General features: G+C 38.6%; 5 protein-coding genes across 12 annotated transcripts in view; 3 read left to right on the top strand and 2 right to left on the bottom strand.

Annotated features, from left to right (window-relative positions):
* The window catches only part of Drat (Death resistor Adh domain containing target), a 90,926-nt gene extending 78,177 nt beyond the window's left edge, over nt 1-12,749 (top strand). For all 4 annotated transcript variants that reach the window (XM_067107912.1, XM_067107913.1, XM_067107910.1 and 1 more), the window contains one exon: nt 9,594-12,749. In XM_067107912.1, the coding sequence (XP_066964013.1) occupies nt 9,594-9,725 (132 nt within the window). In that variant the 3' untranslated portion in view covers nt 9,726-12,749. The remainder of the gene's footprint in view (nt 1-9,593) is intronic.
* Nucleotides 12,750-34,792: 22,043 nt separating this feature from the next.
* On the bottom strand, nt 34,793-107,851 carry SerRS-m (Seryl-tRNA synthetase, mitochondrial). 4 transcript variants are annotated; one of them, XM_067107908.1, is made up of 6 exons: nt 107,726-107,851; nt 71,318-71,887; nt 60,899-61,013; nt 57,156-57,334; nt 37,488-37,620; nt 34,793-35,639 (listed from the first exon to the last, which is right to left on the bottom strand). In XM_067107908.1, exons 2-6 carry the CDS (start codon nt 71,860-71,862, stop codon nt 35,463-35,465), a joined length of 1,149 nt encoding a protein of 382 aa, XP_066964009.1. In that variant the 5' UTR covers nt 71,863-71,887; nt 107,726-107,851; the 3' UTR covers nt 34,793-35,462. The 4 variants fall into 4 exon arrangements, with proteins under 4 accessions (XP_066964009.1, XP_066964007.1, XP_066964006.1 ...); XM_067107906.1 differs by lacking the exon at nt 107,726-107,851 and adding an exon at nt 87,769-87,832; XM_067107905.1 differs by lacking the exon at nt 107,726-107,851 and adding an exon at nt 87,693-87,820.
* LOC136840941 (26S proteasome non-ATPase regulatory subunit 8-like) lies at nt 95,960-102,894 on the top strand. Its single transcript, XM_067107909.1, has 6 exons — nt 95,960-96,190; nt 98,304-98,376; nt 98,769-98,871; nt 100,894-101,086; nt 101,663-101,848; nt 102,396-102,894. Exons 1-6 carry the CDS (start codon nt 96,074-96,076, stop codon nt 102,528-102,530), a joined length of 807 nt encoding a protein of 268 aa, XP_066964010.1. The 5' UTR covers nt 95,960-96,073; the 3' UTR covers nt 102,531-102,894.
* Nucleotides 107,852-115,890: 8,039 nt separating the features above from the next.
* LOC136840938 (chitinase-3-like protein 1) lies at nt 115,891-123,977 on the bottom strand. 2 transcript variants are annotated; one of them, XM_067107902.1, is made up of 10 exons: nt 123,836-123,977; nt 121,482-121,630; nt 120,675-120,818; nt 119,597-119,728; nt 119,010-119,261; nt 118,479-118,664; nt 117,561-117,692; nt 117,131-117,304; nt 116,874-116,987; nt 115,891-116,211 (listed from the first exon to the last, which is right to left on the bottom strand). In XM_067107902.1, the coding sequence occupies exons 1-10, from the start codon at nt 123,885-123,887 to the stop codon at nt 116,053-116,055; spliced, it is 1,494 nt and encodes a 497-aa protein (XP_066964003.1). In that variant the 5' UTR covers nt 123,888-123,977; the 3' UTR covers nt 115,891-116,052. The 2 variants fall into 2 exon arrangements, with proteins under 2 accessions (XP_066964003.1, XP_066964002.1); XM_067107901.1 differs by having other exon boundaries at nt 121,482-121,633; nt 123,836-123,970.
* Nucleotides 123,846-143,885, top strand: LOC136840939 (acidic mammalian chitinase-like). The gene is made up of 9 exons (XM_067107903.1): nt 123,846-123,982; nt 137,693-138,108; nt 139,519-139,661; nt 139,860-140,003; nt 141,043-141,174; nt 141,582-141,833; nt 142,531-142,716; nt 143,361-143,498; nt 143,659-143,885. The coding sequence occupies exons 2-9, from the start codon at nt 138,057-138,059 to the stop codon at nt 143,788-143,790; spliced, it is 1,179 nt and encodes a 392-aa protein (XP_066964004.1). The 5' UTR covers nt 123,846-123,982; nt 137,693-138,056; the 3' UTR covers nt 143,791-143,885.
* The last annotated feature ends 294 nt before the right edge of the window (nt 143,886-144,179 follow it).

Genomic DNA, 144,179 nt, shown 5'->3' with positions numbered 1-144,179 from the left:
TGCTAAGAACACCTTTACTGTCAACAAAGGTATACATTAGTTCCTCATTGGGCGAGTTGGTAGAGTTGTCAGCTAGCACTCGCTAGGCCTGAGTTCAAGTCTCCGGCCGGCTAATGAATTATTAAAGGAATTTATTTCTGGTGATAGAAATTCATTCCTCGCTATAATGTGGTTCGGATTCCACAATAAGCTGTAAGTCCTGTTGCTAGGTAACCAATTGGTTTTTAGCCACGTAAAATAAGTCTAATCCTTCGGGCCAGCCCTAGGAGAGCTGTTAATCAGCTCAGTGGTCTGGTTAAACTAAGATATACTTAACCAAAGGTATACAAAATAAATGGCATTCACTTAGTAAAATATACACCTAGCACTGATCACAGTACCACCTACTGAAATTAACAGCCTTAACCTAATGATGGCCCCAGACAAAATAAATTACATTACAGCACCACTCAAAAAACTCTTGAGGCAGTATCAAAGACATCAAGTTTCTCCAAAGGTAGGCTACCACCAAACAACTTACCCAATTTCTCAGACACGTGACTTGGTTTACCTTAGCCTACATTCCCAGGCATCCTCAAAATCACCAATTCTCAACACTCCACCTTTACCTCAGCAAACATTTTCTTACACTGACACCTTTTGACAAGAATCCTGGGTATACCTTTGTGAGATGCTTTCATTCTTCGGCAGTCTTGCTGCACGTTGCGTGGTTCTCTCTAGACAATTATTAGGAATCCTGCCCTTCTCGCAAACATCACCCTTGGGACCTGCACTCCACTCCAGAACTTGTTGCCTGAGAGGGAAAATAACTCTGTTTTCCTACCTATAAAGTTAACTAGGTAAGGGTGGCCTACCATAGGTTCTACCTTTTATAACGTCAAGAAGCGTAAAAATGATTAATGGTCATAAAATGCCGTTATGACAGCTTCCCTTTTAAATATCTTTAAGCTCACTAAAACAAACTCTCCTTTTCTTACAGTATGTTAAGGCATAAATTATGTGATGCCATCAGTACTCTGGGAAAAAGTATCCAAGGAAAAAGTATCCAAGGACCTATGGGCAGCGTCCCACAGATAGAAGGATGTGAAGGTTGTTTGGCAAAGCCATGTACCAGCCTTCAATATCCTATGAACCGACAAGTTCTTTTTGAAAGCCATAGAAGGGCCAAGGCCCCTAACATCATGGGCTCTTGCATACACTGTATTGGCATCTGTATGTGAAGAGGTACTGTATGCTTGTCTAATTACTTCATGTAACCTAAAGGAGATAGTGTTCTTGGACAATTCTTTCTTGCTCTGGCCTGTATTGGCATCTGTATGTGAAGAGGTACTGTATGCTTGTCTAATCACTTCATGTAGCCAAAAGGAGATGGTACACTTGGACACTTTCTTTCTTGCTCTGGCCTGTGCTAAAAAAAAGTCCTCGACGCTCGGGTCGGAGATGTCGAGTCCTTTTTATAGATAGCTACGCAGTACCCTGACAGGACATGAAAGTAATTCGTCTGGGTCATTACTAACAAAACCTCCAAGGGAGGGGATCGAGAATGACTCAAATCTGTCATCATGAACTGAGGGATTTCGAGTCTTAGCTACGAATTCCGGGACAAATTTGAAGGCTGTGGACCCCCAACCCCCTGAGCATTTGACTTTAAAAAGTGTCCATGAAGTTCACCTACTCTCTCTGATGAAGGCAAGGCCAGTAAGAAGACTGTTTTGAGGGTAAATTTCTGCCTGGTGAACCCTGTAAGGGTCCATATGGAGCATGAGTGAGGCTGCTAAGTACCATGGTCAAATCCCAATTAGGAGGCTTAAGATCTCTCGCAGAACAGGACTGCTCAAAACTTTTGAGAAGTATAGATATTTCCCATGATGCGGAAAGGTCTACACCTTTCAAATGCTGAACTTATCCTAGAGCAGCTCTATAGCCCTTGATGGCTGACACACAGAGTAGCTTCTCCCTACGTAGGAATATGATGGAAGTCCGCTACTTGTTGAATAAAAGTTCCGACTGGAGAGAAACCCCGTCAACGATACCAATAACAGTAGATGGCCCATTTTCCATGGTACATGGCTGTAGATGATCTTCTGAGATAGCCAGACATCTCTGTTGCTGCTCTGCGAGAAAAGCCTTTCACACGCAGATATACTGGATAGTCTCCAGCCATGAAGAGATGGGGACCCTACCGAATGGTGGAATCTCTTGAAGTGTGGTTGGCAAAGAAGGTTGTGCCAGTGGGGGAATCTCCCTTGGTGCCTTGGTCAGCAGAGCTAGAAGATTGGGGTACCACTGTGTTGCCACAAGGGAGCCACTAGGGTCATCCTGAGGTTCTGAGAAGTCATTACTCTGTTGATTACTTGATGGATCTGGCAAAAAAAGGGGGGGGGGGGGGAAGAGGTCAATGTCCAGGCTGTCCCAAGAGTGTTGCAGCAAGTGGGGAGTGGTGGACCCCCCTATCATATTCCTCCTCTAGCCCTGCCTCTGCCTCCTCCCTAGGTCTGGAAGATCAGGGCTGAAAGGGACGCTGCTGAGGAGTTTTCTTAGTTGGAGAAGGCAAAGATTGGCAGCCCCTATGAGGGCCCGTCGTGCTTTGAGGTCTTTTAGGCAAAGTGTACGTAGCCTGAAGTCTGGGCTTAGCTATGTTAGCATGAGAAGAACCAAACAATTTAGAGACGGCTTGGTGCACAAGAAGTTCATTGTCTACTCTCCGTCTGTCAAGTGATGTGTCAACCTGGTCCTTAGGAAAGAGAATTGAGGAACTTAGAATATTTCCATTTCTCAATGCCAAGTTGGAATCCATGCCAACAAATCTGGAGACCTTAGAGAGGGCAGAATCTCTCCTTTTCAGTAACCAATTGGCCCACATACTTGCTCTTAAGTGAGCCAAGTATGAAATACAGCTGTAGTCTTGCCACCAGACAGCAACAGCCTAAGGAACGTGGCACTCTCCTCACTGTCACTAACTATGGAAGCAGAAGATATCTTGCCCACTCTTGTTGACCATAGGTCAAGCCATGAAACGGCCTAAAACGCTGTAGAAGCGGTTATCTCCGTTATAGCCTACTCTTGGTGTGTGAAGAAGGTGCCCTCCGCCTTAAATTGGTCTACTGATAGACCTGGGCCTAATCGAACCAGGTCTGGATCCACTTGTCTTGCTTGTAATGCAGAAACATCGATGTGGTGGGAATGTTGGAGGGAGCAACTTAAAAGACCCACTAGATCAAAGTGAATTGTCCTGTCCAGAGACAAGAGAATTAACCTGGTTGAGAATGCAGCCAGCATAATTAGAGCATGGCAACCCCAAGATGCTTTCATTTCTTTCTTGGGCCCAACCAGTGCTTCTAGACCTGAAGAAAAATCTGTCTGAAGTGGTAGTCACAGTCTCTTCAGCCAAACTGGTTGTCTGCATCTAGGGGGCACAGGTTCTCGATCCGTCTTGTCAACTGAATTGGAGGCAATAAGCTCACTTAGGGCCTAAGACCTTGGGAGCATAAAGTTCTGCAGAACGAGAAGGTGCCCTGTTTTGATCACGATCCCGTCCGCGAGAATGGGAGTGTGTATTACGACAAGGAGATGAAGGCCGCGGTTGGTTATGCGCCCATGTACGGCTCCCGTTACATGGAGAGCGGTCATGGCTGAGTGAGCAAGATATGGATCACGGTCCCTTCCATGAGAGTGGAAGTGCATATTAGGATGAGGAGGTGACAGCTGTGGATGGTTGTGTGACCATGTAGGGCTCTTCTTACACGGAGAACGGTCACAGCCTCGCGAGCGAGAATTTGGACTATGAGATGAGAGTGGTCCCCATCCCAAGAACATTCCCTCAACATTGACTTCTTTATGAGAGCCTTGTCATCCTTCTTCACAGCTGTGGTAATGACACTCATTCCTTGAGCAGGATGAGTAGAAGGAGACGAGATAACTGTGACGACTTGTGGAAAAGTCCGATCTGCAGATTTGTGGTTCTTAGAGGAGACTTCTCTCAACATGTGTGCTGCCTCATGGGAGTCAGTAACTGGGCGATGTTTGTCGGCTAAAGCAAAAGAGACACGGTTGTGTGACTTGACAGGCGCATGGCTGTGCGAAGCAAGAAAGTTCGGGGTAGCTCTAGATGATGAAACAGGAACAGGTTCGAAACAGTTGTGTCTAGACGAATGATGAATGGCTACGGGAGAAGGATAGCATGAATCCAGAGAGGGCCTGTGAATCTTCTTGCTTGGAGGTGTTGTGAATCTTTCTTCTTGCAACATCTGATAGGGATGGAACGAACAGATGACAAGGAAGATCTACAATATCTCTCTTTGATTTCATCAACTCAGTGTGCCGTACTTCTTCGGAGGAGCACCTTCAAGTCTATCGAACAGAGCTTGAACAATAGAGTCGGAAGCAGCAGACATAGAAGGCCCAGGAATGGAAGCCAATGGAAGTGACATGGCCAACGATGGGACAGCGTAGGACGAGGGAAGACAGCCGTAGAAATGTGGGAAGAACTCACAAAAATTGTAGCACTGGAAACTATCATGGTGGTAGACACTGGGGTGTGAGAAGACATGAAGACAGTAGTCCCCTAAAGGAGGGTACCCCTGGAAGGCCTAGTGACGCCCAACACTTGGAAAGCTTCTGCACATCCATGCCTGATAAGACTACAATGGGGAGCTGCTTCCTCCCTCATGGGAGATGGGGGAAGCTTCCCTTCCCAAAAGAACAAAGGCAGCTACATCAATTACAAGATCTCCCAAACCAGTTTATTGGCGCTGACAACATCGTAAATGCCATTTTTTTTACATAATTATCAGCGATTTTTGGTTATCCTCCATTGCTCTGGAGACCAATTACAACACTCATAACTGGGGATAAGGGCAGTCCCCATTATTGGTGGGGGTTCTGTTCTGATGGCGTGACGATAGGCAAAAATCGCTGCTTTTTCAGCGATGTTTGGCGATAAGTGCCGAAAATTGCCAATTTTCGGTTATCGGCACCTCTTTAGGTATGTATCGGCACCAATACCTGATTATCGGCCCCAACAAGCAGAAATCAGCGATTTTTGACACTGAAAATTGCCCATTTTCATTACTAGACAAGCCGCGTAAAATTGGATCACTGATAACCAAACCCGCCGATAACCGGGGATTGCCTGTACTTACATTACAATCACTAGATCTGCATCTGCTTCAAGTGGTATGTGGGTCTTATCCAAGTCGGCTAAATAATGAGAGCATGGGTTGTTACCAACACCCGGGCATCTTCTCTGAGGCTTGGATTGCTTAGATGATTCATGGGTTTGCATTTTCTGGGAATGCAAAAAACATGCAGATAGAACATTATAACAGAAACACACACACACAAAAAAAGAGAATGAAAAACAGGACGCCAAGGTGTAAAATGGGCAGGAAGTGCTAAAAACAACAGGCTTCTTAGTGAAAAAGACAGTGCTTGTCTTGCTTGGAAGGTGGTTAAGAGAGAACTGAAGCTCACAGCATCTGCTAGGGGGAAACCAGGTCGGGCTCTACCCACCTCTTTCCCATTGCTACCAAAACCTTGTGCTATTACTAACCTGATTCCAGCTAAGTGCTTGAGCAAAATCCCCTTAAGTTAACACCAAGGGTTTGTTCTGAGAGAGAGAGAGAGAGAGAGAGAGACCTAAACTGGTTTTCTCACCTTATAGCGCCTACAGCTACACCACTCAGAATCCTCGTTATGGCACCGTAACTTTGGAACATCAGCCGTAACCTGGAACCAATTTTTTTATGAATATATTTGAAATGAAAAAGTGATGTAAGTTTGGAATGCCCTAAGTTGGAGCTGCTGTTACCCAGAGACTGCTTACTGTACTTGCAGAAGTTACCCCATTAAACACTTCTGTGCCTGAATGTTTTTGTCGTGTAATAGAAGGTGCATGGGAGGGAAAATCTCTTGTGAAGCTATTAAGGGTACCAAGAGAACAGCTACCCATATTACTGGGGAGCAGTGACCTGACCACAATTAACTTAAACCTTAAACGCCTATTGGACGTATCATACGTCGACTAAAATTGTCTGTTGGGTGTCGAGTGGACGTACCGTACGTCGACTACAAAAAATTTCAACCTTCAGTCAACTTTGACTCGACCAAAATGGTCGAAAAACGCAATTGTAAGCTAAAACTCTTACATTCTAGTAATATTCAATCATGTACCTTCATTTTGCAACAAATTGGAAGTCTCTGTAACAATATTTCGATTTATGGTGCATTTTGAAAAAACTTTTTCTTACGCACGTATGGTAACTCAGCCCGAAAAATTTCATAAATTCTTTTCGTCATTTTGTCGTAATTTTTGCACTGTTCTATATTAGCCGTTTCATAAAGTTTTATATATGAAAATGTGCGCAATTTCATGTACAATACAGCAAAATACAACCCATGGTTGTAGCTTTTATCAGTTTGGAAATATTTTCATATAAACCACGATAACTGCCAAAATTTCAACCTTCGGTCAACTTTGACTCAACCGGAATGGTCAAAAAACGCAGTTTTAAGCTAAAACTCTTACGATCTAGTAATATTCAATCATTTACCTTCATTTTGCAACCAATTGGAAGTCACTAGCACAATATTTCGATTTATGGTGAATTTTTAAAAAAACTTTTTCCTTACGTCCGCGCCAGAAATTCTTTCGCCGCGTTGTCGTAATGTTTGCACTGTTTTATATTAGTCGTTACATAAAGTTTTATATATGGAAATGTGCGCAATTTCATGTAGAATACAACAGAAAATAACTCATGGTTGTAGCTTTATCAGTTTTGAAATATTTTCATATAAATCACGATAACTGCCAAAATTTCAAGCTTCGGTCAACTTTAACTCGACCGAAATGGTAAAAACGCAATTATAAGCTAAAAACTCTTACATTCTAGTAATATTCAATCGTGTACCTTCATTTTGCAACAAACTGGAAGTCTCTAGCACAATATTTCGATTTATGGTGAATTTCTGAAAAAAAAAATTTTTCCTTACGTCTGCGCTACGTAACTCGGCGAACATCTCAGAAATTCTTTCGTCATGTTGTCGTAATGTTTGCATCGTTTTACATTAGTCGTTACATAAACTTTTATATATGAAAAATGTGCGCAATTTCATGTAGAATACAACAGAAAATAGCCTCATGGTTGTAGCTTTTATCAGTTTTGAAATATTTTCACATAAATCACGATAACTGCCAAAATTTCAAGCTTCGGTCAACTTTAACTCGACCGAAATGGTAAAAAAACGCAATTGTAAGCTAAAACTCTTACATTCTAGTAATATTCAATCGTTTAAATTCATTTTGCAATAAATTGGAAGTCTCTAGCACAATATTTCGATTTAGGGTAAATTAAAAAAAAAAAAATTTTCCTTACGTCTGCGCGGTAACTCGGCCGAACATCTCAGAAATTCTTTCGTCTCGTTGTCGTAATATTTGCACCGCTTTAAATTAGTCGTTACATAAAGTTTTATATATGAAAATGTGCACAATTTCATGTACAATACAACAAAAAATAACTCATCGTTGTAGCTTTTACCAGTTTTGAAATATTTCCATATAAATCACGATAAATAGAAAAAATTCGACTTTCGGTCAATTTTTAACTTTCGACCGAAATGGTCGAAAACTGCAATTGTAAGCTAAAACACTTACAGTCTAGTAATATTCAATCAATTAGCTTCATTTTTCAACAAACGGGAAGTCTCTAGCACAATATTTCGATTTATGGTGAATTTTGAAAAAATTTTACGTCCGCTCGTTAATTCATGCATCATTTTGTGATAATATTTTTCTGTGTTGCTTTGATCGTTTTAACATTTGTTATATACCAAAATCATCGCAATTTAGTGTACAATACAACTAAAAAAATTAACTCATTAGCTTTAACCGTTTTGCTTACAGCGATTTGTATACAATTATATACGAGTTTTTTTTTTTTTGCTGTCATATATTTCCAATATTTATATATGATAATGATATTTTTTCATTTCTGATGGTTGCATACTAAACTTCAGGCAATGACAAAAAAATGAGCCAAAAATGAACTCTTAATCTTAAAAACTAAGTGTGCTGTGATTTTTTGAAAAAACTTTTTCCGCTGGGCGCTTAACTCACCGAACGCCGGCATACGGGAGACGTTTTTTTGTAAATAGGGCTTCAGCGTTAAAGGTTAATATCATCTGGATGCCAGTACCTTGATCAGCCCCCAGTCATCAGGGAGAATGAAGGAAGAGGTGCACCAAAAATGTCACAAAAATGCAAGAAGGCATCCATTTTTCAAGCAGCTAGACCTGGAAGTACCCCATTGCTGTTTGATGAACATCAGGGACCAATGTTAATAAAATCTGTCAGTCTGTACCGAGACTATTTCCGACTAAATTTTGCTACTTCCAACTAAATTTTGCTACCTTAACAAACCTTTTGAACAGTTTTTCTCCACACCCAATGGTCTAAAAATGTATTTAAGCCATTCTCATCTGCCAGGAATTCTTGACTGTCTGTGATGGAGTTGTCCTTGCTGCACTAGTGCGCATGACAGATTCTTCTGTGACCCTTCTGTCGCTGTTACTTTCAAGTCTTAGTTGCAACACCCATGACCTAAACCTGCATCCTCTTCCTAGCTTCTTTACTTAGTAATGCTAGATGTCCTAGAAAGACTCCTTTATAATTCCTGGGCAAGTCTGCATACCTAGAAATTGAGTAGACATATCAAGAGCCTGCCTATCCTTGGTCTGGTTGTGTGCACTTCATTTACCTATGGAAGAAGCTTGAAGATGGGGTTAACAGATTAGTTTAGGATGATAATAGCCATCATATCTTCACACAACTGTTCATGAAGACAAGAATTAGCAAGTCGTTTAAATACCCATGTGGTAGAGTTCCTTTAATTTAAATGAGCCTGAAACACTGGACAAACCATCACACTGGTAAACAAGTAATGGACTTTGAGAACTAGAAAACTTTCAAATTTGTGAACCTAGGATGCCTCATTAACATCAGGTGCAAGTTTATTGGGAAGCTTTTTCCTTCAGGTATAATGTTGAGAGGTTTCCATTTTACTGAAATTTTCAAGGACTCCATATAAAAAGGGGAAGTTCCCCTTATAGCATGAGGAACAAAGGCTTGATAAGTTGTTGTCAAAGTTAATGCTGAAAACCACAGTTATTCGTTGTAGTAAATTTTGAGAAATAATTGAGAAAGTACCTGTAATGGATGATCAACCAAGTTCTGTGTTTTATACTTCTGCCAGAAAGCACATATCTCCCAAAGGTAACTCTGGGTTTCTCTGAAAAACCTGAGAAACTCAGTTGAGCCTTGGGAGACACATGCATTCTGGCACGAGTATAAATGAACTTGGTTGATCATCCTTACCTTCAACATCATTTCTCCAAATTTACTGTCAAGAATGACAAGCTAGGAAGAGAGATATACACACACAAAACAGATGAGTGGTTAAGATGCAGGTGGAAGGCAAAGATTATTTTAGGAGAATAGAATGAATATTCAGTACATTAAGAAGAATAAGGATATTTGGAATAATGAAATGGTTAAGGAAATATGATAATGTCTTACTGTTCTCTTTCCTTATTTTCAGATTGAACCACCACCACACACAGTTTTCTCAGCAGATCGGGCCAATGAAGCATTAGCCAAAATTGGCCGAGGATTGATATCTGGCAGGGCTATTCTTGAATTCCCAGAAGAAGATGAAGAAACTGAAGAGTAGAAGATTTGAAAGTATTTCAAGTGTGCAAAAAACCATTTGACAATTTTTCTGGGCATTTTCCTAATTTTGCATAAAAGCTTGGGGTGCCTGTTATGTCTATACATCTGCTCTGAATATAAATACTGTTTGTGTATATGTGCATTTAAACACTTCCATAATCATACTCAGCTAGGACTGAAGAGAAGTGCTTTTCTTGGTTACAACATAAACCAAGATTTAATCAAGAGAAAAGCTACAATCAGTTTATATAATATCGTTGGCCCTGTTGTTATCTAGTGTCTGTGAAGTACTTAATTATAGAATATACTGCAATTATGCATTGCTCTAAAAAATGTGATTGTGGGCAACAGTATTCATTTGCACATGTGTGCCATGGCAACATTGCAGAATGTTCTAAGGGACTGTGGGAATTGCACTGTGAACAGATGTCAGTAATAGTCATATGATTTTCTTTAAACTATTGATAATGACACTGGGTGTAATGCAATTTTTTTTTATTTCAATAAGGTTATTTCAGTGCTTTAAGTCATGTGCAATCATACATCATAATTGCTAAATTTCAGCACAATTCTACAATCTTTAAGGCTGTTAGGGTAAAGCAACCACAAATTTTTGGATTTTGATATAACTGTCCAACCACATGAAGTAAATATTATGCAACAGTTCCACATTTTGTACTATTTATTAATTTCAAAGACTGTGATATTTAGGCACTATAAATATGATCAGAGTACCAAACACAGTGCTGTTCATTATTTCCTACCATCCTCATCATAAGAAATAATGTACCATCAGAAATACAAATAACCGATATACTAAGAACATCTTAGAAAACTCAGTATCTGTGTACACCAGATTCTTGACAAAGTCAAATCTCATATTAATGGCCTCAATAACTGTTGCATGGATTACAATACTGAAAAATTAAATCTTAAAATGCATTTTAAACCCTTTAAATGTATATTGTACCTGTATGTATTTCTACTGATATCTACTTCATTGTGTTCAGACATCAGCCATCATAATTCAGTTTCCATCATGCTTCCCAAAAGATGCATTTTATAAATGTACTGTACTGTTGTAATTGACTGTTGTGAAATGGAGTATGTGTGATGTTAAAGACACTCATTATAATGTAGAGTTGCTTAAGTCACTGCTGCCTTAAAATAAAAAAAAATGCAGTGTTAGTTTGACTTGCTTACCTCATGCATCCCAGGAGCCAATTTTTATACCACAAAATGGTGAAAGGTATTTAATAATGTCACTTATGAACTTTGTGGAATTATGAGGACTATCACTTTCAGATTTGTGCACAGTGTACACAACATTATAAACACCATATACATACATATATACACCTCATTCATAAGTGAAAATGTATTATACATACATAAATTACTTATTTATGAAGTCACCTGATACTGCATAAAGTTTCAAGTGTTTTCCTAAGAGCAATTTTGCTATTTCTTATGTTCAGGGACACTGCAAGATAGCGTAATGCGAAAATGTGTATGTATGTGAATATCAAATCAACAAACTTCCAATTTATAGAAACCCAGGAAAGTCTGGTGACACACCATATTCTTCCTCAAGATTGACAGTGTCAGTGGAGAGGAAGATTTCTAGTGAATCTATACACCATAGGCAGATCCACATATGGTAATGCTCTCTAATTACAAAGAACCTTCTATCTCAATAACAGGATTCTGCAGATATCCTGAACTGACAGTTTGTTCATTTGATACAAATGTATACATTCTCAACATGGTATATATTTTATCTAATAAACCAAGCTTATGGAGTACTTTCAGATCACTGGTGATATGATCAGGACGTAATTACCAGTTTCACTTCATAAAACATTTGTTTAAAAATAATTTTCAGATAGAGCTGGACTAACAGATGGCAAAATCAAACCAAACATTTTTTTTCTAGTTACAATATAATTTCAGATAAGATACCTAAGTAACACATTTCATGACTGGGAATTACATTTTAAGAAAAAGGTGACATTAAATGAAGCACTATTAATTTATAATTTTTCCAGGAATCATAAAATACTCTTAAGTATGAAACTTGAATATTAGTTACTTTTAAGTATGTGTAAAAAGTCTTTCCCAAGTAATGTGTACAGTACTTGTACTTTTGTTTTAACTGTGTGATCTGTGCTAGTATCCTTACAATTGGTCAGTCTTCAAGCTTAAAGTATGTATTAGCAAATACGTGATTTCATTTGTTTCAGTCATTCCTGTTACTTTTCTGAAGCTTTATTTGTGAAAGCAAAAATAGAGGAGTAAATATGTCTAGTTTTTTAGGTGTCAACAGGTTCGCAAGAACATTTTCAATACGAATGTATTGATGGCTACTTTTTCAAATTTTTTCACACTGCATTGGTTATAGCAATGAGGAAAACAATTTGATTGCAGGCAAGATAGCTCTTAAAACAATGACTCTTAATTTCAGGTTCGTGTTTTCGATAGCAAGCTATCAAATAAATTCGTATTCATTGTTATCATAGTGAAGCTGGTTATCACAGATGATTGTGAATATTTTTTTTATTTTAAGAGATGGTTTTACCATAATTTTGTGGGTGTAGATACAATACAGATGAAAATGTAAGCAATGTATAGTTATACCTTATACACCCCACATAGAACTTATTTTTTTACATAATTTTCTTGTATATATACCAATCACTTGCCTAGGTCTGTATGTAAAATTACATCCAGTGAAATTAACTGAATATGAAATGTATCAAATCTGTATAAAAGCATAAATTATATTATCAAAGAACACTTATTTAATGGCAAACTTATCCAAGGAAATTTCTATTTTACTGATTTGTTAGAAATTTTTATTTGCCTTAGGATAAGATCTGTATATAACTATCTTTCTTGTATGGCTGCTGATGTAAACACTGTTGAATTGTATAGCTGCTATATGTGAGTATATTTAAAACTAGAATAGTATTATGTACTGTATTATGACTACTGTAAGCAGTCAATTAATAAAATTCAAAATTAATACAGTTTTATGGTAAATCCTATACAACACATGCAATAACTCCAGCTGTCTGGTGCCTTATGAGTGCAGAGATCCTTGACAAGAATAATAATTTGCCAGATCTTCAAAGTAATTTGCATTTTCCTAAGTATACAAACCATAGCCATTCAGCACATGGTAGAAATACAGAACACAAGAGACGCATGTACTCTGTGTCACAGCCCTTCGAAGGAACAATGGGTAGAGCATTTGGGTGAGACTAGGTGACCCCTCTCTCCCATCTCCACCTTGGCACTTTCCTTGTTTAGTCAGTACATAGTCAGTCCAGTGCATGTGTAGACAGATACTCTATATGTGAAAGCCAAAGTGTTTGTATCCCAGTATTGTATGAACAAAATAATAAAAATAATAATGGGTAAATGATTGAACTAAATGAATAAATATAGCATAACACCAGTTATGTTTATTCACCTAAGACTACAACTACTTTCTGTTTATATGCTCTTCTCACATCTTTTCTCAAATACATTTACAAATTAAAATAAGAAAAATGTAGTTATCTTCAAAGGAAAACAGAATGAAGTTCTCTTAATGATCAATAATACTGTAGTGTGTAATAAAAATAAATTTTTACCTCACATCAGGATCATACCCATAATTATTGCTCATAATAATAAATGTCTTGTTAAGAGGATGGTTGCATCACATGAATTAATCTTCTATTGAGTCTTCTCAATTTTCTTTATGAATTGCTTCTCCAATAGGTTAATATTGGTCAACAACTAACCAATGTTCATATTTTGGCAAAGAGAAATATATAAACAATGTTTATACAGCAGTATTATTCTCTATAAAAGTGCTGGTATTATAATGTAATACAATAGGGTAAATCCACAGACTTGCAAGCTGATGGATTGTGGATACTTCAAGGTATTCTTTCAGTTTCTTTTGTAGTACAACATTTTAACCAGCCCGTTGGTCATTTTCGAGACAAGTGAGATGATTCTGGAGACAAGGGGTGCGACAGAAGGTATATAGTGGGCCAGCGTTGTGGTCGAGAGCTGTGCTGAATTCTTATTGGTTGCCACAGGATTATTGTCCATGACTAGAAGCCTTTCCCAGACACCAATGGTGGCACCCTTTCCAATATATGAGTGTTGGAGGATGGGCAGGGGTGGAGGTAGTGGTAATGGCAGCATCACTACCTCCACCCCTGCGCTTTGTCCAACTCTCACACACGTGAAAGGGTACGATCATTGGTGACTGGGACAAGGCTTCACTTGGGGACGACTAGCAACCAATAAGAATTCAGCATTTCTCTCGACTGCAACACATACCTTCACTCATACCCTCTCCAGAATCAGTATTACCCGCCTCGAAAGTGACAACATGCTGGTCGAAACGTCATGTGACAAAAACTTCGAAAGGAATCCCTTGAAGTATCCAGAATCCATCTGCTGGCAAGCCTGCAGATTTACCACATTGTATTTCAATACCTGCATTTATATAGAGAATAAAACAGCTGTATAAATGCTGCTTATATATTTCTCTTTGCTGAAATATGAACATTAAACAGCTGTTGATCAATATTAACCTAGAAGAGAAGTCAGTCATGACAAAAATTGAGAAGACTCAATAAGACTAATTCACAAGATGCAGCCATCCTATTTAACAAGATATGCTTAAGAGAGGGTCTACTTCCTTCCAGTAATAATAATAATAATAATAGCAATGTGTTCTGTTACAAAAGAATGGCAACATCAGTTGAATTGATTTTACACAAGGTCTTTTCAATTTTTCTTACTATTATCTTTTCTTAAGGCTAATATCTGTTAGAAGATGGCCGATGTACATAATCTGGATAAGAGGAAAGGCAAGAGTTCTGAATTTAGTCACTTTTTATTCTGGTACACACAGGCAGAAGTTAAACATGGTGTGATGCTTCCATAGAGTTTCAGGTTGTCAGTAAACGGTAACTAAAAATTTTAAAGTCATTCTTGGGTGGCAGAGAACTTTCATAAAAGTTTTTCAGGGCAGCAATGTTTCCACCATCTTGTTGGCTATCAGGACGGGGTGAATATGTTCTGGTTAGAATGGGCTCACCAGTCAATATCAGTGCCCCTGAGTGAAGCCTTCTCCCAGATGTTGATGGTTGCACCCGTCTCTATGAGCAGGGTGGGTGGGGTTACTGGGATGGTCGCTCCTATTAGATGGAGGTGGCTCCTGACTGGTCCGCTCACTTGGCTCAAGAGTGCCAGCAGGCAGCATTTTATGTGCCACTGTCAGGACAAGAAAAGGTTCCTGGGTGGTGTTAAGGCTAGGCCTTTCCTTTCCTGATGTGATAATTTCAATGTTGGGAATTATATCACTTTTATTTCAATATTATGATTATTCTTAGCAAGATTACACATGGTGCCTTCCTAAATGTGGCAGGAGATCCACTTGGAAAATCTCATCGTGGTCATACTGATGTAAGATCCAAGGCATTCTCGGACTGGGCATCTGTACTGGTAGACTCTGTTGGTTCTCTTCAGAGGGTCCTGCAATGATGGGGCCAGGTTATTCATGATCAGGCTATTAGTTTTTTTTATTTTAGGGTAAATTACTAGTTTTATCTTTTCCCTGGGTCCATAGGACAGATATTCTCTTCTATGGCATTGCAAAATGTGCTCTCATCCTCTTTATAATTTGTGTGAAACACCTTTATACAAGAGTGATGTCTCCTAAGACAGTGGGGCAAAGTTCCCGCTGGTACCATTTATCTATGGTCCTGTAGATGCATCTGCTGACTTCCCAGTCGGTATGCCATGGTGCCTTCATTAGGAGAGCTCTCTCTCGCTCTTCTCAGAAAGACACACCAAATTAGAACATGTTGCCTAGCCCTTGATTAACATTGGGCATACCAACCAGAAAGTCACCAAATGCATCCATAGGGCCACAGATAAATAATACCAGCAGGAACCTCACCCCGCCACCCTAGAGGACATCACATTCTTTTATAAGGGTGTTCACATGAATTATAATGGGGATGAGCACACCTTTGCAACATCATAGAAGGGAACATCTGCCCTACAGACCCACAGATAAAGATCAACCTAGTAATTTACTATAAAAGCAAGAAAACTAGCAGCCTGTTCATGAAGAACAACCCAGTCCCTTGGGCATGGGACCCTCTGAAGAGAACCAGCATAGTCTACCCATACAGATCCTCAGTCCAAGAATGCCTTGGCACTTATGCTGGAATGGCCATGAAGAGATTTTTCCAAGAGGACTCTCCTGCCACGTTCAGGAAGGCGCCATGTAATCACACTAAGCATGGCCATAATATTGATATAAAAATGAGCAATATAATTCCCAACAATGAAATTATTGGTAATGCAACAGACAATCACTACCTTTGCCTCCTAGAGGCTCTATACACCACCCAGGAAACTTTCCTCCACTTTAGCTGACCAGTCAGGAGGCCCCCTCCATCTGAAGTGAGCGATCCTCTAGTACCACCAACCCACCCTGTTCCCAATGCCCACATGTGGAGACAGGTGCAACCATCAATGTCGGGGAGAAGGCATCACTCAGGGGCACTAATCCCCTTACAGTCAAATGGAATTTAGCTCCCCTCCCACCAGCAATCTGAGACCCTTTATACACAAACTGATGAAGAAATCCACCCCATCCTGAGGATAGCTGATGAGATGCCAGAAACATTGACACCCTTGGAAAACTTCTGCAAAGGTTTTCTACCACCCGAGAATGACTTCAAGATTTTAGTTACCTTTTACCGACAACCTGAGACTCTACGGTAGCATCATGCCATGTTTAAATTCTGCCCGCAAGTACCAGAATAAAAAAGATGCTACAGAATGACCCAAACACACAGAGGACTATGGAACTGTCTGCCAGGATAGAAATAACCCTCCACAGACAGAACAAACGCTGGTAGACCAAAAACAAAACAGAAAGAAATCTAGAGAAGCACCAACACCCAACGTAGAAAGATAAGAAGCCTAAGAGAACCATCACCAGACAGATGAGAGGGAAACCACCCAGGCAGACCACAGCAATGATCCCTAAACCAAATGAACTCAACTGGACAGAGATAGCAGAACAACTGGATGAATGCATACAGATGGACACAGGACAGGCATCCCAATCCTGAAAGTCTAGATTCAAAAGATACAAAGTAAAAACAGAATGTCATCCAAATAATAAGACTAGTCCATACCACTAACATCACTGAAACAAATAACTTAATACATGGAAGAATCAAGATTGGTCGAGGAGCTCATAAGGATATGAATATCAATAATACAACCAAATGAGAAATCCAAAACAGCCTTCCTGGAAAAAGTGCCTAGTAAAACAAATACGAGAATAGAGTAAACTAAAAGCAATGGCAGAAAATGAACAGAGAAAGAGCCAGACAAGAAAAAAATTTAATGAAAAATAGGAAAAGCAGGAGAAAAGCCAAAATAACATATTAGAAGACAAAGCAGATACTAGACTAAAGTGTGCAAGATCCAGAGGTACATAAACAGGAATAATGAATATCAGCAGAACAAACTCTTTGAAACAAAACAGACACCTACACAGTCCACTGAAAGGCAAAGACAACCAACAGGAAGCATTCTGGAAAATTTAAGAATAAAGCAAACGATCTCTTGAGCTCAGTACAATGCAGTAACAAAAATCCAACTGTGGAACATCCCCTACTCGAAAGCCCCTGGTCCTGACCAAGTCCATGGTTCCAAACAGTCTACATGCAAGAATGGTAGAACAACTCTAGCATGGTATCTGAAACCACCAGTCACCCGAATGGATGACCACAGGAAGGGCATCTCTAGTACAGAAAAACAAAATACAGTATGTAAAGGCAAAATAGCACACAACTACCAGACAAATACATGCTTACCAATACTGTTGAAGCTACTGACAGGCATCATCAGTGAAAGGCTGTACTTCAACCTGGAGAAAAAAACACTATCCCCACCAGCAGAAAGGATGCAGATGGAAATGCAGAAGCACTAAAGAGCAACTACTGATAGATATAGTATTGTAATGGAGAACAGAAAGAGAAGGAAAATCAACCTGAGTACAGCATGGATAGACTATGAAGCCTTCAACATAAAACAATACTTATGTCTAGTAGAAGGCCAACACAACAAATATATAGTGTTGAGGGGAACATTTATCAACTTTCTCAAGAATACAATAATAAATTGGAAGACAATACTTACAATTCTGGAATAAGGCTAGCAGAGGTAAACATCAGGAGACAAACCTTTAAAGGGAGCTCACTATCCCTACTGCACTGTAGAAGCCAGATTCCTACAACGGGAGTTCGACAGGAGATGGAGGTCAAGTATCAACTCTAGAAAGGAATCAGCAGAATTAACCATATGATGTTCATGGATGACAGCAAGCTGTTTGGGGCAGGTACCAAAAAAAAAAAAAAAAAATAAATAAATAAATAAATAAATAAATAAAAATAAAAATAAATTAATACAGTCAACATAGAGGCAAAATGACAAGAACAGAAGGGACACTACTGCCTGATGGAAATGCCATCAAGACTTCTATGAAGCAGGATACAAATATCTGAGGATAACAGAAGGAGAATCAAGGACAAGATCAGGACAGAATACATGCAGAGACTAAGGGAATCACTCAAGTTAAAACTCAACTTTGGAAACATAATGAAAGCTATAAATAATTTACCTGGCCAGTGCCAGTAATCAGGTAGAGTGCTGGAATAGTGGAGTGAAATAAGCAAGAGCTCCACAACTTTACCAAAAGATTAGAAAGATAGTGGACTTATACCAATTACTGTATTGACAGGCTGCAAACATCATATAGAAATGGAAAGAGAGGACTACTCAGCATAGAAGATTGGGTCAACAAAAAAGTAGAATGTTGGGACAACACTTGAAAACCCATGAGCATGAGTGGATAGTTTGCTAGGAGTTTTATCTTGGCTGCAACTGAAATGTACAATAGTTTGCATTTGAGATTGTAATCTTTTGATCATCCAAATATTTAAGCGACCAAAATTTATTTCTGCTTTCTGAGTGACATCTAAATTTTAAAGCTAATTTGAGTTTTATTTTTCTATCATTTATTCCCCTCATTATTTATTTGTTTGACTTATTTCTCTATAGTCTCTCTCTCTCTCTCGTTCTCTCTCTCTCTGTGTCTTAATCACCAGATAAGTCTCTCCTCTCCTCTCTCTTCAGGCTGATTTCAGTCTTTTTTGAAAAAGATAGTCTGTTGACTCAAGTCCTTGGTTGGGAATCATATTTAAAATCTTAAATCCAATGAAGACCAGTATTGAGGAGGATAAAACAACAAAGAACACAATAAAAGAATGGCACAGGAAACAAGCAGGGACTATTCACTAGACAAACTAAAGAAATATCCAACGATGAAATGTGGCAATGGCTACAAGGGAGGTGGGACTCTTGATTTTCATACTAGAAAGAAACAGAAGAAATTTATAAAGTGGCACAAGATCAAGCAATAGAAACAAGATATGTCTAAAGAGCATAGATGGAACCAATATCTTATCCAATGTTTAAGAAGAGATCATAAACACATTGCAAGCATATGTCCAGCACTAGCACAAGATCAATCTACAGTGACATGATGCAGTGGCAAAAGCCCTCCACTGGAGTCTGTCAAGAAATATCAGATAGCATGTTGCAACACGTGGTATGAACAACAACCTGAGGGAGAATTAGAAAACAGATAAAACTACTCTGGGACTAAGTATCAAGACAGACATTACTTGCCAATAGTATACAGTACCTATTCTAAGTTCATGATCCACAAAAGAAAAAATTTGTTAGCCCAACATCACTTGTCTCAGCTGTAGGTGAAAAGGGAAAACAGATTAGTATCAAGACTGACTGATTCAATACAAGGTGATGGGATATGCCACCACTGGTACAGTTGTTTAGCCTAATTATTGTAGAGCACAGGCAGTGGAATGGAATAATCTCTGAAGAGAAACCAAATAAACTTGAAGTTAGAAAGATAGTGCCTTATACCAGATTACTGCTATTGACAGAAACAGCATATATAGAAATGGAAAGTGAGGACTACTTCAGGTAAAATTGGGCCAACAATAAAACCACAATGTTGGGATAACACTTGACAGAAAAAAATTACTTAAAAGTCAGAATTTTGATATATTTTTTCTGACATGCAACTGAAATTACACCACAAACCCAGTTGGGAATACTTTTGATATTTAACACATATTTAAGCAGTAGTGAGGGCAAATTTATTCCCTTTCAACATCTCAATCTGCACTCTTTCTGTTTTTTTTCTATTCCTCACATTTATTTGTTTGCCTCCTCACTATCTCTCTCTTTCTAAAATTTAGAACAAAATCTTCAGAGCCTTCTCTTAGGCAATGATTTACATTACACCCTCTAATGAATTCTGTCCATAGAGGGTTTTATTTCTGTAAAATGGTTAAACAAAAAATTTAGAGGAGGAAGACCTTGATTGCAGGATTTTTAACAATTACAATCATCACAATAAAGGAATGGCAGAGGGAAACAGTCAGGGAACTACATACTAGACACGTACTAAAGAAATGTAAACAATGAAATGTGGCAACAGCAACAGAGCCTGAGCCTGCAATCACTAACTTGAGAAAGAAACAGAATCAAAGCGATAATAATGGAGAAGATCATAGCCCAGAAAAAAAGATATGTCTAATGAGCAGGCAGAATGGAACCAATATGAGTGCCTCCAATATTTAAGGAAGAGAGCTAACGAGCATTGCAAGAAGGTCCAGGAAGTACAAGATCAATCTACAGTGACATGATGCAGTGGCAAAGGACCTGGTTCCACTGGGGAGTCTGTCAAGAAATATGAGAGATAGCATGTTAAAAAAACTCATGCATCAATAAGAAAATAACCTGAGGGAGAAAACCACCAGATACAAACTACTTGGGACTGGAGTATCAAGACAGACAGGCAAACAACAGTATGTTCAAGACTTGACTGATCAAGCCGCAAAAATTTGTTTCAGTACTCTGCCATTCTCAGTCCAGAGGTGAAAAGGAAAACTGTTGGCAAGTTAAGACCTGTGGATTTAAGTCAGAAGGCTTGGATATGCCACTGAAGAGTTTTACTAATTATCAGACCACATGGAGACAACAATACTAGCATCTCTCAAGATTTTCTACAACCTAATATGCTGACAAGGGTTTGACTTTTCATCCAAAATTTCTTGCAGATAGCCAACAGTACTGTATCAAACTGCATAAACTAAAAGGTACGTCTTATTTTGCAGCTACCTGTTAGCATTATTAGAACAGTTGTGTTTCCAAATTTTTTATAAATTTATATAAAGTCTGGATGAACTGATCAGAAAAATGTAATTCAATCAGATTTTGAGTAACTGTTTGCATATCGTGCATGAAATCAACCTTAGTACATCTTATTCTGGAATACTTGTTAGCATCATTAAAATTGATGAAGCTAAATTTTTTTCTTATAAGGTTTTATATAAAAGTGATCCCTTCAACCTCAATCTAAATATTTCATTCAGTTCTTAATCCATCTCATCTGGCCTCCTACCAATTGATGCATCCTGTTCTGCAGCTACCTTTAGCATCAGAAAAAATCTTGTATTTCTACTTTTTTTATAACATTTATATAAATTTACATTATTGACCTCATTTAAATGAATTCATTTCCAGGAGTTAATTATTTAGTTTCAGTATGATATGGTTAACAAGACCACATTAACATTCTAGAGTTATACCACATGCTACTCTGCCTGCAGGATTGTTTTACAATTACAAATCAGATGAAATGTGTCCATTTTAGAGCAGTCAGAATTATTTTCTTTATGTCCAGTACTGTATATATAAAAGTTGAATAAGGACAATGTTTAGCAACAAATTTTGCAGTGCCCTGCCTTTATTGAGTAATTCCCAAGAAAGGTTGAATTCAAATATCAGTGAGAACTCCTACATAGCCCTGCTATCACACATCAGACGATAGCTAAAATCCACAAATACTTAATACCCCTCTAAAAACACTTAGAACTGAGATTTTGAGAGTTCAAACACAAACAAAGGTGCTCTAAAAATGCTTATACCTGAATATTTAAACCCTTAAACGTCGAGCCTCTATTTACAAGAAAACCATTGTATGGAATGGGAATAAAGATACAATGAGCGGAAAAAAGTTTTTTCAAAAATCACAGCTCTTAGTTAAGAAAAGATTAAGAGTTCATTTTTCGCTCCTTTTGTCATTACTACAAAGTTTAGTATGCAACCATCAGAAATGAAAAAAAATATCATTATCATATATAAATATTGCAAATATATGACTTTGGGAAAAATTTTTCATATGTCAATTTTATACAACATGTTGCAAACTGTGAGCAAAAGTTAAAGCTAACGGGTTATTTTTTTTGTATTGTACACTAAAACTGCGATGATTTTGGTAGATAACAAATTGTAAAAACGATCAAAACAACACAGAGAAAATATTATCACAAAATGATGCATGAATACAACCTAATGCTAAAAAAAAGTTTTCAAAAATTCACCATCCAAAATATTGTGCTTGAGACTTCCCGTTTGTTGAAAAATGAGGCTAATTGATTGAATATTACTAAACTGTAAGAGTTTTATTTTACAATTGCGTTTTTTACCATTTCGGTCGAGTTAAAAGTTTTCGAAGGTAGAATTTTTTTTTTTATCGTGATTTATATGAAAATATTTCAAAACTGATCTAAATACAACCATGAGTTATTTTCTGTTTATTGTACAAATCAAACTGTAGTACATTTATATATAAAACTTATGTAATGACTAATATAAAATTGTTATGTTTCGACAACTTCTTTAAAGAATTTCCAGTGATGTAAATGCCAAGTTACTACGGACTTAAGGAAAATGTTTTTTCAAAAATTCACCATAAATAAATATTGTGCTAGAGACTTCCAATTATTGCAAACTGAAGGTAAATGATTGAATATCCTGTTCTGCAGAATGTAAGATCATTAAAACTGTTGTTTTCTACCATTTTTAGTCAACATTGACCAAAGGTTGAAATTTTTGATGTGTTGACTTATATCTAAATATTTCCAAACTGATAAAAGCTACAACCATGGGTTGTATTTTTTGCTTTTTTTATATGAAATTGCACATTTTCATATATAAAACTTACTGTAAAGCTATTTTATAAAACAGTGCAAAATTTACGACAAAATGAAGAAAGAATTTCTGAAATATTTTATAATGTTTAAGAGGCATAAGGAAAAATTTTTAAAAATTCACTTTAAATCGAAATATTGTGCTAGAGACTTCCAATTTGTTGCAAAATGAAGGTACAAGATTGAATATTACTAGAATGTAAGAGTTTTTGCGATTGCATTTTTCCCCGGTCAATCAAAATTGAAAAGGTTGAAATTTTTAAAACCCATAAAACACTTAACAGACAATTTTAGTTCAAACAAAAAAATCTCAAAAAGGCATTTAACTGAGTATTTTAATAGTTTTATCACAAAAAGTGCATTTAGTCATGAAAAATGATGAAAATACAGTAATTATTGAATACTTAGTGAAAAATAACGCAAATGGGCGAATTTTCCAAGAATAATGTGTATAAGTTCCACAGAGAAATCCACGAATAGGTGAGTTAGCGAATCGTGAGACAGCGAACATGGGGGGTTTACTGTATATAGTTATCTGTAAGCATTTTTATTTTGTAATACTACTTGAGTATCATGTCAGCCCTGATGAATGACATTTGTCTAGTAATCAATAGGGTGGAAAAGGTATGTATAACACCACAGCCAATGCCATTCATTTGAGAGGGCTTTCCCCTATACTCATACTGTGTCTGGGTTGCCTGTTGTGCTGTACTTTAAAAGTATTTTTTGCACAATAAATTGTTTCTTCTTCTGAAATGAGAGCTGAAAATTGGAAAACCAGAAGACTGAAAGAAATGGATGAGAAGTAAAATGCAAAAAGGAATGCAGCTAAGACCAAATGGATACTTCAAAGAGCATTTGGTACCATCTACAGTGCATCATGCAAGAAACACAGTAAATGGCACTCCTACTAAATAGGTGTTATAGTTATAAAAGACAGTTTGAACTAAATAATAGATGGACTATAATGATACCAAATTATACTTGAAGTCTGGTATATTTATATTCAGGATTTATCCAGACTACAATTTTAGTTGAAAAACAAGCTTAATTCTAAACTTAAATCAATTATATTATAAATAGCAAAGTACACTTCTTATGGCTATTTATCCGAGTACTTTTTACAATACTTAACATTGTCAAAGGAGGACTACATTATTTGAATACTGTACATTACCAAGGACTGCTCTCCAGCATCTCTTTAGGCTAAATATAAGGTAGAATGGTATAAATAAAAACTCACTAATCTCATATATTTGGGAATATACATTTTGAGGCTTGCCACTATAAGATAAAGTAATCTACACATGCACAGCTGTATACAGTTCATAATGATAATACATTATTATCTGACACTCAAGAGTGATAACAGAAAGCTGGTACTCCATTTAAATAACCCATTAAAAGCTCATTTTTAATATGGATACCTCAAACAAATTTAAAGAAAAGCCTTTATACATAAAGAGGAGTTATGCCATTTGACAATGATAATAATTTGCAAAGTTATTACAAATTTTAATTAAGGGACTTTCTCAAGCACCTACTGGAGTCCGGTTATTAATAGCACAGATTTTGGTGGCAACGGAAGATAGCCAACGTGGCAAAAACCATATGAAATAAGCTAGTAGCTGTGAGACATGGTATCCACAGGTTGGATACAGTTGGAGATGACTAAGACATGTGATGAGAATGGGACTTATCACCTTACAGTACTTAACAAGAGCAATGAGTAATAACTCTTCATTCCATCAGAGGTGGCCAAAAAGATATACAGTTAAGTGAGTGCATGAAAACTGGAACAGGACAAAATTAAAAAGAAGGACAGGGAGATGAGAAATGACCACATGAAATGGATGAAAGTAAAAGCTGGAAAGCATGGCAGATGGATCTGAATGAATGCTACCAAGCAAGGCAGCCGGGCAGAAAGAATGCTACAGAAAAGTCATTAGCGCATACTTCTTACAGTTACATTGACAAGCACGCTTTAGGCAGTAATCCCTTATGGGGAAGACTGGGAAAAATACCAGTAATATGATAACCAGTGAAAGGTTCAGAAAACTAAGGAGAAAGGGCACAAAAGAAGCCATGAATTTGGACAAATTACACAAAAAATAGATACAATATCATCATCTTACAGTAGTATAATGACACTACTGAGCCACAGTTTGAGTCTTGTAGGGCTTGCCAAATTGATTTATTCTTGAAATCTGAAGAAATATAAAGTTAGAGAAACTGGTCTTCTAGGTCAGAATAAACCATCATTTAACCCCATATGAATGACTCAAGTAATCACATGAACTATAAAATTGCAGTTCTTCAAACCTTTTCCTTAAGAAAATAAATACTGCATCAATTTATATATAACTATCTAAAACAAAAGTTTGAGCTGACCCATGGAAAAACCCAAATATCTTCAAAATATACTAATACTTCAGCTATAAAATTTACTTAAAACTAAGCATGGTGCTAACTGTAAATAAACAAGTTATTGCAGGTCCACACTACATAATCTGGTAGATGTTTGGACATGTACTTGGAAATATTAATAAGAACAGGGGAGAGCATATTGGAGTAGGAATATTGTAACTAGTTCAAGTTTTCAAAAATTAGCTACAACACAAAGAAAGAATAGATATTGTACTTGGATCAACTATGACACTCTTCACTGCTGCCTATCCTTTCAGGTACAGCAGAATTAGGGGTTGTGGATTTGCCTAAATTCAAATTACCAGTAAATTCATTAGAAAATAAACACAAGTGCTTAATTTCAACAGCACTTATAATTTAGCTGCAAGTGAACTCTACAATAACTCTGTGGATAATATCCAGACTTACTGTATGAGTATGACTATTTTCAGAAACAAAACACTTATTCAGAGGTACAAAATGAGAGAAAAATGAATGGAATATGAGTGAATACTTCAGTGTACAGTCATACCCTGAACTTACAGGTTAGGTTAGGTTCCAGAACCCCTCGTGCAAGGTGAATTTTCGCACAAGTTTGGCATGGTCTAAAAATGCTAATAAATGCTTATTTCTAAAGTTTAAACACTAAATATGACCCTAATCATGCTCCCAAATCATTAAGTTAACTTTTAATGAAATTAGTTACTGTAATTTCATTTAAAAGTTAGCTTAATACATTACACTTAAGAAACAAATGGTTGACATAGAGAGTTGGAAGAGAATTTCTGTTTCTCTCCCCTTCTGACCAATCTATTTTTAGAAGTCTCCTCAACCCCTTTTTAATAACTTCTTTATTCTGCATCTCTTTCTCTTTGTTCTGAAATGCTTTTTCATGAACAAACAGTGTTTTTATTTTGACTAATTCAACTCTTAGTTATTGTCTCTATGTTTTAGAACATATTTGCCACACTAGCACATTTACATTTCGTAGACTGTACACGTAAAATTAGGTCAATTTAAATGATCTACTGTAGAGGTAAAGACGTACAGAGAAATAATAAGTTGTAAAAATGAGTGAGTGCTAACTATGAGAGAGAGAGAGAGAGAGAGAGAGAGAGAGAGAGAGAGAGAGAGAGAAGGGTTGTCCTTACTTAAGAGTGTGAAATTATTTATCAATTATAACGGAGGCTGAAAGAATAACACGAGAGAGAGAGAGAGAGAGAGAGAGAGAGAGAGAGATTGTCCTTACTTGAAATATCAAGTTAAATTATTTATGAATCATTACAGAGACAGAGAGAACAGAGAGAGAGAGAGAGAGAGAGAGAGAGAGAGAGAGAGAGAGAGATTATTCTTACGTCAGATATCAAAAGACTGAAATTCAGTATTAACCCTTAGTGGATGGATTGAGCTTCAGTGTGAAGTAAAACAGGTTTGGGGAGGTGGACGGATTGCGCTTCAGTGAGAAGCAGAATTACGCACCACTGTTATGGTAATAATGATTCGAAACAAAGGTGCCAATACTTCGATATGCTATAAATTCACTAATGGCAACTTTTATACAGACGTGAGAAACTAGAGTTAAGCCAGTATCAGTAATGCTTGTGACTTCAAGGGGGAAGGTACTGCATCTCTCTCTCTCATGAGTCTTTTTGTAAATTTGCTTGTAAATATACGAAGGGGTTGCTGGTGTTTTTTGTTTTTGTCTTTTACGATACTATGTCGGTTGTAAATTTAATTTTACAAAGAAAATTGCAAAGAAATATTAGAAAAAGCATGTAAATTAAAAAAAAAATTACTGAATCTTCCTTCTATGAAACTTACGCGAATATTTTACAAATATGCAAAAAATTTATTACTGCTTTTATTTCTTATCTGTTTTGATATTGTGTGAGCAGTAATAATAATTTTACAAAATCTAAAAAACTTATTTATTAGAAAAAACATATATAAGTTGGTAAAATTTACAATTGAGGGCCTCAGAACCAATGGTTTGTAAACAAGCCACTTTTAAAAAAATGAGCCATTTTCCCTCAAAGTCTAGCATCCATTACTCTTTTTTAAGATAAAGTGTTATTATATTCTTGGTATAACAAAAATGGATGTATAATAATAATAATAATAATAATAATAATAATAATAATATTAATAATAATAATACTGATGAGTAATCAATATAGTGTGATGGAAAATAATAATAATAATAATAATAATAATAATAATAATAATAATTTAATTTAGTAATAATGATGTTGTGATGATAACCTTCCATCATCATAAATGTTTAACCATTAAAACGGCTGGCCTACAGTATATGCAGGCAGAGTTTGTCTGTACACGAGAAACATATTCTTGGCCTGCATCGTTGCAGTAACTTCAACATTATTTTTTTTTTTCCATGACGTTTATTCCTTGTCCTTTTTCTTCCTCTTGCGTTGAAATGCCAGTGATCACTTTCACTATCAGAGGAAGACATAATGGCACAGGATAATAATAAAAAAAATCAAATCAATTTCTCGGACATTCAATTTCTGCGAAAATCACTAGACTGGGAATGTAAACAAAGCGGAGATGTAAACTAAGTAGTGATTGGCGAACTATCAGCCCCTTATGAGGGAAAATAGATTGGCCTAGAACTGAATACCGAGTGGAGCTCTCATTGGAGCTCTGAGCTGCTGCAGATGCAACCTTCTGGTTGTAACTGAGCTCTTATGAGGCTGTAAGCTCCTCGCGACATCACGTTCATTCATATATCTAAAATCGATAATTCCTACTGTTCCATTAGGGATTTCGACCTTACTGAAATGGCTGAATAGAGAGAAATGCCAGAATAGACAGAGGAAACTTTGCCACATCTACTGGACCTAACTCCAAATCAGTTTTACAACCTTCTGGTTCTGAGGTCAATTGTCTTAAAGTGAGGCATGACTGACGGGATGTAAACAGTCATTTTCAACTTCTCACGGAAGGAGGGAAAATATTTTATTTAAAATAGTGTATCACGTGTCATTCTCTTTCCATTGATGTGATTTTTTTATTTTGCCAACCTCAAAGTTTCCCGGTCTGGGGTGCTGCACATCGATACATTAACCGTATTTAAGGGTTAAACTAACTTTTAAGTGAAATTAAAGTTACTGTAATTTCATTTTAAAAGTTAAAATTTATTTATAAAACAAAATGTTTAAATAAAATATACAGTGTGAAGATTAGTAAAAATTTCTCTCCCCCATTCCATTAATCTACTTTTAGAAGTCTTTCAACCTCATTTTAAGAACTTTCTGTCTCTTTCTCTTTGTTCTGAAATGCTTGTCTTTAACTTTTAAATTAGGTAAAATTAGATCAATTTAACACTTTCTATCCAATTGGCGTAATTTCAATATCACCCCTACCTCCCGTCTTTTCTGACAGTGTGTCTACACATAAAAAAACTCCTACGTGTGATAATTTTTTTTTATTTTCGGACAGTTGGTGGTTTCTAGGCTAAAGCATACCTTGGACCGTGTAACTCAGGCATCAACACGCCAGCCTATTAGCATGTTACAAATACATCAAAAAATTTCTCCAATTAAATCAGCTGATCCTACCCAGCTTCTCTCTCATATCTTGCATTTTTTTATAAAATCCAGGATTACATTATTGAAACACTCTGTTTGACCTCTTTCTATAAATTTTTAGTTACTGTACTGTGCAGAAATCCCCTGGCGTGTAAAATTCTCACAATGACATCAACTGATCCCATCAGCAGGCCACACTTCTGTCACAAGAGACCATGCGTGCGAGGTTGGTAAATACGTGTGGTTGTTTACATACAGTGGCGTCAATAGAGAACAGTTTCCAACCTGAAAATCACGGTAAAACAAAATAAATCGTTAGTGCATCACTGACATCTGGATTTGAAAACAGGGCTCTGAATCTCATTTTCATTATTATTTATCGATATTTAGAGAATTTTGTTGGCTTTTCTAAAAAATAATTCATTAAAATTAACTGTTATAGCTTTTTTGAACTCTAAAATAATGTTAACAATATAACATTTTTTTAGTTCGAAAGCTTATTCAAATAAAACTGTTGCCGTTACCAAAGCCATTTTCAATGATATAAACCTTTCCTCTGCATTTTTGTATATTTACAGTAATTTCTATGAAAACATCCAAGCTAGGGCTCTTCAAAAAAAATTTCTGCGATAATTCTCACGTATGTAAACAGCGTGCTCTGTTTCTTACCTATTTTTATCAAGTTGAAACCAACTGGACATTCGTTTTCATTCTTTTATATGTCGATATTTAGAAATTTTTTTGGCTTTCTCATAAAAATAATTCATTCGCCTAACTGTTATAGTTTTTGCTACTGAACAATAATGTTGACAAGTAACTTTTCCAGTTGATCAAATAACGTCAAAATGACACTGTTGCCATTACCAAAGCCCATTTTTCTTAACTCTCCCTTTATTCTTCAACTTTTCCTCTACATTTTCGTATATTTAAAAAGTAATTTCTATGAAAAATAACCGAGATAGGGCTCTTCAAATGAAGATTTTTTTTGGCGATAATTCTCACCAACGCTGGGCAGAGCGCTCTGAGAAAACCCTCTTTTCTATCAATTTTTTCACCAACTGGAATTCGTTTTTCATTGTTTTATAGGTCAATATTTACAAATTATGTTAGCTTCTTCATAAAAATTCAAAACCCTAACTGTTATAGCTTTTGAGCTCTGAACGATAATGTTGGTAACATTTTTTTTTTCGATCAACTTATAACGTCAAAATGAAACTGTTGCGTTACCAAAGCCATTTTTCTTAACTTTCCTTTATTCTTCAACTTTTTGCTCTACATTTCGTATATTTAAAAGGTAAAAATGAAAAATAACAGAGATAGGGATCTTAAAAAAAATTTTCTAGTGATAATTCTCACCATAGGCCGGGCAGAGCGCTCTGTTTCTCACCCTCTTTTCTATCAATTTTTCAAAACTAGACTTATTCGTTTACCACTGTTTTATATGTCGATATTTAGAATTTTGTTGGCTTTCTCATAAAAAATAATTCATGAGCCTGACTTTCATAGTTTTGGGTTCTGAACACAAATATAAAAATAAGTAAAGAATTTTTTTTCGTTAAATAACTCACATTTTTCGTATTTAGGGCTGGGACTCTTATTCTGACTATTGCACCATAAAATATGAACATTTTGAAAAAGGACAGCAAAATGAACATTGCTGGCATAAAATTTCTGTTTTTGCTGAATTTTTCGAAATAATTATTTTTGCACTACGCTTCCAAACACATTGGGACTCATGTACCCTCAGTGATGTGATAACTATACAAAACGGGTTAAAATTATTTACTGAACAGTTACAGACAACAGAAAAAACAAGGTCAAGGAGTTGCACTAACTATGAACAAGAGAGAGAGAGAGAGAGAGAGAGAACAGTTGTCCTTACTTAAGAAACCATCAATTTTTAACGTTATGACCACCTTTTAGAGAGAGAAAAGAAAAAAAGAGAGAGAGAGAGAGATTATTTTTTTTTTTACACAACCATAATCAACCTCCAATGTCATGTTAAAGTGACATGACTTACCTTTGCCAGCTTCTTACAGAAGATGAGGAAAAATATTTTTTTAAAATCATTATCACATATGAATTTTGTAACTACAGTTATATTGTTATTATTATTACTTTTTATTATTATTATTATTATTATTATTATTATTAATATTTAATCTTATTATTTGAAAATTAAACTTATTATTAGGTAAAAAATCATACAAAAAACAAAAAGAAAATCTATTTCTGGGAAGACCTGTTCACCCAGTGAGTCAGTTCAATTAGCACAAAGGTTTAAGACCATATATACCAGAGAAAAAAGCCAAGGATGCTGGAGCGTTACTAAACAACATCTCATACAGAAAAACAATTAACCCACAAACAAGCCGTCCAATAGACTTCTCAATTCTCAAAGAAAAATTGGAAAAACCTAAACTCGGAATACTCAGACAGCCAAAAGCGTCATACTAAACTGACACGTCATTCCAAATTTAGCCCTACCAAGCCAAGACATTTCAGCTGGGAAAAAACAAGTCACTGGGACAAGGTCTTCCCCCAACCAGATTTTCCTTTGTCAAAATCCTTTTCTGGGTCGAGCCTGTATCAGCCAGTGAAAGATGAGCAGAAAATTAACTATCACGAGCTTGGTGGCCCGCCTCAGAGAGTACACTCAGGCTAAAATAAAACATTTAAAGAAAACTTCACTGTGTTTTAATATTGACAATTCAAAATTATCACAAGAAAAACGATTCAGACACACAGGTAAAAAATTTTATAAATGCTGTAAAATTTTGCCGTACTACTCAAAAATTTTAATACTAGTATTAACCCAACTGTAGAAAAGCTAACAAAATAAATGACAATGAGGCATCAAAACAAAAATTGCTAGGCTAAGGAGGCACCAATGGACAGGCATGGGGGCAGAAGCAGGTGAAGACTCCAGTCAGTTCATATAAACTAAACTTGAGTTGGACCAGGGGACCACACCACCCACTGCAACGCGGAAAATTTAAGGGCCTCTAAAGACTTAAGTAGTTTAGTACACTATTTCCAGGGATTAATTTCTTGAGTTGTGTAAAACATATAATGAAAATGTTTGCTGCTTTAACCTCAATTAACATCATGGAGCAAAACTGATTCGGAAAATTCTTGAAATAAATAAATTTGCTCTCTGATGGCTTTATGAGGGGCTTCCTAACAAAAATGGGACCATGAAATTCTGTGAGGTTATCTAAGTAATTAAAGTGTATCCTGACTGAGGTGAGATCAATCAGAATGACAATCTTCCAATAATATTCTGGGTCTTAGTTCTTTTTTGCTAAAAAAGGATCTGGGGAAAGAACTTCACCATGACGGGAGGAAATCAACATGATTTGATTCTCTAGAAAGAGCAGACAGTTGATCTTCTGTTTTCAGGCTAAACAAAGTTTTCCTCAAAATCCAACTGGGTCTAAATTATCAGTGTCTGATGCCAACTCTAAAACCCTTTTTTTTAAAAGATGAAACACGTGTGTTGGGTTGCTGGTCTAAAAAGCTTATGACATAGATGGTTATGAGTCTGAAAGATTTACTAAAGCCATCTACACAGACTATTCTTTTAAAATCTGTAATTTGATTCAAATAAAGGAAATGGACCCTTTGAATGCATAAACAATATTGCAATAGTTTTGGTCATCTGTGTCATTTGATTCTCTCAGAAACAAGGCTAATTTCATAACAGAGATGGAACACTAAATTCTCATGTCTATCACTCAATAAATAATATATTAGAGGAAGTCAATTTTGCGTCTTTGCAATCATTTCATGAAACCATAAAGTTGACATCAAGATAGAAATGTAATGAAAGCTGACAAAATAAGTTTGTACTATTAATGTGTTAAATATGGGTTGGGGATAGGTTATTAGTCTTTAACTTTAAAAGTAACCAACCAACTCAGTTAGGTGCCACCAGTGCTAACTCGGCCTCTGAAGATCTCAGATGCAAAACTTTCATCAGCAAATTTAAGAACAGATAGACCCTTAAATACCTGTTCTAAAGATGTCATTGCATCTGTGGCATAACCAGAGGATCAGAAAACGTAACAGGGAAGCTTTGGTTGCTCTCTGTGGCAAACATGTTTATTTTATTATTTGACAAATCACAAATTACATGTATTTATTCTCATCTATAAAAGTAACCCTTCTGAAGATTATTATTTTATTATTTAATGTTATTTAATTTACATTAAAGCTTGAAAAACCAAGGCCTTAAAAAATTAAACAAACACTTTTGGAAGTTTCTCAGATGCTGTACATTTGTCGTCAAGGAAAAAGCGCCTGTAAGATACAGTTTTTGAAAAGTTAGATTTCTGTGAATTCAAATTTCAATTTTTTCTGTTACAGAAACACATAATTTCCATTATAAATTTTAGTCTAGAATCTGTTTAAAATGTCATCTGCAAATTATGATCATATATTTAAATCTGCAATCCAGAAACAAAAGGCTTAGATTTGAGGAAAACTGTCCCATCTTTTGACTGAAATGTTTCACACGAAGTAATCAGAATTTCTCAGATGAATGGCACATGCTGTTCTAAAAGACTGTGTGTGGATATCATTAAACAAAATAAATCTCTATTCATCAGACGGCAATAGAAAACAATGTTATTCTACTGTTTTCCGTTATGAACAGGCTTGTTATTTCTAAAATCCACACTAAAAATTTACATAATATTTTTTCAAAAGGATTTACAAATTAAAATTTTGTATTTCCCGTGTGTTAAAAGTCAAAGCTCAATGATTAAAAAATGGCACAAAAATAAATGTTGTGACAATCAATAATTTTGGGTAAAGTAATGTTTAAATATCAATACTGTTTACCAATGAAATAAAGGGCACATACAAGGGTCAAGTATGGGGAAAACTCAAAGTCAAACTGGATGTTTGTTCTGATGGATTGCCAGAGGAGCTAGAAAATGATTTCCCAGTCTCTCTCCTCCCATATCTAAGTAGTTTCTACAATCTAGGGATTAACTCTCCTCTCTAAAACTAGGAAGCTATGTTCTCTTTAATTCTCAATTGCTGAGCAAAACATAAAATTCTTTATACATTATTTTAGCTAGGGGCTTCAAAAGAAAAAAACAATGAAATGAGTAGTTGTAATTCTGTGATCCTGTGAGGCGAGATCACAGAATGTCTTCCAATAATTGCTGGGACTTAGTTCTGTTTTTGTCTAAGGATGACAAGGAAATCTGCCATTAAAAGGATATGACAATTAGTGATGTGATCTTCTGTCTTTCAATCTAAAAGAAAAAAAAATCCAATTAGGTCTAAAAGTATCTGGGTAGGCAACAACAGCAGACTTTTTCTTTCTCATATTAATTGTAAAAGCTTGACATAGAGGTTGTTGTAAAGTTTACTGCACATCTACACAGACATCAAATCTGTAATTTGATTCAAATAAAGGAAATGGAAGTTTGAATGCATAAACAATATTTCAATAGTTTTATCCAGTGTGTTTGACTGAAACAACAAAGAAGATAACTATATACAGATGGAACACTAAATTTGCATGTCTATCATCAGTTATTTAATTATTACAGGAAAATTTCTGTCTTTTATTTTAAACCTAAGATGACTGATCAAGATGCAAATTACAACTAAAAAAATAAGTTTAATAAGCTATTAATGTATAAAATAACTTATTATTAGTCATTTAAGTATCAACTCAGTCTGTCACTAAATCTGTTGAAATGCATGGATGATTGACAAGTAAATATAAGATGTTGGTCAAGCAAAAACAAACACAATAAGATTGTGAAGTAATATGTTTATTTTATTAAACAAAATTACACATATTTACTTATTATAAAAGTAACCCTTCTGAAGATAGTATTACCCTAATTATTGCAAAAAACTGTAGGCCTTTCAACTTTGGAAGTTTTCAGATGCTGTACATAAAATACTACAGTTGTTATTATAGCATAATAACAATTTTGAAACCCTCTTTTTTTGTCACTATAAAATACTATACAGTACATTTAAGCAAATTTAGTAAGACAAGACAAGACTTCTTGTGTTTATCGTTACCTTAAGTATTATCTAATAACTTAAATGGTTGCTTATAATTAATCGAATCTAAAGTGTTTTGAGCTCAGTTTACCACCACTGAAACCACCAGTTATGAGTGGCCTAGCCTAGCCTATAATGCTAGTCAACTGCCCATTTTAGAGAACCAAGAATTATTAGCACTTTTTTCATTTCATGAAGGGCTGGTATCCAAACCCTCATGAACTTGGAGGGACAACTCAAGTTTTTGAACACCTTTTAAACTTTCAAAACAAATTCTGTTAGGATGTTATGGATAATAATAAGGGAAACCTAAGGCTTGTTACTTGAGATGTTAATGATGCTTGATTTAAAATAGTGAAATAAAATACTATGAATTTGTTTGTGCCTGATATGAAAGTAGTTAGTTATGATTTAACTAATATATAATAATATTGTAATGACAATTAGTGACAAAAAGATGGTCCCAAACTCCAAATGTTGTTTGATATTCAAGGATTATGGTCATCAAGTAGAAAGCTACAGTGAAGGCCAAAAAGCATAGATAAAAAGTTTTAAAAATTCTTACTTTGGTTCTCCTTGGTCATTTATATAAGTTATACCGAGTCTACGGCTTTGGTAATCTGTGCAATTCGAAGCTGAAGATATTTCTCCGTATGCTTTTCTTCCAGGCATCCAAGCTTCAAAGTCTACCTTAGAATATGCAGGTGCACCCAAATCATTTAGAGGCATGTCTAAAATCTGGGGAAGAAAAAATACCTTAAAATATATTTGATTAAATTTAATAATACTGTACAGTGCATCAGTGGTGAAATATTTTTCTTTGAGGTAGGACTCTACTGTAAAAATTTGCATGAGTAACCATACAACCTGCCCTCACACTGATGATTACTGTATTTGCCCTCATTTAAGATGCACCCAAACTCTGGGGACAACATTCCGGAAGAACTGAAAATACAGTGCCTTTCATTTTCCTAATCTACATGGTCCTTCCCATTGTAGGTTACTTAAAAGCTTCTTACCTAACTGTATCTAGATATTAATGTAAAGGAAAAGAACAGTAAAACCCATATTTTTATACATATTAGGGGTCTGCCTCTTAAATAAACTGCATTTTTCTGAAATATAGCACTGTACTGGCATTTGCCCCATGTGAAGACTACTACATGCCTATCCCACCCAAGGTCTTATTACCTGCCCACATTGGCAGAACCAGTAATATGCCAACTGTCTGCTAAGTGTGCATATGCTTGATTTCAGTGTAAGTACCACCTACACATTCAAGCTTCAGTCCTGTTATCTTGCTGACCGGATAGCCAGCTCTCCTTCACCTACACTGCTGTCTACTATCTCAATTCCTCCTGTACCACTGGGCTTGCCTGAGAAGTTGCCTTTTGTTTGTCTTCCTTCTACACTATTTTTATTAGACAGATTTTTTTGTACCTTCAGTGCAGTGACTAAGGATCAGCTGTGCTCTTCTGATTACCCCTGCTCTACTGATGGTATTTGAAGCTGTTACTGTTACCCTGAGAGATTATGACTTTTTCTGAAGATGGTGATCTTTTCATAAATACTGGAGAAGACGACTGGGCTCAAGTGACTCCTAAATTGCATTCATAGACACACTGGCAGGTTTGTGATGAAACCTCCGAGGAAGAACAACAACAGCCAGGCATAGGTACGTGACTGGGATAAGAATCAGATGGTCACTGGAACGAAGGAGAGTCAGTGAAGGAAGATTCACCATGTATTTACAGCTGTATAGCAATATATAGCTCAATGTCAGGTAAACAAGACAATATTTTTACCTTTTTAAGCTTTCCAATGATTTTATGCTGTACATTCCCTTACTGTATACAGTATATATTTTAACATGTGACTCAGCACTTTTGTACTGATTTCTGTGTTTTTATGGCATTTGAACATTTGCTGCTGACTAACATAAAGATGAACAAACCAATTTAAGTAAAAAAACCTTTTATATTTCCCTATTATTAACAAAAATGACTGTAAAGTAAAAAATGCTGGAGGTATTACTGTATATATGAAGAAGAAAGGCTTCTCAACCTTTTTAAGTTCTCACACTTTTTGGGGCATTCTTGTTTCTGTAAGCAATGAATCCATGAAACTAAAAACTTTCAAGGTGGCATTGTAGGTTACATTAACCTCACTTCACCCTCATATGTAAACCTTTGAATTTCACTTGTTGAGTAAGTGTCTTCCTACTATATATCATCCATTCCAATTTAATTCTGAAAAGAAAAACTCTATACATAAAATAAGTGTGGGTAAATTGAGATTTAATGTAGTATCTGTGTCCTAATACAGTAACAGTAATACAGGTTACTTGTATATACTGTATTGTAAATTAAACCCTGTTTTAGGCTGACAGCCCAAATTTCTGGAAAGACAGCTACAGTATTTGCTCTTTCAACCCTAATGATTACCGAAATGAGGCTCTATACAACAAACAGTTTCCTGTTCTAAAATAAGTCAGGATTAAAATTCTAGTTATAAAATAACCTGAAGACTTTGTTATTCCAGTCTTAAATGTTATGTTTAACAATATAATTACATGAAGAAACATACCTGAAAATGGATTCCCAATTTAGAAAACAACTCTCTCTGGATTTGGATGATCTCATTATAAAGATCTTTACTTTCATCTCCTCTTTCTGAAGCTGTTACCCCAAACATTTCCACTTTAGTGAAGCCATGCACTCTGCCAAAGATACAAAATATAGTAGGTAACATCAGACAGTGACACACCATACACCTTGCGTTGTTTTAATTACCACATAACCAGTATGCATCTCTTATAATCTAGGGTGATTTATCCTCACTTATGAAACTCTTTATGGCTATGAAAGTCACCCCCATTACTACAGTAATTTCTTCCAAGTTTTCTAGGACTTATCCAGTGAAGGAATACATTTTATACTCCTAAAACTACCAGCAACAGCACCATTCAAAGGAGCTCTCCTTATTATAATCATTTCTACAACAAAATATCAGCTAGTAAATTAGACTAACAAAAATTTGTAAACAATTCCAGAGTATGTCATTCTGGTGAAAAAATGATTTCTCATCATGATAGAGTGAAATAGGGACAAATGAAACATCATTATTATAACTGTAGCATCTTTCTTTATTTAATATAAATAAGGACAAGTTGCTGATGATAAGGTAGATTTTCTGATTAACATAGGGAAACATGGGAATTGTCTATATCTCAACTCAATCTTCACCCCATTAAAACAGTGGATGTAGTTGTTGCCTTGCATAAAAACTGTGCATGAGCTTCTGGATCTCAATATTTGTGCTCCAATCCAGTGCTGACATAATGATTTCAGCCAATTAGGTGGCGAGCAAGAAATTCTTTTTTCATTAGCTTTCTCAGAACTGGGACTTCCTCAGACTCAAGGCAGTCTTTCTAGCTGATACTGCTACAAAGACAGATGAGTAAAATACACTGTATCTTAAAGGCAGTTTAAGTGAAGTACTCTGCATGTGCAGAGTGTCTTGATAAAATGTAAAAGTACTTTTTAAAATATTAATTTAGGTGGAAAGGTCACTTTGCATATTGCCCTATAAAGCTGATTTGGCCTGTAGGCTCCATTAGAACACCTGGGATTTAGAATAAGTATCCAAGGTTCAAAGCCTGTCAACGACTGTATTGAGATTAACCTTTGGCTAACAATCATGAAGGACTGGTTAGGTCTACCAGTAAGTTACTGACTTGTATGCAACCTATGTGATGTGTTTACAATAGGTTGCTGATGTGTGTTTGTATTGTTTTACTGCAGTGTGGACACACCTTTAAAGAAATGCAGTTTTATAACACAACTATCTTTTTCATACAAAACCAGTGTGGACACACCTTTAAAGTAATGCAGTTTTATAACACAACTATCTTTTCCATACAAAACCTTTTTAACCAAAAGTATGTCCAAGTTAGTGGTCTCCAAATGTTCCCAGATTCAACAGACTTTTGTTTAACAGAGAGAAAAAGAATGATAGTCCTTTACTGTACAGTTCACCTAAGATCCTCATGTACCCAACAATCAATTTTCTCTATTTGTGTACTGTACACTCTAGAAACAAGGCTGCAAGACTAATGGGGCCAAGAGGATGGTGCTTACAACTATGTACTGTAATGAGTATATATGAAAAACTAGTTCTGTGCTATAAACATTCAGTCTGATTCATCATAACTCAACTCTCGTATATATATGAAAACTGAACTTTAGTGGAATTGTCAGGTTGCCAAACACTCCCACAAAATCTAGGATCCAGGTGAATACCTGTAGACTTTCTTGAACCCGAGACCAAAGCTGTGAAAATTCAGAAGGTTATTAAGCCAGGACAAACCATTTAGAATGTAAAGTAATGTGCCTATACAGTACAGGCAGTCCCCAGTTTACGATGGGGGTTCCGTTCTTACACCGCGTCGTAAACCGAAAATTGTCGCAAACCAAAAAATCGTCGAAAATTGTAAAAAATCCTAAGAAAACCTTACTTTTATGCTCTGGGTTTATTGAAAACGATGTAAACTGCATTTTTATTGAGTTTTTCACCAAAAAAACCTCCAAATTTTTATTATTCTGCCGTTTTGGAGCCATATTTCTTCCATCGGATCGGCGTACGACGCGTCGTAACCCTGGAACATGCGTCGTAAACTGGGAAATAATTTCTGATGAATATATGTGAAAAGCTTCGTAACCTCGAACGTCGTAAGCTGGAACCGTCGTAAACCGGGGACTGCCTGTACTTGATAAGTTTCTTCTGGATTGAAGCAGGAACACACATTCACATTAAATGTTGAAACTAGTAACCCCAAAAGTCTATGTCTCCAGGATGCCAATAAGAACATGAGGGTGAGGACTTATTGTCTTGTATGTCTTAATGAAAGTGCAAGACATGTTATATAACGTCATCGGTAGACACGTTCAGCTCAGAGTTATTGCACTAGCATTGCATCATGCTTTCATGTATAAGTGTAACCAATTATCACTCTGTTAGCATTGAATCCGAAACACAGGCTTCAATCCTGTAAATTCTACCTCGTGTGTAGGATATGATTCCTCGTGTAGTGAGCTCCGATGCTGTTTGTTATGATTCTATTATATATACTTATGTATTTTATGTGTTCTTCTATACCCTTCATAACATGTAGCTGAGCAAATAAAACACAAGCAAGAAGATATCGCTTTATTATCGCCCTTCATCCTCGGACCCCTTCAACGAACTTTGGGATTGTTGAACATATACTAAAATACCATCATCCTCTACTGCATAGGTAAGAAGAAACTATTGTAGTTACGGCATAACACTCAAAACAGAGATGCCATAACACTGGCGACGAAGCATGGGATCATTGAACATACAGTATATTAAAATAGCATCATTCTCTACAACACAGGTAAGAAAAAACAATTGTAGTTATGACACAACACTCAAAATAGAGACGCAGGTGACAAATTCAACAGATGAATGGAGCCTAGCCTACGCCTACAATGCTGCACCTAACCTCCTAGCCTATGCAGACGACGTTTAGCCTATGTTGAAGACAATCTCAACTGTGTGCCTTCATCACACTCAAACCAGCACCAAACTGCGCTGTGCCATGTCAGGAGCACCAAAAGGACAAATACTAGGTTAGTTCTGAGAGCAAAATGGGTCAAGGTAGGTTTATGCAAATGTAGCCTACATCAGGACTCAAGGTAGGTCTATTAAAGTACAGTAAACCCTGGTATTCACGGGGATGCGTACCACACACCCCTGCGAATAGCTAAAATCTGTGAATACTTAAAGCCCTTCTAAAAACACTTAGAACTGCCTATTTTGATAGTTCAAAAAAAAAAAAAAAAGCTTATAAGTATTTTAATAGTTTTATTACAAAAAGTGCATTTAGTCATGAATATGATATCAAAATACAGTAACTGGCGAATATTTCTCAGTGAAAAATACTGTGAATGGGCAAATTTTCCACGAATGATGTGCATATATGTTCCATAGAGAAATCCGCGAATAGGTGAGTCAGTGAATTGTGAGAACGCGAATACGGGAGGTTTATTGTATAGCCTACAAGGCAGTAGTTATGAGTGTAAGCAACAAAAGTGTGCAATATAAGGGAAAACTGACTTACCCTAGGTCAAAACTCCCATTGGTAACATAATTCCAAGACTTCCATGCTCCTAGCCTAACCCACACTTCTAAGTACAGTATCTAACAGTAAATATGCCACTAGATATCAAAGTCTAGACAGCTTTAGTATCGATAATGATCATAAATCAGTGGGTACAAGATGGAAAAAGCGGAAAGGAAGCTTCCAGGTATATCTAAGAGCACTAGGAGAAATTAATGAAAAGCAGCAGAAGGCTTTGTTGCTTCATACTGCAGGTCTAGAAGTTCAGGAAGTATACAATACTCTGAGTCTAACAGATGATTCATTGCAGGACACAATTGAAGGGCTCACAAAATATTTTGCTCCTGAAGCCATGATGTACTTTGAATGCCACCAGTTTACACAAGCATCACAAGAACCAGGTGAGACAATAGACTCTTGTGACTAGGTTAAAAAAAATTAACTGCTACTTGTGAATTTGCTGATCTAGAAGAGAGGTTAACAGAGCAAGTCATAGGAAGGAGTAGCTCACAAGAGCTTAGAAAGAAATTGCTACAAGAAAAGAAGCTAACCTTGCAAAGGGTTCTGAAAATAGCAAGAGCATTAAAAATGGCTAATTATTAAAAATGGCTAATTATCAATCAAATGTCATTGTAGGTAAGAGTCATAATGACAGTAGTAGCCAGGTAAGTCAAGTAACCTATAAAAAGAGGTACCAATATGCAAAAAAAAAAGGGCAAACACATCAGACAAGTAAGCCTAGCTCTGGTATATCCAAGTATAATACAACAAGGGTAAACAAACTGCATAATCACAGAAAAATCAGAGTCACATAGGCACACAGAAACCACAAAAGACGTCATGCTATAGATGTGGTAGACAGGACATTATAGCAATGACTGGGATAAGTGCCCAGCCTCAGGTCAGACATGCAATAACTGCAGAAAGCGTGGTCATTTAACAAGTCTACACAGACCAATAGAACCGTGAATTCAAATGATGGCCCCAGCACAAATGAAGAAAGTGAACATGACAACAGAAGTGTATTAAATATCTAAGTTAAATTAAACACTCTAAGATTTAGGTTAGTTTTGACACCAGTATATGGCTGTATTACTTAGTCTTTTTGCAAGGGGTATGTGAAATTTAATTTTGAATGTAATGCCATTCAGGCCAACTGCTATAAACTAATTTGTTTTAATTAACCCAAGCTACTGTTTTATGGCTTAGGTTAATGCTTCTAGCATAGACTATGTTAGGCTAAGAACAGAGAATTTCTTAGAAGGTTCTCGCTTAACCTATTCTAGGCCACTGCCTATTCTAAACTTACATAGACTACATAAGAACCCCAGTAATATGTAGCATTACAGACAGGCTACAGAGGCATAAAACTAGGTTATTTTATCAAGCCTAGGATACTGTTTATATCTAATCCTAGGCTATTTGCTCTACACTACCGCTTAGACCAACAATAGGATATTTCTTAAAATGTTCTCTCTTGGCCTGGTATAGGGTGCTGCCTAGTCCAGATTATTTTAAAACAATGTTAGCCGTACATATAGGGTATATAAATAACAGAAATTTGTAATCTTATAGTTAGGCTACCACTTTTGTCTAATGCAGGTTGTTATCTATATCTAATCCTAGGCTATTTGTAACCTTATAGACAGGCTATCATTTACTCTAATCTAGGCTACTGCCTGATCCATTTCATTTAACCCTTAAACGCCTACTGGACGTATCATACGTCGACTAAAATTGTCTGTTGGGTGCCAAGTGGACGTACCGCACGTCGACAACAAAAATTTCAACCTTCGGTCAACTTTTTCGTCGAAATGGTCGAAAAACGCAATTGTAAGCTAAAACTCTTACATTCTAGTAATATTCAATCATGTACCTTCATTTTGCAACAAATCGGAAGTCTCTAGCACAATATTTCGATTTATGGTGAATTTTTGAAAAAACTTTTTCTTACGCCCGCTTGTGTAACTTCGGCGAAAATTTCAGAAATTCTTTCATCGTTTTGTCGTAATTTTTGCACTGTTCTATATTAGCCGTTACATAAAGTTTTATATATGAAAATGTGCGCAAATTCATGTACAATACAACAGAAAATAACTCATGGTTGTAGCTTTTATTAGTTTTGAAATATTTCCATGTAAATCACGATAACTGCCAAAATTTCAACCTTCCGTCAACTTTGACTCGACCGAAATGGTCGAAAAACGCAATTGTAAGCTAAAACCCTTACGTTCTAGTAATATTCAATCATTTACCTTTTTTTTGCAACCAATTGGAAGTCTCTAGCACAATATTTCGATTTATGGTGAATTTTTGAAAAAACTTTTTCCTGGCGTCCAGCCAGAAATTCTTTAAATAACGTTGTCATAATGTTTGCACTGTTTTATATTAGTCGTTACATAAAGTTTTATATATGGAAATGTGCACAATTTCATGTAGAATACAACAGAAAATAACTCATGGTTGTAGCTTTATCAGTTTTGAAATATTTTCATATAAATCACGATAACTGCCAAAATTTCAAGCTTTCGGTCAACTTTAACTTTCAAAATGGTAAAAACGCAATTATAAGCTAAAACTCTTACATTCTAGTAATATTCAATCATGTACTTTCATTTTGCAACAAACTGGAGGTCTCTAGCACAATATTTCGATTTATGGTGAATTTCTGAAAAAAAACTTTTTTTTACGGTAACTCTGCGAACATCTCAGAAATTCTTTCGTCCACGTTGTCGTAATGTTTGCATCATTTACATTAGTCGTTACATAAAATTTTATATATGAAAATGTGCAATTTCATGTAGAATACAACAGAAGATAGCTCATGGTTGTAGCTTTTATCAGTTTTGAAATATTTTCACATAAATCACGATAACTGCCAAAATTTCAACCTTCGGTCAACTTTAATCGACGAAATGGTAAAAATCGCAATTGTAAGCTAAAACTCTTACATTCTAGTAATATTCAATTGTTTACCTTCATTTTGCAATAAATTGGAAGTCTCTAGTACAATATTTCAATTTATGGTGAATTTTTTAAAAAAACATTTTCCTTACGTCTGCGCGGTAACTCTGCTGAACCGTGCCCAGTCGTTTGAGCGAAGTCATTTTGAGCGATGTCGTTTAAGCGATGTCATTTTGGGAGAAGTATCAAATAAGTCATATTGAGCGATACCAATTGAGCGATGTCAGATTGATTTGCACTGTTAAATATTTACAAAGTTGAAAATAATAAATAATAGAATTTTTCATTCGTCTTTTTTATTAACAACTATCTAATAACCATTTACAAAGATTACATGAAAATATAATATTTCGATAAATAAAAGATAAGGTCGTTTTTATTACATTTTTCTCAAATAACACTTTTATTAAAATATATCAAATAACTGAGATATAAGGTGATTTTTATTAAAATATTTCAAATAACAAATACTTATTTTTGTGATAATTAAAACTAAGGGATATATAATCCATGGAGAAAATACTGTATATACATTCTGGAAGCTTTTAATCAAAATGTAACATTGTAGGAAAGGTGTCTCAGAAAAGTAGTAATATCTAAGGTATCTCTAGAATCAATTATGCTTTTAATTCTTTTTTCCATCGCATCATATTTTGTTTTCTTATGTCTCGGTTCTCCAGGAAATTATTCCAAAATATTTAGTTCTTTGTAGGCTCTCTTTCCTTCTTAAAGCCTCTATTAAGAGCCAAACTATCGGGTGACAGCAAGACAGACTGCCTTGAAAAGCATTGTGCCACCCCTCCACAGAATTATTTGTGCAGCGGAGATCCGACTGAAACTCTGTTATAGACATTCCACCAAGGTAACGGAATTTAATGGTTGTTTGTCAATGGCGCCCAAGATAGTTATCTTGAAATAATAAAAACATCGTCAAGGCATTCATCGTAATTTTCCATATTTAGTATGGCTTCAAAGCCTCTTATGACATCACATGTAGGGAGGAAGGCTGTGCAAGTCATCATTTTAATTAAGCGTTCTAATTTTTTCTTCACTGACATATTTTCTCTCAATCCCAAGTTGTTAACCTTTTTCCATACACTCTGTCCTAGATGGAAGAAACATCCTGCTATGCTAGAACTTGGGAATACCGATGTTATAGCATTTTTTTGTAGCAATTTGAAGTCTATCATAACGGTGATAGGATCAAGAGAAGGCTCGATGGATTTCAAAATTAAATACTACCCTGTAACTTTCTTCGCATTTATTAGTGAGTAAAGCATATATGCATGGTATTATACTTTCTTTTATCAATGCATGAATCGTAAAAATCTGAAAAATATAGATGGAGCTGTTTTGAATGTTCCATCAGCTAACCAATGACGATTGTCTTTCAACAATGTAATACTTTCTTTAGTACCAAAAATGATAACTCTATTCTCATCACCTAAACCACTGTCATATAGAATGAAATTATCGCCAGTGAAAGTAGAGCACAAGGATTCGGTACAATGAGGATTGAGCAAATTGAGGAGGTGGTGGGTAATCCCCTTTAGCTTTCCTCTTCCTAGATATGGTGCGCTTCAATTCCTCTCCAGAACCAATCTTTGCCGCAACTTCATCTGGTAGACCAGCAATAGCGTCCTGGAGTATGCGTCTTGGTGGATCATGTGACGCCTTCAGCAGCTTTGCAGATTTTTCCTTTAACTATTTCCTCACTGACTTTAACAGGTTGGGGTGTAAGTGTTCTCCTCTCTCTCTGCAATTTCTGTCTCTTTCATACTCCAACGTGGTGCTCAACCGCCCTTTGCAGCCTTTCACTTCACACCGCCAAGAAATCGTCGTTTGTGTAGCTTTATCCTTCGATAAATAAATCCATTATAAGCAATTTTGTTTTTAAAACGACTAGAAACTAGAATCTCCATGATGGGTTGAACTGAATAATAAACTGTGTTGAATTTCAGAATAAGAAAATAAATAAAAAATAAACAAACCATTTGTTCCTAATAATAATGTAAATCGACTTAACAGCCATTAAGCTGAATAACCGTTTGTTCTAGTAACGTAAAAACATCATCAAGTATTCGCTTAAAATAAACCGCTCAAAATACCATTAGCTCTTATTGTATCGTTCAAAACCGTTTAGCCCAAATGACATCGCTCAAAACGACATCGCTCAAAAATGACGCCGCTCTAAAGAAATTCTTTTGTCTCGTTGTCATTAATATTTGCACCATTTTATATTAGTCGTTACATAAAGTTTTATATATGAAAATGTGTGCAATTTTACAATACAACAGAAAATAACTCATGGTTGTAGCTTTTATCAGTTTTGAAATATTTTCATATAAATCACGATAAATAGAAAAAATTCGACTTTCGGTCAACTTTAACTCGACCGAAATGGTCGAAAACTGCAATTGTAATAGCTAAAACACTTACAGTCTAGTAATATTCAATCAATTAGCTTCATTTTCAGCAAACGGGAAGTCTCTAGCACAATATTTCGATTTATGGTGAATTTTTTAAAAAACATTTTTTTACGTCCGCTGTTATTTAATTCATGCATCATTTTGTGATAATATTTTCTCTGTGTTGCTTTGATCATTTTACAATTTGTTATATACCAAAATCATCGCAATTTAGTGTACAATACAACTAAAAAAAATTAACTCATTAGCTTTAACGTTGTGCTTACAGCGCGATTTGTATACAATTATGTTTTTTTAGCTGTCATATATTCCAATATTTATATATGATAATGATATTTTTTCATTTCTGATGGTTGCATACTAAACTTCAGGCAATGACAAAAAGGAGCCAAAAATGAACTCTTAATCTTAAAAACTAAACGTGCTGTGATTTTTGAAAAAACTTTTTTCCGCTTCAGCGCAAACTCACCGAAGCGGCACACGGGAGACGTTTTTGTAAATAGAGGTTCGGCGTTTAAGGGTTAATTGACACTTAGGGTATGGGTTACATAAAACACAATTACCATCAATCCAATCATGGGATGTTTCGTAAAATGATATCACTTAACCTAATATAAGGTACTGCATACACTGGATTATTTAGATCATGCTCAAGTGAACAGGGTATATAAAATAAAAAATTTTACTGATATTTAGCCTTATAGCTAGACTACCATTTTATCTTGCCCAGATTGTTGCTATTATCTCATCCTAGGGTCCTTGGTCTAGGCTAGGCTCTTGCCTAGGACCATAATAGGGTAATTTTTAAAAGGTTCTTACCTTAGTTTAGGTTACTACCTAATCCAGGTTATTTAGGTCACACTTAAGGATATGTAATCCTAGGCTACAGGCTACCGACAACATCCACCAATAATGTAGTCTAAGATATTCTCAATTAATCTGATGTAGGCTACTGCCTAGATTATTCTAGACATTGTACAATCTGAAAGGATTTTCTATATTAATGACAAATTGTGGAACAATTCTTTTAGTTGAAACATCTAATTAGATTGACAAATTCTTTAAAACAATTTGCACTTTTCAAAACTACCAATCCATGATTAAGCTCTGGCCATGTGTTTGCAAGAAACACTGAGTTTCCAGCTTTAACACAAAATTTAATTAAAAGTTCCAAAAGTTTATAACGAAAACTTTAACTGGAACTTGAAATTAAGCAATTAACTTGCTTCATTAGATGTTTCCATGATCCTCACTAATGAAAATGGAGAAAAAAGCCAAGTTTTTTGGAGCACTGGTACTTTACTGTGTTGACCACAAAACAGTAATGGTGATGGAAGAACCTGGGTATACAGCCTCGCTGTAAGATTTTGGGAAAGTGCCCCTTATCTTTGAATCCATTAGATACTCCATCATGCATTATAGTGTTTATCATTATGACACAATACCCGGCCACAAGACCACTAAAAGAAAATTCTTTGATATTCGTGTGTTCACCAAGGAGCTCTGGCAGACCATGGAAAGGAAACTCCTTAAGGACGAAACATGCGACAACGCGATAAAAAATTTGTAATTATAGCAGGAAAATATGAAAAAATGAATGACAAAGTTGCATCATGTTTTTCATAAGAAAAGCAAGTAACACATGCAATACGCACATAAAACTCCCTATGCCTTTTTTTGTTCAAAGATGCGTACCTCTAACCTTTTCTGGTAGACCGTTCAATTTTATTTCATTTGGCAGCTGAATGATTGCTCTATACAATGGCATAAAAAGGTCCACAAAATAAATTTATATAGGAGAAAAAGAGTATAATTTATGGTATCGGAAAAATCTGCACTCACCCCCCCAAAAATTTACCCATAAAAAACTATTTGGATAAAGTCTTCATTGGTTATCCACAGCACACCCAGAGAAGTTATCTGCTTATTGTAATGCAAAAGATGTAATTATACCCTGGAAAATATGAAAAAATTAATGATAAATTAGTGTCATGTTTTGGGTAAAATAAGTAGCACTCAGTAAAGTGTTCATTGCTCTCTCAGAAAAAGATAAAAGGGATTTTGACAAAGGAAAAATCTATTTCTGGAGAGGGGACCATGTCACCCGGTGAAAAAGTCCATTCAGCACTTATTTCTAGGTAATTCCGTTGCTAGATACCAGAGAAAGCTAAATGAAACGCTGGAGTTACTACCCCCAGAGCGAGCTCCATTAGATGGAGTCATGTATGGAAAAGGGTGAACTATATAAACACGGAACCTTATCCTATAGAGATCCCAAAGTCAAAAGTCCCACCGAGAGGTGCCGTTACAAACCCATGTACCACTCGCGGATTGTACACAAATCACCGCTAGCCGCATTCCATGAAAGCACCACCCCACTAGAATGATGTTTACTATGGGGGGGAGACAACACACGATAGGGGTGGGTCACTGGGTGACACGGTCCCCTCTCCAGAAATAGATTTTTCCTTTGTCAAAATCCCTTTTCTGGATCGGGTCCCGTGTCAGCCAGTGAAAAATTAACAGAGAAATAAATATTCTTATACTGTAAGAGATAACAAAATGTAAGGGGAACAGAAGACCAAAGGTCCACCGAACAATTTAATTGCTAGCAATAATAACAAGAAATGTACAATTGGAACTGGTGGGAGCTTAAAATTAACATGACAATGTAAAAATATACTTAAACAAATTAATTATACAAAACTGTAAACATTATAACATAAATGTGTCACTTGGACAAAAATACAGATAACACGGTCAGGGGACAAGATCAAGGCATGCCTGACTGAAATGACTGTAAGGGGATAACTGAGGCAGTGGAGGAAGAATTGACTAGGAATCAGAAAGGGTTGTAGAGGGAGGGACAATGTTTCCTGCCGCAATATTGAGAATTTAAGGGCTTCTAAAGATTTCAAATAGTGCCGTTTGCAAACTAAGGGTGACTTCCAACCAGTGTACTTGGTAAGATCCGTGAAATTCATGTAATGGAAGTAGTTAATGGAGGTGGCCACAGCCCTAATATCATGAACTCTTGGGACTGAGTCAGGATTAGCCTGTTTGATGAAGTATAGGATCTGCTGTCTAATAGCAGGCATAGAGATATTACCCCCCCCTTCTCTGATAAAGAGAGGCCCAGATGAGATGTGAGAGGACCTGTCTAAATAAGCCCTCAATGTATGAACTGGACATAGGGACAGGTCTTGAGGAGGGGGAGAATTTTCCAAGGCGACCACCTATTTTATGGATCATAATTTTTGGCTAGGAATTTAGGGTGAGGAATCAGCAAAACCTCCCTGATGGAAGGAAGTCAACATGGTTGGTTTCCTAGAGAGTGCAGACAGCTCTGAAATTCTAGCACCGAAGCTAGGCTGACTAAGAACAACGTTTTCTCAACAAGGAAAGGTAAGAACAAGACTGATTGTCGATACCTGAAGCTAATTTCAACACATCATTCAAAAACCAGGAAACCGTATGTGGACGGATTACTGGTCTCAGCCGTGCACAGGCCTTAGGGATGGAAGAAAAGTAAGGATCTGTGAGGTCAATTTTGAAACCGACAAAGATACTTTCTGTAAAGCCAACTTGACTGTAGTAACAGTACTGGAGGCTAAACCCTTCTCAAACAGTGACCTAAAAAAGGAGATTGCCAAATGTGTGGTCATTACTGTAGCATCAGATTCCTTCAAAAAGAGTGCTAGCTTCTTAACTGCTGAGTCGTACTGCTGTAGAGTAGAGACCCGCTTATCTGATTCCAAGAACATGGTATTAATAGGATCAACATTAGCATCCCTCTGAGCCGCAAATTTCATAAAGTCCACAAAGCCAGGGCATTTTGAATTTTTGAGGAAGCTGACACAGTCTGAGTTTGTACTACCTGTGTCAGTTTTGGACTGGGGATTTGGATGTGGCGAAGTTTCAGTTCCAGCAGAAGTGGAAACCAGTTGCTCTTTGGCCAGTAGGGAGCCACTAGAGCTACTTGACCCTTGAATGTCCTGAGTTTGTGAAGGACCTTTAACAACAAGTTTACCGGAGGGAACAGATAAATCTTCTTCCACCTGTTCCAATCCAATGACATTGCGTCCGTGGAGAGAGCTTGAGGGTCCAGGTTGGGAGCCACATAATGAGGGAGTTTGTTGTTGAGCTTGGTTGCAAACAAATCTACCTCCAGACCCGGAACTTGGTCGCAGATCCAATTGAAGGAGTCCCTGTCTAGGGACCACTCCGACTCGAGGAGTCGTCCTCGATAGAGAATCCGCCACGACATTCCGGACCCTGCAAGATGAGTGGCAGACAGATGCCACTTGTTCTTGCACGCCAGGGAGAAAAGTGCAATCATTACCTGGTTGATCCGGCTGGATTTTTGAACCCCTGTTTATGCAGTGGACTATTGTGGTGCTGTCCAGAACCAGCCTTATATGAACCTTCTTGGGAGGAAGGGCTTCTTTAAGGTAAGGAAGACCGCCATGGCCTCCAGAGCGTTTATATGGAACTGGCGGAACATGGTGGACCAAGTCCCCTGCACGTCTTGGTGTTGAGAATATCCTCCCCACCCGCTTTTAGGGAGGCGTCTGTGTGGATAACCAACGCCGGAGGAGGAAACTGAAGGGAACTGACTTGGACAGGCTCTTGACAGTTGACCAAGGCCGGAGTCTCTTCTTCAAGATGGGAGGAATCAGAGACACCTTGTCTCTGAGCCTGATATTTGCTCGACTTCGCCATACTCTGTTTATATCTTTCAGTTTTGTCTTCAGCAACAGATCTGTCACTGAAGCTTAACTGAAGGAGCCCAAGACTCTTTCTTGGGCCCGTCGAGAGGCTCGTTTGGACTTGAGAAACTGCCTGGTTGCTCTGGCTATCTCTTTCCTCTTGGTTGGTGGAAGAGAGCCTGTGAAGTCAGATCCCACTGGATCCCTAGCCATTGAAAACAACTGCTCGGAACCAAGCGGGACTTCTCCTGTTTACACGGAAGCCCAGAGATTCCAGAAAGCTGACCACAAGGGGTTGTAACCCTCCAGCATTCCTCGACGCTGGATGCCCAGATGATCCAGTGCGTCAGATACGCGGCCAGCGCTATCCCATGAGACCGGAGTTGTTGCCGACCGTGTCTGTCAACTTGGTGAAAACCCTTGGGGCTACATTGAGGCGAAGGCATCACCTTGAAAGAGTATGCCTGCCTCCCGAGCCTGAAGGGGAGAACCTTCTTGCAACCGGGACGTGATAATAGGCGTCGGAAAGATCTAAAGAGGTGGTTACGGCTCCACGGGGCAGTAGGGTCCAACTTGGGAGACTGTAAGCATCCGAAACTTGTCGCAACGAATGTAGGAATTCAGACGGGACAAGTCCAGTACTCTCCGCTGTCGGAACCCTTCTTGGGAACACTGAAGAGCCTGCCTTGGAACTTCAGTGTCTCACTTTTTCTGATGGCCTGTTTCTGTAATAGATCCTTCACAAAGTCCTCGAGATCCTTGGTCGGTGTCTGGTAAAACCCTGACTGGTGGAGGGGACCGTCGATCCAACTCCACCCTAGGCCCTTGGAGACTATACTCTGAGCCCAGGGACAGAAGGTCCACGGGCCCGAAAATGGTACAGCCTCCCGCCCACTGGAGGTATGTCATTGGTCTGGTGTTTGCTTCCTTCCTCTGGAGCCTCGACTTCCTCTGTTCCTGGGAGAGGAGCGGGGGGCTCCCCTTCCTCTAAAATAGCCTCGGGGCCTGTTGCTTCTGGTTGACTGCCCAGTGCACGAAATTTCCCCTGGCTTTCATATGAAGCATTGAAAGCCGGGAGGAGAGGGGAGGGGCAGCAAGAGACTGATGTGCCGGCTGAAACAGAACATACTGAGGCGGAGGCTGGGAGGAAGAGGTTGATGGTTGGTCATGTAAAAGGGAACCTGGACAGCCTGGACAAAAGACTGAGCCGGGAGGCGTTTGAATCACTTAAATTTCTTGCCGGGCTTTGGGGAAGGCCCGGCAAGATCTGACTGCTTCGTTTATAGGGCAGACCCCAACGAACGGAGACTCTGATTGACCCTAGCCGCCTTAGATAAGACTGCGTCAACTTCTTCTTGGGGAAAAGATTAGCTCCCAGATAGAACTCTTCAGAAGCTTATTCGGTTCATGTCGAACTGTGGCTGCCGAAAAGATATGCTTCCGGCAGGCCAGCCGAGCTGTTATAAAGTCAAACAGGTCTTGTTGAAAACTCGCCAAGAGAGATTTCGTCAAGACCTGGAACAAAGAATCTTCCCTGTAAACCAAAGAAGTTGCTTCTGCCAAAGTCAGGGAGTTCAAGGACCTGGCGAGCCTATCCTTACTTTCAGCTTCCGCTTTCAGGAGCGACTCCGGGATCTTAGGGAGCTGCTCACTGAACAGGTCAGAAGCGCAGTCTGGGTCAAGACGAGACACCGTAAACGTATTTGGGGCTCCCTTCCAGAACTCGGTGCCTCCGGGAACGATGAGAGATGTTGGGTCCGTCTCCCGGAGATGAGGAAGAGGTTTACCTTCTAAGCAAGCCTGACTAGTCAGAGAGGCCACTTTCGAAGTACAAGGAGGAAGGAGAATATCACCTAAAGTGAACATAGTGAACACTCCCTTGGCTGGTGTGAGCCTAGTGTTCTCCGCTTGCCACTCCGAAAGCGTCCTCATCAAAGACAACTGGGCTTGGTCCCTAGGATAGATAACGGACTCCTTAGGGACTTTGTCAGACCTATTCCAAACCTCCTCCTTCAGCCTGGCAAAACCTGTGAAGGGAGATGTCAGGTCCGGAGGATGGAATTCTAGTTCCTCCAGTCTCCTTGTGCCCAAACCCTCTATGGTAAGAGTACCTTCGTGCTCGGGAGCATAAAGGGCAAGACGCCAAAGATTCCCCAGGTCGAAGGGAGGGAGAGTGGAGGGTCAGGAACAGAATGGGATTTTGAGTTTAGGTCCGCTATCGGCAAGTCCTTGGATTAATTCCTGCTGTGAATCTACCTTTTTCGAAAGAGATTGTACCGAATCGGAAAGACCAGAAAGCTTGTTGTCGACTCTGCGATCCTCTCAAGAAGAAGCAAACGAAACAGTCTGTATCCGAAGGTAGGAGGAGGAGGGGGAACCACCTTCGCGACTGTGACCCTGCTTGCTTCCCGGAGGAGGGCGTACTAGATTGACGGAACGGGATTGCCGCCCGATGCCGCCGAGGGAATCTCAGATCGACCTGCTAGAGTTGTTAAAGTCTTTTTCTTTATAGACTTTACCTTAGGGACGGCAGATCTAGAACCGTCCGTAAGGTATGAGGATTTAGTGAAACCTTTGAAGGAGGAAACGGTAGAAGAAGGAGAGCTAAACAGGGAAGAACCTGCCTCACTTACCCCCTTACCTGCTTGATACTCCGGGACAACATTCGGAGATTCAAGGCCGAGGTCAAGATCCGCCGCGTCTTCGGAAACACCTCCGCTCAAGGCCGAACTGTCTGGAGAGGGCTGGGTCAACTCCCGAATCCCGGCAATCAACAGAGCAGCAACATCGCCGGCAAACCGGTGCTGTGATCCAGGCGCGGGAAAAAGGACATTGCAGATGTCCTTCGAGAGTATGTAGGAGTTGCCAGCCCTACGTTGCGTCGGCCGCTGACCCAGACTTTAAGGGCCTGGCGAAGCATTGCGAGACTTGGTGGTCAGCCTGCGGAAGAAGAATAACATTATTGCAGTTTACCGAAGGGAAAATAGGTAATTCATATAAAATACAGTTTGGCTAAAAGGAAAGATGCACGACAAACCTACCGAATCATCGATAGATTGCTCGTAAAGAGCGTAGCAAACATCACATCCGTCAGGGTGCCAAACTATGAGATCCCCTACGTGGACCGCACACCCGGAGTGGGATCTACAAACTTCGTGGCCGCTGGCCTGATGCAGGGCTGCGAAGCACCCGTTCTTGGCAGCGCACCACCTGTAAAAGTATGAGATTATGAGTACACCGTGTAAGGTGCCGGAGTAGTGTGCCGGAGCAACACGTTAGTATAATAGAACCGTGAAACCTGCCGGAATGACCTGGAAGGAAACCGGACTAAAACAAAACCTCATACATAAATTACATAATAAAACATAAACACACCGGAACTAGCCGGAGTAACATGCCTTAAAAGTATGTGACGGATACAAAACATAATGGGAAGGTTAAAACTGTCCGGAGTAGGCGCATTCCCGGCAACGAGAGAATCAAATTCTGAGACTAGCGATAACGGTGGTATGTGACCGGTAAACACTAGAACCGCTGGAGTGGGAAGCAAGGAATGCGCCCCGGATAACAGTATAGCGGACAGTAGTTAGCTAAAAGCAGGGAAATGTCAAAGGCCCGGACACGAAGACAGTCAGGTGGAAAACACTAACTGGCCTCGAAAGTACATCCAAACCGGAGTGCCGTCTAATAAGAAGACACGCCAGAGGAACAGAGGCCTGACGCAAGGAAGGGAGGGATGAACAGACCAGGAGGAAGAACCGTAAAGAAGCGACCAGAGAGTGGGATCGCACACTCCGGGCGCTCCGGGCCCTCATGTCCACTCGCTGGCTGAGATAGCTACCCAGCGAGCGCGAGAGAAACAGGAGAGGGGGAGGAACAACCTCCATGGTCAGAAGGAGGGGGCAAAGAAGGCCAAAAGATGGTGGACGGGAGAGGGGGAAGCACCCACGGCCACCAACAGCCCCTAGAGGGGTAGAGCCTGGTAAGGTCAGAGACCGTACCATGGGCAGGCCAAACAATGCAGAGGAAGGGGACACCGGCTATAGGCTAAAAGGATAGAAATGCTCCCAAACCTTGATAAGTTAACTAGATTGAAAGCGAATCAAGGGAGAGAGGAGGCATTTGGAGTGGGGGAGGGTAAGGGTGTGTCGACATAACCAGAAGTTGGAAACTAACCTTAAGAAATGACTGAACTAGGGTAGGCTACGCAGCATCCTCGCTATTCCAGCTTAACCAAGAGGCTTATTAGCCTACGCGAAAAGCCGAAACAGGGAGAGGGAAAACATAAGATGAAAAGACCCCAGCCAAAACTTAAGGAGAGCGCAATACTGGAAAAACGCACTCAAAACACAATGATGGACATGCGTACGAATACGTATGATCGACCCCCCCCCTTTTTCTATGAAAAAGGGGGGGGGGCTATAGCCTAACGCCCATGATAAACTAGGAAGAAGGAAAACTAAAGCTAACAACCAACCCATGATAAATGGATAAATAACTAAAAGTAGATGTATATAAGAGGAGGACCAGACCCAACCCGATGTGGACGTGAAGGGAAATGGCCGCCCTCCGACAAAAGAAATATCCATAATAATCAACATATATCAAATGCATCCGAACACAAGGGTAAAAATTAACAAATAATCTTAACAGTACCAATGAAAATAAAGTTCCCAGAAGCTAAGAGAAGTGAAGGGCAAAAATAAGGCATGTTATGGAATTGATAAGAGGCGAATAGGCCCGAGGGGGTAGCCTGTAGCCTAAACGACAGCCCTCGCTTCCCGAAGCAAAGGGACACAGAATAAAATAAATCAATCAAAATCACTTAAATTAGGCATCACGAATAGGAAATACATCCTAAACATGAAGAGGAACAGTGAAAAAGATTGAAAAACAAAGCGACCCAAGACCGCGAACCTTCCCAGGAGGTCACGTGAAGCGAGAGGGAGGAGATCGAGGCAGGCGTTATAAATCCCCTTAATTACTAAACTGAAGGAAATACGGAGCCTCAATCGCCTCAAACATCAACCAAACACTGGTACTCAACTTTGATGGAGAAAGACCTTGTGAGGATGCCATAACGATGCAAAAAAGCACAAAATAAAGAGCACAACAAAATCACGTGTGACCAAAGGTGCTTGCTGAAATGGAATGCGGCTAGCGGTGATTTGTGTACAATCCATGAGTGGTGCATGGGTTTATGTGGCACCTCTCGGTGGGACTTCTGACTTTGGGATCTCTATAGGATAAGGTTCCGTGTTTATATAGTTCACCCTTTTCCATACACCGACTCCATCTAATGGAGCTTGCTCTGGGGTAGTAACTCCAGCGTTTCATTTAGCTTTCTCTGGTATCTAGCAACGGAATTACCTAGAAATAAGTGCTGAATGGACTTTTTCACCGGCTGACACGGGACCCGATCCAGAAATTATTTTGCTGTAAAATAAAAATCTAAAAATATACAAAACAAATAAACATACATGTTACATGCATACTGTATACAAAAAATATTTCCTCTCTCGCTCTCTCTCAGAAAGAAGATAAATGATGCAGGTATGAGACAAAGATCTAAAACTATACAAAACAAATATACATGTTACATATGTATAAAAAAAATATCAGAAACACTAGCCAAAAATTATCTTCAACTTGTCTGCCGGTTTGTGCAGTCTTTTTTATTTTTGACGTTTGCATACACCATCAAAATGAAAATGACTTAAACTTGGATGACGTCTATATCAGTCATAGGTAAGCAACAGGGTTAAGTAGAGAACTCTCAAAACCATTAATGTTATAAGGATGAAATAAATGAAAGCACAGAACTACCTCTTCTTACCACTGAAGAAAAGACCAAGCAAAAATCCATGAGCACTGGCAAATAGAGAATTCAACAACCAATAAAGACGCCTCTCAGCTTACATAAACACATTCAATATAAATTTCAGGGGAATTTTTAAGTTCTACTAAAATTCTTGGTTACTGAGAAAAAGTTAAAAAGGGGTCGTACCTATATATTCCTCTTTCTTCACGTAAATTTGATGTTTCAGCCCTGTAGCACCGTGAAACAGCAGCCATTTTTAAAGGAAGATCATCAAGACAATACTGTCTGTTTCTGAGATACCCTCCTATTGCCATTTCTGCTGTTCCTGAAAGGCATACATCATCTAACCCTTCAATACGGTATACCTGTTAAGTAATGAAGCAAAAATACTATACAAAGAGGAAACCAGAGGTATTCATTATGTATTACTGAAACTGTAAACAAAAGATGTATTTATAAAATTTCTGTAGTTTATAGCATACAAACCATAGTTTTGCAACAGTCCTCAAAACCAAACCGATTCAAATGAAGTTCTGTTGAAACATAGTTTTGCAACAGTCCTCAAAACCAAACCAATTCAAATGAAGTTCTGTTGAATTTTAACTCGAGTTCAGTAGTTATATGCTGAAGGAGCAGCTGTCCACAAATGGCATATGCAATCAAGGGATGAAAAGGCTCTCCTCTCCATAAGATGCTTTTATTAGTTGCCACAGATACCTTCTTGGTTAGGAAGCCTGGCACTCCAATAAAAATTTAAAAAATTTGCATCAGTACTGCCTTTTTAATTTATAAGTTATCAATGACTCTGTACTGCCATCTTACATACATCAAGTCTGAACACCAGCTTTTATTTTCAAATAAATACATACACCGGCTCTGGCACTAGCAACATCATGGTCATGGATGGATGGGTTATGAAATTTAGGGACAACCCCAAGCACTGGGACATACTCTGGTCATTCAGCACTAAATTCTGGTCCTTTCAGAGTCCTTAAAAGCCCGAGATCTTATCTGAACATGTCTAGCAACATACAGTATTGTACTGCACTGCTCTCAATCTCTCCAATAATTTTGATTTCTCAAACAATGGCATTCCTCATCAACTATTAGATATGTCATTTAATCACTGACTAGTTGTTAACTAATTATTTATTGACAATAAAAGTTGTGCTGCAGACAGCAAGCATCTTTAGATTTTTGTATCTGTTCTATAGTGATCATTTGATGAATGCTGTCTTTCAATTATTAGAGGTTAATTACCGAAACAATGCTGTAATTTGTTCCACTTCTTATTCAGCAACTAGCCAATCTCAAGTATCCTTCACCTATACATAATAAATTATCTAATCATCATCATCCTTATACTAACCATTCCTGACTTTATCATTCTTCATCTGCAAACCCATAATAGACTGGTCATTGTTAACTATCAACACGACACTTTCCATTGTTTGAAGATTGTTTTCTTCTGTACAGCAGTTCGAGATTGTTACAACTTTGTTCTATATTTCTTATTTGTCTTACACTCACCTCATTTCCTTATCATCTCTGTAATTATTTGCAATCAACAGCATGTCTTGCTACTTATCTGGTTAATACTGGCTTTAGGTTGCTGGTTGGTCTGACTGTTGAAGACTTCCTGCTATGATAGTATATTTGTATTTCCCTTTGCATGTTTGCACTGGCTAATAAGCAAGCTGCAGTTCACCTCTGTTACACAATCTGCAAGAAGATTATAATACTCTTGCAGTCAGTATTACCAATGTGAACTGCAGTTTTAGTAGCCACTTTTTTTTTTTCTGCGATCCATTTTCCTAAGGAAAAGGTAACAAATTTTTATTGGCCAAGGTTCCCAGTCTGTAGCTGTTAGAGTAAACTTATTTTTGTGAAAGCATGTAATATGTGACTTTCTTGTTTTACATTTCATAAATCAAAACTGTTTCATCACAGTCCATTCTTCCTATCATGCCTAATTGCAGTCCACAATGTTACCAGTATCACCTGCCTTTTGTCTGTTAGACAGAAAATAGTCTCATTACATATGCAACTGTCTAGACCCGGGGTCGGCAACCTCTGGTCCGCAGGCCATATCCAGCCCGCAAAGGATGCCATTCTGGCCGCCAAATTAACACCAGGACACTAATTATCTAACAGCTGTTACCTGGTTTAAGGCGTTGAGCAATCTTTATAGTAACTCTGATATCATTGCCCTCCTCCAAGACACTTTATAGCTATCTGGCCCACACTCGCCAAGAGGTTGCCAACCCCTACCCTAGACCCTCAAGTATTTATCATTCAATATTCCTTGTTTTCCATATTCCTGCAGTGCTCTAACACAGTTCTCAAGGTTTTTTCAAGATTACACCCTAGGATTTGCAACTACTAGTCAATTTTCCATTTAAAATGATCTATTGGAGTTTTTCAATTTATCAAGTGATAAAACACAGTATGTGCATGCTACAGCTGTTAGTTATTGGTTGCTAACTATAGTTGAGCAATTACAATTTGATCATAAAAAAAATGTACAACAGTTAAGCTTACATAGATGTATCCTTTGTGCAAAAGTGGGTTTATCTTTAAGCTTTAAGATGTTATTTTTTGTGCAAAAGTGGATTTGTCTTCAAGCTTTAAGATGTATCCTTTGTGCAAAAGTGGGCTGACCTTTAAGCTGTAGGATGTATTCTTTGTGTAAAATTGGGTTTGTCTTTAAGCTTTTATGTATATTCTTTGTGTAAAATTGGGTTTGTCTTTAAGCTTTTATGTATTCTTTGTGCAAAAGTGGGTTTGTCTTTAAGCTTTAAGGCGTATTCTTTGTGCAAAAGTGGGTTTATCTTTAAGCTTTAAGATGTATTCTTTGTACAAAAGTGGGTTTGTCTTTAAGCTTTAGGATGTATTTTTTTTTTTGCAAAAGTGGGTTTATCTTGAAGCTTTAAGATGTATCCTTTGTGCAAAAGTGGGTTTATCTATAAGCTTTAAGATGTATTCTCTGTGTGAAAGTGGGTTTATCTTTAAGCTTTAAGATGTATTCTTTGTGTGAAAGTGGGTTTACCTTCAAGCTTTAAGATGTATTCTTTGTGTAACAGTGGGTTTGTCTTTAAGCTTTAATATGATAGTTACAGATGTGCAAGGTGAGTTAGTGTTGGACTCCCAGCCATTCACCTAGCTGAAAACAAACTTGTTCTGCCAAGTCAAAAATTATCCCAGACAACCAAAACTTGCTGCCTTTTAGTAAATGAAAGCTCTCTATAAATACCATGATCCAACTTCATTACTCCGTCTGTAAGACAAAATTATAAGTCACAAGAGTGCCTACTTCCCTTGATCAATAAGCAAAATAATATATTTTACTCTTGTTTTCAATGGCAGCCAGGAAAATCATCTCAAACTCAATGCAGATTAGAATTTTGACAATCTGCATTATGGGGATTCCTCTCATGGAAGTTTTTATGGATGCCTAAGTGGATTCTACTCCTCTTTGGGCATGGAAAACACAGGAAGCTTTCTGGCTCCACACAAAATTATGTCCTGTACAAACACTATAATCAAGAAAAATTATGTCCTGTACAAACACTATAATCAAGAAAGGATCTGACATTTGACTACAAGAGAATGGCCAAGCAATGCTCAATTGTAACTGGAAGCTGAAGTCAGAAAAACTAATCATCTTTGACAATACTTATTCCTCGATTACCAAAGCCTTGAAGAACCAACACTGCTTCCTCTATGCATTGCCATAATTTTGATCTTTGACCCCCATTACTTGTATGAAAATAAACATTAGTATGATAACATACAAGAAATTTCATCGCTACTGAAGCATTTTTGTACCACACATGACATGGAAAGACTTGGCTAATAATTTACCATGGAATACAACAGAAAAGATATACAGTTAAGTTCAAAACATATGTTTTTGCATATACACTGACCTGGGTACGTTCTCCTCTAGTGCTCATGCCACAGCTTTCAATAATGCTGGAATAAAGGAGGTCTGGAACTGACATAAGGGTAAATCCTTGCTTCACTAAATATGAAACCGTATACCTGAAAGAAATACAACATTTTAAACCTTATTCGTGTTTAATAAGTACAGTAAACCCTGAAGGATCCAGATTTACTAGATGGTGGTTCTGCCTAGATCTATGCAACATTCTATAATCTACTAGTAATATATTAGCTCATGGTCTACTTTGTTGCTAATTCAAATTTCTCTATTCACAAAGAGAGATCCTGGAACTAAAGGTGTGACTAAATTTTTTTCTGAATTTGACAGCTTAGAAACCTAAATAAATCCACTAATTTATCATCCTTCATTACATATTGGCAGAGCACTTCTCTTAATTTGCTGGTTGTTCAGCAAGTCCATATACAGGCAGTCCCTGGCTTACGACGGGGGTTCTGTTCTTATGCTGCGTCGTAAGCCGAAAATCGTCGTAAACCAAAAAATCGTTGAAAATCATCAAAAATCCTAAGTAAACTTTACTTTTAATGCTCTGGGTGTATTGGAAATGATGTAAACTGCATTTTTATTGAGTTTTTCATCAAAAAACCTCCAAATTTTGATTATTATACTGTTTTGGAGCCATATTTCTTCCGTCGGATCGGCGTACAACGCGTCATAACCCTGGAACATGCATCGTAAACCGGGAAATAATTTCTGATGAATATATGTGAAAAGCGTCATAACCTCGGAACGTCATCCCATTGTAAACCGGGGACTGCCTGTACTTATGAATATTGATTACTTATGAATATTGATGTCTAAGAGACATTCGCAAAGAGTACAGTATATTAATTTAATTGTTAGGTGGGAGATAAGTGTATTTCTAACTGCCTTTTCATGTCTACAAAAAACATTCAAACTTGGAAATATGACATTATAAAAAAAAAAGTTTTATATAAACTTACCTAATAATTACATAGCTATAGTTTCTAACTAGCGCGGCAGCTTAAATTCAAAATTCGCGGTAGCACTTTGATTGTTTAGTATAGGTGACCAGTCCCACCCACTAACAGGAATACTGGGAACGATTTAGCAGATAACCTCATTCTGTTTGTGCCTTATGTCCATCAGAGGGGAAGAGGGTGGGCTCTGATTTTGTAATTACTGTACTTGTTAAATACATATAAAACTTAATTTTATTATAAAAATAACATTCTTATATAAGTAACTTGCCAAGGTTGAAGGCGTTGAAATACCTGTCCAATGCCAGGAAACTATCACAGGGCATAATGCCAGGCACATTGGGCGTACTTAATAAAAAAATTCCGCCTCCAATATTGCCTGACATCGGCAGCAGGCATCATTCCAAAAAAAATGTGGAGCCCCAAAAAATGCACCATGTCCGTGAGGTTGCAGCCCCACCATCGATACAACAACGTCGTCTGCAGTTCTTCACGGCAGTACCGAGCGTAATCCGCCGTCTCTGCAATGAGGTATTCCAGCAATTCCTGCGTAAGTAAGAGCTGAATGAACCCCAGTGTAGTGAGATGCACAGGGACGGTCAGTCCAGGTACTGCCGTGACTGGGTGCATGTTAGGTGTGGTGGGGTCCTCCAACCACCCCTCATCACTTTTGGACGAACGGCCTTCACCTAGGCTGCTGCGACGTTGCGACCTTCTACGGGCACGACTTCGCACTCCCCCCCCCAACCCCACCCCAACACCGGCCCATCTCCCTCACTTTCACCATCACTTTCTGTCTTGTCCCCACCAGCCACAATCGGTGCCTCCTCCTCCTCAGACTCTCCCTCATAAGCACTGAACTCGAGTTCACTTTCATGCTCTGGCTCTCGTACAGACATTGGGGGAAAATACTCGTCATCATTGACATCGGGCGTGATGTCCTCGTCACTAGATGACCAACTGCCATCAAAATGAGGACTTTCCACCTGCTCTCGATCAAGCTCCAACAAGTATTCATCAATGTCCTTTTGTTGGAGGCCTCCCAAATGTTTACGAATGCCTCTCAGGACACCCCGATGTTTCCTAGGGGTCATAAAAGGCACAGGGTACGGCCCTTGGGGCCCACGGTCACTTTCGCAACACGGCATTGAAAAGATGGATCACCTTGGGTGCTTGGTCCCTCTCCAGCATCCAAGTCTAAAACGCATCTCACACGCTCACTACCGACAGGTAATACGCACCTTTCAGAGTCCTGACGACGTTGGAACATCTCTGCGTACGTCCTATTGTGTCACAAATACGCTAACACTTGCACAAGTTCGGCAAAACACGAATGCGTCAAGAAATCGCTCTCTGACAATGCGTCACTGATGCTTTGTAGTGCGAGAAGAAAGAAATTCGCGCATGCGCAGCTGGATCACGCTTGTAAACAAAACATCAGCATGATCCGTGAACTCCCAGCATCCCTCAAGGCGCGATTTAAAATTTTTGGCAAACGAAGCCTGTAAGTATTTTCCGCGAATATTTAAAAAAACTTTTTGTAGTCGACGTATTTTATGTCCACTCGGCACCCGGCAGACAACTTTTGTCGACGTAAAATATGTCCAGTGGGCATTAAAGGGTTAAGGAACCTATAAGGGGAGGCATGGAGAGTCAAGAAAAAGCAAAAATGTACAATACCACAAGGATTATGTCTCAGCAGCCAGCTAGGGGATATGCCCCAATGCAAACTTCCGGTTTTGGACCTTTAATTGTGGGTTGTGTGCCTTTAAAATACTATTTTCTTTCTTTTGGGACCATTTGGCACTGATTAAGCCAAGAAAATAATTTTAAATTTTTTGTAACCTGAGGGAGTAAAACTTGTTTACAAGTATGTAACCTCTTACGGGTTAATTATCATAAATGGGGGGAGACTGACAGACTGATAAAGCAACAAAAGCATGATTCTTCTCAGTATGATGTTGCTAAGGTTGTTGCTGGTAAAAGACAGACAGTTTAAGCCTTTTCCATTCCCCTTCTCTGCCTTTCTGTCAGTCTTTCTCTTTGTATTCTTGTTCTCCAACTTCAGTGCAAGCTTCCTTTTCAACCAGGATAGCTGGATGAATAGATATGAAACATAATTAACTGGAGTTAAAAAGGTTATTCAGCAGTCAGTTGAAATGCTTGCTTGATTTTGGGTAACTGCCCTGCAGATGGGATGGTGCCTCCACTACTGTCTAGCATTGCTGTCAACATGCTCAGTCATGCTCCTTCTGAATCTTGCACTCCTGGAAATCACAGTAAGCTGGGGAGTGGTGTGGATCTGTTCCCATAGTAATCTATTTCTACTCACTCTGGGGAGGTGTCAGATCTCATTCACCTAAGGGTTACTCCAGCTGTGCTAGGGGGAAGAGTTGGTCAGCATTATCGGCTTCTTTCCTTAGTGTGGCTGTGTTGGTAACTTGGTAGCTAGATTCTTTTGTTTTATCCTCTAGTGATGTTAGTAAGTCTATGTGTAATACTCCACTCCATGTATAGCTGAGACTTCCTTGAGGAGACAATGATTCAATTCCACATGGCGCCAACAGTGATTGTTTGCATTCAAAATCAGAAGATCGCAATACAGATTGTTCAACAGTCTTATGTTCTCCACTACTGTACTTTCTGCTTTGGCTGTATCCAAGGAGAAGTAATGGGATCACTTTGCATGCAATAAGCAGCATGCATTGCTGCACCATTCGTCACCAAAACATTCTACACTGAGCCACTCATATGTGCTGTTCTCTTGCACATTGCTCTTTCCCATGCCATTTATCACTGTGCAGCTCAAGTTCTCACCATCTGCACACTCATCACTTTTCAAATGTACACCACTCACCTTCGCAACACATTCTTTGTCTTCTCAGGAGTGTTTAAGTCACTCTTCCCTGTCAGCTACTTCCCCATTGCAGAAGCACCATTAGGAGTCTTCAATTTCTCATTCGTGGGAATCAGTATCTGCAGAGTGTAAGGAGCAGTTGTCCACAGTTCAGACTTCAATCACCCTTGTAGCTTCCACCCAGCCTGTAGAAGATGTACAATCTTCAAGTTTTTCTAATATGCTTGATACTTATCAAGAGTTGAACCTGGACTTCTGTGCATGATGTATCAGTGATTCTTTGTCCATCAACCACCATTTCTGCTCCAGCCCTCATTCCGTCAGTTACTCCTGAGTATTCCAATATCACCGCCTCAGGAGCCACTTTGGCTTTGGTCTCTCTTCAGACCCCAATGAAGAATACGCTCCTTTGTCAGTTTTTTTTACAACTTTTGACAGGGAGAAGCTCCCACTTTATTTTTGCCGAGTCTCTCAGACTGGATACTTTCTTGTGTAAAAAATGCAGCTTGGGCCACTTCACACAACCTGCAGTAGTGTTTCAACTGACCTCTTTGATCCTTGAACATTTTCAGGTAATAGAAAAGATCTTGCAGTGTAAGACTTCCTCCAAGAGTTCCTCTTCGTTCTTGCCGCCTTTCATGGAGAAGCCCAGAGCTGCGTCTTACACTACAGGCCAACTTCCTGAATTGGGTGTGGCTTCCAGAAAGGTCAAGGTTCTGGACTAAAGCCATATCGATCATAATTAGTAACCACAACCACATCAATCGCTACTAGTCTGAATCATACTTTAGATAGGAAGTAGAATTGCTGAATGTTGTAAGGTTATTTGTGAGGGTAAGTCGATTCCAGGAGAGCTCTTGGATATTTGTACTTGTCAGAGATCAAGCATCAGTGATCTCAAGTGGTTATTCAGAGGAGCGGTAAACCCCAAAGAGAGTAAAACAAGGTGCGTGTACTGGTAAATTCTAAGTACTGAGCAGACTTGCAATTACCATTCATGTGAGATGTGTATATTAGTTACCTGCAAACTACAGTACGTCTCTTGTATGGAATTAATGAAACTCACTCAGCAAGCTTAAATTGATTGTCAGCTACCATCCTCCTGTTGCCTTCTGCACCAAACACAAGGTTCTGCACTGCAGTCCTGCTTCTGCAACATGACTTCATCTCACCTGGAACCTCTGAGAATCCCTTCTATATATCCTAGAGTCCAGTGGTTGTGAAGAATGTGAGAGGTTTGTCTCCAGTACAGGAAATTAGTAGGTAAATCTGATGACCTCTTACCCACAGCTCTGCTCCTATCTCCTGCCAGAATCCCTAAAATGTCTGGGAACAAGCCACCACAGGCTGAAGAACTGACAGACTATGATGACTAATCTCACTCCTTTCAACTACCCTTAGCAGGAAACTTTCCCATTAGACTGCCGTCTTATTCAGCTTGCATCCTCTGCTGCCTGAACCTCTGATAACTCCTCCTGGCAGGGGTAAAGAACTGTCTGGAAAAGGTCATACCACTGAGATTAAAAATTGTTGCCTCTCTCATCATCAATGTCAACTTCAGTGAGAGCTCCTTGACTTAGCTTTTTGGAAACAAAAATGGGTCCATCAAATCTGAAACCCTTAGTTCTTTAAATTTTGAGAGAAGGGTTTGGAGAGATCCTTTGACCTTGTCCTGCTTCTTCATTACATTAATTGCCAGCAGCTACATTATTATGTAAATGAGCACAATCAGAGGCCCTGTCATGTGACAGAACTGTCCTGGCCTTAGTAACCTTCCCTGAAGACTTAACTTTTTCATCAACTATAAAATAAAACCTAAAACTCACTCAAGCAATTTCACCATAGACAAGACTCTCCAATAAAACTAATGTTAGCTTCCAAAGGTGTGAGGGGTGACTGCAGAAGACACATATGAAGCTACTGCCCACTTTACAAATCTCTCTAACTTATAGTTCTTGATGTGCATTCAAGGAACAGCCTCGAATACAGTACATTTAGCAACAACTTGGTTACACGGTGAAGAGTGTAAGACAGCCACTCGCCCATTGTAACTCTTGCTATTGCTTGTCCCTCCATCCTCAACTTTACATCCATGATAACTGCTAAAGCAGCAGTTCAACAGCTGATGCTTCTGTGGCATCACTATGGCACTAAAAATCAAAAACCTTGCAGGCCAACTCTGAACCCTTGGAAAAAGAGCCTTTCATGCTTCTGGCTCTTCTTCAAGAGAACACAATCTCTGGTCAAATCAAATCATCTAATGAGTTACTGGAGAGAACTTAGTCTTAGGAGTAACAGTTACCATCTTTAGAACTATAAGGCTGGTTTTTTGTTGATGGTCACAATAGCTGGGGAGATCTCAAGAGACAGTAAACATCTCTCCCTTTGCCTCATGGCTCCTGTGGGAGCTGAGGACAAAGATACATCTGTCAGCTAAGGCATGTATTCTATCCTGCAACAAATGGCTGGTCAACAGCTGGTGAACAGTTTAATGGATAAATTTCACTTCCTCACTGAGTCCTTGGCTCTACTCACTAGTGGATCGGGGGGGGGACACCTGGGCACGTGGCCCCCTTGAAAAATAATGGCACAATAATAATACTGAAGATTTAGATACTAATAACATAAATGAGAAATATAAAAATGGGGGGAAAAAATAACAAATCTATCATAGAAATAAAATTTTAGGAAAATAAATAAGACAATAATAATAATAATAATAATAATAATAATAATAATAATAATAATAATAATAATGAATACATGTATGTGTGTGTATAATATAAAAATTGGTGGCCCCCATGAAATTTTTCTGGATCCGCTAGTAACTCTACTGTTACTGCAAGTAAAACTTTAGGATGTTCATTATGACTCCTAGGCAGAGAAGCCTTTTGTCAAAAAAATTTGCTTTTACTCTTCTTGCCTGCAAATGACCAGTCATGGACTGCTACAACTGCTAGAACAGTCCCTACCTGAAAATGAAGAGGGCTTTGAGTGATCTGCCTGGTCATCATTATGTCAATCATGATGCTGATGACTGCCCGGAGCCTTGCCAAAATCATTCTTGGAGATCATCACAAATTCTAAAGGCTGGTGACTCCTAGGAAACAACTCCTCAAGGTCTTCTGTGGAAGAGAATGCACCTCTGCTCATATGATACTTGGAGTTGGACCCATGAGAAGGTGACAAGCAATCAACAGCCGCAGGTACAGCAGAAACTCTTGATGGCTGCATGACTGGAACCATAACTTCAATCTTTTGATATAAGTCAGATGGCATCAGTAATTGAAGAAAACAATAGGCCTTAAAAAGCAAAATGGAATCCTCGATGGCATGTAAGTCCAATGAACAGGCCAGTCACCAGACACAGATGTGGAACAGGCTAGCAGCAGCAGGTCACTCTAAGACTGGCATTTTTTCACTCTGAAACTCCCTGAAAACCCTGGCCTGGATTTTATGTGGTTTGTTATCCAGGCCATCCGAAGCCAACAAGTTTTCACTATACACTTGTCTCACCCAGGTTACTCGCTTACAAGTGAGACATGTTATGATTGGTTGTCAAGTCAGATGTCTCACTGTTAGAGGAAACTTAAGTCAAGACAGGTAAAGAACCCTACTAAAGACCTCTATGTTCATTCAGCTTTGAAGTTGTCTGCTTCTAGGTTGGCAACTGAGTAGTCTTCCTCCTGATCAAGGAGGTAGAAACTTAAGAGTTTCAGACTCAACTGCTTTCTTCCTCCCCAAAAACACTCGGCAAGCCTTCACAAATTAATAGAAAAACACAGTTGTTTCAGCACTGCTCAACAAGTTTCATACCAGTAAATAAGACATACCTTTACCTGCACACCAAAAGAATTGTGCTGAAACAACCTTGAGATGACTGACACAAGTCTGACAGTATGGCTTGCTGCTGCCCTATCAGCATGAACTGTGACATCTCCCAGTTCACTGAGATCCCAACTGCACCTCAGAGGATGCTAGAACTAGGCAATCACCCGGGTAACACAGCAAGCATATACCTTGCAAACTGTCCCAAGCTGACTCCATGTGTGCACCTAGGGGACCTTTGCATTCCAAAGCACAGGGCTTTGAACTGGTAGACAATCTCGCAGAAAAAGAGGAAGTACTTCCTGGAGGACTGATGGGCAGACACTTCGAAGTAAGAGTCCAGATTCCCTAAAAACATGAAGTCACCCTTTTTAATGGAATCAAACATGGAATATGCTCTTTCCATCAATGCCTTCTATTACATTCTTCTCTAACATCCTCCAGAGATCCTGGAGGGTAAGTTGGGAATAATACTGTACAATTAAATGAGATACGGAATGGGGTCAGTTCTTGAAAGACAATCTGTAACAGTTCTGAAAGGCAAAGACTACACAGGGCCCATCCCTGCCTCATTGCCCAATGGCATGAAAGTCATCCCCCTATTTACAGCAGCTGGAGAGAGGGATTGCCAACTTTGGCATCCCCCTCCCTTCTTCTCCCCCTTAACTCCCTTCCTAGCCAGAGCTGGAAGGCAAGGCCAAAAGGACTGGAAAGACTCCTAATCCTTCCCAGAGGAAAGGTCTGGGTTCCATGTCTCTGTTTCATGGAGGCGAGGCCCTTGCTGACACCGAACACAGAAGGGGCAGCATCCCAAAGGTTTGGCTGTGGTTCCCTTTATCCCAGAGGACTTTAAGGAGACTGTACAGTGGATCAAGATGTCCTATCTATCAGAACACCTCCTCTCAACTGCCACCTCCATTTTACTCTTCAGAAATCATAAATGGGAAACCATGAATGATCTGTTCCGTTGAGCAAAAACTACTCTTAGCAAAAAGCTTGGAAGAATAGGACATGTAGAACATCCTCTGGCTTGTCAAGGATGGGAAAGCAGTTTGCCAGATCTGCTGGAGCAAAGGGAACTTTCTGATCTACACAACAGTGAGGTAATCAGATCCAAGACACTTGGCTTGCCAGGTTACTCAGCACTATATTAATGCACAATGACCTTCCATGCATGAATCTTCTATATCAAGTGTACAATCTGGGAATTGTATATGTGTACAGGCAGTCCCCGGTTCACGACGGGTCCGGCTTACGACGTTCCGAGGTTACGACGCTTTTCAAATATATTCATCAAAAATTATTTCCCGTTTTACGACGCATGTTCCAGGGTTATGACGCGTCATACGCCGATCCGACAGAGGAAATATGGCTCCAAAATGGCAGAATAATCAAAATTTTGAGGTTTCTTTGCTGAAAAACTCAATAAAAATGCAGTTTACATCGTTTTCAATACACCCAAAGCATTAAAATAAGGTTTTCTTAGGATTTTTTACGATTTTCGACGATTTTTCGGTTTACGACGATTTTCGGTTTACGACGCGGCGTAAAAACGGAACCCCCGTCGTAAACCGGGGATTGCCTGTATACTGAGAGCACTGGATGAACCAGGCACCACCCATGGGTTCACACAATCACACATACAGATTGACATCTATAGTATTATCATACAGAGGTAACCTGTCACACATGATCCTTCTGTCTGCACAGACCAAATGAAAACCCCAATCCTGATCCTTCCTTTTATTTTACCTATATCTTACACAAACTTCTCACAGGTCTTTGGCTCATTTCTCTTATATTGCATCCCTCCTATATTCCACGTTCTTATCAAAGAGAATGTAGAATGGCGAGTATAGAATAGAAATTTATAATGATAAATTCAGAGAAATGCTTAAAGTATTTCAAAATACAAATTCAAAAGCTGAATAAAAAACTTCACTGTGTAAGGAACATCTTTAAAAATGAAATTATTAATGTTGGAATACCTACATAGTCACAAATACTGTATAAACAAAAACAAATGGAAAAATTAACATTACAGAAAAGCCTGCTGTTTATTTTCCCCAAAAATTCCACTGCAACTGTGCTCTTGGATATATAACTTATCTATTTGCTTCAAATCCTAAGCTATAAAAAAAACTTTCAATATACTACTATAATTATACAGTAAATTCTTCATTGAAGGATGAGTAAACAAAAATAAAATATGGAAAGAGGGAGTGCAGCTAATACAATCAGGTAATAAAAAATAAAAACCAACATGTGAAGTTTGCAATGTGGAGGGTGAGGTGCTCCTTGTATTGACTGGATAGCCTATGCACTGAATGTTTATAACTCTTTCATATAATACATGCCTACTCTTAGTTACCACCTACAGTATATACAAGGACACAAAAAAAGAAGTGTTCACTCCAATGTAAACTAAAATTAGGGCATTTTAATATCCTGTATTATCTGTCAACAACTAAATGACTTTTGTATGGACATGCCCTTGTTATTGTAACTATGAAATATTTCATTAACCAGTATCAATTCAAGGAACTAAAAACGTCAGGTAAGAAGTAAAATAATTTTCTTGAAACTTTAAATTAAGGAAATAATAAATGAATAAAAATTATTTGCAACTGATAACCAAACCTTACAAGAAGTTTGGTATAAACCTGAAATGCTGTCCTCTTGGGATTCTAACTTTTTTCTCCCAAAAATCAACAAGAGTTGAAACAATTTTTAACAAATCTAAAATAGCATACTATACCTTATAAGTGCCTGCTCTAAGTCAGCAAGAGCTCCTCTGAAGAAATAACTGCGAGATCCATTCAGGAGACCAAGGTTTTCAGTGCGGAGGATATTTAGTTTCTGGCCAATTTCATGCAGTTCTTTGGGTTCAAAATCAAATTCAGGTTTCTTATTAACGAATTCAATAAGTCTTGCCTCCTCACCATATTCAAACAAGTGAGGACTTGCCTCATTTGGGATCAAACAGGCTTCTTTCTCTAGTTCTTCTTCTAACAGTTGCCTCTCTTGTGCATCAGCTGGAAGACTTTTCACCTTGTTATACAAATCAATAATCTTTCTTATATCTCCCACACCTTTTCTAAGGAAAGTTAACTTTTCTATATGACTCAAATTCTGAGGGTCACATAAATATTCATAATTCAGTTTTGGTTTCATTTTTTTTCCACTTGTGCTATTATTAACCACTCCACAACAAAAGTTTCGTGATTCACACAATGACAATGCTTCGTATCTCACCTTTACTTTTGAACAATACTTTAAATGTTGTATAAACCTCTGATACATAATGCACACCTATACTTCCTGAAAACTGTGTTCATAAGCATGTAAATATTAAATTTAAAATAATCCATTTCATATCCTACAACCCAATGCTTCACACATGTTTAAACTTTACAGATAAAAGTTTAAAACTATTTCTATGTCTCACAGCTACAGATAAAAAATTTAGAACTATTTCTATGTCCCACATGTACAGATTATTTCTTACCCTATGACAACTCAATGAATGAAGTTATGGATAAGTTTTCTATCATTTTAGTGGCTCATAGATGGTTCTAACACTTTGATGTTATCATTTGGTGCTTTCTCAAAACTAAGAAAAAAGTATATGCCTATTCTTAAGACATCAACAGCAAGCCATATACTCCATAAAACCCATTTAGCGTAATAAAATTTTGTACTTTCAAGACCTATCATTATCACAGTTAAGGAGCACATTAAAGTAATGGAAAATAACCATGGAAAACTTAACATAGAACTTTCACTATTGGTCCCAACTTGTTCCCACCTGAACATTCATAAATTGTATTTGTTTGGAATCACACATGAGCATTCATGAATAAATGTTGCAAATCTGTTTGCCACAACAACATTCTTTTATTTTAGCTGGGAAATACATACTTAAATATTTGTATTTTAATGATTTCTAATCACATCTTAACAGATTCTTTGTGCTGAGCCTTTCAATTAGGAGCTGTACTCTTTATCTTCAGGCTGAGGCGTTTGAACAATCAGAAACCTCTTGATTTTAATTAATTAAAGAGAAAACAGAAAAGAAATAAGAAATGAGAAGCCTAACTATAAATAAAACTAAATCAACAAACAAGTATATAACCATAAACAGTAAAACTTAAAAAAAAAGAAATTTTTATAATAAAATAAAGTTTTATATATGCTTACCAATTAATTACAAATCTATTAGTTTCTACTACCGGCAGCTAGAATTTTGAAATTCGCGGTAGTGCTACTTTTGTTTTGGCTAGGCAAGTGACCCCGCCCACTTTCAGGGTAAGAGAGGAACCAGCTTAGCAAACGAGCTCAATATGTTTATGCCTTCCAACCATACGAGGGGAGGGAGGGGGGGAGGGCTTTGATCATTATAGGAGGTGGGATGCATGGGTTATCTATCCTAATACATTAAAATTAGTAATGTAAAGAAACAGAATATTGCTAGCATTAGTTAAAATGCTTGCTGGTCCCTTACCTGTTGAGAGAGCTGCTACAGGAAAGTACTGCCTCTGGATGGTGCTCATCTCAACGTATAGCGACATGGTGGTATAGCCAGGAGTCGCCCGCTACATAGCGGAATTCCTTTGTTGCAAAGGAGTGTCCAATCACATATAAAGAATAATCAGTTCGGCCCCTGCCCTGGGCACAGTACCAGAAAAAACACAACCAGAGAATAAATAAAACAAAACACAATTCCCTGTAGCCAAACATTACACCATACCATTACCCAACCATTGTGGATAAAAACTGGTGAGCACTCCAAATACCAAGTACCGCCAGGCTTCCCTATGACTCGATACCATGAATCAAGGCGAAAAAATAGGAAGGATGAAGGAAGCTTCCTATACTTCTTCTCCCAACACCATACCAGCAATCGAAATAGGCCCAATGGTACTGCAATTTTCATAGATAGTTTCAATGTCACGCAAATAATGAGTTGTAAAAACCGATTTGCATTTCCAAAATATTGTTTGAAAGATAGAGGCAATACACAAATTATGCCTAAAAGCCAGGGATGTGGCAACTGCCCTTACTTCATGCGCTTTGACTTTCACTATGGGCAGCGTATTTTCGTCAATTTGTGAGTGCGCTTCTAGAATTAAATCCTTGATGAAAGAGGGCAAGAAGGATCCTTAACTGAGCACCAAAGGTTGCTCGACGGTCCGCAGATCTTTTCCGTTCTCAGTAAATAGTATCTTAATGCCCTTACAGGGCAAAGGGTCCTTTCTACTTCGTCAGGACCTAAGATATCTATTAAACTTTTAACAATGAATGAGCAAGGCCAGGGGTTGGCAGGGGACTCATTCTTGGCTAAAAATCCTAAGGTAAATGGGCAAATTGCATTACCCTGAGAGAAACCAACCTTTTTATCTAAAGTGTGAAGCTCACCGACTCTCTTGGCCGTCACTAACGCTACTAGGAACAGAGTTTTCCTAGTAAGGTCCCTTAAGGAGAGAGACTGCATAGGTTCAAAGCATGGTTGCAAAAGTACGTCTAAATTCCAGGCTACTAGCCTATTATCTTTCAGGCTGGTCATATCAAACGACTTGATTAGATCAGAAGGGTCCTTATTAGAGGAGAGATCTAAACCTCTATGTCTAAAAACAGAGCTCAACATTGCTTTGTATCCTTTAATGGTTGAGGTGGAAAGGTTCCTGGTAGACTTCAAATATAAAAGGATATCAATGATTTCCACTAATGTATAGACGTCTTAGAAGACGAGATGTTGTTTCTCCTGCGCCAGTCACGGAAGACTGTCCGCTTGGCTTGGTAAACGTTGCTCGAGGAAAGTCGTCTACACCGAGCAATAGCGTCCGCTACTGCATTTGAAAATCCTCTCGCTCGCACCAATCTGAAGACAGTCTGAATGCGGTCAGAGCCAGAGTGGACAGTCCTTGATGGAACCTTCTGAAATGTGGCTGTCTGAGTAGACTGGGTTTTTGAGGTAATAGTCTTGGAAAATCTACTAGAAGCTCCAGCAAATCCGGGAACCATTCTCGGGCTGCCCAGAATGGGGCTACTAACGTCATCTTTAGGTTCTGATGACTTCGGAACTTGTTTAACACTTCTCTCACCATCTTGAATGGGGGAAAGGCGTAAAGGTCCATGTTCGACCAATCCAGAAGCATCGCATCTGTTGCCCAAGCGTGTGGATCTGGCGCTGGCGAACAATACAGGGGGAGACGATTTTTTGCAGTCGCAAACAGATCTAGAATCGGTCTTCCCCACAGTTTCCATAACTCTATGCAAACTAGAGGGTCTAGAGTCCACTCCGTGGGGAACACTTGTCTTTGACGGCTGAGTTTATCTGCTAAAACTTTGCATTTCCCTTGAATAAATCTGGTCAGGAGCTGGGTTTGACTCTGATCCGCTCAAATGAGAAGGGCTCTTACTGCTTGGCAAAGGGAGAAAGAGTGAATTCCCCCTTGTTTTCTTATATAAGCTAGAGCCGTGGTGTTGTCCGAATAGACGGACGCTGTCTTCCCGGACACCTCCGATGCAAACACTTGCAATCCCCTGTGAATTGCTGTCAATTCCTTCATGTTGATGTGCCACTTCATCTGTTCCGAAGTCCACAGGCCTGAGGCTTCTTTGTCTCCCAGGAGGCCTCCCCAACCTACGTCTGACGCGTCTGAATAAAACACTAGTTCGGGGTTCAGAGGGAGAAGTGACTTCCCTTGAGAGAGCTTGTCTCTTGAATTCCACCAGGTCAGAGCTTCTTTTATTTCCTTTGTTATTGGAAAAACGAAAGAATCTGTGTTTCTTCCTGTTCCAGTTGACTTTCAGGAAGAACTGTAGGTTTCTCATGTGAAGCCTTCCTAGGGACACAAACTGCTCCATGGACGAGAGTCCCCAACAGACTCATCCAATTGTTCGCAGAACAGGACTGAAGGGCGAGAAACTTGTTTATTTTCTGAAGGCAGGAGTTTATCCTTTGGGGGGAGGGAAAAACCCGAAAACTCTGAGAGTTTATCCTCATCCCCAAATATGTTACCTCCTGAGAAGGAGTCAGTTGAGATTTTTGGAAATTCAACAGGAGGCCAAAATCCTGGGTGAGAAGAAGGGTCTTGTGAAGGTCCTCTGCACATTTTTCCTTCGACTGGGAGCGAATAAGCCAATCACCGAGATACAATGAAACATTGACTCCCATCAGATGTAACCATTTTGCCATTGGGGCAAGAACACGCGTGAATACCTGTGGGGCTGTCGACAAACCGAAGAAAAGGGCTCTGAACTGGTACACTTTTTGCTGGAACACAAACCTTAAAAACTTCCTTTACTCCCAATGGATTGGGACACGGAAGTAGGTGTCTTCCATGTATACTGAGATAATCCAATCCTCCAGACGAATGGATGCAAGGACGGACTGGGACGTCTCCATCTTGAATTTGGTTTTCTGTACGTACAAGTTCAGAGCACTTACATCCAGAACTGGCCTCCAGCCCCCCAATGCTTTGGGGAATACAAACAGTCAATTGTAGAACCCTGGAAATGAGGGGTCCTCGACTAGTTTGACTGCTTCTTTTATGAGGACAGCTGTCACTTCTTGGGAGAGGGCTGAAAACTTCTCAGAGTTTGCAGAGTATAGGTCGTCAATAAAACAGGCTTGTTGCTCAAGGGGGGGTTTTTCCAGAAACGGGATTGAGTAGCCTTCTCTTAGAACTTGGATAATCCAACTCTCCGCTCCTCTTGCTTTCCAACGCTCCCAGAAAAGTAGGAGCCTTACTCTTACAGGTGTGCGGAGGACTAGATCCTCACTTACGTGCAGGTGGTTTTAGGAGGACTTCTTGATAGCTCTGGGGGTGAAATGAGCATTTCCGTGAGGTCTGGGGAAGCCTCTTTGTCTGCCTCTACCCCAAAAGGGCTGGGGTTGAACAGGAGAAACTGTCCTAGGGGGGAAAAGCCAGAGACTCTCTAGGCCATCTTCTTGATTGTGTGAGGAGATCCTGCGTAGATTTCTGTTGAAGATCAGTCGCAATCTGTAGCACAGTCGATTGAGGGAAAAGGTGCTTCTTGTCCAGAGGTGAGAAAAGGAGTGCGGACTTCTGGGAGGGAGAAACTCCCTTCGTGATGTATGAACACCAAAGCTCCCTTTTCTTGAGGATACCCATTGCAAAAAGGGAGGATAACTCAAAAGAGCCGTCTCTAATACCCTTATCCAGGCAAGAGATGACTCCCAAAAAATCTGAAGAGAAGTCTTCAGGGATATGAGGGCACTCCTTCACTTTACGAGCAAGAGCTCCTACTGACCAGTCAAGAAAGCTGAGCACTTCCAAGACTTTGAACAAATGCTTGATCAGATGGTTCAATTCCGAGGACAAGAACAAAATCTTGGCTGCATTGAACGCCGACTGCCTGGAGGAGTCAACTGAACTAGAGAAGTCTCCCTGGGAGGAGGCAGGCGCTCCCATGGAAGGAGCCTCTCCAGTCACATAGGAAAGATATCTTCTCTGCGACAGCCTAGACGGAGAGCTAGTTCTCCACTTCACGGAGACTCTTCTTAGCTGAAGAGGGCAGTATCATTTTAGGCAGTCTTGAAGAAGGCGTTGGGTTATCCATAATGTAAGCCGAAGCCGGAGCTGCAGGAGAGAAGTGATCAGGAAAAGTCACCAGCAGAAAACTGAGTAAGGAGGCGTACACCGATGGAAGGGAAACAGGGTCCGCTACTTCCTCTTCTTCTGAAGAGATTGGCGACAGATCCGCAACGGGCTGGGGGACCGATGGGCTTTTAAGCCCAGGATATTGTCCAATTTGCATTGGGTCGACTGAACAGAAGGATCCAAAACAGAAGGCGCAACTGTCGTAGCTGGAGCAGGTAGAACCAAAGAAGACATAGGCTCTGCCAAAGAAACAGACAAAATTGGGCACTTGGAAGCGGTACTAACCTTGGGCACCAAAGGAGCGTCTTGCTGCAGGAGGGGAATGGGCGCCAATGGGCGCTCAGAAGTCGGTGGGTGCTCGGGAGCCGATGGGCACTCAGATGCCAATGGGCGCTCAGGACCCGATGAGCGTTCGGGAGTTGACGGACGCTCGGGAGCCAAAGAGAACTCAGCAAAGAGACACTCAGGAGATGATGGACGCACAGCAGATGAATGGCGCTCAGAGGGAGCTACAACAGAAGAAGCATCGTGAACCACTGGAGAAGGAAGATCTGGTGCCACTGGGCACCACAGACGACTTCTCCGCCAACGAAGATTCAGGAACAGCAGATTGTACAGGCGCTACAAGAACAGGAGTTGGGCGTATGGGTGCTGGAGAGCGTTCCGACATCACAACCTGTCTCGGCAAGTCCTCCGAAGCAAAAGACGCAAGCTTAGAAGAAGACGAGTTCTCGATGCCCAAGAGCTCTTCCAAGAAGTAGCGTGCCTAGAAGGTAGAACTTGTCCCACTAACACTGGTTGATCCTGGAAGAAACGTTCCGGACTGTCCCAGAAGCTACAGGAAGAAAGACGTTCTGGAGAAGCCTCTTTAGCCTTCTTAATCGGAACAGCAGAAGGTTGAGAAGTGCCCGCGGCGCTTCTTTTCAGGGGACGAGATTCACCTAGCCATTGGTGCCTAGGACTGGAGTCTGCTGGAAACACTAGAAGACAGACAGTCAAATTCCATAGAGACACCTTTCCAGCAGCGCTTTGTCGTAACCTGGGAATCGGCAACAGGTACGACTGAGGGGGCAGCTGCCTGTAGACATCACCGACCTCCTTTGGGCTGCCAGTTTGGCTCCTCCCAGGTTTAGGGGAGTTTGCCAGGGCTCTTGGCCTAGGAGAATCGGCAGGACAGACAGCCACCTCCTCCACTAACACTTCATTATCACCTTTCACATTCACTTTGTCCATTAGGACTTTAACAAAAGCACCAATTTTCTCGATCATGTCGACAAGTAATCCAAACTTAAGATTAATTCTCGATTCAAGGCTGGTAATGAGGTTGGGATCAGGAGTAAGGGAGCCAGGGTGCGGAATAATCGGTAGATTGAGACATGAGATCAGGTGGAACAAAGGATAAAGAATCAGAATTATCAGACAAAGATTTTGCCGACACCTGACTTGCTAAAGTCTCCTCACTACTAGCTCTAGCTGTTGATTTTCTCCTTTTATCCCTGTCTAATTTCGTCAAATGACTATTCAAGGTCTTCCATATTTTTGGATCCCAAGAGACACACTCATTACAGGTCAATTCAGGGGAACAAATTTGATCCCTGCAAGAGCACAGACAGTATGAGGGTCATAACATGCTTTATTCAGTCTCGTATTGCAGCCTTTACTACAATACATAACACTTTGAGAGCCCGAGTCGGACATGCTGACAAATCGAGTCAAAGAAAGTCCAAATAATTGTCAAATTCGGTAATACTAGTCTTCAAAGAAAACCTGACATTAACTAATTGTGCCTAAAAGGCTACCATAAAGCGAATACTATACCAATGATCCAAGATCAACTGAGAACAGAAATTTCAAAAAACCGCTGCTGCCAATCACTGTAACCACAGCCATCAGCCAGCAGAAATATATTGAGTTCGTTTGCTAAGCTGGTCCCTCTCTTACCCCGAAAGTGGGTGGGGTCACTCACCTTGCCAAAACAAAAGTAGTGCTACCGTGAATATCAAAATTCTACCTGCCGATAATAAAAACTAATAGCTATGTGATTACTTTGTAAGTAGCTTATATAAAAATAAAAATACAGGAAACTGTGAACAGACCTTTATATCCAGTCAACATTTTAGCCCCTTTCAAACTTTTGAGCCATGGTGGAGCTAAAGTAAGGTTATTACTAGCATACAGTACTTTTGCTAACCTAGTCTGCTTGATACAGCTCTATCTTCAAAGTACATGTTTACCCTAACTATACTAGTCTGACATGTCTACAAATACATCATAACTCTACCTCACTTAGAACAATATGTTCTACCATGGATGGAAGGGGTTTATCCCACCCCTAATCTAACCTCACTTAAGGCACAATCCTACCTGGGCTGATAAAATTTGCCTCCTTGGCCCTACCAGACTTCCTTAAATTTAATTCCTACCTTAAGTTTGGAAAATGAGAGGTATGGACATGGTAGGTTGTCCAGATCTGGACCATTTTTGGAGGCCTGCACAATCAGGAACCTCTGCTGTATGATTACTGGACCCCTTCAGGTATACGTCACTGTTCACAATTATCAAAATAATTTCCAAAAACTGCTTTTTGTTGTATGAAATGGAATGGAATGAAAAATTTATGCCAAAGGCCAATCATTTGGACCTATGAGGTCATTCAGCACTGAAAGAGAAACTAAGAGTAAAAAGATTTTAAAGATATAACAGGAGGTAAACATCACAGCTGCACTGTGAAACAATTGTTAAGAGAGTGTGGAAAGTAAGAGGTACAATAAAAAGGAATGAAAGAGGTTGCATCTAGTGGCCAAACAGATGCTGAAAAGAACCTTATGTAATGCCTACAGTGCATCGCATGAAGTACACTGACAGCAACATCCCCCTTTGGGGGGTTTTTGTTGTAAGCTATTCCACAAAAGTTTGAGTGTCATTTGTGTCTCACTCAAAGGAAACCGGCAATCTTTTGGTGTAAGACTTATTGGTAACATTAAATAAAAACCAGTATACTGAAGTCAATGAAGGTCAGGATATCCTTGTGTATATCGTGCATCAAAATGAGAAATGAACAGCAATTTCTTTTAAATACAGTATACCAGTAAGCTGGTTTCTAAACATGTATAAAAATTTTATTTGTCATCTCTGGATGGGCATTTGAAATCATTACCTAGGTGAAACAGAAATGTTCACACAGCTCACATACCAAAATTATACAGAGTGCACCAAGACCAAACAGAACATGTAGTTTCTGGTTTTTCCTGCATTAGCCATCATAGTGTACCAACTACAATAAAATCTTATGAGGCATTTTGAAGATGGTACCAAAGCTTCAATGCAGTGTCCCTCTGCCAATAGCTGCATTGCTTTCTGCCTTTTACTTCTTCACCTTACTCTAATTTTCACTTTCATTTAAGAGTTAACCCTTTGGATGAGCCCTACGAAAGTCTAAAAATGTGAATCAATGTTCTCAATAAACTGATATAAAATCCAAACTGGTGTCATCATACAATGACACTGCATAACTTATGAAATGCATAAACCTAAATCAAAAATTTAATAAAAATTAAGCAACCCACAGTTGCTATAAATGACATCCACATTGCAAGACCATTTGGGCTGTTAATTTACTTGTTGGATATAATTAGGAATTATGAATATGAATACAGTACATGCATTGTATTTACTTTCATATATAATACTGAAAATATTGGCATAAGGTTACCAGATATTATACAAGAACTCCTTTGCAATACTAAAGATCATCTGAGAAAATGGGAGGGTCTGATGCTCTAGGGGTCTCAAGGTTCCCAGGCTATGGCCACAACAATCTAGAAGTCAGATAGGATACAGCACCCTTGAATGGGATGGAATGGGTTAGGGTAGAACTGAAAGGCTAACTTACAATTAACGCTGACAGAATTTTACTTAAAGCCATTACAGTAAACCCCCCCCCCGTACTAAAGGGGGATGCATACCACAAGCCCCCGTGAATAAAAACACTGATAAATGCCTGTCTTGAAAGTTCAAATACCAAATGTATACCTTAAACTAGCATCCTACATCAAATATACCTTAAACTATTATCCTATTACTGTATTAATCTTTGAAATGACATTAATATCATTTCAAAGTCATCTTAAACATTTTACCTTAAAAATATATATATGTACATACAGTAATATCCCAAACTTGCATGATTCGAGTTGCACGAATTCACAGACACATGAATTTTTCATTGGAACCTAACTAATGGTCATACGCGAGTTTTTCACAGACACACGAACATTTGCGAACACTGAGAAACCATGCAAAAGTGTTTATGTTTAATTTTTTATGTAATTTATACATTTTCAAGCTTTTATGTGTAAATTAAATAACATTAAATATTATTAAAAGTAATAATTTCTCTCTCTCTCTCTCTCTTTTAGCAAGATGAGAGAATTTTTATGGCACATATACAGGTACGTTTATTTGTATGATAAATACACTTTTTACCTAATAATAAGTACTAATTTTCAAATATTAATAAGATTAATAAAATTAAATAATAATAATAATAATAATAATAATAATAATAAAACTGTAATGACAAAATTCATATTATTTTAAACAAACAAATTCTTCCCTTGTCTTTTGTAAGAAGGTCAAAGCCAAAAGCTGTCAGACATGTCATTTAACGTGACAAGAAGCGGAGTCTTGCTAATCAGTGGTCAAATTTTTCTTGTAATTCTGTGTGTGTGTGTGTGTGTGTGTGTGTGTGTGTGTGTGTGTGTGTGTGTGTGTGTGTGTGTGTGTGTGTGTGTGTGTGTGTGTAATAATTCATAAAAAATTTCACTCTGTTAAGTAAGGACACCTGTTATCTCTCTCTCTCTCTCTCTCGTTCACAGTTAGCCAACCTACGTATTACTGTTTCTCTGCATGTCTTTAACTGTACAGTAGATAATTTTAAATTGATCTAATTTTACCTGTACCGTTTACAAATTGTAAATACCCTGTTCTAAAACATAGAGCATTTCAGAACAAAGAGAAAGAGACAGAATAAAGAAGTTTTTAAAAACGAGGTTGAGAACACTTCTAAAAATAGATCGGTGGAATGGGGGGAGAAAGTCATGCACTCCTATATTCTTATGTTAACCATTTATTTCTTTTTTTAAGGGGAATGTATTAAGCTAACTTTTAAATGAAAATACAGTAACTTTAATTTCATGTAAAAGTTAGTTTAATACTGAATTTCCATCTTTTGATATCTAACATAAGAATAACTAACTTTCTCTCTCTCTCTCCGTAATAATTCATAAATAATTTAACTTGATATTTCAAGTAAGAACAATATCTCTCTCTCTCTCGTGTGTGTTATTCTCTCAGTCTCCATAAAAATTAATAAATAATTTCGCTCTCTTAAGTAAAGACAACCCTTATCTCTCTCTCTCTCTCTCGTTCATAGCGCTCACACATTTTTACAACTTATTAATTCTCTGTACGTCTTTACCTGTACAGTAGATAGTTTAAATTGATCTAATCTGACCTGTACCATCTACAAAGTGTAAATGCGCTAGTGTTGCAAATACGTTCTATAACACAAGAGACATAATAACTAAGAGCTGTATTAGTCAAAATAAAAAACACTGTTTGTTAATGAAAAACTATTTCAGAACAAAGAGAAAGAGACGCAAAATAAAAAAGTCATTAAAAAGAGGTTGAGACGACTTCTAAAAATAGATCGTTTGGAAGGGGAGAGAGACAAATTCTCTTCCAACTCTCAATTTTTATGTCAACCATTTATTTCTTTTATTAAGGGTAATGTATTAAGCTAACTTTTAAATGAAATTACAGTAACTTTAATTTCATTTAAAATTAACTTAATAATTTGGGAGCATGATAGGGTCATATTTAGTGTTTAAACTTTAGAAATAAGCATTTATTAGCATTTTTAGAAACCGTGCCAAACTTACGCAAAAATTCACCCTGAGTGAGGGGTTCTGGAACCTAACCTCACGTAAGTTCGGGGTATGACTGTACTTCTAATCCTTCCAGCCAAAAACAGAGAGAGAGAGAGAGAGTATATCTTTCTATCAACCACTCTTTTCAATCTATCTGTCTATCCATTTCTCACTTTCTGAGTATCTTTGGAGAGAGAGAGAGAGAGAGAGAGAGAGAGAGAGAGAGAGAGAGAGAGAGAGAGAGAGAGAGAGAGAGAGAGAGAGAGAGAGATTTTTCAGTAACCTTCGCAGCGGTATTTTGACCACCAAGTGGGCAACATATCTGACCATGAGTGGGCAACATTTCCTCCCCTTGTGGTCAATATGTCAAGATAATTGACAGTTAGATTACATGACCCCCTCGCTCCAAGTTTTCAGAAAAGACTGGGAACTGATATGTTTTCCTTTAAAATTTTACATAATTTACTATAGAAATGTATAAATGTTGTAATTATAGCATGCAAAATATGAAAAAATTAAGAACAAAGTAACATCCGGTTTATCTATAAAACTACAAATAACCATATGTTACATATGGATAAAAATCTATCTCAGTGAGAGAGAGAGAGAGAGAGAGAGAGAGAGAGAGAGAGAGAGAGAGCGAATATCAAATACAAAGAACATAACCTAGATTAGGACAGAGAGAGAGAGAGAGAGAATATGAAATACAAAGAACATAACCTAGATTAGAGAGAGAGAGAGAGAGAGAGAGAGAGAGAGAGAGAGAGAGAGAGAGAGAGAGAGAGAGAGAGAGAGAGAGGCTCTTGAGCTACGTGCTAACCCTTTTTTTAATGACAGTTATACCTTCATCCCTCCCCTTGAGTCTTTCACAAAAAAGACCAGGGATTGAATAAAATCTTACTAATTTACTATATTTTCTTTAAAGAATTCATATTTTGCTGTGTTTACATTATTATTAATATTCGAAAATTAGTAATAATCGAAAATTATTAAATCATTTATTTATCATACAAAACAAATAAACATGCATATGATATATGTATAAAAATTCTCTCATCTCATCGTCTCAGAGAGAGAGAGAGAGAGAGAGAGAGAGAGAGAGAGAGAGAGAGAGAGAGAGAGAGAGAGAGAGAGAGAGAGAGAGAGAGAGAGAATTATTATTTTCATTATTTAATGTTGCTATTTAATCTTTTTAAACTTAAAATTTGAAAATTAGTACTGTAAATCATTATTTTATTATAAAATGTATATGTACGTACAGTACAGTATTAGTCACAAAAATACTATGAACATACAGAATATTGTTCTACGAAAAAATTTGTGACTGGGTGAGTTTTCCCGCAAATAATTTTTATAGATAGGTTCCACAGAAAGGTATTTCTAAGTACAGGTATTAACTCCGCGCCTGTTTTTACCTTGGAAATCGGTTTTTCCTATACTTTTTGGGCTGCTGATAAAGGAGACACATTTGTTTGTTGTCGGCCAAGTGTTTTTTGGCCCCTAACACTACCCAACAGTAAAGGGGGACTGTGGGAATTCGGGGTTTTGGGTGGGGAAGAACACGCACAAATGAGGCGGACATGTTTACATTGTGGAAGTGCACTCCAGAAGTGTAAATCACCTGGGAGCAGCTGAGGGAAGGGGAGGAACGTTGGGGGAAGGCAGGGAGAAAGTTGCTCACGTCCCCCTAAAATACGGGGGAAGGTGAGAAGCGGCAGTGGGGGGAAGCACCGAGGAAATGGAGGGGGGTGCAGGGGCTAGGTAGGAACACCTTAGGAAGAATAACGGGCTGGCAAAATACGAAACGTCAACTCCTTTACCAACAGCCCTAAAAGTATAGGGAAAACCAATTTCCAAGGCACCAGTCAGGCCGCAGGAGTTCCGAACTCATACAATAATCTGAAAAAAAAAAAAAAAAAAAAAAAAAACAATTCAATATATTAAGAAACCAAGCCCCAATAAACTTAACTTAGGGAGTCCGAGCCTATTTCTGGGGGAGCAGAATGCTTTTTGCTGAATGACCAGCCTACACTCAATACCGCACCAGGGGCTAAAATTCGTTTTTTTTTTTTTTTTAAAGGCCGTGATCTTAGCGCAGCTGAATTAACATCCTGTAATTGCCATAACAATATACGTTAATTCCCGGCAGTTGAAGTAAGTTTTCGCAGGTAACGGCCAAAGGGTGGCAAGTTACAGGTTCAAAGGAGTGTACGGCAAGGAATCAGCCGTTGTACTGAAACGAAATACTTATGAATCGTTCCAACGCAAACAAGCGGGTGCAGTAGTTGGAAAGACAGTGGTCTAACCTGGGAGGATCGCATATGAATACCACCCATACCCCCTCCAATGGCAGGAGAAACTTCTCAACTCCTCCTGAAACCCTCTTCGCCATGTTTAGTACTGGAGCCCCTGAAACTCCCTTCGGAGTGTTTAGTACTGGCACCTAGAGGTTCAAATGTATTTTGCCATGTTCAGTACTAGGCCCTGAGGGTTCAAATGTATTTGGCCGTGTTCAGTATAGCCCCTGGGGAATCAAATGTCCCCAAGTGTATTTTGCAAAACTGAAACTTTAGAAGGACCAGAAACGAACATTATCCCCCCAATGCCCCCTTTTTCCTCAGTAAGGAGTCTGCCTGTGTATCAAAAGCTCCCCTATAAGAGTGCGCATGCATGGCAGCATTCGAAATAGCAGCAATGCTGTAGACAGTAAAGTTTGGTCGCCTTCTCACCCCCCGTGGTCTACCCCACCCATAACCCCACTTTCCCTAGGGGTCCCCTAAATTGTAGGTTAGTAACAAGCGGGGGAGCAAATCACCCTGTCCCGGAGGTATACCCCACCCATAACCCTGCATTCCCCATCAGGTCCCCTAGCTTGTTGGGTGGAGGGAGCAAATCACCTGACCCGGTGGTATACCCCACCCATAACCTCGCTTTCCCATCAGGTCCCCTAGCTTGTTGGATGAAGTTCTGTGGTTAATTACAGGTTGATTACAATCGTGCGACAAAAATTGAAGGTAAATCCATAATTAGCAGCCAAAAAACTGTCGAAAAAGTTAAGTTAGAAGGAAATCGGCGCCGCGGAGCTACTACTTAGATCTACCCACAGAAAATTCTACAAGTCACCGAGTCCAAAGATTGTGAGAGAGCGAATCTGGGGGTTTACTGTATTGCACTTTGGACTTGGAAATGTCATTTTCATGTTTTAATGTAAGCTTTGAATTTTTCTGACGGTTACTTTGTTAGCAGATAACCTCACCAACCATGCTTCAGTTAATGTAACCTAGGGTTAATTTAATAATCTGTAAACTTAAGTTAATCTGAATAAGAGCTATCAGTAGGATTAAGGTCTTTTTATTTCCCTTTTGTGTTGTCCCCCACCCAAAATCCAGCTTTCCCATTGCTAACAAAATGAATGTCCAAAGCACAAATAAAACATCAGAAAATTGCATTTTCAAGCCCAATATGCAATAGCCTAATGGTTTAAATTTAAATTAATTCAGTGGTGTCCCGAGATCCCTGAAGAGCCTTCATCATATTCTACAGTTTAAGCCACAATGGATGAATGGGTAGCATCTTAGGTTTCATGTTATAGATCTAGTGAGCAGACCAAATTTTCCTCTGAACATTTTTGTTAAATTACAATTACCAGACACTCTTCCATTTACCAATTTCTCTAACATAACCTGAGTGTAGTTGGAACTGGAATATAAAATTTAGGCCGAAGGCCAAGCACTGGGACCTATGGGGTTATACAATGTTGAAAAGGAAACTGAGAGTAAAGAGGTTTTAAAGGTGTAGGCCTAATATGAAGAAAACCTCACAGTTGTAATATGAAACTGTTAAAAGAGGGTGGAAAGAACGATGGCAAACGAATGAAAGCAGATGAAACTAGGGGCCGAAAGGACGCTGCAACGAACCTTCAGTAGCCTAGTGCCTACAGTGCACTGCATGTGGTACAGGTAATGCTATACATTAGCTCCGTGCCAGTTTTTACCTTTTCGACTGGTTTTTTCTACACTTAGAGATTTTGATACTGGCGGTGCATCTGTTTGTTGTCGGCCACATGAAATGTCCCTTCTCCGTGTTTAGTACTGGCCGGGGGGGGGTGTCCATACGTTAACAAGTCATTGCACTTGCCGGACGGGATATGAACTGTTCAAAACAGACGTAGCCGTGCTCTGTCTTGTGAAGATCGCGTATGAAAACCCCTTGTTGGATGGACTTTAGGGGTTAATTACAGGTTAATTGCACTCGAGCGCCAAAAAGTAAAGGTAAATTCAAAAAACTGTGGAAAAAGTCAAGTTGTAGTGCTGTCGGCGCCGCGGAGCTACTATATAGTTCTACCGTAATCTTCAGCTTTACCTCATATGCTAACATCATACTGACATATATATTTAGGCAGGCAATTAGGCCTGGATTACCGGTAGACAGCCTATCCCTAAGTTACCTAATTCCTAACATAACTTACACAGGTCTATTGTAACATCATTTTTCCAATGTCATACTCAAAACTACATCACAACTGTCCACTTGTTCGATCACTCATATAAAACCATAAACCATGAGTCATTACACTTTAAATGCTGCCGAAATCACGTTCAAGTGTGAAACAATAACTTGATACACGCGAGGAACACCACCAATTTTACTTCTGCGAACGGTTCAGAGTTGTTTTGTTGACAGTTGACACAGATCTTAACTCCCAGAGTTACGAAGACCCGAAGTTAGTTTTACCAACGCAGACCGGAGGGTGGAATTGAAACTGAGTATGGGTTCTAATATCAAGTCGCCACGTACAGGGATGGATTAACCTTACAACAAGATTAAAACTATGATCAAATTAATGAACACATGAAAACTAATTCAATCTTGTATTAAGACAAGCTACTCTGTATCACAAGTTGCTCATTTGAGAGTAATGAGCACCTTGTGATAAAGAATAGCTTGCCTTAATAAAAGGTTGAATTATTTTTTATAAGTTCAAGGTATTCATTAGCTTAACTTTGAGTGCTTCTGTTGCCAACTCCTCGTATTTAATAATTACAATCTTCTTGATTTATTCCTCTTCCATATCCTGGTTCCCAGGCGGTAGCTCCACAAAGTTGCTGGCGTAGCCTACTATGCTGATTGTGTTAGGTGCAGAGCTATTTAACTTGAAACTATTTTACTTTATAGTTTTCTCTTTCATACTGTTATTACATCTTTTAAACTAGCAATGAATTCCTTTATTATCTACAATTTTAAACGTCTTTAGCTTTGCTTTATTTAGTGCATAGTACATCAGACTTTATTTTAATCCTTGACTACTGCCCTTTTCTGCAACAAAAAGCCCAAAATGTTGTTTACCAAAATGTATTGCCAATAAATTTTTACTTTACTTTTCACGATTTTTAGACTGATGTCTTAAGACTACTTGAAGATATTTTGCATCCTTCAGGTCCTTGGGACTTAACAATCGAATACTTCCATTTAAACTGGAGATGCAATAGCCAAATATAAATACGGTAAAATTACTTGTAATAGCTTTGTAATCGTAAGAGAGATACTATAACTAACCTACTTTACTCCCTGCAGAAGTTCCTCTTCAGTGAGTAATTAATGGCTAATTTAATAAGGCAAACTAATTATTAATGAATAAACATGACAGGGTTGGCATACATCTTAACAGGATCGTTATCTACCTACGAAAACAAGGATTATAAAATCGTCATTTCCAAGAGGCTTCAGCCAGCCATTAACAGTGAAATTGCACGAAGTATGATTTTCATGGAAGTATCCGATTACATTGTCCCAAGGACTAGTATGCCAATTCTTGGAAATATTTTCTAATAACGTATTTGTTGCGATTTTTCATCCCACAACGTAGCCTACTGTTTCTTTGCTGATGTTGTTAGCTAAAGGATTGCAAACGATGATGAGGACGTCTACAAACTAGGGAAAGCTCAATGAGACCAGTTTTAAAATGTTGAGTTAAAAACTAATTTCTTTACAACTATTATTTACATTCAAGTACTCATCACCAAATGCATGACTAAAGGAATTTTCCCCCAGCTAAATTATATCTCAAATAAACGAATCCCACATTACACTTGAAGCCGACGCAGGCTTCGTTACGTTAATCAAATATTAATTAGCAAAATATTTACTACAAGTTTAAGATAATTTAGGAACTGAACCTCGGTGGACACATTTACAAATCTCAATCACTTGTCCTACCTCACTTGCTGTCATAGGTCGGGTGATGTTAACAAAAGAACCTTTCAGTGCATATTACGAACTTGTCCTACACTATCTGGATCGGAAGAGCCGGCTATGTGAGTGTGCTCCCATCTTTATAGTCGTTCGAGGAGGGCGGGAAAGTTCTCCAGCTGTGCCAATTTGTGTATTAGAATGCCTTATCCAACAAGGCTCAATTTCCACATACTTATTAGTAATGACGTTACTTAGAAAAAATGAGATTCACCCTCACAGGTGCTTTGTTAATTAGCATTCAATGATGAGTAATTGCTACTTTCCTGCCAACTGGACATGTCCAATCGCGCATTAACGCTGTCCAGACGAGATCGAAGTACGTTCGCGCGGCCCCATGTACAATCAGGAAAGACAACATAGTTTTTGGCGCCCGGGGACCCAACAAGGTGGTGAAATGCGTAATTTTTCACCACATACACCTACTGTAGTGTAAGGGCGACAAATCGCGCCTCTCCTTTCTTGTGTTTCTCCCTTCAGATGTACATTAATCACGTCATGTATGTTACCTGCCCTTATTTCAGATTCTTTATGTATCTCATCTTAAGCATCATTGTACAGCTTTTCCGCCAATATATCTACCTTTTATATACCATGTAATGAATATTGTACGTATTTTTATGCTTGTCAGAAAACACAAATTTGTAAGGACTGGGGTATGAGTGACATAGTGGCTGGGTGTTTACTGGTTTATTGGTTGTTCCTTACTGAGATAAATTTACAGAATCTTCGAAGATGTTATTGATGCGTGCGTAATGTAATGGGCGTCTACACACAGACAGGTAAAACAGAGATAAAGGTTCAGACATCTGTGTTTGTCGGCAGACAAACAGATGGCGATATCAAGAGACATGATTAACATACAGTGATGAAACATACATCAGTGGAAAGGCCAGGAAATTCTACATATGGCCAATTGCTTGAGATTCAAGACAGATTAATGAATACAATGCAGTAGCATAATATATGTAAAATGGAGAGATGTTTGGCGTCTTCACAAACAGAAACATACGTACAGTTTGATACAGAAGATTCGTTGGAACACTATGAGTACATGATTAGAATGCTTGCATGGCATGCAAGTAGTGGTGATTGTACATACATTAAGACAACAATGCTTAGGGAGAAACAGACGGAAATATTGTATGGTTGAAATCGCGTTCCTGTAAAGAAAGAAAACGAGACGCTTGCTTTGTCCTGTCCACTTCGATGATGACGATTGATGAACACGCGAACACACACGTGTTTGGAAGAGGCAGCGTCGAGCTCTTAAAAGTACTCTCCCCCAAGACGTGTGTAACGTCTGATTGTTTGGAAGAGACTGCGTTGGGGCGACGGGCTCTTACAATGTTCCCCCCACAAGTGAGGCAACGATGCGGAAATTGTCTTGCTGACAATTGTAGTTGGCTCGAAGGGCTTGGGCTAGGGGCAGGTAGGAGGCTGAAGGGCGGCACCAGCCAGCAGGAGCTCGAGGAGGACGGGAGCGGGTTGAAGGGTGATGTTGGATGATCCTTCGATAGCCGGCTCGAGGGCGGCTGATCCTTGGTAGCCAGCTCGAGAGGGGCGGCAGCAGGCTGAAGGATGATGTGGCTGGTCCTTCGTTTGATCAGCTCGTCCAGTACGAGTGCGGGGGCAGCTTCAGGTTTCCTGGAGGAGGCGTCCAGGGCTCCGGTGGTGGGTTGGGTCATCTTGGAGGGTCGGACTTCTACTGAGAACTCAGGAACGGCGGGAAGCAGTGAGGCGGCAAAGGGTCTGTCGATGGGTCGTCATCTTGGGTCGGCCGGGTCCTTTGGGTCACTCCGGGGTCACCAGTGTAAGGACTGGTGTATGTGCGACATAGTGGCTGGGTTTTTCCTGGTTTATTGGTTGTTCCTTACTGAGATAAATGTACAGAATCTTCGAAGATGTTATTGACGCGTGCGAGCGGTAATGTAGCGTCTACACACAGACAGGTAAAACAGAGATAAAAGGTTCAGACATCTGTGTTTGTCGGCAGACAAACAGATGGCGATATCAGGAGACATGATTAACATACAGTGATGAAACATACATCAGTGGAAAGGCCAGGAAATTCTACATATGGCCAATTGCTTGAGATTCAAGACAGATTAATGAATACAATGCAGTAGCATAATATATGTAAAATGGAGAGACGTTTGGCGTCTTCACAACAGAAACATACATACAGTTTGATACAGAAGATTCGTTGGAACATTATGAATACATGATTAGAATACTTGCATGGCAATGCAAGTAGTGGTGATTGTACATACATTAAGACAACAATGCTTAGGGAGAAACAGACGAAAATATTGTATGTTTGAAATCGCGTTCCTGTAGAGAAAGAAAACGAGACGCTTGCTTTGTTCTGTCCACTTCGATGATGACGATTGACAAACACACGAACACACACGTGTTTGGAAGAGGCAGCGCCGAGCTCTTACAAATTCTGTATGGATGCAGCGGGGGCCCTCGGGTCGCCTGCTACCTTTTTGTCCACTTTTTGTTTTATAAACACCTGTCGAGAATAATAAAGAATCAGTCTCTCTTTTGACATTTCTCTTGAACCTTCACACTGGTGACCCTGGGTCAGGGATAGGTAGCGCAGTTTTGGTCCAGCCATTAACAGGCTAACTACGGCCGCACCCTACCATCAGAAAGCCTTTAGCGGACTAACTACAGCGTAAAGTTTAGGCTTCTGATAGCACTCTCCCTGGCGGAAACCGTGCCATTAATGGACTAAATACAGCGTACCCAAAAGGGCACACTTTGGCACTTCATTCGACCTCTTGAAAAAATCAGCAACATTAACTGACTCAAAATGGCGCATTTTCCCGCGCTTTGGCACATGAGAAGTAAAGATGTCAGAAGGAGAACCTCAATGCCAACAAGCGAGCATTGTCTGTACGCCTCTCTCACCAACAAAGTCAGACACAGTCAATCTTCCCCCGTTCTCATGGCAAAACACAGCATCATGGTTCCGGCAAGCAGACACTCACTTTCGCATGGCGCACATCTCAGACGATGCTACCAAATCAGACATAGTCATGACGGTGCTCCCGGAAGAAGTATTCAACAGAATCTCCCCCTGGCTGGACACGCAACCAGACAAAGTCACATACGCGGACTTAAAAAACAAACCGCTGAATTCTTACTCCATGCCCGTGTCAGAGAGCGCAGCACGCATTCGACCTGTTATCCCGCCCCTTCCTGTTATCCCGCCCCTTGGAGATGCATCACCCAGGGAAGCCTGGGACCAGCTGCAGGGGTTGATAACACTCCCAGGCTGCGATGAGAATGGGAGGAAATGGACTATAGACCTAACAAAAGCAATTTTCCTTCGGCTTCTCCCGCGAGAAGTTCAGCGCCATTTAAGGGATGCAGAGAACCTAGACGTGGATGCCTTAGTCGACGACGCCCAGAAACTATATGAGTGCGCCCCACAGCCTCTAAAGTAAAAGTTATAGAAAATTTCCCGGAACCGCAAACCATCAAGGCCCTTCAGGAGTTCCTCGGGATGATAAACTACTACCGGCGCTTCATCCCAGATATTGCCCACATCATGTACCTGCTGACATCAATCCTGAAGGGGTAACCAAAAACACTAACATGGGAAGCTCCGCAGCAGCAGGCATTCATTCAAACGAAAAGGACCCTCTCCAGTGCCAACACCTTAATTCACCACAACCCCACTGCTGACCTCAGGTTGACAAAGGACGCCAGCAACATCACCTGCGGTGCAGTACTCGAGCAGCTGGTGAACGGCACGCCCCAGCCCTTAGCCTTCTTCAGCTGCAAGTTTTTGCCAGCTGAGACCCGCTACAGTGCCTTCGACAGAGAGCTGCTGGCTATCTACCAGGCTGTGAGGCACTTCAAGTACCTGCTGGAGGGAACCAAATTCACAATTCTAACAGACCACAAACCCTTGGTTCACGCATTTGCAAAGCAGGGGGATGCGTGGTCTGCAAGGCAACAGCGGCACCTGACTGCCATCTCCAAATTGGTTGCACCATCAACTACGTTCCTGGCAAGAAAAACACAGTGGCCAACGCTCTGTCGAGGGTAGAAATCAATACCCTTCACCTCAGCATCGACTATGAAGATCTCACGAGAGAACAAACAGCGGACGCAGAGACGGCGGACTACACGACGGCAGTCACAGCTCTCAAATGGGAAGACATGCCCTTGGCAAACTTGAACACAACTCTCCTCTGCGACACCAGCACAGGCCGCCCACGTCCACTGGTGCCTGCCTCAAGGAGAAAGCAGGTGTTCGACATAGTCCACGGTCTCTCCCATCCATCAGGGCGCACAACGGCGCGCCTCATGACTGGCAAGTTCGTCTGGCACGGCATCAACAAGGATGTCTGCCAGTGGGCAAGGAGCTGCATCCCGTGCCAGACAAGCAAAACATCCTGGCACACAGAGTCCGGGATCAGCAATTTTCCCCAGCCTTGTCAGCAGTTCAGCCACATCATCCACAGTCGGGGGGAGCCAGATACCTTCTGACAGTCATAGACAGCTCCACTTGCTGGCCCGAAGCACCCCCATGGATGAAGCATCAACAACATCATGCGCAAAGGCCCTCCTCTCCAGTTGGGTAAGCCGCTTCAGAGTGCCAGACAGCATCACTACGGACAGGGGTCCTGCCTTCCTGTCAGATCTCTGGGTCTCCTTGGCACACCTGATGGGTACAACTCTACACAGCACAACGGCATACAACCCTGCAGCGAACGGCATGGTCGAGAGGGCGCACCACTCTCTTAAAGCAGCTCTCATGGCACGCTGCACCAACAAGAGGTGGAAGGAACAGCTACCCTGGGTCCTGCTGGGTCTCCACACCGCACCAAAAGCAAATGGCAATGCCTCCCCTGCGGATAAAGTCTACAGGGAAACACTGGCCATTCCTGGAGAATTCTTCCCGCTGTCGGCCGATGGTGGCGACACCCCGCCGCCCCGAGGTTGAGTGAACTCGCACAAAAGTTCATGCCCTGCCACAAGACCTTCACCGACAGAACCATCACCTACAGCCCATCCGCCTTACACTCCTGCTCCTATGTCTTCGTCAGGGTGGATGCCCGCTGGCCACCCTCAACCAGACCCTAGAGGGGGCCCCACCAAGTCATCAGGCTAGCCAGCAAAGCATTCCTCCTCGACATCCACGGGCGGGATGACTGGATCACCATCGACTGGCTAAAACCCGCATTCCTGTTGGACAGTGACGCGAAGAAGAAGGCAGGCGCCCCAGAGTCCCCCCTCAATACCTGCCTGCAGACGCACCCGCTTCCCCACCAAGGCGGGGTCCGGGGCGGCCCAGGAAACTCACCCAGCCAACCCCAGGTGTCAACTCCACCCCGCACCCACAGTTCTTCAGAAGCAAGGGCCCACTCCGACTGCCCCAGCGCCTCCGTGATTAATGTTATTTCATCCAATAATTGCTCCTCCAATTATTGTCTTGGGGCGGAGGGGGGGGGGGAGTATTTGTAAGGGCGACAAATTGTGCTTCTCCTTTCTTGTGTTTCTCCCTTCAGATGTACCTGTACATTAATCAGGTCATGTATATTACCTGTCTTTATTTCAGATTCTTTATGTACCTCATCTTATGCATCATTGTACGGCCTTTCCGCCGATATGAATATCTACCTTTTATATGCCATGTGTAACGAATATTGTACGTATTTTTATGCTTGTCAGAAAACACAAATTCTGTATGGACGCAGCCGGGGCCCTCGGGTCGCCTGCTACCTTTCCGTCCGCTTTTTGTTTTAGAAACACCTGTCGAGAATAATAAAGAATCAGTCTCTCTTTTGACATTTCTCTTGAACCTTCACACTAGTTTTAAGAAATAAAATTTCTGAAGTTTTCATTTACAAGTGCCTTTAAAATGATCCTACAATTGCTCTCCCGGGGGGCTTACAGCGCCCCTCCCCCCCGATGCTTTGGCTCGCTTCGCTCGCCTCCCACCCATAAGAGGGGACCCAAATGGGGCGGTGTCCCCCGGCCCCAAAATGTCTACGAGTTGCACTTTGCAAGCGTGCAATCGCAAGTTCTTGTGTAGGACTTTGTGCACTGTTGAACGTGGTAGCTGCAAGTGTCTGGCAGCAATACGGATGGACTTCTAAGGGAATGATCAAAGACTTGTCTTACACGATCGATGTTTACCTCAGATCTTAGCCGTCCACTCCTCACTTTATCCAAGACCGTCCCTGTCTCCATAAATTCCTTGTGCTATGCGCAAATTGACGGACGTGACAGTGGATCTCTTCCATACTTAGTTCTGTACTTTCGTTGAGTCTGTATATCCGATTTTGTTTCAATAAACCATGACCCACATTGTGCCTTTTCTTGAGTAACCATTTTTCAGGGATTCATTTAACAGCACCTCTTTCATCAATAGGGAACCTGAAATACGCAAATGCAATGTGATTGAAAACTTTGATAACTGCTGAGTACATAGAACAGATCTGATTAAGATATCTCTTGAATGGCTTTTGTTATATGTTTTTTAAATTGTAGAGAGACTTTATGGACACCCTGCATGACGAGTGTATGTGCGAGACATTACTTTTGTTTTACATGCTACCTCACAGAGCAGGCTACCGAAACGCTACATAGTGTCAAACTCTGTAATTTCAGACAACCACAGCAGAGGTTATACTTTGCCAGTCATCCTTTTGCACAGACGAAGTTCCATAAACAGTCACAATGAGCCGTGATAACGTCGTTAGAAGCGTCGTTTCTGCTTATGAAAAGCTCAAGACTGAATGGTCTAAAAAGAACAGAAACCTTGAAGCATGTGGAAAATACCTTTCCGACATAAAGGTAAGGTGATAATTTGTGCTCAGTTTCTCTTAGGTAGGCAAACTAAGCTCAGAAGACTCATATGGACCCAACTTTTAAGGCATAATTACAGAATTACTGTCACAAGGTAGTAGGCTAATCTCTAGGTCGATAATTTGCACCAGTTTAAAAGCTATAGTATAGCCTAGGCTAGGGTAGACCCAGTGCAGGAAGCCTTCAAACTAGATAAACCCCAGCCTAGTTATAATTGTAAACCTGATGTGGTATTTTGTCAGTAACTGAATTTTTATTTTTTAAGGCTGCAGTACTTTTACATATCACAGGAGACACTAAAACCCCCGTAATGGGCCTATAGGGTAATACTAGCCTATGACGGGCCAAACCTACCCTTTCCCAGAATGTCATGCCCTTACCTAACCAAACGACTTTGCCCCTCCTGGATCTTCCCAACTAACATATGGACTAGCCTAGGCTACCCCTTTGAGAGTGGATGCAGAGTGGAGCTGTGCGATGCTATTCACGTCAATTTGGCATCTTGAAAAAGTTACTTTTCGTGAAAAAATTGGGTCGGCAAGCTGATGAGAGTAATTATTCTATGTAAGTTTTTGCTAGGAGGCAAACTTACCAATGCCTACCCCTTCACCCTACTTTGCATACTACCAGACATATTAATCGAGTTACATTAGCCATATATTTTTCCAGTCACCTATAATGTATTTTAAGTTTTCCAAACCGTTATTGATGTTGCAGACATCTAGTTTCTGTGTTTCTCCAGTCCCAAAATAATTAGCCTTTGCTATTAGGTAACCCAATTTTGAAACCAGGGTTTTAGGAATACCATGAGTGGATTGCATAAACAGGAAATGGTCTGATTTGCATAACCCACTTATAAGTACAGTAAAAAAAATAATTACATACAGTAGTTCTCCTTAATGATGAGTATTAACAAAGAATACATTGTAAAGAATAGAGATGTCACAAGGCCAGCTGCAGGGATCAGTCCTAAACTTACCAGAGTTCTTGGCCGTACCTAATGTAACCTAGGGTGCTGGGTCTTACCCGACTTGGGTGGCTTTGCACCCAGTGTACCCTTCTAACCTCACCAGACCTGAAGTGCCATACACCCTAAAGTGGAATTCATCTTAACCCAGTCATGCATCAGTTTGAAAATTCTAAGGGACCATCCCTCATACCTTGGCACATATTATATAAGATTTTGAGGTACAGCCAAAAGGCACACATAATTATGTTGTGACCTCCAAAAGCACTTACTACACTGAAGGCTGCCTACATAAATCTGAATATGCAGGCTGGAAAAAACTGGGAGAAAGTTGCAAACTTTGCCCTTATGAACTCATTGAAACTCCCAAAAGATAGCATAAGCAATATTATTTTGTACAGGTAGTCCCAGGTTATCGGCAGGGTTCCGTTCCCGACAGCATGATGATAACCGAAAATTGCCGATAATAGCACTGATCCCTAGTTGTCGGTGCTGCCAATAAGTGGGGATCAGCGCCAATAACTGGAGATCAGTGTTGAAAATCCGGTTATCGTCGTCACTAGACTAGCCCCATAAAACCGGATCGCCGATAACTGGGGACTGCCTATATTGATCAAGATTCAGTCTTTGGAAATATAGACTGCTTCATCTTCATCACTAAGGAAATAAGATCATTTTCATGTTCTGGCAGGGTGGATGGGATCAATAGTGCACTAACTTACACTCCCCGTGGTAGCCTGGAACTCGACAAGAATTGGCATCATAAGAAATTTCAGTGTCAGTTTGAATGAGAAAATTCCTGGTAACCAAATTTTTTTGCAATATACAAGAAATTTTTTTATATTCTTGGTGACTAATTTGAATGGGATATTATTCAATAAATAGGCTTTGAATCAGTTTTGTGAAAAGCAAGCTCCATAGCTTTTAATATCAGCATTGTCAGTTAATGCTTTGAAATTATTGTTTTTAGTTTATGCATTGTAATGGTTACATTGGCAGCAAGATTTTATATTTGATATTGTACAGTATGGTGTTTTTTAAGAATATGGCTGACATTTGTATGAAGAACTAGATTCTGGTTTATGAATTTTTGGTGGTTTGTACTGACATTTTTGTATCTTGACATTCTTGTAGGTGGAGTTAACAAAGCTCCAGTTTTTACCATCCATGGGTCACAGTGTATCCAAAGAAGAGTTATTGGTTGCAAGTAAGTAAAAATTTTCTTTTATCTAGCAAGAATGACATTCAGTTGTTTTTGTTTACATTTAAAGATAGTCTTGTTTATTGTGAGACAACTGTTTTTGGTTTTAGTACTATACTATAAGGAATGCTTAGAGTATTTATCATGTTAACTGTTAGAAAGTTTAACTCAAGTTTCTTAGTTTTTTGAATTTGAGGAACTGAAATCTTATTAGATATGAATGCATATACATAATTATACTGCTGCAGTTCTTGTCACTTATTGCTGTTCATATAAAGTTAGGTAAGTTATTCCATGTTAATAGATTTCACATGAGGGTAACATCCATGCTATTTGTAGCTCTATACATGTATAACATGTCAAGCTATTTTAAATCGAATTTTTTCTGGCATTTTCAGGAAACACATTGGAAATTGGAGCTCTTTGGAGTATTGCAACAAAAAATATCCCATCATTTGAGAGATACATTGCCATGCTTAAGATATATTATATGGATTACAGGTAAGTTGCCATACAATTGTATAGCAATCCTGAGCACACTCAGGGTATTAAGTTCACATCTTTTAGGGGGGTGTTATTTATGGACATTTAGTACAATGCTGTATCTTTAGTCTTCTTACCAACTAACCCTGAATTGATGTTTCATGCTAATCATAGCTAGTTCACTTAAGGTAGATTCTTAGGCTTACAAGACGTTTGTTTGGCGGCCTCTGATTGGCTGGTACCAGGAGGTAACGCGGCTCGTTCACTGCCTCATTTTTATGTCTGTAGCTCAGAAAGTTAGCAATATACAGTATATTTCTTCGTTTATCTCATGTTTTGCACAAGATAGGAAAGTTTTGGTCATACCATATGATTCGGTATTAGTTGAACAACTAAATCTGATTTCCTGAAATCAATAAGATGAAATACATAGGAATTACAATGAGTAAAAGTGAAGAGAGAAGCATTTAATTCTGTATACCTGTTTTTACTTATCGGATTTTGCATCATTCATGCAATCAAGATGAAATAAAACTTGTGTTTTCATACAATAAATTCACCCTGAATACGCTGGTGATTTCGGATTTTAGATGCGTGTGAATAGAAAATGAAGAATATGTCTTATTATGTTACATCCGTTCTTGACTCAGTTTGGCAGTAGTGCCCAGAGATGATCTGCAAACAGCAAGAGCTTTGAGGTGCCGTTGACAGTTGCCGATCAGTGATAAGAGAAGTTTGCAGTTTCGACAGTATTTACCAAATTATTATGTCATTACATTTTCTGTGAATAAATGCATAGAATTCCCATTATGACTGTTGAACTTTTTCACTCCAATATCATATATGTCCATATGTCTGGAAATATCTGATAAGAAAAAATTAATAATCAAATGGATGCACCTGGATGCATTGGCTTCAATTTAATCAATGTGAGAAATTTGCATACTGTAGGCTACATAATAAATAACAGATCACGGTCTCTCGGCACTACTGCCAAACTGAGTCAGGAACGGATGCAACATAAGACATATTCTTCATGTTCTCTTACATTTCACATGCATCTAAAATCTGAAATCACCAGTGTATTCAGGGTGAATTCATTGTATGAAAACACAAGTTTTATTTTATCGTGATCACATGAATGATGCAAAATTCGATAAGTAAAAATAGGTCTACAGAATTAAATGCTTCTCTCCTCACTTTTACTCACTGTAATTCCTTTGTGTTTTACCTTATTGATTTCAGGAAATCATGATTTAGTTGTCCAATTAATATCGAATCCTATGGTATGACCATAACTTTCCTTTGTGTTTTACCTTATTGATTTCAGGAAATCAGGATTTAGTTGTCCAATTAATATTGAATCCTATGGTATGACCATAACTTTCCTATCTTGTGCAAAAGTAAGATAAATGAAGAAATATAAACATAATGCTAGTTTTCTGAGCAACAGACGTAAAAATGAGGCAGTGAGTGAGCTGCCTTACCTCCTGATACCAGCCAATCAGAGTTCACCAAACAAATGTCTTATAGTCCCAAGAATCTACTTAAGTGAGACAGCTATAGTTTCACATGCACACATGATCCCCATTTCATTACATGGCATATAGTGTATGGACAAATTTGCTTTTTGCTGGAAGACTTCATTATCTGCAGATACCATACCGATAAATTCAGTTAGCAGTAGTACTATATAGAAATGTATGGAACTGTATGCTAGTTCACATGTAGTTATATCTACCTTGAAATATAAGGTAAAAGGATTTGTTTTGGGGTTTGATGAAATATCAGGACTGCTAGTTTTCCAATAGCAGATTTTTTTTATCATTAACCAATATCCTGTGTCATCTTTTTTGTAAGCTTATTTCTCTTTATCAAGTTTTGATAAAACATTTTGTTCTGTTTCCCAATTACATTTACTCAATTATGTAATGAACTTTATGTACTATATGAAGTATTTTTTAGTTTTTTACATTTCCTGATTAAAGAATTGACCCTCATAATGCACATGATTAACCTCTGCATGGACCTACTTGGCAGGGAACAGTTACCTGAATCCCCCTATATGTACGAGCTGTTAGGACTGGACCTGCTGTGTCTTCTCGCACAAAACAAAGTTGGCGAGTTCCACACAGCTTTAGAGCATCTGCCACCCCCAGCGGTAACTGACAACGTGTATATAAGGCATCCTGTTGCTATGGAGCAGTATTTAATGGAAGGAGCATATAATAAGGTAAGAAGGGCAACAAAAATGAACATCCCTGTAAATACCTGTCATTGTGTTCTAGTAAATTTCAGTGGTTACAGTGAAATATGAACTACTTATATTTGTATGGGTGCATGAAAACCTAGGCTCGAGACATGGACCTCATTTTTGATCTGAGGAAAAAAAAATTTTCTTGCTAAAATGAGGTGGTTTAGTTACACGATATTCATGTTTTTATGGAAATTTGGGATATGTTTGATAAAAAAAAAAAATTGCATATCCTTTAGCAGAAGAGTGAAAATAGAAAGCCTGAGAAATTGCTTGCTCCTATAATTATTAACTATAATAATTGAGAACCATTTTTTTTAATATGAAGATTTTATAATCACTGGAACCTTTGGTGATGATAAACTTGTAGTTTGTATTTTTTGTAACACCACCAAAAAGTGTAGCTGTATTGGTCCTTCCTACCACATTTCTCATACCCATGAAATGGTGAAGGATGCTGTTTATAGTTTCGAGGTTGGAATTTTTAATATGTATTTTAACATTTATTCTTCATCTAACTGGTAGTTAATGTATTTCATCCTTTTACATTAACAGATATATCTAGCAAAAGGAGAAGTACCTGCAGAAGGTTACAAATTCTTTATTGAAGAGTTACTAGCTACCATTAGGGAGGACATTGCAGACTGTGTAGAGAATGCTTATGATCGCATCAGACCAGAAGATATTGGGAAAATGCTGTATCTCTCCAGTACTAAAGAAATACTTCACTATTGTGAGCAGGTCAGTTTAATGATACTTAACTGCACAGGGATAATTCTGGATTTTTTTTATGCACAATCATTGTACTGGTTTTTAGCCTGAAACCAGGAATATACCACATTTTTACCTTTTATTGGCAGGAATAATTATGATGTGGCAAATTTTATGCTTTTACTCTTTCTGAAGTTTAGTGTAGCTTTTGCAGACCAGTGGATTCAAAAAGTTTACATTTTTTTATAACATTGTTTCTGTTTGCTTTTAGGTTTTATATTTGTCTATGATACATTACTGTTCAATCATTAGTTTTGAAATGTATGTCCCATTTGGTGATACATTACCATATTATTACATTATTACCATTATATCTTGCTTAATTACACTATAATAGATATTTCTCAAACTCATTTCATAAATTGCTGGATACTGTTGTCTTTCAAGGAATTCATAATTATACAGTACTTATTGTATGAATGGAGTTCACCCATATGTAGACAAAAATACAGGTTTTAGAATTTAAATGCATATGTTCCTGTGAAACTTCTTGTAACTATTTTCATTTACCTGACAGAGAGGATGGCAAGTGGGCAATGATGGTTACCTACATTTCAAGAAGGAAGTACGTAAGAGTGATGACAGTATTCCATCACAAGAATTGGCACATCAGATGATTAACTACGCACGAGAGATGGAGCAGATTGTTTAGATATTAATATTGCTATTTCTTTGTTGTGATTAATATATATTTTCACACAGGTAAAGTAAAAACAGAATACTTTACAGCTTGACTAACAATATTTATATAGTGTCAAAATTAAGTTCAAAATTTTTAAACTAATGCAACATTCTTTGTTGTTCGAAGGAAAATTGTTTTATCACGGATTGGCCTTATGGAACTTTCTTGGTTCAATGTTTATTTTTATTTTTATTTGTATTTTGGAACCTGTATAAAGTACTGTACTTGTAAATTTCACACCAACCATTTTCTGTTTTATTTCAATCTGTTTTTCAATTTATATTTTCCAATGCCATACAGTGGTACATATTTGTAATAAATTATATGGAAATTATGGTTTTCTTTTTTTATTTACAATCTTCACTTCATATGGATGTCAAGAAATTTATAAGTAAATTATTACATTTCACTTCCATACATATTTACATATAAATGTAAACATTCGTATGACCATGCAATATTCGATTTATGAAATTTAAGTTCTCAAGCCAAGCTTTAGAACTTGAAGAACTTAAGTGTTGGAGTGGTTGAACAACAAGATTAAAGAAGTTGGAATGGAGGTAAAATAATAGGCTAAAAGGCGGCTGCAGCCAGGGGGCAAAGGGACTCTGCAACTACCCTTCAATAATGACTGAGGTGCACTGAAAGCATGGTCTCCCTACAGGGGTGACCATGTCACTAGAAATTTAGCACCAAAGTTGACTAAGCTTTTTTGACAAGACTAGCCTAAAGGATCTGTTCTTAAATACAAGGCAAATTTGGAAATGGAAAAAGCTTGAGTTCTGTAGCTGCATACATTAAAGACAGTGTGCAATGCAGCTGGGGATTTAAAAGTTTATTACAAAGACCCTTAATTAAGTAGTAGCATGATACACTGATATAATCATTATTATTGTGTTCAAATTATTATGGAATGAGGTGGCAGGCAATAATCTTGCATAGCAAGTTTGCAGAGAACAGACAGGCTCCTTGTGAAAAAGAAAAGGAAAATTTTACTACTCTAAAAGGTTGATAATAATGAACATCATATTTCTCAATTGCTTTTAAGTGACAAACAATATACACTGATGGGGATAATTAAAAGAAAGTTTAAGAGAAATACACCAAGGAACATCTGATTGACTATATCCCCAAAAAAGATGAGCAATATCCCTTTACTGATGCACCTAATTCTCCAATCTTCATCATATCAAAATAAAACATTGTTTACAATCCTTCATAATAAAAATGAATAGAAAACTTCATAATTACTGAAAGAAATGTATGGTCAACAAAACAAGCAATAAGGGGAATTTGTGAGAAGCAAAATGTGATGCAGCTAAGGCTGAATGGATGCTGTCAATATTTGTTGGTGCCATCTAAAAGGTACTAATGGAGCTAGGCATATTTTTTCAAGTGTATATTTTTCTCTTGGATAACACTACTATCCTTCTCAACTTAATTCCTAGAAAGCTCTTCCCATGATTGGTTTTGGCAGATGATTTACGGACAAATGTCCATCTGACTTTAACCCTTGCTATTTATCTGGGCTTGGGACTCATGAAGAGTACAGCTGGCATAGCACCCACCAGTGGCTGGGTTAAATTATTTACCTGCACAATGACACCAACTTTAATAACTGGGGTTGCTGGACAACACACCATCTTAAATTATGAATTGCTTAACCCTTCAAAATTTCTGAGTTTTGGTACAACTTGTCTGTGGCTTATACACTTTACTTTTGCCATCTATTTACAGCTCTCCACAAAGATATTTTCATGCCAGGATACTGTACTAATCTTGGTACCAGTTTGGAGATACTGAATTTAAGCTCGTGTTCCAATATGCAAAACAACAAACAAATACTGTAGCCAAAATGATGAGTTGAAGTTACCCAAAATCAGATATTTTTTTACTCACTTGCAAAACTTTTGTAAAATTCAAGCAACTGAGACAAAATATACTAATTTTGTTTACACCACTCAAAACTACATTCAACTGACTTTCCAACTGGTATATAGTTTAATGCTAATCATGCCATCTCCTGATCATTAAGTGTAGGGGGTAAGTTGCAAAAAACTTATCCTAAGTCATGAATATACCAACTAAGACAGCAATGTCTGTTAGCTAGAACAACTTTCGGGGTATAGAGATGAACGATACCCAGCATCCTCCAGTTGTACCCATGGATTTCATGTGAAGAATCTCAACAGTTCGCACAATTACACTGGATGCCATATCTAGTTACCCTTGGCTAGGTGGTGACCATATAGCGATGTTCTCGTTTCCTTCTGGGAAGGTAGCCATGGAGAAGGAACTCACTGCTGGAGGTGCCCTGTCTTCCTCTGGGATGGCATCCCCAGGGGAAGGGTTGGAGACCAACTACTGGGATGCGTTCCCTAAGAGACTTTGGCTCACACCCCTACTGTTAGACCTACCTTCAGAGATGATTTCCAGGGTGGCAAGGGCTCTGTCTCCCTCCTGGGAAGGCAGCCCTAGATGATGATGATGGTCTCTCTCCTCCACTTCAGTGACCTGCTGATCCCGTATGTATTCATTTCTTATCCTATCTCTTCTCATCACTCCACTCGTCTAATTTCTTCAGTGGTACTACTCCTAGCCCATACAAAATGGCAGGCCTTACCACCACCTTATGTATCTTTCACTTTTGATCAGGGTGCCCTCCCGCCCCCACCTTTCAAATTATTCCAGTTGCTTTATATTTAATGGTTAACTTCTATTCACATCATCCACTGGATCTATTACTGAACACAGTATTTAGTCTTTGTTCGTCTTTTTTCATCGCTTTATATTGCATAACTCTTGACACAGTAGCTTACTCCCTAGTTCTGCAAACAAAACATAATCATCATCAACATAAAATACGCACCTATGGGGCTCCTCCCTTACTCCCCATGACACTGAACAAGAAGGGGCTCAACGCTGATCCCAGGAGCATCCCTACCATACTCATGGTGGCTGTTACAATTCAGTACATATAACTAATTACTCTCACATATTTTTCTGGTGCCTCTAGCTCCCTTTAACTTTCTGTCTATGTACTACATTTTGTAATTTGATAAAGATGATGCCTCTGCTTCTCAGAGTACTTCTCCATTACCTGGAGTAAAGAAGAATATTCCATCAATTGTACCAATTCCTTTCAAAATACCTGCGCCTGAAAGCAATTCCTAATGTAAAGGACCGATGATTTGTATATCGGGGCGGAACAAATACCTGATCTTCACCTCCTGACTGCATATTCTGTCTTAATTATTTCAAATGTTAATGGGCCATTAATTCAATGATTCCATAATTTAAACAATTTTGCATTTGGTATCTTAGTGCTCCTCTCCATTTTTCTAATACAATTTCCTTTTCCATGACTTGCTTCATTAACTCTCAAAGTACAGTATAACTATTCCCTCATTACTCAGTGTCTTCCATGCCTCAAAAACCATGCCATCTGACCTGGTAGCTTTAACAAAACCCTTTTATCTTTCTCAGAGTTCCCTTTACCCCTCCTATTGTTATCTCATTAACCATTACAAAATTTGACTTCCATCTTCCCCTTATGACTCCTATTTTCTTTGTTTAGTAGCTGCTCAAAATATTCCTTTCATCTCTTTATGATATCACCCTTTTTCCTTAGCACTTTTCCAACTGATACCTTGATTTCCTTTATGTAGGTTATGTCCTTTGTGATTTTGTTTTGTGCTTTGGCTAGCCAGATCATGTATTATTATATCCTTTATAAAGGCAGAAGGCAGAACTCCTACCAAGCTTGGAAGCATACCTAGACATGGGCCTCATATTGGGGATAGGGGCCAAGTGTTCCAGATAGCATCTCTCACCAATGTCTTAAGTGGGAGCTTGGGCACCCCTAGAGAGGGTCACTCCTCCTGGTAGGGTTCCTGCCAGGCCACAAAGTATCCCCAGAGAAGGCTCTCACTCCCTGGGCTGGGGCCAAGGGTTCTTAGGTAATGGAACCCTAGAAGAGGGTCTCTAGCCTCTTTAACTGGGGTTACCTTCCCACAGGGAGACATGGCATCCAAGGAAGGCATGTCCTCCTTCACTGTTTGCTTCCCAGTTGGCAGTGCTCTTGACAAGCTGGGAAATGGGTAATACTGCAGAACACTAGTGCTCTTGTAATTCTGTTATGCCTGATGTTATATTGGGGGGGTCCCAGTGCCTCTCCCTCCCTATCCCCAGGCCAGGTCAGTGCACAGCACCACACAACTGGTTAGGTTAGGGAAGACTAGGTTAGTTACGATGTACCCGTTTAAACGTCTTTGATTTGCTATAATGCAGGCTGTGACCTGGAGAATAGGCACCTGGGTAAGCATGCTTTTCTCCCCTGCACTTTTACCAGGAAGCGGGCCTTAAGACACCATGGACACTTTTTGTTGTTTACACTCTGCACTCAAACTGAAATAGAACCACCAGCTCCCTCTTATCCTAACATATATCCACTACCTGTTGTGGTTCACAAAAACCTTGACCTGACTCAGGTAAGAACAACTACATAAGAATCACAGCTTGTGTTTGCAAAATGTACATTTTTTTAAAAAAGGGCCACTTAACACTCTTTCCTGTCCCCAGGAACACTATTAGGCCTAAGAACATATAGAATCAAAAGATTTTACTGGCTGATGGATATTTCACCTGTGAAAACATCATCATAAAAAAAGACAGGACCCCTTAACCTTAAGTAGGTCTATAAAATATGGGGGGTGGACAGTGTTCTTGAAAAAGAACAGGCCTACCTAATGTTACTTTTTAGTTTCATCAACACAGATCTAGTCACTCTTATTTGTGTGCATGAAATACAAGCAGTAGGCCTCAGAATGTGAGACATACTTATCGCAATGTTGCTGTGGATATGCAAACTAGTGAAAGCATTTACAGGGGTAAAAAGGTGCTCGAAGACTACTACCAATGTTTCTTTTAGATATCTGTAAAAACACTGAAGATCCAACACCAATCCCACCGATTAATAATTATCTCTCATTCTTAAGAAACCAGCGATGCCAGTCAAATAACGAAATAAATACTTAAAATTTTTTTTTTAATCAACCAAATATTTTTTCTAATCAAATTTTTTTAATCAACCAAATATTTTTTCTAATCCTGCAAAGGAGACGGTAACAGGAAAAAACAATGCATAAATATGGAAAACTACTTACACGGTTACAGCCGTTAGTTTGCTTTACTTTCTGGTGAATGACGACACGACGTATACATCTGGCCAAGGAGTTGGGGTCATTGGTTGTAATACTCAAGGTCTAGAGAATACAAGGTCTTCTCACGCGCAGGATTAACGCGGTTAAGGAGATGGGAGTTAAGAAACGTGACGTCACGCGGTCTACTTGCTTTCCTCTGCCCAAGCTCTGTACAAATGGGACAACTTTTCTCCTGTTTCCTCGTTGACTCTTTTTAATATTAAAAATTATGATTCATTCTTGGTAATACTAAAGCTGAATGCTGCTGAAAATGTCCATATTTCGAATATGGCGCTGTAAGAGTTTATACTTACGTATATTTCATGAGTAATTTTGGTAATTGAGCGAAAAATGAGAGAAAGTTTTACTGGTCTAAACGAAAAATGAGAGAAAGACTTACAGGTCTCGACGCATATTTGTACGAAACGTCCCGGTTCACTCCATAGATGGAGTGGCGATCTCTCTGCCGAGCGAGTGACCTTGGGTGGCCATATTGAAAGTCTCGGTCCAGCACAAAGTAATGTACTGTATAGATGAAACACTAAGGCAGCTTTGTTTTTTCCCCCCTTCTTGCTCAATTACCGAAGAAATATGTTACTTTTTACAGGTAAAATAACCACCACTCTAAAATATATTTCGAAATATTTCTATTCTGAGGTCTATTGAAGTTAATAATTTTGCATTCTAATATGAATAATCTCAAATATTTGAAAGCCAAATATAATCTGATTAAAATAAAAAAACATTCGTTATTTAAGCAGTCAGTATACTTTTAACACAAAAATAACTACATAAAAATAAAACAAAGAAAAAGCACAAGATTTTGACTTATATGAAGTACAGAATTTTGCATAAAAGAATTGTACTTTAGTCTGCATATATCAATAATTTTTAGTGGTGAACGATTTTGAAAATATAAAATAGATTGCAGTGCACACACACACACACACACACACACACACACACACACACACATATATATATATATATATATATATATATATATATATATATATATATATATATATATATATGTTACAGTCAACACGCGTAATCAGTCATTACACGTAATGACTGAAATTTCAGTCATCACGTGTAATGCACTTAGAGACATTTGATCCCCCAGGAGCTAGTACTAAACATGGCAAAATACATTTTGACCCCCAGGGACTAGTACTAAACCCGGCGAAACAGTGTAGGTGACTCACTGTTTCGCCGTGTTTAGTACTAGCTCCTGGGGATCAAATGTCCCCTAAGTGCATTCTGGCGTGATGACTGAAATTTCAGTCATTACGTGAATGACTGATTACGCATGTTGACTGTAACATATATATATAAAAAAATTTTTCACGGCATGCTCGGCATCTTGTAAACAAAACCGATGAAAGGAATGCTAGCAGTCATTTCTTTGGAACAATACTGAGAAAGAGTTGTTAAATAAGGAATGCCATAAAGTAATTTTGACTTATTTGTGTAATGATAGCTGGAAGAATATTAGTTAGGAATAACGTAAATACAAGAGAGAGAGAAAGAGAATGAATAATAATGAAATGAGACAGAGAGAGAGAGAGAGTAATGACACTTCCTGTGCCATGATTAGTTAGTCAAAACATTGGCGCGAATTTAATCTAAGCGCAATCATTAAAGAATGTTTAACTGTCCTACCTGTGAGCTGACCTTTTAACTTTCGCCGGAACTTAAAGACTTCTGGTGACGTCATTAATCCCACCTACGAAGGAGGGGATTAAGTCATTTAATTACACCCAAAGGGACGTCGTTAGATAACCTCCAGCCACTTAGAAGGTCTACAAGGTGGGACAAAAGCTATTGCCCGCCTATTGATGGGATGGGCATTTTCCTTTCAAGAACCTTCAAAAAGCAAGTTTGAAGGGAGAGAGAAGCAGATGGATAGAAGATAGAGAAGCAGAGGAGTGAGGTCGTGAGCCTCACCAGTTGTGGGCTGAGAAGAAAGAAAGCCTCATACTTCGATTTGTATTCATACTGCTTAACTTGTATATATATTTAAATTGTATATGTAGCCTACAGTGTTATTTTTACTAGTGTGATAATGAAGTAAGAAAGCTGCACTGTCTTCCTAGGCCTCCTGGGACTCAAACGTTACTACAACAACAAAACCAGAAATGATAAAGCAACTATAAAGGAAATAATGAACTTCTTTACATGGGCAACAAATAAAAGAAATAATAAGAAAGGAGCATCATAACATTTGAAGGTGGTAAAAACATTTCAAATGGTGACTACAACATTACATTGGTGACAGCGGTACTGGATCCGAGGAAGATGTAAAAAAGTGCAGTGTACACATACAAGAATTCCATAACGAATTGACAAGCAGAACAAATACACACTCAAGAATTTAAGAACAGACGATGAAAATATTCCCGCTGCAAATGTCAACAGCCGAAACAGAATGAATGAAATAACAGACAACAAAGTGAATCATAACATCGGCAAAAACATTGCTGCTTAGAAAACCCACAACTAAGAAATGTTATTCCCTGAAGATAAAACAACGAGAACAAAGCAACATACCAGTCAACGTGAAATGACGCTTGTGTGTTGGTGACTATCAAAACACACCCAAACAGATTCTATACACAATCTGTTAAAATGATGAGTGCATCTCACATGTACGAAAAAACATTCCCGTTAGAGCTATTGACACACACAAAACAGATTTCTATATACAATCTGTTAAAACGGATGAGTGCATTTCACATGTACGACAAATATTCCCATTAAAATTCAACATTACTGGTGAAATTGTATGGATGGTATTGAGTGACATACTGGCTGGGTGTTGTCTGGTTTATTGGTGGTTCCTTACTGAATGAATGTACAGACTCTTTGAAGTTGTTATTGGCTGGTGCAAGCAGCAAAGTAGTATCTACACACAGACAGGGCAAAACAGAGGTAATATTTCGGACATCTGTGTTTGTCGGCAGACAAACAGATGGCGATTGTGGGAGACATAATAAATGTACAGTGATAAAACATATGTCAATGGAAAGGCCAGGAAATTCCACATATGGCCAATTGCATGAGATTCGAGACAGATTGATGAGTACAGTGCAGTAGCATAATATATGTGAAATGGCAAGATGCTTGGCGTCTTCACAAACAGAAACATACAGTTTGATACAGAAGATTCGGTGGAACATTATGAGTACATGATTAGAATGCTTGCATGGCAATGCAAGTATTGGTGATTATACATAAATCGAGACAACAATGGTTAGGGAGAAACAGACGGAAGTATTGTATGGTAGAAGTTGCGTTCCTTGAGAGAGAGAAAACAGGATGCTCTTGTTTTTGTCTTGGTCCCTCTGATGGATGACGCACACACACATGTGCTCGAAAGAGACCGCGATCGGCGTGATGCGGTCTCTTACAATACTCCCCGCCCCCGCCCTCAAAGAAAGGCGTCGATGCAGAAATTGTCTTGCTGACAATTGGAATGGGCGCGAAGGGCTTGGGCTTGGGGCAGGTAGGAGGCTGAAGGGCGGCGCCGGCCAGCAAGAACTCGAGGAGGACGGTAGCGGGTTGCAGGGTACACCGCTCCTTCATCGGTCAGGTTGTCTGGTACGAGTTCGGGGGGGGGGGGGCCGGCATGCTGCCTGGAGGAGGCGTCCAGGGTTCCTGTGGTGGGGTGGGTCATCTTGGAGGGTCGGACATCTACTGAGCACTAGGGAACGGTTGGAAGCGGGGAGGTGGCGAAGGGTTTGTTGGAGCGTGGGTCGTCACCTTGGGCCGGACGTCTGCCATCGGCTCCTTCGGGTCACTCCTGGGTCACCAGTGTAAGGATGGTATTGAGTGACATACTGGCTGGGTGTTGTCTGGTTTATTGATGGTTCCTTACTGAATGAATGTACAGAATCTTCGAAGTTGTTATTAGCTGATGTGAGCTGCAAAGTAGTATCTACACACAGACAGGGCAAAACAGTGGTAATGTTTTGGACATCTGTGTTTGTCGGCAGACAAACAGATGACAATTGTGAGAGACATAATAAACATACAGTGATAAAACATACATCAATGGAAAGGCCAGGAAATTCCACATGTGGCCAGTTGCATGAGATTCGAGACAGATTAATGAATACAATGCAGTAGCATAATATATGTGAAATGGCGAGACGTTTGGCATCTTCACAAACAGAAACATACATACAGTTTGATACAGAAGATTCGGTGGAACATTATGAGTACATGATTGGAATGCTTGCATGGCAATGCAAGTAGTGGTGATTGTACAAAAATCAAGACAACAATGGTTAGGGAGAAACAGACGGAAATATTGTATGGTTGAAGTTTCGTTCCTTCAGAGCTGATGCAGTGATCAACGCCCTGCCGGAGGAGGTCTACAGGAAACTCGTCCCGTAGGTCTCCGCCGCACGCCCACTCACCTACCGCCACCTGAAAACATCCCTCATCGAGACTTGCTCCCTGCCGGTCGCCGAGAGGGCCGCCCGTGCCCTCAACCTCGTCACCAACCTGTGGCAGGACCAGAGCATCATGGAGTCGTGGGGCATGATCCAGGACCTCCTCACCCTCTCCGGCACCAACAGCAGCGGCAGGCAGTCCAGAGGCTTCGCGACATAGTTGGCAAGTTCGCCCCCTATAAGCAGACGTATACCGACAGGTCAGTCGCCTTCATGCCTCCCGGTTTGTCCTCCACCGCACACGTCTTCGTGAGGGATGACGCCGTCTGCCCCCCACTGACCAGGCCCTACAAGGGGCCCTTCCGTGTGCTGGAGAGGAACAACAAGGCTTTCTGTCTCGCCCGTCACGGAAAAGACGACTGGGTGTCTATCGACCGCATCAAGCCCGCCCTCCTGGAGGAGGAAACAGGCATCGCTGCACTGCACCCTCCACCTGAGCCGCCGTCTCCGCTGCCACCACAAAAGGAGGACACGAGGCCGCCCCCGGAAACATCCGCCCACACCCACAGCCAGCCGCCCCCTCGCACAGCACAACCCCCCGCTCACTTTGCGTAGCCGCGGCACTCTTCAACGCCCCAGCAGATACGACGATTAATCAGACGTTACCCAAGTCTTGGGCGGGGGGGGCGCTTGAAGTATTTGTAAAGTCCCTGCTGAGCGGGTTTTCTGTGATGGCGACCCGTTCTCTCGGCCGCTCCTAGGATAACGGGTCACGCAGGATCAGCCATACCCAATCATTTAAACTGTTTTATGTAAATATTTACCTGTTACCAACTTGTATGTTATATGTTTCTTATGCTCAGGAATCAGAATGTATTCAACTTCATTATTGTCCATTTTTGTAACTCGGCATGTATTTATTCATTGTATTTATTGTCAAATGTTATTGACCTCAGGTCACCCTGGCTCTCATTGTACTCCTCGGCGTGACGTCAGTCTGCCGCTATATAAACCGCCTGTGTCATCAGTAAATCAGCAGTAACTTTGTCCTGCTCGTTTCTTTTGCACCTCTTAAAGGATAAGCCGTTTCGGTGAGCTGGACGACATGACTACAGACAGGGGCCTGGTATTCTTATCGGAACTCTGGGTCTCCCTGGCGTGCTTGATGGGGACAACACTCCACAGTATGACAGCATACAACCCTGCGGCCAACAGTATGGTGGAAAGAACCCACTGTTCATTGAAAACAACTCTGACGGCATGTTGCACTGATGAAAATTGGAAGCGCAGCTGCCCTGGGTCTCCGCACTGCACCAAGGGCAAACGGCGACGAATCTCCCACAGAGAAAGTCTACAGCAAAACACTGGCCATACCTGGAGAATTCTTCCCCATGGAGCCAGACGACCCAGATGCGCCCCTTACAAGGCTAAGAGAAATTGCAAAAACAGTTTGCGCCCTGCCAGAAGACTTTCGCGGAGAGAACCCATAACTTCAGCCCAGAAGGCCTGAATACTTGTACACACGTCTTCATGAGGAACGACACCCACTGCCCACCCTTGACCAGACCATACAGAGGACTGTACCGAGTCGTCAGTAGAACATCCAAGGCCTACCTCATCAACATCCATGGGCGGGAAGACTGGATATCTGTCGACAGGTTAAAGCCAGCCTTCCTAATGGACAGTGGAACTCGGGAGGGAACCAGCAGGCCTCCCAGAATTCCTCCACAAAACAAGGCCTCGGATGAAGTGATCAGCATCCCAAAACGTAGTTGAGGACGTCCCAAGGGCCGCACTAAGGATGTCATCCGCTCAGCAAAACCGCCGGACGCTTCAGCAGTCGAAGCCGCCCCATAACCGCAGGTATCAAGAACTCGGGTTCGGCTCCTGCTCTCAAAAAGATACCATGATTGACATTCAACAGGTCTTCCAATTATTATTTCATAATAATTATCCGTGGGGGGGGAGTACTTGTAAAGACGTCAGGCGTCTTCTTTTCCCATTAATCACAATCATCTATCGCATCTATCAACACAGCGAGAATCTCAGGTATATATTTGTATGTAGAATTTCCTGGCCTTTTCGCCAGTATATATTTTATCACTGTATGTACATTATGTCTTATTATTGCTATTTGACTGACTGTTAACAAACACAAATTGCTCTCACTTAGCGTGCGGGTCACAGCAATCGAAGGTCGGGCACCTCGTTTCAGTCCGCATGCTGCTATGTATACCTTTGCCCTGGTAAATAAATCAGTCAGTGCCCAGTTCTGTCTCTTTGACCTCACCTCACAATACCTTTGGGCCTATGTACTACTAAGCATATTTGATAACGATCAAGATCGTTCTTACTTTATACCATGTTGCATGTACAATATTAATGATATTCTGATATCAACATTAAATTACCACTATATTTATGTGCCACGATAGTATGCTGGATATATGAAACATCTTAAAGAGAAAGCAGATCTATTGCTAAGATGACATATATCTTGCTAGCACAAAATTAAGGATAAATAATTTCTGTTATGCTTTGATTACCTGTGAAATGTTATCCCATTTTCTCTTGAAGAATTATTTTCTCATTTTGGCAATTATAAGCCGTGCATCATACCATTATTGCGATCAGGGTAGAAAAAAAATCACAATCGCACTAAGCCCCCGTTCATTTTGCTCAGTTGAAAGACTTTCAAGATGTCCGCAAGGCTCTGCAGCGCCGACCTGGAAGAAGACCACCGAATTACGTAGTACTGGTATACAGATAACACCCCCGGGTATAATTTAGATATTATTTACCCTCTATGGTTCAATCACTGAGTTCTCCGAAATCTGAACAGGAAAGTGCCTGCTGTTATTTGTTATAGCTTACATTTTTTTATCACAAAGGAAATCATGCTCGTTATAAATCGAAAAAATCTCGAATAAGTTTTTATTAATAAACGTCAAAACTTATTCCACGAATACCTATCGTTTCCTTTCAAGTCTCCAGAGATCTTTAATTCGTAGATAGAGTTCCTTATCTTTCCCTTGAGGAGAGGAAATTTTCAGGACTCCGGCGTAACATTGTAATCGGACAAATCTGGATTCTTTTTTACGTGACACAGCTGGTAACTTGTGAAGACAATAATTGTGATTCACAAACATACTTCATAATTAGTTTATTCATTATTGCTGCATGTCGTCATTAAAGTTCCAACAAAATTTTATCCTTATCTATTTAAAATGAATATGTAATTGTGTTTGTACGTAGTGTAAGAATAAATTATGTGGACTCCAATGGGGGTTTATTTAGATACCCTAATTGTTGGGTTTAATCTTGAGTGAAGTTTTGCAACAACACTAATCATATGTGCGTTTTTATTTCCTGTCTTTTCTAGACAAGAGATTTTATTTATTTTCTGGTGTCTTTTTATCACTAGGAGTTGGATTTTTGTGCCTATTTTTGTTGATCCTTTACTCCATATCACTTTTATGTTACATATATTTTACTATATAAATTTGTACATCATTTAAAATAGAAGTGAGTCACTCAACTTAACATTGTGCCAGTTCTGTTTTCGCTATTTCCAGATACTGAAATAAAATACTGTTTTCCAAATCAATACTTATTATTTGCAATTAGCATTACTTTTCAGGTGACCAGGCAGAACAAGCTTGTCATTGTCAACGACATTTTATAACTGAGGCTATTGAGCAATAAGTTTAAATGAATTATACAAATCAGGAAGGTTAATATTTTATTCTTCGTGCGCAGTAAATGCATGTTACATGATATAAGAAAAAGTTACATGATTAGAGATAATAACTTCTTGTAGTATACGTGATACATCAAAGTATCAATATTTGTTGTAAAGGAGGATCTGATACCCAGAATCAGTTAATAGTCTTATATTAAGTTATTGGTAAGGTAAGCTGGACAATCATTAGGGCAAGGATTATCCGCCAGTGAGCACACGGTGTCTGTCCAGTCGCAATATAGTGCATTGGGATTGAAGAGTGTTCCTGCTGGGCATTGGTTCTCAAGTTCCACCCACCCTGCAGTGTCCTGTAAATGACGTAACATAGAATTCTTAAGTACCACAAAAATACACTCTGAAGTTTGTTTTCTCAGACAGAGCGACACAAGTGCATACATAATATTTTTCTAATATCCCTGGTACTGTAGAGAGAAGCACTAACACGTACGTGATATATATATATATATATATATATATATATATATATATATATATATATATATATATATATATATATATATATATATATATATATATACATACATACTGTAATAGGAATTTTGTCATTTACACACGTGTGACTTTGTTATATTCACATCTATTAAGCTTTTTAAGAGTACGAATAGCAATGCAGGATCAAGTATAGTCGGAAGGTTTTTTTTAATAGAGTTGAAATGTGAAATAAGAAGACAATATTATCTCAGAAAGACATCATTTAAGCGATTAGATTTAGCGCCATTCGTTATGGCGCTATGGAGGAAACAGCGGAGTGATGACTGAATGAAAAATGAAGCAATAGATCCGTCACTGATAAGTTAGAAGTTTGCAGAATTCATGGAAAATTGAGGCAGGGGGAGAAATCCAAAGCGTAGCAGGGGGAAGAAACAGCAACTGAGCTGAAGTACCCACTAATTATGGCAAACTCTATGAAGTATTGCTCTGACATGATTTCCCAAAGTTCAGTACTTACGATCGTGCACATGTAGTAGTGGGTGCAGTCGTTAGGATCGGGGTTAGGTCCTACTACGCTGCAGTGGGGAGACGGTGGAGGTGGAGTTGGAGGAGGGGTGGTTGCGAAGGGGTCCTTTCAAGAAGAAAAATAAAATATCTCATTAAGTGTTCTCAACAAAAAATCCCTAGCTATAAGGAATACTTTGAACATATGCTCTAGGATCATACATATTATTCATATCATTGCAACAGGAACTGTGGAAGTGCAGTATTTACTGGAGTAGTATCTGGTTCCAGGGTTGGTGGTCTTGTGAAGTGGCCTCCGCTCAAGACATCGTTGATGGACATGAGAAGAGGGAACGCCTCACCGTGGCATTTGGCGTGGAAGTCGTCAGTCTCGACACTCCAGACCATACAACCAGCCAAGCCCTTGTCTAAAGCGTATTGGGCCTGTGGGAGAGATGACCAAATTGCGAAATTTAAATGCTGGACATTTAGAAATTGGCGTTCATTTTCTTTTCACGAAGACTAAATTAACAATGGGATTCAGCTGGAATATATGGAGCATAAATCCCTTGCATGTAAGAATAACAGTGGAATTCAGCTAACAATGGTTTCTTCTACGAAAAGTTGGCCATCATGGATTAGCAGACAATGTGAAATTAATGGCAAACTTCCACGAGAAAGACATGACGACTCCACTTACCTTAATGGCTACGGAATCAGGGTCTTCGTAGGATACCCATATTTGGTTGTGGGAGAAGGAGTAAGAGTAAGGCTCGTGCATGGCTGGGTCATGAACTATGGTCCAATCCTCTGTCATTTGGAAGTCGCAGATCTGGAAGAAGAATATCCCTCTTGCTTTACACATATGTAACCTAATCTGAATGTCATTATTAACCAGTAACAGACTTTATCAAATATATATGTTGTTGTCATAAGTTAAAAGAATTTTTCAGATTTTGGAAGGTAGTTTATCTATCTGTCTATATATCGTAATTAGTCTCTAAGGACTACTGTTTGCGAGGGGGCCGTTAACTCTCGTAAATTATGTCTCGTGAAAAGTTACGCAGTGATTCCAAAGATACTGTCCAAGAGCACCTACATTACCAGGAATACGTGAGTGGTTAGCATCCCGACTCATCTTTATTTCACGAAAGAAAATGAGGGAATTCAACAGGGAAGTAAGCAATGATTCTTAAAGATAATGTCTTCAAGACTGTTGAATGGTAAACCTAATTGTCAAAGGATATAAGCATCAGATTAAATCTGATTTCACTACTTGAAAAGAAGTGACGCTAATTCTATCATAGTAACTGAATAGCTCATTATCCAAATGGCATACCATGCACCAAACATTAGGTATCCCTGGTCACATTAGGTAACTCTGATCTGTCCTGTATCCACTAAAACTAATAACATGAGAAGTTGTTTGCAGGGAGATATTCGTGAAGAATGCAGTCAGTCCGGTGTTATAGCTATTGACGGTAAGCTATTAAGAAATTATAAACTTTTCCTTCCAAATTCACTCTGATAAGACAAACTGACAATATAGTAGTTAAAACAGTTGTAGCACTTGTTTTTAGAATGGTGCTAGTTCGAAAAACTTTCGCGAGAATCTCACTTCATTGTAGCCCAAGAATCCATTTTGTCTGGTGAATGGCCCAGCAATGCCAGCTTGAGACGCGGGAGCATAGAATCCAGTTTCAGATGTAGAGTCAAGCCTCCATGTTCGGCCATACAGAGGAATACCCAAAACCAGCTTGTTTGCTGGGGCACCCTTTTCTAGCCAGTAGTTGACAGCAAAGTCCTAGAAAAAAAAGTTCTATTAGAGCTTGAATATTTTACACTAAATTTTTAATTCTTTTTAACTTTTCATTGTTGTAGGTAGACTTATTAAGCAAAGGAGTAAAATAAACGTCACGTCTGAATCATTGCATGATGGAAATAAGAAATCTACCGGAAAGCATTCATTATCATAAAGTTCACAAAGCGCTTCTGGCACGAAACTATTGAAATCTATTCACTGCTTGAGGAAAAAAATTCCCTGATAATTGCTGAAAACACATCTACCTGACCAACTACTTCTAAAGAAAGACTTTTTTGAAAAGTGTAAATTACTTCAACCTTCAGCAAAGATCCAAAGTTTATTTACCCCATTTAGGTAGAGATTGTCCCCAGTATCATCTGGGTGAGGGTAAAGGCAAGACTGGTGGTGGGTGAATTTCTCCCAGCTGCCGTGCAGATCATAGGCCATAAGGTTGATAAGGTCGAGGTGTTGGGACATAGCTGGGACGTCATAAGCTGGGTCGATGGTTTGTTTGCCAGCAGACACAGCAGCTGTGAGTATCATACCCTCTGCGTGCAGAGCCTCCTTCAGGTCACTTAAGAGGGTGATGAAGTTAGTCTGTAAAAAAGGTTAGAGGTCTATTAACCCTTCCGTGTTCCAACAGTTCCATGTTCTGTTTTGCATTAAGCATAAAGTATTATTTTTTAGTTTTATCGCTTCCTTTCTTATAGTATTGGGCAATTTTATCCACTTTGGTAATTCAAATAATACGCTCCACAATGATTTTTCTTTTTTGGTAATCTGCTCACATTGCAGTTAACATTTTAGTTTTAAATGACGCATACTATTTGACTAAAATTCTTGAAGCATGAGGACCGGAATGTTTGGACTTTAAGGAGAGTTTATATTTACGTTTATTCCTTGAAATATAGGCGAAAGGTGCGGAAACTTACGTAATCCTCAGGATTGCCACCTCTCTGTGTGGGATACTCCCAGTCCATGTCCAGGCCATCGAAGCCATGAGTTTTCAGCAAAGCTATTGAAGAGTTCACGAAGGTCTTTCTCTTCGCTGGATCTGCTGCCATCTGGGAAAGAGGAATTTTTCTTATCTTTCGTTATAGAAACCCCCTTTTGTATTATTACACAGATGTGATTCATATCAAATATGAGCTTACCCAAGGTTAGGGTATGGACTGAAGTGCTGGTTCTTATCAGGTGAAGTCATATGTATCATTTTAAGGTTGGGGAAGGTTATATTTGGTCACTGGTGTCGTACATAAAGTACTGTATGTGGTTTCTTTAGGTTTTGAAACAGTTCTTATATTCATTCCCTCAGAATAATCTATCAACTTCGTTGAATTAGCCTCCAAAAACGCACGTATAACATCTTTCCACCATACAGAGACACTTATCAAACTTCCCCAAGTAATATGAATGCATTTCCTCATAAAATATTCAGCTGTATCATTCAGCCTTATAGACTAGTTATTAATGAACTCGTGTGTATATAGTCAAGATGAATTTTTTTTTTAAATGCTATAGTAATTCTTTCTCATGGGATGAAACTTGGTATGAGAAATCCACGTTTCATTTTACACCCCAATATAGAAACATATTTTTTATAAATGACAGTCATAATAAGGAAGAATCGAGACCAACGGATGGTCTTGTGGGAGGACAGTTATCTCGGCAACATATAATCACCTTGAGAAAAAAAGGAGAAGTAACCAATATCAGCCATAACCTATAAAGTACTTATCATATGAAATTCTGCAAAAGACAGATCTCGATTTCTACTCATAATTATCAAAATTGCCTCGAATCTTTTATAAATCAAGGTTCATAATTTTTTTAAATTCTTTGAAAAATTTTTAAAGCAACGTTGTGCAAATAAATTTGTGATTGTGGTCACGCCGTTTTCAAAAGAAATCTAATTCAAAATTAAGCTTTAGAAATTTAAACAAAAAACATTTCATTCTCAAGCAAAAACATAAAGATTTTCGTAAACAACAGAAGCAAGAACTGCTATACCGCAGAGTACGTGGTTGAGCCTTCGTTCCACCCGCCGACTCCCAAAATGGTCTTCAAGTTGACGTTCCTCTTCTTGAGTTTCACGAAGCGGTCATATGCACATTTGCCCCCGCCGTCACACAAGTCGTTCCAGGGGTCCAGAACCTGTTTGGTATTAAATAAGATTACTTGTACTCCAAAAGAAACTGATTTCCCACTCTAGACTGATAAAAAATATAATAAACAATTAATACAATTAAGTTTCACAGAAAATTTCTCTAGCTGTACAGATTTGTAGAGGAGAAGTCACAGACAGTCGTGAGAATATGCGCAACTGCGGATTTTTTTATGAGTAATAAGTATTGATAAGATTTTAGATAAGTGTGATGCTAATGCCATTTCTTCTGTTAAAACTATTTATACTAAATCTGACGAAACAGAAGAAATACTCGTTGTGAAGAATAGTTTTCAAACAAACAACAGGATCATTAACAGTCTGAAGATAAATTAAAGGTTTGTCTCACTATTTTCTCTGACTCTTCATAATACTGGGTTGAATAAGAGGGTCTCTGTTATTCAGATCAGACTAACATATGAACATACACTAATAAGTTCTCAGCTCTTGTCATGAGTGAAAAATTAGAGGTATTAGGAAAACCTAACTTGCTGTCATTAAACCACAAAATGCTGTCACGTCAGATATATTGTAAGGTATAAAATGTGATATCTAATAACATAAATTAAGAATGAAAGGAAGATCTTTGAGATAAAAGAAGAAGACGCCCATTTTGTGTACTGCAGTGACAGAATGTGACATAAACACTTTACCTTAATCTCATTGGTGGTGGGATTCAATCCGGCAAAGGCATAAATGAGATGGGTGCAGAGGGCTGGGTCCACGTCCTCCACGTCAAACTTTCCTTCTCCCGGTCTGTATACAGCCCAGGAACTGAAGTAGCATACGACTACCTCAGCTTCTGCTGAAAGAACACGAAGCAAAGGTGTTATCCGGGTATAAATAAATATTTTGTTTCGGAAAAGTGGAATGAACAGCTTTAATTCAAAAGTTATTGGCGTGGAATCCATAGACCATTTATTTCCGTTACAGATCAATCACAGCAAATAAACCTTCGTGGTTTCAAGTCGTTTTACAATGAAATGTATAGGAAATACGAAAGGGTCATGCATAGCCCGACGACGAATACATTTCCGCGATTTCTGTATCTAGATTTGATAGGTACGGTATGACCAGGATCCACTAAGACTCTTCCTTCCTGGGTTTGACGATTGCTTTCGTTTCAACCTGCGTTGTGGCATCCAAGATACTCATCGGTTATCTCTTATTCCTTTCATTCTTTCAAGAATTTTTCTTGCTTCTTTCGTGTTTAGGTTCCATCTCATTTTTCTTTAATGTTTTGCCGTTTTTCTCACTTAAAATCTGTGTATGATAATATACGGACAGCTCTTTACCATAGCTACGAAACGTATCTAGCTGATCTGAGCAGATCCGGTACAGGCGGTTAGCGTTCAGAGATGGAGGGTGAAACAAAAAAAAGTTTTTCATCAAAGATTTTGATTTAGAATCATTAACATCGTTAACTATATCTGAATCGCAATTTAGAACGAATAATCATCGTAAAATTGTAAACCTTACATAATAACATTGCCTGCTTATCTTATAATGTATTTTGATTGTGATGTTATTATAGTATTAATTTTTGTTGCGCGGGAGCAATTACTTAGGAATATATATACCGTCAATAATAATGTTAATGATTAGTAACAGTACTTCTCCCCCCAACCTTCCTCCGTACTTCCTATGCTGTCCACTATATTACCGATCACCTGGAAAGGTATCAGTACAATATCTACTTGCTGAGGAAAAGTAATTTTTACTCATGAACTTGTCTGAATCAAGGCGGTGGATATGAAACATAGAGGTCAAACATTTTACAACAAGTACTGCGAGTTGAATTCAACATTTGGAAAAGGCCTATGAAGTTAATTAGCAGTGCCGTGCTTAACCGTGAATGTCTGCTGGTTTATTTGTCTGTCCAGAGACAAACAGGTAAAGGAAACGTTTATCAGATCGTGGATTTCCTTTGGGGGAAGGAGGCTGGGGTTTTGGGGGAATCGCGCCGGCGCGGCTGAGGAAAAAAATCTCTGAACTCTCATAAGAATACTACTGTAAATCGATGAGCAAGTTTTGGGACTTCACGTCGATGATTTTATGCTCTTAGAGTTTCAAGTTACAGCTGAGCCATGAGAGAGAGAGAGAAGAGGAGAAGAAGAAGAAGAAGAAGAAGAAGAGAGAGAGAGAGAGAGAGAGAGAGAGAGAGAGAGGGAAACATCGATGCTTAAATAAAACTCATACAAATCTGTTATTATTCGCAGCGTATCGTTACAAAGTAACTACTCGATTAGTCACCAACGAGTAATTTTTTCCGCATCAGTCTGTTTTCATCTATTTTCCCATTTGCTTCAAACCTTATCTTGTTTATCTCCGAGCTACCTCTGGGTGGTCTGTATGCTAGTGCGCATTCAATATGATAAGTAAAGGTATCTGAAATTCTTCTTCTTCACCATACAACCAGAAGGAGAGAGAGAGAGAGTTCTGCGCGATCTACAGTAGTTATTATGACTACGTCTTGTCACCAGAAACCTCCGTCAAATTTCTCATGATGAACTTTGAAAAAGGCACGAGTACTACATTGAGTCTTAACGTGACTGAATATGAATCTTTGAACTATAACAGATATTCAGCAATAAATAATTGGACACTTACTACTGTATGTTTTAAGTGAGGGGCAACGCCAATCCGTGAGAAACCGGAAACTCAGAGAACACTCCCTGAGGTGAATTGCAATGTCATGCGAATCGCGTGTGAGGTGGTGCATTAGTTTCAAGGTTAATGTCAAGTCGAATCTAAGGCATAACGACATTCATTCTTTCACAAACGATAGACTACAACTACAGTGTTAAACAAAGTTTCTTTGCATAATGTTATAGATCATTGTTTTGCCTAGATGAATTCGTAAAAAAAAAAAAAAATAGTTTCTCCTTTAAACGTGTCTGTAGTCCTAAAATAAGTGCGAGTATCGCGATAAACTCTTGCAAAGTTACCTCGACTCGTTCCAAGGGCACGAATCTTTCAAGAGAGTGAAAGAAGAAGGGTTCCTTACTTGTGTAGGAGAGGAATACTCCGAAGAGTGAGAGGAGCAGCAACAACCTCATGGTGCAACCGGCCGAGACGAGCTACAGGCACGACAGCGGAGTTCAGGGTCTTATGAAGACGATTGTGTCCCGTCCCACGGCAGATGAAACGTCACGTGGGTACAGAGTGATTTCGAACGTTCTGTCCAGTTTCGTAATTAGAATTTTTTTTAGTAATATTTTTGTATATACTGTATATGCCGAACTGATAAAGCATTTTTTTTAATCTTAGTTCATTTGCACTTGAAGCACTCAAGAATTTACACGCAGTGTGTGCCTATCTGTGCATACAGTGTATACTTATATGTATTTACAGTAGGTCTGTCACTTTTGTATATATATAGATGGATACATATAAACCAATATGCATATGAATACACGTACACACACACATATACCCATATATATATATATATATATATATATATATATATATATATATATATATATGTATATATATTTATGTGTGTATATATATATATATATATATATATATATATATATATATATATATATATATATATATATATATATAAGAAATATATATTTATAACCTAATAAATGAACAATGACATAAATACTTTACACCAAACAGCTAAAATTTTAATCTCATTGCAGGTCTCATGGGTTCCTTTAATGAGCTGTTATAACAAGATTTACTCTATTGCAGTTTGGTAGTACTTCACCAATCTTTGACAGATAGACAGACACTTAGATATATCGATAGACAGATATACAGACTGAGAGAGAGAGAGAGAGAGAGAGAGAGAGAGAGAGAGAGAGAGAGAGAGACTTAATGATATTTAGTCAATACTTATGAATAAATCAAAGTTAAGAGACAACCGTTCGTGGATATATTTACTTCCGTATAAATAAGAATAAGAAAAATTGAAATTTGAAATGGCCTTACAAAAAATTAGCCCCAAACGTTAGCTCCCAGTTCAAATTCTTGATTAATACACTCTAGGAAACAATTTAATTCTAAATTTTGTCAAAAGTTTGAATGATTCAGCGACAGATAAAAAAATTAATGTAGTAATTCCTCCTTCCCTTACTTCTAACTTATATATGGACGATGGTATTCATAATAATAAGTCTTGCAGTATTATTAAAGCAATATGTGGCTCAGAGAACGAAAAATGTAGATAATGGTCACTTCAGAAGGTTAAAAGTGACTTTGGATTAGGCTGCGGAAAAGGAGATAGTAACAGATCTGGATTACAAATTAGACTGGTCTCATGGAAAAACAGATAGATCAATGATTGAAGAAGTAGGCATCAGCAACCTACCTTAGGGCAGTCCAGTAAAGAAAACGAGAAAAAAATGACATTTGCAAGAACTGATCGCCTTTTAGAACATAATCGGTCATCTTAGCAATTAGAAAATTGCTCTTGGTGAGTTTCAGCTGCAAATAATACCGTTTCAGTTGATCAAGTCTGAACTCTGCCTTCAGTGTTTCCAGTCACAAGATTGTCTTCTATTCGAGCAAAAAATCTATCATCAACTGACGGGTGACGAGATAAATAAACATACTCATATCTGGAAGTACGTATGTTCGTGTCTCTGCTTTTATACCGTATCTTAATATATTGATTAGAGCCGTCTTGTGTCAGTAACCTATTAACTTCGCTGTTGTTTACAGGAACTAACTATCAAGTAATTTTCTTAGGTTTTCTTGGTATCCAAGAAGCTCCAGTGAGCTTCAGAAATTTGAAAGATCCTAAACACGACGTTTTTCTCGCCCTGTCATTTTTAAAAGGCTTGTGGTAATGAACGCTCGAATTAGATCAATATTTCTTCCTTCGAAATGGTTATTCAGTTTTCTATATCAAACCCAAAAAGCACATATTCGAATCCTGGCCAAGTCAGATACCCATATATCATTTCCCTTTGGGTGTAAGTTATCCCAGAAGTATCGTGAATGCAATAATCGAGGGCGTTTGTGGTTTAATCATTCAATGTGAACAAACAAAACTATTCTGTTTATATATATATATATATATATATATATATATATATATATATATATATATATATATATATATATATATATATATATATATGTATATATATATATATATATATATATATATATATTTATGTGTATATATCTATATATCTATAGATAGACAGATACATACATATATATATACATATATATATATATAAATATATGTATGTTTATATATAGTAAATAAAATTGTTCGATTTTGGTGCATCAGTCAAAACACTTACCTCATTTACAACACAGCCTGGCATCGAATACTGTGTGAAGGCCTTTGATGACCAAAGCAGAAATTTAGGCACCTGTTGATTAGTCACACTCTCGGGTGTAAGACGGCGTGGAGAAAGTCGCGAGGCTTGCAACTTCACCTTAAAATATGTACGCATGTGTATACGATGTAAGATGAAATTCCCTGTTGTATATCTGTGTTCATATAAATTCAACAATTTAGACGTTTGCAACCTATCTTAAGCAGTGATAAAAAGTAAAACTTTAGATTTAACAGTGATGAAAAGCAAAACTTTAGATTTAACAGTGATAAAAGTAAAGCTGTAGGTTTAACAGTTATAAAAGGTAAAGCTTTAGATTTAACAGGTATAAAAAGTAAAGCTTTAGATTTAGCAGGGATAAAAAATGAAGCCTTAGATTTAACAATGATAAAAAGTAAAGCTTTGAATTTAACAGTGATAAGAAGTAAAGCTTTAGATTTAACAGTGATAAAAAGTAAAGCTTTAGACTTAACAATGATAAAAGGTAAAGCTTTAGATTTAACAGTGATGAAAAGCAAAGCTTTGGATTTCACAGTGCTGATAGGTAAAGCTTTAGATTTAACAGTGATAAAAGTAAAGCTTTAGATTTAACAGTGATAAAAGGTAAACGTCTAGATTTAACAGTGATAAAAGGTAAAACCTTAGATTTAACAGTGATAAAAAGTAAAGCTTTAGCTTTAACAGTGATAAAAGTAAAGCTTTATATTTAACAGTAATAAAAGGTAAAGCTTTAGATTTAACAGTGATGAATAACAGTGATAAAAAGCAAAGTTTTAGATTTAACAGTGATAAAAAGTAAAGCTTTAGATTTAACAGTGATGAATAACAGTGATAAAAAGCAAAGTTTTAGATTTAACAGTGATAAAACGTAAAGCTTTAGATTTAACAGTGATAAAAAATAAAGCTTTAGATTTAGTGATGAATAACAGTGATACAAAGTAAGCTTTAGATTTAGCAGTGGTAAAAGGTAAAGCTTTAGGTTTAATAGTGATGAAAAGTAAAGCTTTATATTTGACAGTGGTAAAAAATAAAGCTTTAGATTTAATAATGATGAAAAGTAAAGTTTTAGATCTAACAGTGATAAAAATTAAAGCTTTACATTTAACAGTGACGAAAAGAAAAGCTTTAGATTTAACGGTGATAAAAAGTAAAGTTTTAGATTTAACAGTGGTTAAAATGAAAGCTTTAGGTTTAACAGTGATGAAAAATAAAGCTTTATATTTAACAATGGTAAAAAGTAATACTTTAGATTTAATGGAAAATACATATTAGATTAAATTGTCACAGACGGTACAACACTTGGTTAGGTCAAGCGTAATCTCTTTATCTAAGAAATTTTGAAATACGAAAAAGTAACCGACAAAACAATGTAACATCTGTGCATTTCTAGGAAGAGTATCCTTGGAAACGAGACTAGGCAATAAAATGAAAATAAAATTGACTGGTTGGATAAAGGTTCTTGAGCCCATCTCTGTCAAGATTATTTCGAAAATGGTGGACTGAATCCAATTAGCAGAAAAACGAATTCACATTCTTTCGTGTTTAGTATTGAAACATTTCATAGGAATTGCATGTTAAAGAACAAATGACAACTAATCGCAAATAATAAAAGAAAATAGATACCTCCAAATTACTCGATGAAGTAGAAGATACTGAAGTTAAGAAATAAAACTACTAAAATAGTTAGATAAACAGACAGATAAACGGGGAGATAGATTAATAGACAGATAGACAGCAATAAAAAAAAAAGATGTTCATGTTTCTCTAATACAGCCTTCAACTGATCTGATGCATTCCTCGATAAAGCGGTAAACAAATGATTCTCGTTTGCCTGATGTTCGTTTCCCACACCAAAGTGATTTTTATCTCGCAATATGAAATGGCATTCAATAAAAAGAAAAAAAAAAAAGTAAAAGAAACAGCGTCACGTGGTGATATACCACGCCTCCGTCGTTGTTTTCGCTGGCATGAGAGCTTTGTCAGTGCGCCAAGAGGGAAAGAAAAAATGTAAAGGAAATGTATCACATGAGTACCAATCCTCTCGTCTTTCGGGAATTCGACGGGAAACATAATTATCAACACTGTCCGCGAAATTGAAGTTGTTTGTAACAGTCATAGCCTGCCAGCAGTACGAGAGTTTAATATGAGAAGTGAGGCAAAACAAAAGGATGTTGTTGTTCGAAGGATATTTTCGTCCACAGACAACCTATTTGGAGTAAACATTGTTTCTGTTATTATCCACAGTGAGAATATATTTTAAGGAGAAGCTTCGATGTATCAGCACAGCCATACATGAAAATGAGAAAAGTAAAGAAGAATGGATTATAAATGAATCTATTTCTTAGATAATAAAAAATAGTGCTAATAATATTTCTGTAAATAACTATGATTAAAACTAATCATAAGTAAGTAAATAAATAAATAAATAAATAGTTAAATAAATAAATAAATAAATAAATAAATAAATAAATAAATAAATACATATATAAGTAAATAAATAAACAAGAGTGTGTTGGAAGGTACCCTTTAACAAAGGAACTCTAACTAATGATTACGGAAAGCCATGGTACAGGAGCTTATAACTCAGAATTTGAGATCACGGGTTATGTGGTCACCACAAGGCGTGATTAATAAATACATTATCTATATATACATTATACACACACACACACACACACACACATATATATATATATATATATATATATATATATATATATATATATATATATATATATATATATATATATATATATATATTTAATACACACATGCACTCGCCCCACCACGTTCTGTCATCACATCAAGTAATGTTATAATTCATGATTATTAAAACTCATATTATTACGTTAATTAAATATATATATATATATATATATATACTATATATATATATATATATATTAATATATATATATTTAATTAATAGTATATATATATATATATATATATATATATATATATATATATATATAATGCATGTATATTTGTATGTGTGTGCATACATGTAAAATTATCCCCTCTCTCTCTCTTTCTCGCTCGCCTCTCTCTTATTGTTAATAGAAACGTATTGCTCTATCGTTAAAGAATCACATTTCAGCAGGTTCGCTTTCAAAGAGCAGTAAATGCAGAATTACTAACGAACAGCAGAAGGGTTTCAAAAGCACAAACCTTGCCACATCGTACGATTGCTTATGAGAATATTGCACCTGCCTTTCTATTTCTTGTGAATTTTAAAACTGATTTTCAGAAATAACTGTCCCTTGTGATCTCAGAAAGAACTGAATAACCTGCAAGTAAGCCATCGACCAAGGTCCACATTCGAACGGGTGAGGAGAAAAAAAATAATATGAGAGTCTAAATGCTTCTCACGACAGTATAAAAGTAAGGCTTAATGATAAGCATTTCTTATCGAGCTACTGCACTAGAGTCAAAACGAGAAGGACATGCAGTATTCTATGGTATTAGAATACCCATATAAAGGTTAAAGAATAACGCCAGAAAAAGAACATATAGAGAATCACAACGAAAAGAAAAATGAAAGAAAGTGAATTTTTTTATTTTGTGCTTGGAACCGAAGTTTTCCAAAAAACTCTGAACAACAACTCTGAGCGCAATGTTTCAGCTTACACGCATAGGTAGCATCTTCTGAATCCCGCAATAATTCTCATTATAAACCTTAAAAATGTAACGAAGATGAGTCGCTCTTGATTTTTTTAAAGTCTAAATAAGTAACCCACTAGACGAAAGTTTGCATCTGAAAATGCAAGTTGGCTACCAAATAAGTCAAGAAGTCTCAGAGTTCTGGGTGCTCAGTCTCTCCTTAAAGACTTAAGATTTTTCAGTGGCGTGGTAAGACTTGTTTGCTGTTTTAGATTACTCTTATAATAAATTGCTTGTAAGTAATAACTTTGGATATCAAAACAAAGTCTCTGGCAACGAAGTAAATGTGCTGGATTAGTACCATGAGAATACCTACCACTACCTCTGCTATCAGGTTCTGTTCGCTTTATAAACTCCCTAATTGTGCATTCTCTCTCTCTCTCTCTCTCTCTCTCTCTCTCTCTCTCTCTCTCTCTCTCTCTCTCTCTCTCTCTCTTACTTGATGATAACCACTTACGGATTTTATGTTTATAATAATTTAATTCCTATGAATATTTTTTATTCTAACAGAATAGGCAGAGTTCCTGACTCTAAAGACATATAGTGAAATATATTGAAGCAAAATGATTTCAGCGTAGAGACCAAAGTGTCATTTTTTTTACTTCTACATTAACTCTTTTTTTACTATAAATACCAATTTTTAGGAAGCTGAATGATGAAGTTACTTTTTGAAAGTGGTAAATGCAGGAATCCGGATATTCAAATTTAAAACAGGACAGTTATTTCTTTCTGTAGTCACAGAATTGAACATATCAGCATGTCGCAAATATGCAACGAGAAATGGTAAAATTTACTCTTCAGCAAAAGCATCTTGACGTAAACTGACCCTTTACAGCCTTGAGTAGAATTCTTATCGTCCTTCACTCGTCAAATTTGATTGAAAAGTAATGTCCTTCAGAGCACATTCTATTTTTTCTACCCACTTTTTGCTCTTGGGAAAATATGCAGGCATAACCGGATGTATTTATAAATTCGTTTGAGTAGTGCCTGAAAATATCTGTACTTTCAGGTCAAACATATGCGTTGCTAGTTATGCGGGGGACCTTCTGTTATCTATGTCAAAGGAGACCTGATTTTTTTTTTTTTTTTTACAATTTTTAAGTTCAAAGATAAGGAAACTCGGTTTCATATCTGTTAGGACACTCATCCTTATTTTAAAGAATTTTTTTAAGGGTCTTATTTTGAACCAGGTTAGATTCTGTAAGAAATAAAAACAGTAGTTTTTTTTATTGTATGTGTCCTCATGAGGCTATCCTATGAACCTTACATTGAGCTGGTAATGTAGAAGTGTACACAAATAAATATTCACGATTGCTGAGAAGCAAAATATTTAACACATCTTTATCTTAATACATCTTTATCTATTTATTAATCTATTAATTATTTTTTTCTTTTTTAATAAGGGGGATATCATCATTATGTATTTCCTTTTGCCTCCTCTTATTTCTTCTTAATGAACACCATATTCTTTGGAAGTCTGAATTTCAAGTCAGTGGCCCCTGCGGGCTTGTTCCATATGAATGGGTTTCATCTTCTGAATAATAATAATAATAATAATAATAATAATAATAATAATAATAATAATAATAATAATAATAATAATACTTGCGAATGGATAATTCCCATTCATTAATACCAAAACCTACGAATATAAGTCTCAGAAGTAATCAGTGCGTATATAGCCTAAGCATATATCTACAAACAATTCTAAACAGGCATTTTTATACCCGCAATTATGATTTCATTCACGCAAAATATAATAAACATTTCTGTATGTAAATAAAGACAAATGAAAAATTTTGTTTGTATTTTGACGAATGTGGCAACGGGATTCTGTCTTAAAGAACAGGAATTATAGTAAATGAGAAAATGAAGATTTGAACACCAAATAGTTGGGCAGATAAGAGTAATTTTTTAGAAGAATCGTGCAAATGATGATACAAGCATCAAATTTGGCACAATTGTTCTCCAAGGGATACTAATCAAATCTGCCCGATTGGCCAATTGAAAATCCAAAATGGCGGCCATTTTTCAAGATGGCCGCCAAAATAACCACCCGAAGTTCATGTTTTGCTTAGAAATATTTGTAGTTGTCCGAATTGCATGATCTAAGTGTGGATTCCTATGTTTTTAAGCCTGCTGATGTATATTTTCTAGTTTATAACATGGTTAAGGCACTGTATTAAAGGAGTGATTGTCGGGCACTACCAAGTCACACTGGTGACATCACTGCTGTGAAACTCAGCATGGGGTTCAGTGTCAGCTAAGTAGGAAATTTATGTTGGCATCATACTGCAACAACCTACTAACAAATCAACCCCAAAATCAGGGTTAGGCAGCCGCACCTGAATGGACAGGATGTGCCAGCGCGGGAGAGCCGAATCAAGGATAACAGGGTTTTAGTTATCTGGATGGTGTACAGATTGCATGGGACTTATGACACTGGATGAACGATCGGACTAGGTGTATGGCACATGCAAGAACCTAGTTGTATCCCATACAGGAAGTGCCTATTGTATATTACAGGACATAAGAGGCCTATTATATTATTACATGTACAGGGTGGTAAAAGGATAAACCCTCGACCCTGAACGTCATCGTAATCATGGATGCGAACTCTACTGGATGATCATGGAAAACAGACTGGACCAAGTGTTGCCTATGTCAGGAGGTTAAGAAAGAAGATCTAAAATCTCCTCAGGCCAATCCTGCCAGAAGACGGGATGATGGATATACAAACCTGGCAAAGAATATTCCTCTGTTTCACTCACTCAATGCGTTACCAATCAAGCTAGACCCTGCAAGACTTGATGAAGGTTCTGGGATAGAGGAAACGTTGAGAAAAAATAAGGCACATTATCATGAGAGTTGCAGGCTTCTGTTCAACAACACAAAGTTACACCAAGCTGAAAAAAGAGCAAGTCATGTAGGTACTAGTGATGAGGGCAGTAGAGGTAAGATTCCACAAAAGCTCCAAGAAACTAAAACAAAAGACTGCTTCTTCTGCAAAACTGAAGGAGGGGAGCTTAGAGACGCAATAACAATGCAAGTGAATAGGAGAATAAATGAATGTGCCAAAACACTCAGTGATACAAAACTTCTCGCCAAACTAAGTGCAGGGGATGTCATAGCCCAAGAAGTGAAATATCACCCTGGCTGTTTGGTGGCATTGTATAACCGAGAACGGGCATACCTAAAGGTGCAGCAGCAAGAAAAAGACAGGAACACTGGAAGGATGCATATCCAATTGCTTTCTCCGAACTCGTCACATACATCTGCGAGATGAAAAATGCCAGTGAGAGGCCACTGATTTTCAAGCTTGCTGATTTGACCAAGCACTACAAGCAGAGGCTGGAACAGCTTGGTGTTGACTTGCCTGATGTTCATCCTACTCGACTCAAGGATCAGCTGCTTTTGCACATTCCACAGCTGCAAGCTAATTGCCAAGGACGAGAAGTTCTGTTGGCTGTTGAAACTGATGTTGGTTCAATCCTATCAGAAGCATCCCATTATGGTGAAGCGATCCATCTAGCAAAAGCCGCTGGGATAATAAGACAAGACATGCTCCGTCAGAAGTCGAATTTCAGCAGCTATTTTCATGACAAAGACTTAGAACAGGCTGTGCCAACATCACTGCTTCAGTTTGTATGCATGATCGAACATGGTGCAGACATCAAGTCCCAACTTCATCATGGAGCATCAAAATCAGACTTTGCTGTATCACAACTTCTACAGTACAACTGCTTTGCCAAATACAAGGAAGGAACGGGTGTCCACAGGCATTCCAAGGACTGGGAGCCACATTTTGCTGTCTACATGGGCCTGTATGTGTTTGCCAAGACGAGGAAGAGACAAATAATTGAAATACTCCATGAGAATGGGCTCAGTATATCATATGACCGAGTCCTAGAAATCTCAGCACAGTTAGGAGAAGCAGTTGTTGCACAGTCTTGAGAAAGAATTTGTTCACAACTGGAGCAGTTGACAAAATAGATCATAATCCGACTGTGACCACAGCTGAAACATCTTTACATGGTACAAGTGTGTCCATTTTCCAGCATCTAAACACAGGAAATCCTGGTGATGAATGTGAGCCACTCAAACTAGATATAGAGTCAAAAATGAAAGTAAAAAAATGTCCAGAGCTTCCAGAAGCATACACCAATATTTGACCAGCATACATCACCAAAAACCCCAATCCTCCTCCAGTTGCAAGCCAATCCTTACCAGCACCAGAGTCGATCAGGTCACATTTGAAAGAAGAATATTCTTGATTGGAGGAAGTCTTCCTCACTGAGAATGTGGCTGATGCAGTCAGCATCACATGGTCAGCATATCATGCAACACAGAAAAGGAGCCGTCCATTTGAAGTGAGCATATCGGCAATGATGCCTATGTGGTGAGACCAGACGCACTCTGTTGCAACTATCAAGCATGCCATGGAGAAGGTCCATGATACAGTGGCTTTTTTGAACCCACAGCAGACACCTGTAATTGTTGCTGACCAACCGTTGTATGCTCTGGCGAAACAAATACAGTGGAAATGGCAAGAATATGGAGAGGACAAGTTCGTTGTCATGTTTGGAGGCCTTCATATAGAAATGGCTTCACTGAGATCGATAGGAACATTGCTATGAGACAGTGGGTGGACCACTGCCATTGTGGAAGCAGGGGTGGCCTCATCTAGTACATCAGAGTCTTACCTGTCTGCATCCAGTGTCGCAAAGACAAGACAAGCACACCAGATTACAGCATGCAGCTTGTACAAACTGATGAAGAAGGCATACCATGATTTCTGCTCTGAAGAGTCTAGCACATCAGAAATAACCTTTGAGGACTGGTGTGAAAAACGGAAGAAAGAGAGTCTGCAGTTCCAATTCTGGAGTCTGGTGCTGGACATGGAACTCACGATATTCACACTCATCCGCTCATTCAGAGAAGGAGACTTCAACTTGTACCGTGAAGCACTTTCAGAACTGGTGCCTTACTTCTTTGCAAATAACAATGTTAACTATGCCCGGTGGATCACTATTCACCTCTGAGATAGTTATGATGTCACTCGAACAACAACATCCAGGCATGGCCAAGGAGTTTCACAATGGCAACTTCGTCATCCACAGGTTGAGAAGAGAATTCTTTGGCATGGCGATTGATCAAGCGCACAAGCACAATAATGCAGTTATCAAAGGTGACGGAGGAGCAATTGGGTTGACAGAAGACCCGTCAGCACTTCGTAGGTGGATGGTCGCTGGACCTGAAGTTAGTCGTCTACTAGCTGGATACGAGGCCATGTCTGGTATGAAGGATGCCACATACAGCAGCAGACACCATGAGCAGACACCGAGTGCCCAGAAATCTTTCTTTGAAAAGGTGAAATCACTCTCGGCAGACCTGATGGTGTTAGATACAAAGAACATTGCAGACCCAACTCTAGCTGAAATGGTAGCTACACATCACCGGCGAGGCAAAGAGCAGTTCCTATCATTTATGAAAGGGCTAGAGGATGAAGCTGAAAGTCTTTTCTATCATCCAATCAAGAAGAACCCTGTTTCATTCTTCAAACAAGAACAGGCTGAGGGAATTTCTAAGGAGAAAGTCCTAAAAGATGACTGTCAGTTATTCTCGCGACTGTTCATCTCAAGCCAGAACAGACAGTGTGACTTGCAAGAATTCTTCAAGCACGAGAATCAGTTATACCCTGCATCTCTCAGTGACAGCAGCAAGCTTCATACGTGTCAGAAGTCACAGCTAGTTGAAATTCTTGAAGCGCAAGTGAATGTCCCAGTGGGAGAACCAAAGGGACATACGATCATCATTGACAGCTCAGCAATGCCTCACCTCCACGTACTTCAGAGACATTTAATGACTATGCCAAAGAAGACATCATCCCAAAGGTGGAATCCTATGGTGCTCGGTATAAGCAGGTGGACATAGTCTTTGATGTATACAAGAAATCAAGTCTGAAATCAGAGACGAGGTCAAAAAGAGGGAAAGGAATCAGAAGAAGAGTGACAGGAACAAGCAAGACACCAGGAAACTGGCAAAGCTTCCTTCGTGACCCCAGCAACAAGACTGAACTGTTTCACATCCTGGCCAAAAAGATGTGTGAAGCAGAAACGACAAGCACAGTCATTGTCACAAAAGGAGAGGATGCCATTAGCAACACAGTGAAGTCTCTGGATGCTGTGTCCCCATGTTGTCACGAAGAAGCTGACAGTCGAATATTTGTTCACGCCAGGGATGCAACGACTGACGGGAGCAAGTCTATAATCATCGAGGCTAATGACACAGATGTGCTAGTCATAGCAATATCTGTACTGCCATCCTTCTAGAAACTAGGTCTTCAGGAAATGTGGACTGCCTTTGGCCAAGGAGCCCATATGCGATGGATTCCAGTCCATGAGGTAGTTTCTGTAATTGGGCTTGAGAAAGCTAGAGGGATCCCCTACTTTCACACATTCACTGGATGTGACATTGTGTCTGCCTTCCCTGGGAAAGCGAAGAAATCTGCATGGCAGACTTGGAATGTATTTGATGATATTACTGAAACATTCATCAATCTCAGCCAGCATCCAACATTGATTCGTGATCTTGACATGCAGAGGCTGGAAAGATTCGTTGTCCTCATGTACGACAGATCAAGCGCAGCCACTGGTGTGGACGAAGCAAGACTAGATCTGTTTGCCTGCAAGCAGAGACCATACAACTCAACTCCACCAATACAGGCAGCCCTCAGAGAACGTGCAAAGCGTGCAGCCTACCAGGCTGGGATCATCTGGGGCCAGGCAACCCACTGTAATCCACACATGAGCAGTCCAGCTGAATGGGGGTGGACACAGAAAGGAGAAGCATGGCAGATACATTGGACAACACTGCCACCGATTGCAGCAAGCTGTCAAGAATTGACAAAGTGCTCCTGTAAGAAGGTTTGCAAAGTAAGATGTAAGTGCTCTCAGGCAGAGCTTCCCTGGACATCACTCTGCAGCTGCATATGTGAACAGTAGCAGATCGAGAAACAGCAGCACGGTACACATAACTTTGAAAATGTACTAGCCTGGACAAAACATTTGTAAAGAAAGACCAACATCTTGGTGGTCATCTTGAGAAATATGTCTCAGAGTGCTTTTTAAACAGGAAAATATAGTTCAGCAGGCTTCAAAACATAGGAATCCACACTTAGATCATGCAAATCAGACAACTACAAATATTTCTAAGCAAAACATCTACTTCGGGTGGCTATTTTGGCGGCCATCTTGAAAATGGCCGCCATCTTGGATTTTCAATTGGCCAATTGGGCAGATTTGATAAGTATACCTTGGAGGACACTTGTGCCAAATTTGATGCTTGTATCATCATTTGCACGATTTTTCTGTTATCTGCCCCACTAAAATATTCAGCTTCTCTTTACACACTTGCTGGTTCGAGTCCCGTCTGGGAAAGCAAATATTCATTACCCTTGCTCTACTGCTGGTTTAAGATTCTGAATGCGGAGTGAGCAAGTGGTAAACCAAATACACTTACAAGCTCTCTCTCACAAAACAGCATTTATTTATCTATATCTATAAATATATATATATATATATATATATATATATATATATATATATATATATATATATTAGTCCAAGTGCACACATACAAAACCATATATATATATATATATATATAAATATATATATATATATATATATATATATATATATATATATATATATATATATATATACTGTATACTGTATATATGCGGTACGTCCAAACACACACTCTGCACAACTGTATTTATGTATATGTGTCTATGTATGTAATGTATATAAATATATATACATATATACAGTATATGTATGTATGTATGCATGTATGTATGTTCACCACTTTTCTATTCTCTTTAGGTCAAGGTTTGTCTGAATAACCAAAGTGAAATCATCAACGATAGAAGGAGAAATAACAAAACTGTCACTAAAGTCGATTGAGATATCAGCATTTAAATCTACTGGGTCCCTGGAATGTAACATTATACATTTTGCACCATTAACAATCAACTTGAACAATAAAAGGGGTCTGCCATTGTCCTCAAGACAAAAAGAAGAGCTCATTAAAAAGAAGTCCTTAAAACTTTTACATTAAACTGAAAGAAACTGATAAAATCACCTGGTACTCACGTGTGGGTGTATGAATGGGTGCAAACCGCCGGTATAAAAGCCTTGGATTACAGCATCTGCTTACAGGTAGCCTGTCTCCTTCTCCTCCGCAACCATGAAGTTACTTCTGCTGGCCTCCCTCCTCGCTGTCTGCGTCGCGTACACAGGTGAGTGCAGTTATTATTATTATTATTATTATTATTATTATTATTATTATTATTATTATTATTCAGAAGAAGAAGAACCTTATTTATATGGAACAAGCCCACCACAGGGGCCATTGACTCGAAATTCAAGCTTCCAAAGAATATGTTCATTAGGATGTAAGAGAAGGTAAAGGGAAATAAAGAAAGAAGTCTGACTTATCAAAAATAAAAAAGTAAACTGATAAATTAATAAACTAATACATAGAACAAAAAGACAAAAATAAATGCTAAAAGTGAAATCGAGTATACTTTTTGCAAAGGTATGAGAGTCTGCAATTAGCAGGCTCTCATACCTTTGCAAAAAGTATACTTGATTTCACTTTTAGCTTTTATTTTTATCTTTTCTTTTTGTTCTATGTATTATTTTATTAATTTATAAATTTATTTTTTTTTCTTTGATAAGTCAGACTTCTTTCTGTATTTCCCTTTACCTTCTCTTACTTCCTAATGAGTACCATATTCTTTGGAAGCTTGAATTTCGAGTCAATGGCCCCAGTGGGCTTGTTCCATATGAATAGGGTTCTTCTTCTGAATAATAATAATAATAATAATAATAATAATAATAATAATAATAATAATAATAATAATAATAATAATAATTTTCATTTTGATTAATAGATGCTTTATCTTTTTAAACAGCTGCAATTTCTATAATGTGTTGTGATTTCGATTTACTAAACCAACTGTATCAAATCTACTATATTACGAAATATGAAAGACCCCTTAACTAGCCAGGTTATTTACTGATTTTAACACATCGTAGAGTAATGGTATGTAAACAACCTTGTAACCCCTCACCATTCACCTGAAAACAGGAATTTGCAAAAATATTTGCCGTAGTTTTCGCTTTCAGTTTTTCACCGGTGAAACCCAGTTTTTGCAAGAGGATTAATTATCACTTTATGGACGGATTACGATGGTCTTATGATGTACCAAGTTTGCATCAAATTTGCTTACTATATTAAAGATTCAGTCTACAGAAGAAAAAGTATACCTTAGTTTTACCAGACAACTGAGCTGATTAACATCTCACAAAACAAACAAACGTTCACTGAATTTTTAAAGAACGGATTCAAAGGTTTCTGAAGGCTTAATTATTATACATTCATGTGCAAGCACGTACGATAGATAGATAGATACAGATACCACTATAGTTTTCATGTGAACATATGGAGTGGGAATGTTATGATAGATACAATCATTCATCATAGAAGTACAAAAACAGAAAAAGAAATCCTCAGAATTCTTGTTTTTTCAAAGTCATTTTGTGCAGTTTCGGTTTACGGAAGAAAATTTAACAGTTCGTTGCTTTACTCTGAAGTACAGTATATCAAATGATTAGATTACAATGCACATTTATCTATCACGCAGCGGCGGAGGTCGTCTGTTACTACAGCTCTTGGGCTGTCTACAGACCCGGTAAAGGGCAATTCGAAGTAGAAGACATCGAAGCGACCTTATGTACTCACCTCATCTACGCCTTCGCCGGGCTTCAGGAGAGCGGCGAGATCATGGTAAGATATGAAGAGGACCGCCAGAGGTTCTCGTACGGATTCAGAGACGATACATACAAGCTAGTATCATTTTTGGCATAGGATGCAAATACTAGCAGCTGAAATCTATTGAAAATAAAAAAAAAATAAACTTAGTAGATGATCCAATGACGTAAGTATCGAATCACCATCATTACAGTTTCAAATACTGTTCTACAGGTGTTTGATCCTTACAACGACCTCTGCGAGGACTATGGCATGTGCGGCTATGACCGGTTCACTGCTCTGAAGAAAGTGAGCCCAGGACTGAAGACCTCTTTGGGTGTTGGAGGATGGAACGAAGGATCCACCAAATATTCTAATGTAAAGTATATCATGGTTTTATGTGCTTTTTATATGTTTAAACTTGTAAATACTACTCTTTTTAGATGTTTTTAAAATCTTAATGCGAGATAACTGTTATAGCATTTTTTCTCGTTTAAAGTACATTCTTTATCCCTTTATGAATTTTATTGTTAATATAAAAAAGGATGAGAGAAGTACTAATTTACAGAAAAAACATACTTTTTTGTGTTTTTAACAAACGGACAAATGATTATACAATAAATGGTTTTAAGAAAATATTCTCAGCGCACGAGAAACGATAGGTATGACGGATTCTTAATATAATCTCCCAGTGGCAATCCCCGTAGGGGGATGGTGCCGTCAGTGCACCTCACTCGGTGCACTGTAGGCATTACTTAGGGTTCTTTGCAGCGTCCCTTCGGCCGCTAGCTGCAACCCTTTCATTTCTTTTACTATAACTCCGTTCATATTCTCTTTCCTCCATCTTTCTAACCATTGTTTCTCAGTACAACTGCGAAGTTTTCATCCTGTTACACCTGTAAAACCTTTTACTCTTGATTTCACTTTCAGCGCTGAAGGACCTCATAGGTCCCAGTGCTCGGTCTTTGGCCTAAAATTTATATTCCATTGGCAATGATTTCTTTACGTTTCATTTTGTAATCAAATAACTCACGGTTGCTTTAGACGCCAAGAACTGTAATTCACTGTGTGGCGATGATTGATATTTAAAGGAAAGACAAGTTACGGATACAAATGAGTAAATGACATAAAACAGCACACACTACAAACAAATATATGTTTGTCCTTATGTTAGTATGTAAAAAATGACGGTTTTACCACATAACTGGAGGATTTAGTTTCAACAATCAGTCCATTTCAGGTTCAGGGAGAGAGAGAGAGAGAGAGAGAGAGAGAGAGAGAGAGAGAGAGAGCTTTATGAAACATACCTCTACAAACGTGCGACACTCTTGTTTTTTATCTTCTACTTCTCTTAGCAATTTCTCCCGGTACAAATCATTTATCGTCTTTATACTTGATTTCTTCTTGATTTTTCCAGATGGCAGCAAGCGCAGCAAAGAGGAAACTCTTCATCGACTCTTCTATCAAGCTCCTGAAGGACCACGGCTTTGATGGTCTGGACATGGACTGGGAATATCCAACACAGAGAGGTGGAAGCCCCGAGGATTATGTGAGTATTACAACTGATGAAATATAAGTATATCAAAACAACGCTCATTCTTTGAAGAATAACCTAAATATCTTGAAGAATTAGGAGAGGAATCCTCACAAAATGAAAAGTAGCGTATGTGTATATGAAGAACTAACTGCTTACCTTTCTTGGTAGGTGCTTGAAACATCTCCATTTTGAAATGGCAGCAAAAGAAGACCTGCTAACGATTAATTAATGTAAAACAGAACGTTTAAGAGCTTTCCATTTGAAAAAAACAGGGGAATGACAAGTCTTATACTCAAATGAGCATAGGTTTTTTTTTCAATAGATGTCATGTCTCTTAGCTCAAAATCAATCAAGAAAAATCATATGGGTTATGCTTGCTTCATATCATCCACTGACTGGCCTCATGTTCTCATTTTTAGGTCAACTACGTGACCCTCCTGACTGAGCTCAAGGAAGCTCTGCACGCCGAAGGCATGGTCCTGTCAGCAGCCGTGTCGGCAGGAAAGCCCACCATCGACGCAGCCTACAACGTGCCAGCCGTGTCTGAACAGCTTGACCTCATCAACTTGATGACCTACGACCTTCACGGCGACTGGGAACCTTACACTCATCACCAGTCCTGTCTCTATCCTCACCCTGACGATACTGGAGATACACTCACGCTCAATGTGGTAAGGCTATTTTCAAAGTGCTTCCTTCCTAAAAAAAAAAAAAAATGTCCCTTTCATAACCAGTATTAACTTTTGAATGCCTCATCTTCCTTCCTGCTATTCGCTAGAGGCATGAAATCGTTCTTTGAGAGGTGAACTTAAAAATTTTCTTTTTTTTATTGAAATTTCTTTTAGTATTCCAATGTTTGTACGTTGTTGGGTTCCTCCGACAAGATTTTCCAATAAGAACTCAATAAGAACGATTGTTATCTAGTCAGAATTAAACGAACCAGATTTAAAAATAGGTCATGTGTTGAAAAACTCGAAGTGCCCAAATGCTTGAATGCCCAAATGCATTCCTAAAATTTTTATTTGTATTATTACGCTTACTGTACTTAATTCCCTTGCACGCCATTATTCTACCAACAAATATTACACTAGAGAAAAGTATCAGTGCTCACACTGCAAATCTGGACAGCTATTCTGAAACATGCCAAGATATTTTATCCTAAATTCACAGCATAACATATACATACACACACACACACACACACACACACACACACACACACACACATATATATATATATATATATATATATATATATATATATATATATATATATATATAATATATTTTTTTTTAATGGCATCAAGCCTTGAGCGGAAGATGAGTTTCATCCTACTCAGAGTAAAACTACATCAAATCTTTCTACAGGATTTCGCTGTTAACTACTGGCTTGAGAAAGGAGCACCCAAGAACAAGTTGGTTATGGGCATTCCCCTGTATGGCCGCACTTGGTCCCTCGACGATCCATCCCAAACTGGATTCTACGCTCCAGCCAGCCAGCCTGGACAGGCTGGACCATACACTGAGGAAGCCGGATACATTGGATACAATGAGGTGTGATATTTTTTCTCTTATTTTTCAACGTGATGATTTTCGAAGACTACTGTGAACTGAGTATGAAAGCTACTAAGTAAGAGGAATGAGGATCTTTATAATTTTCCAAATTATGAAAATTATGATTCTCATCATGTTGCTACTGAGTATTAGTTTATTCTGATATGCTAAGTTGAGGAACCATTGGCTTAAACACATACCTCTTTTTATACTGTATATGGTTTCTGAGAGTAGTTGTGACAGCTTTCTTATAATATCTTATATCATATTCCACATCTTCAACATCTTTGAGATTCAGAGCAACTCTTTTGATATTCTCTCATATCTTTTTACATCCCACTTAAGTTTGTTAAAAGATTTAGCATCAAGACATTCATTTGAAGTTTTCCAGCCAACTGTAATTCATTTTATTGTCACAATGCAACGCTTATGAAGGATAGAAAGATATCAATGAAACGACTTGGAAATGAAAAAAAATGTATCACTGACTAAACTTATAAAGGATAGAAAGTATATCGATGACGCAACTGACGACGAATGGATTATCGGAACAAACTTCATCAAACAGAAATAAGTTATTGTTTCTCATTATCATTACGTCCTATTCTGTACAAAGCACATTCCTAAAAGTTCCTCCTTTCCAGATCTGCGAATCCCAAACAAAGAACCCAGGAGCTTGGACTATTGTCCACGACCCAGCCATGAACGAGCCCTACGCCTACAACCTCCACAAGGGCAATCTGTGGACCTCTTATGAGGATGCAGATTCTGTTGCTATCAAGGTAAACAAATCTTCCTCAATGAAAAGTAATGCCAGTATGTCACTGTTACAAATGGATGATATTTGCAGAGTCACAGACACTTCTGGAATTTCTCTCCGCATATGCATTCGTACATCAGTGCTGTTTCCGAAATAAAGTGTATTCGCTGATTCTTTTGCAGGCAAATTATGCCAAGAACCTTGGCCTCGCTGGATGCATGGTATGGAGCATTGACACTGATGACTTCAAGGACGTTTGCGGTGCAGGTGCCTACCCACTCATGCAACAGATCCATGCTGTCTTCCCAAACTAAAAAAGGGAGATTCCATTGTGATTTAGAAAATGTAGTTTCCCCATCTTTCTTATGTTCAGAAATATATATATAAAAAGAATAAACAATTGACAAAGTCTGTACATTTACATATTACCTTCGAATGAACTGTTATTTCTTTGTGAATACAAAATCAAACTAGACTATTCAGTTGTCTATAAATGCATGAAGATCCACCGGTCTAACAACATAAATTGCCTTGGCGATTCATTCACAAAATAAAAAATAATTGCTCTTTTTACTAACTGGAAAAGGAAAGCAACAAAAAGGCACGGATTAGAAGACGCAAAAATAAAGTTGAAAAAAGTTATTTACAGATGTTCACTGACAGAATAAAAAATATATCCAGACTTAAGTAATGCAGAACTTCA

This window comes from Macrobrachium rosenbergii, chromosome 8 (assembly GCF_040412425.1).
Source record: "Macrobrachium rosenbergii isolate ZJJX-2024 chromosome 8, ASM4041242v1, whole genome shotgun sequence".
In the NCBI taxonomy this organism is placed as follows: domain Eukaryota; kingdom Metazoa; phylum Arthropoda; class Malacostraca; order Decapoda; family Palaemonidae; genus Macrobrachium; species Macrobrachium rosenbergii.
This window is presented reverse-complemented; position numbering and strand designations above follow the sequence as displayed.

Coding starts and splice junctions, on each gene's coding strand:
- SerRS-m (XM_067107908.1), bottom strand. CDS start 71,862: ATGTATCAGAGGTTTATACAACATTTAAAGTATTGTTCAAAAGTAAAG. Junction 57,335..60,898: donor CTAGAGGAGAACGTACCCAG/GTCAGTGTATAT, acceptor ATTACTTAACAG/GTATACCGTATTGAAGGGTT. Junction 35,640..37,487: donor AATTGGGAATCCATTTTCAG/GTATGTTTCTTC, acceptor TTTCTTCCCCAG/ATTTTAGACATGCCTCTAAA.
- LOC136840941 (XM_067107909.1), top strand. CDS start 96,074: ATGAGCCGTGATAACGTCGTTAGAAGCGTCGTTTCTGCTTATGAAAAG. Junction 98,377..98,768: donor AGAAGAGTTATTGGTTGCAA/GTAAGTAAAAAT, acceptor TGGCATTTTCAG/GAAACACATTGGAAATTGGA. Junction 101,849..102,395: donor TACTTCACTATTGTGAGCAG/GTCAGTTTAATG, acceptor TTTACCTGACAG/AGAGGATGGCAAGTGGGCAA.
- LOC136840938 (XM_067107901.1), bottom strand. CDS start 123,887: ATGAGGTTGTTGCTGCTCCTCTCACTCTTCGGAGTATTCCTCTCCTAC. Junction 119,262..119,596: donor GTGGCAATCCTGAGGATTAC/GTAAGTTTCCGC, acceptor CCTTTTTTACAG/ACTAACTTCATCACCCTCTT. Junction 118,665..119,009: donor ACAATCTCTACCTAAATGGG/GTAAATAAACTT, acceptor TTTTTTTTCTAG/GACTTTGCTGTCAACTACTG.
- LOC136840939 (XM_067107903.1), top strand. CDS start 138,057: ATGAAGTTACTTCTGCTGGCCTCCCTCCTCGCTGTCTGCGTCGCGTAC. Junction 139,662..139,859: donor AGGAGAGCGGCGAGATCATG/GTAAGATATGAA, acceptor ACTGTTCTACAG/GTGTTTGATCCTTACAACGA. Junction 142,717..143,360: donor GATACATTGGATACAATGAG/GTGTGATATTTT, acceptor CCTCCTTTCCAG/ATCTGCGAATCCCAAACAAA.